General features: G+C 41.7%; 1 protein-coding gene across 1 annotated transcript; it reads left to right on the plus strand.

Annotated features, from left to right (window-relative positions):
- The first annotated feature begins 26,153 nt into the window (after positions 1-26,153).
- LOC149244352 (Acyl-CoA N-acyltransferases (NAT) superfamily protein) lies at positions 26,154-116,534 on the plus strand. The gene is made up of 2 exons (XM_089374830.1): positions 26,154-27,968; positions 115,801-116,534. The coding sequence occupies exons 1-2, from the start codon at positions 26,275-26,277 to the stop codon at positions 116,009-116,011; spliced, it is 1,905 nt and encodes a 634-aa protein (XP_089230956.1). The 5' UTR covers positions 26,154-26,274; the 3' UTR covers positions 116,012-116,534.
- The last annotated feature ends 27,645 nt before the right edge of the window (positions 116,535-144,179 follow it).

Raw genomic sequence — 144,179 nt, forward strand, 5'->3', positions numbered from 1 at the left:
TGTCACCCACACGTGCGCACAGTCAACTCAAGAGAGATGTCAAGGACAGGTAGTGGAGGGTGTGTAAACTCCAATGCAATGATGAGAGGTGATTGCGGGGAGAAACCATGATGACAAGGCAGGTGGGGACCAACGGTCCAAATATGGCCAACGTACACTTTTTCCAGCTCACCCCCATCACTAGAAATATCTAAAACGAGTAATAAGTACTCCTCCTTGAGCACTCTCACCACCTTTTCCTTCATTCTCTCCTCATAAACTAAGTTGCAGCAGACTCCTTGTGCCCCCACAACCTTGAAACCATTGTTCTCCATCGATCTCTCCCATCCTCCTGCTCTCGGCGTTCTCTACAGGAGCACTTACAAGTTCTACAGGAGCACCTACAGGCAGTTCTACAAGAGGGGCAGTGAGTTGTTTTGAAGAAGAAAACACGGGTTTTTAGCACGATTTCTGGCCTGAGGAGGTAGGTTCCATGCATACCCACCTTGATTATCAGTATATGCAAGAAATGATATCAATTTAAGAAGGAATTAAGTCCATAGAAGAAGGATAAATACATAAAAATTCCTGTCTATTTTCTTAAAGAAAAACATAGTTTTCCTTTGTTTTCCTGTTTCCTTCAAAAATATTGTCTCCATCTCCACATTTGGTGTTCCAAAGAAGCATAAACAAGATGACAAGAGGTTTCATGAGGAAGGGGAAGGAGGAAGCTACAGAGCTACAAGAACCTGATCCCCAGTCCAACCTTGCCTCCTATTACTATCTTCTTGAAGGAGGTAGGATAGTTCCACAAACATTTGCAATTCCACTATTCTTTGAACTAGAAAAGGAAAGAATAAGAACACATCCATGGATGCAAATAGCCAAATCCAAGGGAGTTGAGGATGTTGGCCATATGGAAAATAAACTTAGAGAAATGGGCAGAGAGTTAAGTGTTGTCAGACATAGAGAAGAAATTGCAAGAAGCCAATTGGAAACTGAAAATGAATTGTTAAGGAGGCAGCTAAAGGAGAAATAAACCCAGCTGGCATGCATGGCCAGCTTGTCCATGGAGGCATTGCAGTGTAGAACACCAACAAAATCCTATGGCTTATATCTCAAGGACCAATGGCTACAATTTTAGATCAAGACTTTGGCACAAAGAGGCACAATGTCTTTTCAAGATTACAAGCAATTTATGGACTTGTGTGACCAAATCACAGCAGAAGATAAGGCAAATATGGCATAATTTTACCTGCATAATATGGCCCTCACAGACATGAATGTGTGGGATCCCAATGCTAGGCTAGGGGACCTACAACTAATGGCCATGGCCTCATGGATGAACCATGAAGAGTTGAGGGCAACAAAAGTAAAAAGGTTGATGATAAGAGAGAAAAATGAGCCATTAATGATCAGATCTGAGCCATCAGATCCCATGGCACTCATCAGCACACACCAACTGCTTGCCAATAATCCTCAAATTTCCCCTAGATATATAAGTGATCAAGCACAAGCCATTGCACATTTTGAGGACATGGAAAGGCTACTTGGGGATGATTGTGTGCATGCATGTATGAGGAGATGGAACACCTTACCACATAGTCTGAAGATCAGGGAATATCATTCCCCCATGAGGATGAAGGAGGCACTAAGGAGAGTGCCAATGTACAAGCACTCCATGCAGAGGCTGCAGGTCAACTGGATTGGCCTCAAACTGAGTCCCCCACTACTGTTAGGCATGCTAGAAGGAAGAACAGAAGAAGAAGAGCAGAAGCAGTGGGAAGAGATAGACAGAAAGGCAGGCTTCTATGACAAGGAAGAGGAAACAACATCAGAAGCTTGGGATGCTAGAGAGGCCACCAGGGCCATAAAAGATGAGGAGATGGACTAAGTTGCTTAGAGGATGAGAAACACCTTCAGTAGGGGGGTGATGATGAGCCCCATAAATGGGTAATTATATGGGCTCATTTTACCTCCTAACATAGTCAAATCAACCATTCTCTTAGCTTATTGTATGTTTTTTTATTATATTTATGCTTATGGAGTGAGTTGAGTTAGTTATGATGCCATGTGGTCTAATATGTGTTTAATGCAGTTTATTGTTGAATTTTGAAGACAAATTCAAAGATTCAGTGGACAAATGGCAGCAATAACTCGAAGTGGACAAAGGAGAGGACTTATAGGATGGAACCTCCCTCATTTATTACTTCCCACTTCGAATTCCCCTTCATTCAGCTCGGACTACAAACAACCAAATCAATGCACTACGAGGCAGTCGAGCAAGTGGAGGGTAACTGATGATTATTTTGAGTTTTGGGATCCAAGCCTCCCTAATTTTAAGGAAGTTGTTGGTAGCTTCAATTGTATAAGTAGAGAGGCCTAGGGCCTCACTAGGGTCGGATTTTTGTTGGATTTTTGCAGCAGTATTGCTTATGTAAACTCTGCTCAACTTCGAGTTTATTATTTTGACAGTTCATGTAATCTTGTTATTATTTTGGAAATAAAGATGGAATCCTTTTTGAGTTAGCACTGAGTTACCTCAGAGGGCTGAAGCTCTTGGGTTAGGGCCCAATCCAAGTAGCCAAGCTCCTCTTTATTTGTATTTATATGCTTTGTTTCAGTTTGTAGATTAGTTGCTGTTTGATGTATCTCTTTCATGGTTAAGAATAGGTTGTTTTTGATGATTTAGGAGTTTGCTTCCATTTGTGCTTTCTATAGCAGGTTAAGCAGTGATAAAAAGAAGATTCAAAAGGCTAGCAACAGTGCCTTGGCCTCTCTTCCTCCCTTTGGGACCATGAATTGAGGCAAAGACCCTCTTGCTGCCCCAAAAACACAGATTTTCCTCATTCATAGGACTTCTAGTGTTTGCAGTTTGTTAGAAGGTTAATGCTTTGCTTTAGATCTTTTCCACCAGGCTCACTTCTTTATTTGCAATAAGTCTTCTTCCATTCTTTCTTTCTTGTAGCATTTCTCAGCATTTGCTTTCATAGATCATAGTTTAGACTAGCTCGATGCAAGATTCTGTTTTTTAGATATACTTATTTCCTTGCTTGCTCAATCTCATTGGTTGCGTGTCAGTTGTTTATGCAACAGATATCTTCTAGTAGTAGGCCAGCTTATCATCCATTCCATTCTCCATCTAATCCATGCCCTACAGGTCGCCCAAAGCTCACCTCAAATTTGCCTTTGTTTCCTGCATTTTCCATAGAATTTCTTCCTCTCTCCTTGAGCAAATCCAATCATCTTTCTCTCTCTTAATGATTCTTGGTAGACCCTAGGTGCCCTAACACTTCACTCCAACCTTCATTTACCTTTTCCACCCATTCTCAAACCCTCAAAACAGCCAAAACTGCTCTCGGCCTCCTCCTGTAGAACGTTGTGTTTCCCCCTGTAGATCCCCTGTGTCCTCTTGTAGATTTTCCTGTAGGCTTTCTTTTGAAGGCAAAGTGTGGGAAAAGCCTCCAGAAGGCCACCTGAGACCTTCTAGGACCCATTCACACCATCCTACATCCTCTCAAGTCCCAAAACCACCCTCCATCGCCACTTATTTGTTGCCACATTCACAAACAAATAAATTATATGCATGACACATTCACATAAAAATACATAAAAATCCCAAAAGATGTGTTTTTCTCATTTACTTCCAGAAATGGCTTAGTTAGATGTTGTTTACTTCTTTGAATAGATAGATGGCATTCTTTCCATGGTTTTAATAGTGCTTTCTACAAAAGTAGGATTAGTTGGTTAATTAGGGTTTACTAGGTTTGCTTTGCATTTCAGTCTTTCTCCTTTATGCAATTAGAGTAGCCTCTGTAGAATAATCTCTTCTTTCGTCACATATAGAGCTTCTTCTGGAATCCATAGAAGTTGGCTTGAGCTCCTAGTGATCTTGCGTCGGCTGACCAAGTGACAACCTGCAGTAAGAACTAGTACTTGTGCATACAGCACTGTCGCTTCCAAGTTTGTTACAAACTGTTAGAGCCTAGATTTGTCTCAAGCTGAGTAGACAAGGTTCTAGGTCCACATCAAACCATGCTCAGCCTCGTAGCTAGCCCTACGAGGACAAGAGTGGGCTCTCTCCGGGTCGATCTCGACAAATGATAAGCGATGGGGCTCGAGATGACTGATTTAGCAATTGATTTTAGGCTAGGTATTAAGTACAGGGATTTGATTTGAGTTTTTGAGGGTTTTGTGTTGGAAACATGGAAAGGCAAATTGGGCTTGGGGATGAGGCACAATTTCTGTAGAGTTCTGATTGGGGCAAGGAAGGAAATCGCTTTGATGCTTTAAAGTGAGTGAATGGATAGATCAGACCGCTGAGAAGCTAAGGAGAGCGAAAGAGTCTCAAGAATTCCCCTTAAACAGATGAAAACATGAAAATTTAAACAAATTCAAAGGCAGAGCATAACAGTTATGGATTCTACCTTAATCACTCATTTGTTCAAATTCTGAAGAAGAAGCAAGAAAATGATACACATAAGACTAATGAACTTACAATTACTCAGAGAAGCACACCATCAAAACATAAAGCCACATGGATCCCAAACAGTGCTGCAAAACCCTGGTCTTTCCTTAGCCAAAAATGCAGAAGTGAATGTATAATAGAGTGCCAAACTTTTCCCAAGTGTCCAACCCTGAAAATGACTTAGAAAATACATGATATAGACTAGCTCAACCCATTCCCTTGCCTCTAGGGGTCGAGCTCATCATTCTAGGAGTTGTTTCAACCAATTCTAAACAAAGCACTAAAATCTAGGCAATCAAAACAACTTGCCTCTATAAGGTAGGAAACTGATTCATTCATTAAATTTTCACTTTTTGGTGAATGAATCCTCTAGAACAAGTAAATAAGTACCAAAGTTACATCATGTCCACCCAATTACATCAATATAGATCAAAAATTACATCACAAAGAAAAACTAGTCAAACTGGCCAAATTTCTGAGCTGGAAGATGAAAAATTGGGCAAAAAACCTTTGTGCGCCGCGCCAATTTCTGTATGCATCGTGCCACTTTGATGTTGTTTTTGAGGCACTTTATGAAGTCCAAATTGAGCCCAAGTGTGCTTGTTGGAAAGCTCTGCCTGTCTACTTTCCAACCCAAGTGGAATTTCTGAATTTAGTGCCCATTTGCCCCTCCAAAACCTCAATCTCCCAATACTGCTTCGTGTGTGTCAAAATAGGGGCAAATAGGTCATTTTTAGGGTGTTTTTGACCTCCTAAGGACTCAAAACTTGCCCAAACTTCTTGGCCATGCACTAGAAGTCATGATTTTTCATGAAAAATCCAAAACTATAAACTTTTTTGCATTTGGAGGCTCCTATCGTAAGCGCGCGCCACGTGGCGCGACGCACAGGGAGAAAAACCCTGTTTTTGTACAAAAATTTGCAAAAATACCAAAAATGCCCCAAATTTCTTGAAATTTGGGCTGGATCTTCTTCATTAAGTTTTATGCTGGGCTAAAGAGGCTTTGGCCAATATCTGAAGTCAATCGAGCTCCCTTTTCCTCTTTTGCTTCTTTATTGCCTTCCTCAATTTTGCCTTCAAATTCCTGATTCGGGCCTTGCACACCTTGTTTCGCGCCATGTAGTGGAAAGCCATGTGTCTCAGCAATGCATGGTCTTTGTCGGCCTTGTCCAACAGCCTCTCTAAGTGCATGTTAACTCTCTTGAGATTGGCCTCCCGATCCTCATTAATCTCTTGCTCCAATGACGTGAGCTCAACTCTTCTCCTTTGTGCAGCTTGGCGATGCTCACGAATGTTCTATAGCTCCATGATTGCTTGTTGATCCTCAAGCTGTTTGTTCCTCTGCTCCAAGTACTTCATGGTCCACTTAGACCTCTCCAAGTCAAGGTATAAGGCTTCGATATGTGTTTGTTGCTCCTGGATGATCTCTAAGTTTGGCACTTTGTGGACCCGTATCTGTATCATCATCATGAATGAGAATGAAGTTGGTCTCTCATTCACCTGATGGCTCACCTGAAGGCCCCTCATCCTGCATTGGCCTCTTGCCTTTGTCCTGTACCTGTGATGCTGATGGAGGAAATGAGGCCCCTTCCACCCCGGGTGGAGATAACACTCGCTTTGCCGCTGCAAACAAATGTCTGGTGCCTCTCTGATATGTGATGAATACCAACACACTAGCAGTCTCATGGCGCTCATACTGATGAGAAGGTTCACCTTCATGCTTAACCTCTGATAATCCTCGTGAAGCTCTGAAGAAGTCACGAGAGATGAAATCATCCCAAGTGATGCCCTGCAATCCAAGCTGATGAACCACCAAAATCTTAATAAGAGAAAAATGATAGACACTGTTAAGTTGTTGCTGAGGGGTTTTATGTTGTATAAAGGTGGTCATCCTCTCTATGTTCCGACAAATGAAATACGGAATGTTCATCATCCGTACCCTGGTGAAATGCATGAGCAACCTGATGTGATAAGCATAAAGACGAGAGAACCGTCCCTCACAGCTGAAATATTTCATGATCAATCTCATTAGTGGAGCATATTCATCTTTCAGATATCGGAACGGGAACACTCTCTTGAGTTGCCTCAAGAAACTGGTTTTAATGTATGGCTCATAATGCTGCCGGTCAATCTTCTGTTTCTTGTGCCATGGTTCACCAATGTTTGGTATACCGATTGCTAATGAGACAGATTCTGGTGTAAGTGTGAAGGTGACACCAGCTAAGGTAGCTTGATCTCCATGTAAGTGTAGCACAAAAAGATGAGCCAAATCATGATGAAATTGGACACTAGCCACCTTTTGACAAAACTCATAGCATGACTGATGCTGAAAACACTGCATAGCAAGAGGGTAGGCCTGCAATTCTATAAGGGTGGTCGGTTCTTCCCTAACATGTCTGCCACTTTTATGAGGCCTCCGGGGCGCCTGTTCTTCCAAGGGAGAGTCACTTTGGGTTTCTACTTCATAGTCCGATGAATGCTCAGATGCCATGACTGTTGTACAAAATACCTTGAAGAAAAGATGCTGCTGTATATGAACTGTGCTTGGATTGCTCTTTATGAAACTGTTGTGTTGTAATGCAACATTGTTGGATTCTGCCACCAAGGGGAAAAAACAAATGCAACCAGGGAATGTTAGGAAGGGGAAAACAGTAGGGGATTAGGGAATTTTTGAAATAAATTTAACTAGGGAGAGGAGGGGAATTTTATGTATGGGAATAGGGTTTAGGGTTTGAGATTGTTGTATAGGGTTGGGAGATTTTTATAAGGGCTAGGGTTTGGGGTTTTTACATTTGGAAATGTGTGGTAGGGAATTGGGAATAGGAGTTTAGTAATTTTTTAGGATAGGGAAGAATGAGATTAAGGAAAAATGGAATAAGGGAGAAGGGAATGATGGAAAGAAGGGAAAAAAAAGGAATGGAGGGGAAACCTTGGTACCAAAACAATGGATTTGCAACCCTAACAACAATTGGCTTGAGGACTTTTAGAGGTAGGGTTTGAGAGTTTTTGTTGCAACCATTAGCAGCCATAAACCACCATCATGTATCACAAAATTTGATGCAACATCAAGAAGAAGGCCCTACCTGGCAAATCCATGAAAGGAATGAACAACTTGAAGAAGTTTCAAGCAATTTCGGGCTTTGCACTGTGTGCGCTGCGCCAAGAACCCAGTGCACCGCACGCGTTCAGAATAACATTGGACGAAAACTCCCAGTGCGCCGCGCGCTTCCAGTGCGTGTGCCACCTGTTCTGTGCGCCGCTGATGAGCCCCAAATTTGGTAACATTTTGGGCTCATTTGGCCTAACTACCCTTGCTCAATCCTTCATTTTTCATAACTTATGCATCATTTTTTAGTATGTTTATGTCATTTGTACGAATAAGGGCAGTCACTATTCCTAGGTGGCTAACACGTGTTCATTTCAGGTTTTTTGACACATGATTGGAACAAAACTGAGCAGATAAGGACAGGAGACAGCCAAGATGGGGTTGAGGTTTCGTAAGAGGGTTGTCCACAGCATTAAATGGCCTTCCTCAGGATCTTCACCCCCCAACTCCGATCTCCAGCAGCCACCTCAACCGGATTTAAAGACAGCTAAACGGATTTTGAGAAAGCAACAGTTCACTCCTAGTTTGGGCAGCCAAGCCCCACTGATTTAGGAGGCCAGCTTGGGGCCTCGAGATGTATAAATGATAGGGCTTTAGCCTTCGAAAGGGACTTTTGGAAACATTGTTGCACATCCTGCACTACGAGCTGCTAGCTTAGTTTTGCTCTTTTGTAGCCATTATTGGCATGCTATTTGACTTATGATTATTATTTTTTAATGGAAAGCAGTCGGATTTGATCTCAGTTCTGAGCTTTTAAAGGAGCCATAGCTCTCGGGGTTGGGCCCAACCTGAGAGCCTAAGGCCTCCTTCCTTTGTATTGTTATCTTTTCTTTCAGCATTATGGTTTTTATTTACATGCATTTGAAACACAGTTTGTTGAATCAGATTTCTTGGTGTGGTTAAGTAGGTCATTGGTAGAAGATAGAGTTACTTTAGTTGTTTAGAATAAATTGAAGAGATTGGAGTTGATAAGAGTTCCAGAAAAGGGTTGCCTGCACACTCATTTTCACCTCTTTCTAGGGGCTGGAATTGCAGACAGTGCTACCCACCAAAAACATTGGTTTACGAGTACATGCAATTTGTGGTGCAATATTTTTGTTTGTAGAAGTTGTCCATGCGTTCAGACCTCTTGGAATATTTCCTTGCTTCAGTACTATACATGGTTTTCCTTAAGAATAACGTTGTTGTTCATTGATTCCATTAAACAGTTAGGAATGTTTTGATTATATGCAGGATGTGGAAGAATTTGATTCAGTTTGCACTGTGCAGCGCTACTCCCTCACTCTCTCATCCTTCTAAGCCGTGCTCAGGTCAACTGCTCATCTCCCAATTAGAGCTCTTGTCTCTCAACCACTCTGATGCCCATGTTATCCTTTCTTCTCGGCCTTCCACTCCTTCTACTCTCCTTGAGACAAACTAGTTTCCCACATCCTCTCACCATCTCATCTCTCTGTCACTAGGTCATTACAAGCCCCTCTCTTACCTCTCTATCCACCCATGCAGCCTCTTCCACTCACCCATCATCCAAAATCCGATTGTAGAACATCCTGTAGGAATTACTGAACATCCTGTAGAAATTCTGAAACATCCTATAGAACCCCTGCAAACTTCCTGTAGAAGCTCATGAACAAGGCCTCTTGGTAACCAAACTTTGTGAAACTCTCTGGAAGGATGTTAGGGATTCCTTAGACCCTCTCTGAACCTTCCCAACCTCTTCCAAGCATTTCTCCCCCTTGATCCACCTCTGCACAGTGAAAAGCTAGTTAAAAGCACATGCATGATACTTCTAATAATTTAATCAAAAATACAAAAAGATGTTTTCTTCAGATAGAGGTAGTGTAGACACATGTATTTTACCTTCCTAGAAGTAATGGCATCTCTTTTCGTAGTTTGCATTCTTTCCTTTGCATCAGTAGGACTAGCTGGTAGAATTAGGGTTTGCGTTCCTTGTTGGCTTTCAGTTCCTTCTTGCAAGTAGATTAACTTCCTTTGAGTTAGCTTTCGTCCATTAGTTAAAAAGCTTCTTCTAAGAGCTCATAGAAGTTGGCTTGAGCCCCTAGCGGACTTGTGCCAGCTGACCAAGTGACAGTTGCGGCAAGAGCTAGTACTTGTGCATACAGCACCGTCGCTTCCAAGTTTGTTACGAACTACCGGGTTGATAAAATTAAGGAAGGAAGCTCCAGGAGTTGTAGCATTATTGCTACAATACTGGAGCCCACCATCTTTTTGGCGTCGTTGTCAGGGAAGCGTCAGAGTATTAGTGATTGTTGCTATTCTTCTACTTTCCTACTCTCGCCTTCTGCTAAGTAGTATTTCATTTCCATTCTGCAATTTCCTTTCTGCAAAAGTAGTATAGACATTTCCTGCTTTCATAGATTAACATTTCAATGCCGCAATTTCATTTCTGCAAGCGTAGAGTAGCATCTCAATTCCGCAAGCATAGCTTAGCATTTCATTTCTGCGATTTCATTTGAGCAAAATAGATTAGTTCTTTTATGCTTTCCTTTCAGTTCAGCATTTCCACTCTAGTAAGATAGTTAGTTGCAGTTCAATTTGTTTTAGTTTTGCAGGTACCAGAAAAAACAAAAGCAATCAAAAGTCTTTCCATTTCATGCCTCGTAGAAATCGAGATAAAACAGGCAAATTCTTACCCAACACCCCCACCACATCACTCAGTCACCCTTCTCTCTTCTTTGGTGACAGTGATCCAGAAGAACCTATAGGCGAACCTCCTGAGATATACGAAGATCCTATAGCAGAAGAAGAGTTAGAAAACATTCCATCTGAAACTATGGCTGACAATAGGAGAGAAGATGAGAGAATTGAAGGTGCCTTCCCCATCCGAGAGACCAATGGAGACATGAAAATGAAGAACATCAGCCCCTCCGCTTTACCTCACTTCCATGGACTGACTACTGAAGACCCTGATACCTTCCTGCTTGAGTTTGCTGTCCTTTGTCGAACCTATGACTATACCAAAGATGAGCAAAAGCTGAAACTCTTCCCCTCTACCCTTAAGGATGTAGCATTACGCTGGTTCATGGGATTACCTGGGAACAGTATCACCACTTGGGCCCAGATGCAGCAAGCTTTCAATACCAAATACCGGGACTACTATAGGTCCAAGGAAGCCAAGGGAGAAATCTTTCGGATGACCATGGGGAATGATGAGTCTTTAGAAGATTACGAGGAAAGGTTCCAACTTAGCTATAAACGGGCCAGGTGCACACTTGACCCTGAATCCCTCAAGTTGGTCCTGCTCCGAGGAGTCCCTGAAGACCTCTTAGATACCCTTCACATGCTAGCTGGAGGAGATATTTACCAACTACCTTATGAGGACATAAAGCCTGTGTTTAGAAACCACTCTAGGGCAGCCCGGAAAAGAGGTAGAGGAAACCTCCTCTCAGCTGGTATTCCTTTCTCCAAACATGAGTTTGCAAATCAATTAGAGGACCTCAAGAGTGAGGTGAGACCATGCAACTGGATACATTTCGCATCCAGCAGAAGAAAGAAGAAGCTGAGAGGGCTTTGTCTATCTTCTGCCCTAGGTGTACAAGGAAACATCCTAAGAACGAGTGCCCATTACATTCAGTTGAGGTATGTTTTGTCTGTGAGGAGGACCACCCCACAAACCAATGTCCAACCTTACCTGGGCTTAAAGCCATGTATCAAGGGACAGAAGCACCCACTGAACCTCTCTATTTCCTCAACCAAATGAGGCCACATGGACCTAGACCTTACCAACAAGGGATGCAAGGGACACCCCAAGCTTATTACAGCCCCAACCAATCTGCTCCTATGCCTTCCTGGGGCCCCCCTGCTCATCCCTCTTGGTCTGTGCCTCCTCCATGGTCTTACCCACCTCAATACCATACTCAACCCACTACTCATTCGTTTCACTCACATGCCCAGCCACAGACTCAGTGGAATGCACCTCAACCGGGGTGGAGGCCCCAGTACAATACTCCTCCCGCCATTTTGCCTCCACTACCAGCTCAACCACAACCATTACCTCCTGCTCCTCCAAGGCAACCCCAGATGCCTGCTCAACCGAACCCGAACCCCAACAACCGACAGGCCGAGCAGGTATATACTGGGGAAACATCATGCCCTACCTATGCTGTGGAGATATAGGAGATCAACCTGCGATCTGGAAAGACTCTTCCGGATCGCCAACCTCCTCCCCCAGAGGACGAGGAAGATAAACAAGAAAGTGAACCAAAGGCCATTCCACCCTTTCCTGAGAGACTAACGGCCACCACACAACCCAACCCAGAGGAGGATGAGCTTCTGGGAGAACTCAAACAGTTGTGTGTGAAGATACCACTTCTCCAAGCCATCAAAGATGTACCCATATACAATAAACTGGTTAAGGAAAAGTGTTTCAGACACCCAGGCAGGCGAAAGAGAGATGCTTCAACCATCAATGTCATAGGACAATTGTCCGATCTTATGTTGGGGCAAGTTATCTGCCCAAAGTATCTGGAACCTGGGAGTCTTGTAGTTGATGTCCACATCAATGGCACCATCATACCCCACACATTGATTGATCTGGGGGCTGCCATTAATGTGATGACCAGGGATACCATGCTCAAACTCAACCTTCAGGGTTCCTTGAGAAAGACCTCGACAGTCCTGCAACTAGCAGATCGCTCCACTGTGACTCCCGAAGGGATTGTAGAGGATGTCTTGGTCGCTGTTGACTCTTGGGAGTACCCTGCAGACTTCTTGGTTCTGCAACCAAAGGCAAAGCTTACTGGATACCCTCATATTTTGGGAAGGCCTTGGTTAGCCACTGCAGATGCTTACATAAGCTGCCGTGCAGGAAACATGACCATCAAAAATGGTCCTATGTCCAAGCAGCTAGTTCTGTACCCTCCTGCCCAACCCTTATTAGAGCATGACTTACCACTTTGGTTGGAGGAAGGAGAAGAGGAGGATGTGTACTCAGCACCTTTGTGCACCCTAGACACCAATAGGGGAAGCCTCCCAACAGAGGATGATTTGATTGAGACCTTGATCCAGGCTCCACCTCCCAGTGCATTGTCCTTAGAGGAATTGGTGGAGGATGCCCAAGCCAGCACCTTAGTGGACCTTTGTGTGACCAACCTAGTCGCTCCCAGAGTAAAAAATGTGGAGTTCGGCCCTGAGAGAACATTAAAAATCAGCTCCTCCCTATCCCCTTCCCAGGAAAAGGAGCTGTGTAGTCTGTTGGCCAGTCATCTAGATGCTTTTGCTTGGAACTATAAGGAGATGAAAGGAGTTCATCCTTCGGTCTGTACCCATCACATCTACATCAAAGAAGACTATAAACCGATTAGGCAACCCCAAAGGAGAATGAATCCAACCCTTAAGGACATCGTCAAGGAGGAATTGCAAAAACTGTTGGATGCCGGATTCATTTACCCCATCTCGGATAGCAAATGGGTGTCCCCTCTGGTGTTGGTTCCCAAGAAAAACGGGAAGTGGAGAATCTGTGTGGACTACCGAGAACTTAACAAGGCCACCAAGAAAGACCATTTTCCTCTACCCTTCATAGATCAAGTGTTGGATGGACTGGCAGGAAATAAGTTTTTCTCTTTCCTGGATGGGTTTAGCGGGTATAACCAGATCCAAATCAGCCCGAAAGACCAAGATAAGACCACCTTCACTTGTCCTTGGGGTACCTTTGCTTACCGAGTTCTTCCCTTTGGACTATGCAATGCTCCTGCCACCTTCCAGAGAGCCGTTTTGAGCATCTTTTCTGAGCTGGTCCACGATTCAGTGGAAATCTATATGGATGACTTCACTCCTTATGGGTCCAACTTCCAGGAAGCATTGTCCAATCTGGGAAAAGTCCTAACCAAGTGCATTGAGATGAACCTGTCCCTTAGTCCTGAGAAGTGTGAATTCTTGATGACCGAAGGGACCATGCTAGGCCATACCATTTCTCGCCAAGGATTACAGGTGGATCCTAACAAAATTGCCCTCATCAAGAAGGTTCCACCTCCTCAGAAGGTAAGAGATGTTCGAAATTTCTTAGGTTTAGTAGGGTATTATAGGAGATTCATTAAAGACTTCAGCAAGCTAGCCCCACCATTGTTTAGCCTCTTGGCAAAAGATGTGGAGTTTAAATGGACTGACGATTGTCAGAAGGCTCTGAATGAATTAAAGGACAAGTTGGTGTCTGCCCCAATCTTGAGAGGTCCAAACTGGGCCCTACCTTTCCACATCCATACTGATGCCTCGAACAAAGCCATAGGGGCAGCCTTAGGACAAGTTGAACAAAAACTTCCATACGCCATATACTTTGTCAGCAAAAACTTATCCAAGGCAGAACTGAATTACACTGTAACTGAGAAAGAATTTTTGGTCGTGGTCCATGCACTGAACAAATTCCGACATTATATCACTGGATATCAAACATTTGTACATACTGATCATGCTGCAATTAGATATTTAATGAATAAACCGGATGTGAATGCTCGTATTATTAGATGGTTACTTTTGTTGCAGCAGTTTGATTTGACTATTGTTGACAAGCCAGGTAAAGAAAATGTTGTTGCTGACTTTTTGTCTAGACTGGATTTACCCGCAGGTGAGGATGAAACAGTGGATGACCAGATGCCAGATGAACATCTGTTTGCTATCTCAGTACTCTCTCCATGGTTTGTTGATATAGCAAACTACCTTGTCTCAGCACAGTTCCCTCCGCACCTATCCTCAAGGGAGAAGAGCAGGATCGTGAGGAAGAGTGCCTCATTCACTTGGATCGGGGGCAACCTGTTCAAGCTTGGCCCTGATCAGATCTTAAGGCGTTGTGTAAGGGAGGAGGAAGTCTTTGATATCCTCCTAACCTGTCATGACGGACCTTGTGGAGGACATTTTGCAGCCAAAAGGATCGCCTTCAAAATCCTGTAGGCAGGCTACTATTGGCCCACGCTTCATCAAGATGTCAGAAGGTATATCAGCCAATGTGACCGATGCCAAAGGATGGGGAAACCGACCCCAAGGGATGAAATGCCTCTCCAACCTCAAGTGACTCTTGAGCCATTTGAGAAGTGGGGTATGGATTTTGTGGGTCCAATCAATCCTCCTTCGAGGCAAAGGTCTTACATCATTGTGTGCACAGACTACCTGACAAAGTGGGCAGAAACCAAGGCAATCAAAGCAGCGACAGAAGAAAAGGTGGCCAAGTTCTTAAGAGAGAACATCTTCTACAAATTTGGCTACCCAAGAGAGTTAGTCACCGATCAAGGAAGCCAGTTCACCTCCAACTTAATTGAAGACCTACTCGCTCATCACAAAATCAAGCATAGAACTTCCACCCCCTATCATCCTCAAGCAAATGGGCAAGTGGAAGTCACCAATAGAGCATTAGAAGGGATCTTGACTAAGGTGGTGAGCAGCAGTAGGAAAGATTGGGCAGATCGCCTGGTTGAGGCCCCATGGGCTTACAACACCACTTGGAAGACCACAACCGGCTTCACACCTTATGAGCTGGTCTATGGGAAGAAAGCTTTGCTGTCAATTGAGTTTCAATACAACACCTTGAGGATGGCAGCTCAGCTCTACCTGGATCTCAGCCATGCCCAACAAGAAAGATTATTGCAGCTGAATGGATTGGACGAGCACCGAATGCAGGCCCTTCTCCACTCAGAAGTGGTTCAACTTCAGAGGAAGGTGTGGCATGACCAACACCTCAATGACAAGCAATTTCAGCCGGGAGATTGGGCGCTGTTGTATGATTCCATGCATAAGGATTTCAAGGGGAAGCTGAGAACCAGATGGCTGGGACCATATGCAGTGGAAAAATGTAATGACAATGGATCTGTTCTCATTCGGACCATTGATGAGGAGGCCATCCCTATGCTTGTCAATGGGCATCGACTAAAGATCTACAGGAAACCTCTCTCTAGACAAGAATTCATCAAAACTGTGGAAAAATCAGTGCTAGTCATAGATCAGGGTTCTGCCTCTGTTTTGGGCATACCTTGAAGATTTAAAAAAAAAAAAAAAAGGAATAAAGATCCTTGGGTGAAAACCTTTCTGAGGCTCCCAAGGTAGATGGTAGGGGTGAAAACCTCATTGAGGTGTCCCTACTATCTTTCTGAAAATGTTTGAAAAAAGACCCTTGAGTGAAAACCTCTTTGAGGCGCTCAAGGCAGATGGTAAGGGTGAAAACCTCATGGAGGCGCCCCTGCTGTCTTTCAAAAAAAAAAAAAGTAAAAACAAAAAAAAAAACAGGGAAAGCAAGTTCACAATGTGGCAATGCATGCAGGTTGCAGGTATTCTATGGAGGAAAAGAGGCCCCTCAACCCAAAGACAAGGGTCCTTACTATGCTACCAGGTGACCTCACCAGCACCCCCTCCTGAAACACTCATCTTCTCCAAGGTCTGGGCACGATTTGATCACAGTTTAGCCTCCTATAGGAAGCTACAGGACTTTCTACAGGAAGTTCTGTATTTCTACAGGAAACTTCCTGTAGAAGTTTTGGACGACCCAGAACTAACTGTGTGGGGAGATCTAATGCCCGAGGTCTGACACGGAGGCATGCAAGCTAAATTTTTCTCCATCACGCACTGTTGTCACCTCCTTCTACCACCCCAGTTGCCATGCAATGGAAATACCTGCACAGTCAAAATAGCACATTGAACTATCAGAGGAAGCAATTCTCAAATGAAAAAGTTGTAGAGACACCATGCACTACTTATAAAAGCCATCCGAGGGCCCTGCGATCGTGACTGTGATGCCACCGTCTCCACTGTCTCAGCGTGCACCCGAGGAGGAAAAACTGCTACAGGACATCCTACAGGAATCCCGTAGCAGTTCATCCAGCTAGAGTGTACACCATCAAAGCGCCTGCAACACATAGAGCGGGCACATGCACCACCCGCAGCCGAGTCACAAGCTTCGTCATCAGCAGCAGTCTGCAAGGAAGGACCCCCGGGCCTGTGCAAATAGCAGCAACAAGCAAATCCAATCACCCTCGTCCCGAAACCTGGAAACAACGTCGCGGCCGCACAGGTAAGTGCCTCGCCCTTTCTTTCGTCAAATTACATGAATAATACTCTAGAATGTTTGCAAGTGTGGAAACGAATGGGTTGAGCAATCGGGTAAGCCATTCAACTGGCCACCACGACCAGTCAGATGGTCTCGTCCGAGTTGGAAAGTGTTGGACGTGGCAAGTAAAACGGGTAATGGACACGTGAGAAGCATCCAGTCGGGGAGAAGCGGCGATTTAACGGAAATGGCGGTGGCATATTTGCGGGGAATGATGCGGCAGTCAGGGAGATTTGCAGTGAAATGAGTAGGTGACGTCGTCCAACGGTCCGGTAGGGACAACTCACCCCCGCGCCACAAGTTCGGCCGGGATTCAAATCCACCGCCTAGATCGTCACTCCACTCATTTATCACCAGCCGTTTTGCAGTCGAGTAGCGTCCGAATTTCTCTGAAGCTCGTTACTCCAAGTCCTCGGCTCGTTCAGACGTCTGGCGGTGGCGCAGAAGGAGAAGAACCACTGACGTGCTCTCCGGAACCTGTGCGCAACTTCTACAGGAAGCTGCGCTACAGGAAGCTCGCCGCTATAGAGAAAATCGGTATATTCACGTCAAAGGTGGCGAATTGAAAAAGGTAAGCTTGAACCTGTTCCTCCCATGCAATTGGTTTGAAGGGTGGCGAAGTTGACATCCACAAGAATGTAAAGCTACAGTCTTCCTTTTGCATGAAAAATTGTCGTCGAAGTATATGCGGGGTTTTCTACAGGATGTAGTGTGCAATCGAGCCCCTATCAAGGCTCATCTGTAGCTAGCCCAGAATTCGAATTGTGTGCATGACAGAGGCGTAGTTCTACGCTCTGTCCCAAAGAAATCTGAAAGACCATCTTTTGATACGCACCCGCCACCTCCGGGCAACATAGCAGGCCTTCACCATGCCGGGTGGATTCATCAGAAAAGAACCGACAGACTCAAAGAAACTACGAGAGAACCCGGAGGTGGTAGAATTGTTCACTCGGGCGCGATGGATGTCGTTCTGCGACAAACTTCAAGGCTATGATGATGAGGTGGCAGAGGAGTTCCTGCGAGCGTTGAAACCAAAATCAAAAACGTTGGCCATTGTTAATTTCAGGGGTTTGAATCTCAAACTCACCCCACAATTCATCAGCAGGGTCACTAACCTCCCAATGGGGGTACCATGAGACAAGGAGGAAAGGAAATTAGGCCAGAAGGCTAAAAAGGAGTTCTTCCCTCCGGAGGAGCAATTCTCAGAGGATAAGAACGGGGTTCGCAGAGCTAGCTTACAGCCACTTTGGAGTGATGTCAGCCTCCAAATTATGAAATACATCACATGCGAAGGATGGTTCAGCATTGTATATGGGTACCATTTCCGACTACTCACAGAATTGAGGCACCAAATGGACTTACCCTCATAAAACAAGCTCAGTATTCCTTACTTTCTCCTGCAGTCTATGACTGAATGTGCCACCAAGTTAAAAGAAGGCACGCCAGACCAGGTAGCCCATCATGGGCTCATTAAGCTCCTCGTGGAGGATGCACTCCACACCTACACAGTCCCTCTCTCGTGGGAAGCCTTCCGGAATCTGACAAAGGATGGCGATCTCAAAATGTTGACCGAGGAGCTAACCTCCTCCAGCAGCGAGGAGAAGGAGTCAGTCCACGCAGAGAAGAAAGGGAAAAGCCAAACACCTGCGGCCAAGGCACCGAAGAAAAAACAAAAGGGGAGGCAAGAGAAACCCCAGGTTGACGAAAAGGAGGGTGACAAAACCACATTGACACCGAGAGAGAAAAGGCTACAGAGTAGGATGGAAAGAACTGAACCCGTCCATGTCAGTAAAAGCACCTCGAAAGCATCCTCAACCAAGTCAAAAAGTAAAGCACCCTCAGCCAAACATGCTAAAACGGTGCCACCTGTTTCTATAGGAAAACCAAAAACGGCTTCTACAGGAAGCCAGAAATCAGATGATACAGGGCCTTCTACAGGAAGCCCTGAGAAAGGAAAACCAAAGGAAAAGAGAGCAGAAATTCTTGAAAGGGAGGCAGCAGCCGTGCTGGCCACCCTTAGTACACCTCCTAAGCCGAAAGAAAAACGAAAGAGGGAGATCCCTCTGTACTTCAAAGCACGGAGGAGTGTAAGGATCAAGACAGGCATGCCCCAACCTCCATCCAGCAGCCCAATTACGATAGAGGATACCCCTACCTCGCCACGGGAGAGGTCCCCCTCAAAGATATCAGTCACTTATGAGTGGGGGAGCCCGAAGACAACTACTTGGAAGGAAAGAATGGACAGGTTGGCTTCGAAAGACCAGCTACAGGATGCTGAGGCCGCTCTACAGGAAACCTTGGCCCGGATTAAGGAGACAGAGAGGATGGAGGGAGAGGCACCCTCATCACCACTTAGGGAAGACGAAGTAGAGCCACCGAGGGAAGAAGAGAAAGAGCATATTCCGAAACCAAGTCCCCAACCAAGCTTGAGCTCGTACTATAACTTTTTGGAGGCTGGGAAAATTATCCCACAAAAATTCACAGTGCCGCTTTTCTTTGCATTGGAGGAAGAAAGGGTGAGAACCCACACGTGGATGAAAATAGCCAAATCAAAAGGTGTGGCAGATATAGGCCCCTTGGAGGAACAGCTCAAGGAGGCAAGAAAGGAATTAGCTATGGCTAAACACGTGGCAAACTGCCAGCGGGTGTTCCTACAGGAAGAAAACGAGAAACTTAGACTGCAGCTACAGGAGCTGAAGAAGGAAAAGGGCACATCATCAGAGGACACTACAACAGAACATCAAGGCAGAGAAGGACTGCAAGTTGGTCTTGGGGAGCCAACCCCGCATCTACAGGAAAGGGAACTGCAGGCACAATTTGAGATACAAGCTCTCAAACAGCAGTTGCAGCAAAAAGAGGCACAACTGGCTTGCATGGCCAGTTGGGCCATGGATGCTCTACAATGCAGACAGCCGGCCAAATCCTATGGCCTGTACCTACGAGACCAGTGGCTGCAATTTCAGATAAATGCATTGGCACAGAGGGGTATCTCCCAACTCCAAGACCCCCAGCAGTTCACAGCGTTATGTAATATCAGTTCATCAGAGGATAAGGCCAAACTCTTAAAGTTCTATCTCCATAATTTGGCCCTTCCTAACGTGGCTACATGGGATCCCAACACAGTTGTAGGGGATATGCAATTAATGGCATTTGCCTCATGGTTGAACCATGAAGAAAAGAGGGCAGCAGAAGTCAAGGAGGTCATGGACCGAGAATTACATGAGCCACTGCTGATCAGAGCAGAGCCAGGGGATCCCACTGCATTGATATCGGCCCACCAACACTTAGCCACCAACCCTCAAACTTTATTGAAATACATGGATCAGCAGGCACAGGCCATAACACATTTCGAGGATATGGAGCGACTGTTAGGGGACAACTGTGTTCATGCTTGCACCCGCCGATGGAACACATTGTCCCACAGCCTTAAAATCAGAGAATACCATACTCCAACTCGAATGAGGGAAGCTCTAGCACGGGTGCCCCTCTACAAAAAGTCCATACAGAACCTGCAAGCCAGCTGGATTGGCCTCAAACTAAGCCCACCTCTGCTGTTAGGATTGATGGAAGGCAGCACAGAGAAAGAAGAGAATAAGCAGTGGGAAGAGGTGGAAAGGAAGGCTGGGTTCCATGCCAGTGAGGAAGAGACCACTTCAGAAGCCTGGGATGTGAGGGTGGCGGTGAAAGCAATGAAGGACGAGGAGCTGGATTAGTTGCTCAGGGATGAGCAATCATTTTAGCTGGGGGGTGATGATGAGCCCCAAATTTGGTAACATTTTGGGCTCATTTGGCCTAACTACCCTTGCTCAATCCTTCATTTTTCATAACTTATGCATCATTTTTTAGTATGTTTATGTCATTTGTACGAATAAGGGCAGTCACTATTCCTAGGTGGCTAACACGTGTTCATTTCAGGTTTTTTGACATGTGATTGGAACAAAACTGAGCAGATAAGGACAGGAGACAGCCAAGATGGGGTTGAGGATTCGTAGGAGGGTTGTCCACAGCATTAAATGGCCTTCCTCGGGATCTTCACCCCCCAACTCCGAGCTCCATCAGCCACCTCAACCGGATTTAAAGACAGCCAAACGGATTTTGAGAAAGCAGCAATTCACTCCTAGTTTGGGCAGCCAAGCCCCACTGATTTAGGAGGCCAGCTTGGGGCCTCGAGATGTATAAATGATAGGGCTTTAGCCTTCGAAAGGGACTTTTGGAAACATTGTTGCACATCCTGCACTACGAGCTGCTAGCTTAGTTTTGCTCTTTTGTAGCCATTATTGGCATGCTATTTGACTTATGATTATTATTTTTTAATGGAAAGCAATCGGATTTGATCTCAGTTCTGAGCTTTTAAAGGAGCCATAGCTCTCGGGGTTGGGCCCAACCTGAGAGCCTAAGGCCTCCTTCCTTTGTATTGTTATCTTTTCTTTCAGCATTATGGTTTTTATTTACATGCATTTGAAACACAGTTTATTGAATCAGATTTCTTGGTGTGGTTAAGTAGGTCATTGGTAGAAGATAGAGTTACTTTAGCTGTTTAGAATAAATTGAAGAGATTGGAGTTGATAAAAGTTCCAGAAAAGGGTTGCCTGCACACTCATTTTCACCTCTTTCTAGGGGCTGGAATTGCAGACAGTGCTACCCACCAAAAACATTGGTTTACGAGTACATGCAATTTGTGGTGCAATATTTTTGTTTGTAGAAGTTGTCCATGCGTTCAGACCTCTTGGAATATTTCCTTGCTTCAGTACTATACATGGTTTTCCTTAAGAATAACGTTGTTGTTCATTGGTTCCATTAAACAGTTAGGAATGTTTTGATTATATGCAGGACGTGGAAGAATTTGATTCAGTTTGCACTGTGCAGTGCTACTCCCTCACTCTCTCATCCTTCTAAGCCGTGCTCAGGCCAACTGCTCATCTCCCAATTAGACCTCTTGTCTCTCAACCACTCTACTGCCCACGTTATCCTTTCTTCTCGGCCTTCCACTCCTTCTACTCTCCTTGAGACAAACTAGTTTCCCACATCCTCTCACCATCTCATATCTCTGTCACTAGGTTATTACAAGCCCCTCTCCTACCTCTCTATCCACCCATGCAGCCTCTTCCACTCACCCATCATCCAAAATCCGATTGTAGAACATCTTGTAGGAATTACTGAACATCCTGTAGAAATTCTGAAACATCTTGTAGAACCCCTGCACACTTCCTGTAGAAGCTCATGAACACGGCCTCTTGGTAGCCAAACTTTGTGAAACTCTCTGGAAGGATGTTAGGGACTCCTTAGACCCTCTGAGAACCTTCCCGACCTCTTCCAAGCATTTCTCCCCCTTGATCCACCTCTGCACAGTGAAAAGCTAGTTAAAAGCACATGCACGATACTTCTAATAATTTAATCAAAAATACAAAAAGATGTTTTCTTCAGATAGAGGTAGTGTAGACACATGTATTTTACCTTCCTAGAAGTAATGGCATCTCTTTTCGTAGTTTGCATTCTTTCCTTTGCATCAGTAGGACTAGCTGGTAGAATTAGGGTTTGCTAGGGTTTGTGTTCCTTGTTGGCTTTCAGTTCCTTCCTGCAAGTAGATTAACTTCCTTTGAGTTAGCTTTCGTCCATCAGTTAAAAAGCTTCTTCTAAGAGCTCATAGAAGTTGGCTTGAGCCCCTAGCGGCTTTGTGCCAGCTGACCAAGTGACAGCTGCGGCAAGAGCTAGTACTTGTGCATACAACACCGTCGCTTCCAAGTTTGTTACGAACTACCGGGTTGATAAAATTAAGGAAGAAAGCTCCAGGAGTTGTAGCATTATTGCTACAATACTGGAGCCCACCAGCCGCGCTGGCTAGCTGCAAGCTATTTCACCCCAAAACACGCACTTGCTCACCCAATTCAGTTTGAAATGATTTTCTCCAACCTTGGCATGCAGAATGAAATTCATCTTCATGGCAAAACCTTTATAAAGACATCAATTTGATTTTTGGTTCTCCAAAACCCATTTTTGTAATGTTTTTGAAATTGGCACTTTTTCATAATTAATACAACTCAGACTTTTTGTTTCCTCCTTGATTTTTTGGTTGAAACGATGAATTTCTTGGCAAAGTTTTGCAGGAATAGCTGACATGGAATTTGGCAAAGGAGACCAGGGTTGTGCTTGAAGAATTCAAGAACTGAAAATTTTGGAAAATTATTACAAAAAACGAAATGTCGACTTGTCTTCAAAACAAAGTTTTGAAGAAAAGTCATAATCCATCCATATGACGATAAAAATCTTTGAAATAACAACTTATCAAGAGCCTCCCTCTGGCCTGCTGGCTTTATTAGACTTTGTTGAAGACCAAATTGACTAACCCTAGACCTAATGACTAAAATGATTGTGACGACCTAGAAACTGAAACAGGACTGCGAATAACTTTTAAAATTTGATTTTGATGAACAGACCTGAGCCAACAGTGCAAAACATGAGGGGGATGAATGACAAAAGCCCTTCAGACAGATTTATGGCATGCTCCTAACGGAATGCAACTGATCAAGCGAGATGGGACACCTAAACATGAAATGCAAAAAGAGTTTTGATCTCTAACGGAGGGATGACCAGACCGACTCTAACACGAACTACCAGGTTGATAAGAGTAAAGTAGGCGGCCCAGGAGTTGCAGCATTATTGCTGCAGTATTGGCGCTCACCACTATTGTGCTATGCCGCAAACCATAGCACAAAATCAAGAGCTGCATAAGGGTTGTTAAGTGTGGACTATGCCCTAAAGAGGAAACGTGGCAAAGGAGGAGCCTTCCTAAGGTATGTCGCAGCCCTTAAAGGGCTTATTTGCTGACTGTTAAGTGGAGTTAGGGCTGCAACACGTGCCCTAACCATGGCTTTCACAAATGCCAAAGCAAACACCATTACAACAGTGTTTTGGAGGGGTGTTGTGGACTAGAGCGCAAATCAATTGATGGGATGCTTGTAGGAGGCTTTAGGAGTTGGTTAGAGGAGCCCATGTGGATTGTTGGGAGGCCTACCAAGCATCCAAGGTGACAACAGGCACATCAAATTGGAATGCAAGAGGACAACAACAAGGAGTGTTGCAGATGTTCCCTTAGATGATGAGTTGATGGTGTCCTAGGTGAAGGACATATTAATGTGTCCAGATTTGTGCAATAACTCCTCTATTGCAAAAGCAAAGGGCAGATTGGTGGAGTCTGTGGGCAGCCATGTGTGAGGGTCTCCCAAGTGTGGGGATGCCCTAACTAGGTGCAAATGCTACAACGTGGACTTGGTCTCTCATGGACTGTTGGAGGGCAGTGTGAGAGAAGATCAAGTGTGGACAAGATTGGGAACTTAAGGTCTGCTAGAGGACAACGTGATAGTGTCAAAGTTGGAGCCTAGTGAGCAACACCTTGATGGACAAAGGTAGTTACAAGAGAGGCAATTGTTGAGCTTGAGGTTGACGAACCAGAGGAGCAATTGTGGAGCCCGAGACTTGTGTGTGGAGAAGGACATCTACAACAAATGATGGGAAGTCCTCCTAGCCCATGTTCATTGTAGGAGATGGACATCTTCCAGTGATATGTGGCAGCCATCCGTGCCCTATGTTGGTCTTCATCGGTGCAGCGCAGGAAGACCATAGTGGGTTGAAGTCCTTGAGTAGCTAAGGAGCAATAGTGGGCAAATTGAGAGTTGTTCACAAGTGGAGCTGTGAACAACTTGACAGGAGTCTCGATGTGTTGTGGCCTTGATGGACTAAGGCACAACTAGAGAGAAGATTGACAACCGAGATTCAGTGGCCAGATGGACTTGGAACATTGATAGAGATAGGAGCTGCAGATTGGGAGTCAAAGGACCGGGCAGGTACAAGGTACGACCGCAAGGATCTGAGAGAGAATGTGACAGTCAGATGGTCAGAGTATCTTGTTGAGGATAGGTTGGATGTCAATGGATTGCCATCAAGTCCCAGTTTTGTATCTTGTACTAGTGGATGTATGAGGGTCATTATCCCTAGTACGGGAGCCCTAGACTATTGTATTATATGTTGTTTAATATAATAAAGTTGGGTTGAAAATTGTAAAAAGTTGTCTATATTCTGTGCATGTGTGATTTACTGCTGTTTATAAAGTAGTATTGTTAAGATTCTTGGCTTGGTAGCATCAAAGATTTTAAGATTCTATCATAGACCCAAGGTTGTGGAAATTCAACAGGGACAATGAGGGAGTCACTGAAAACTTGACTTGAAGATTATAATATCGTCCCCAAAAAACCACTCAATAGGAGCCAGACCCAAATGACTGAGAAATTCTGTACATATCCAAAAGGCGGACACAAACTTCTACTTGTAGGACTATCCAAAATGAATGCCACAGAGAACCACGCTAAGAGACCAAAAAAAGACCACCAAACACATTGAAACACAAAGCAATGGAGGACGTCGCTTTAGATGACAAACTCTCTGAAACTAACAACAATTACAATGAAGCCAACACCGCCATAAGGTTACAAGAACATGAGCTAAGAAAACATAGACCCCGAAACAAGTCACCAATAATGAAACTATCATCCCTCATAACCTGTAAAAGAGATACGACACTGACGCAAAATTACTCACTAGACAACACCCACTCACCAAATTAGTACCTCTACCAGCCACTGAAACCCAAAGCAAAGTAGGTCATCGCTCAAAATAATATCCATACTGTAACTTCGTAAGATAACAATTAAGCCAACCCAATCGTAAAGACACCAAAATAGAGGCTAAGAAAACATAGGCAAAGAGAGGAGACACTAGTAACAAAACTATTAACCTCCACAGACTGTGAATGAAATAAGTCTCATAAGCAAATAAAAAAGAGCTCACCTAACATTGATCTCACACGAATTCAAATTCACTGCAAGCCAAGATAAGGACCGTGCTAAAGACCGTCCAACATAATTGGCGCAAAGAGCTAACAAAGCTAGAGGTCGAGGTATGAGCACACCCTCAAACCCCGACTGCCTGCGTCCAACATTCCTCCGGTTGAACCAAAACTTAATACCCAAGATGGCACACAAACTAAGCACAATGACATTAACTACCCACAATCATCTCATTATAACAATCAACCAAGTGGTACACCCGTTATTCTCCCAACAATGTCTCTCCTACTTATACACCCTATCAGGGAATCAACCAAGTGGTACATCCGCACTTCTCCCAACAATGCCTCTCCTACTTATACAACCCATTAGGGATTAAATACTTTTTTTCATTTTCATTAAATTTTATTAAAAAATAAAATTAACTTAAATGAGATTTTGACCACACTTGTTGGTTCGAAATGTGTCGACAAATGTATTTTAATGTGATTATCGTCAAAAACTTGTATCAAAAAACTTGATATAGATCACAAAAGGCTCAATTCAATAACAAAAATAAACATCAATGTATCCCATAAATGATCTAATTAACCATAAAACTAAATATCCATATTATGTAATTAAGAAAATAAACCACACACAAAACAATATGATACACCAACTATATAGATTAATATAATAAAAACTACTTTCAAATATGTATATCTTACGTTGGAGCGGTCAAACTTCGTGATCTATCATCCCAACACGAGTCGGAGAACGGATCTTTTTCCTCCAGGAATTTCGAGGCCAACTCGGAGAACGGACCTTTTTGCCCAAGAATTTCGAGGCCAATCTAATGAACCCCACGAAGATTACTGTCATAAACATGCCCCATCATTTTTCGGGTTCACCGTGCTGTGCAGGTTATTTTAGCCAAGCATTTAGTACTGCAGCTCAGCCATTGGCCTTTGGTAGTCCTCTGATTGTTGCTAAGTTCAAACATAGGCACAAGGCCAGTGTTTTCTCTCTGTTGTTAAAAAATGGAGCACCCAAGAACCACAGAAGTAGCTTTCAGCGCTGTGAATGCACAAGTCTGGAGAAAAGTGGTGCAAATTCTATTGAAGTTAGGTCCAGCAGTAGTGCAAATTCTTCTTCAGTGGAACAGGGAAGGCAAGCAAATGTGTCTGAGAACTTGGAGGGAGAGGATGGAAGAAATCCGGTAAGTAAAAGCAAATCTAATTTTGCTGATTTTGGGTCTAACGTGGGCAGGGGGAATTTGGAGGAATTGAGTAAGAAAAAACATTTGGGTAGGCCTACTTTTGAGGGTAATACAGGGAATTGTAATGTTCTTGGATCCAGAACTAGTGAGATTGATAATGGGTATGATGAGTTGAAGGCGGTGGGTAGAAGAGACTATTTTAATGGGGCTAATTTGGATGAAGATATCGCCAGTTTAGGTGCTTTTGGGTTCACAACTAGCAGTGCAAACTGTGATTCTGCTGCGGGGATTGATAGAGGTGCATTGTCTGGAAATGGATCGAGGGATTTGGGGGCAACTGGAAAAAGTTATTCAGATAGCAGTGTTTTGGAGAAAGAGAGCGCAATTTTGGAAGACTCTGGATCCAAATGCAGTGGCAACTGTGATTCTGCCCAAGGCAGCGATGGGGGTACAATGTATAGATTTGCATCTGAGAATTTGGGGGAAGTGGATAGAGGAAAGCACTCGGGTCGACCTTTTATTGATAAAAACATTGAAAATTTGGGGGATGTAGATACAGGAAACCAGTTGGGTAGAACAATTTTCAATATAAACAGGGAAACTTTTGGGGAAATGGATAAAGGAAAGGAGTTGGGTAGAACTGTTTTGGATAAGCAAAGTGAAAATTTGGTTGCTCTTGGATCTAAAACTCGCGGAAAATGTGACACTGCTGTTGGGAATGATGAGAATGACATATATATAAACAATTCAGAGACCATCGAGGAAAAAACCAGCAAAGTAGGGAGTGGCGATGGCTTAAAAGAAGCATTGGAGGACACTTCTCTGACTAATTCAGGCAAAGAGCAATCTGATGGCCCTGTAGCTCGCAAAGTCATATCTCCATACGGTTTTGATCCATTCAAATTGAAGAAAGATAAGGGGCTACTGGATGATGAAGAATTAGAAATGCTGAAACTTTTGGAAAATTTCGAATATAAGCATAGATTTGATCATGGTTTATTGGTAGTTAAAGTTATGAGTACTGAACAAATGGGGAATACGGAAGAACTTCTGACAGACTCGTTTGCAGAACTTATGTGGGGGCCGCTCACATATCGTCCTTTGCTAAGATTGACTGTCAGAGAGCATATGATTGAGAGGAGGGCTTTTATTCCCCATGCTGCAACACTTGTAGGTCTGTATACAGAAGGGGATTCGGGTGAATGGATATTGGGTGGCACTGTAGAGCTTTCGTTTAACTCGGAAGGATCTGCTGAGTTTTCTCCCACACCGATTCCTCCAAAGGGTGCACCATATCTATGTAACATGGCTGTGAATAAAAACCTTCGCAGGTATCTATATACAGTCTTTCAAGTATCTTGTATTCAGTTATGTTTGATAAGTTTTACCATTTACTTTTGAAGTTAATAATAGCTTATGCATACCTCAAAGGGGAAAAAATAGAAAGAAGAGCCATGTGTTTTTCATTTTATATAAAGGTTGTTTGTAACAGATCCGTTGCAATGAAATCTGCCATCCCCCAATGATGTAATGTCCCAAGCACTAAATGGGCTAGTTTGTGCAAGTTAGAAAGGCTACCCAGGTCACCTTAGTAACTCTTCCTCACACTTGTGATTGGCTCTTTTCCAAATTAAAAGGGGGCTTCCTAAAGATAGGATCACTAAGGCTGTGGAGTGGAAGCTCAAGATGATTTTGTGAAGAGTTAGCCTCAGAAAAACAAATGGAAAATGAATGGAAATGGGAATGAAAGGAAAGAAAGAAGAGGGAACAAAGAAATGACATGATATGGCACCAGTGCCTATCAATCTATAGGGTGATGGAGTAATGAAATATTGCATGAATGAAGGAACTAATTTGCCACGATCAAGTGCTTGAAGATAGTCTATATGAGGTAAAAGCACTAATTTGACGCCTTCCATCAACTTAGATACAATTTCTAGTTTGATGCTTTCGTCAACTAATTGTGTACCTAAAGTAAAGTGAACTCATTTGATACATTGAACCTTAAGCTATTGTTGGAAATTCTGACACAAAAACTAGTCCTGGAGGGCTTGATTTGCCACCCACATATCAACTCATCATAAAGTTGTTGTTTATTAGTTGAATTATTTCCTAGTCAGCAACTAGATATGATATAAGAAAGGTAATAGGTAATAAAAGAAGAAATAAAACAAGAAATTAGACAAGACAGAAAATTCCTGACTTTGCTTATTCTTAGAAGAGTAATGTTCTTTTTACTAGGCCTTTATGTTAAAGTGAAAGCAAGAAGTTCCTATATCAGATTAACAGCATATGAGCAGCATAAAGAATAGTGATGCTATAAAGCAACAATAGCTCATCCTTCATTAGTCTTGAAGGATTTGATGTATGAGGGAGCTCCACATCAATCATCCTCCAAGTTCTACAATCTCTTATCACTTTTCTCTTTCATAATTTTCCAACTTCAAATTACCCAATTACAAATGAAAATGGAGAGAAGCTCCTTTTTATATAGAATTTGTTGAATCTCTCATATTTCTTACTGACAAGTCAAAATAATATTATAATCATGGAGTAGTTAGATTGTTGAAGGAAGTGTAACTAGGTTCGGTCTTCATAAATGTATTTTTGATATTTGTACTTATTCAAGAAAAGAAAAATATTATTTTTATAATATATGACAATGAGTTTCTTGCTCATTGTAGTAGGTCTAGCACATGTCAAAGTGCTATAGATGAGTCAAATAGTCAAGAGAAAATATTGAAGGCCTTAAGGGCATTTTACACTATGTATAAATATATATTAAAGTCAAAGGGAAACCTCCAAGCAAAGTCAAGTCTACTCCTAGGCAAAGGCACCTTCAAGAAGCTCCTTCAAGCATGCTACACCACCATGGAAGCTATCCACAAACTACTCAACAAATCTGCCTACAATCTGCCCTGAAAGTCGGCCTACAAGTAAGCGGACAAGTCGGCCTAAATGCAGTCAGTCAAGTCGGCTTAATTGAAGGGACAGTCCTCTATTTATAGAGGCTGTCCACTCCAAAAGATAACGCACAACTTGGCTCTGAAATCCGCAAGAAATAGAGGATAAGGAGAACGACAAAAAGCTAAGGGAAAAGGTCTTCTAGGGCAGCGAGGTAAGGAAGAAGAACAGCGAAGTCTGAGGGCCTGTTTTCAAGTGTATACACAGCCACACGTGCGAGAAAGTGAAGGGAAGTCTGCAGCTATATCAGAAGTAAAATCACAGTTGCATATTCTTCATTGGTTGGGCTAGTAACTAGGCCTACAAAGGCCTCCTACTCCAGCGTGGAAGGACTCTCAAGCGAAGTAAGAAAGAAGGAGACCGAAATATAAAGGACTGTTTCTAGGGCTAGAAACAGTCACACATGCGAAGCGCAGTAAGGGTATAACAGCAGCAAGTGAACAGGTCATTGTTTGGATGAGAGATCAAGCCTACAAGGACTCCCAAGCCTAGCAAAGGAGTCTATCTCTCTAAGGTAAAAGGACTCTAATTGGAAGACGAAGTGTTGGAAGACAGTGCCGGAAGAAGTGCCGAGGTATATGGTGCAGAAAGGAGTAAAGACTTGACTTGTGCTTGGAGGATCTCTTAGTCAGAGGTCTAGGGTTTGGCATTGATCAATAGAAGCTTCAATAAGAGAAAACTTACAAAGGGTTTTCCTCTCAAGAGTGGAGAGGTTTTGGCCCTGGCAGAGAGCCAACATCTCCTGTTCTTGTTTTTATGTTTGGTAGCAGTTTGATAAAGTACACACATATGCACCAATAATAATAAGAAGAAGAATAAGCTAACAAGAAAAGTAAAAAGACTCCACAAATTGTTATCAAGTAACGAAGAATCACACTATACTACTTTGCCCTAGATTCTTCAACATAGATCTCTTCTAAAGATATGTTTGATCATGTTACAACATGTGGGAAATAGCCTCTCTAAGCCAATTCACCCTCATCCAAAAATGGTAAGAGTGTGCACCAAAAAATGGTCATGAAGGGGATGCACCACCAAAAATAGACATTAAACCAAGTCAAATGCCAAGTGTCCACATGAAATGTGCCCTCCAAGAGTGTGCATGCATGCAATTACTCCACATGTCTAAGTTCCAAGGTAACGAACTCCATGGATGAATATGCTAGATGCCAATTGGGTGGAGCTCTCCACAAGAAAAGATGTAGTAACCCCAAAATGGAAAGTGGACCAGCTTCACAAAGAAAATCCATAGAGATAAGGGAAAATTAGGGTTTTGACCATGCTAAAACTCCATAAAATAGTAAGATATAATCTGTGATAAATTGATAATAGCAAGAAATGTCTCCAAAAGTGTGCCTTCCAAGTATAATATCCAAAAATAGAATGAGACCTTATACAAGAGCATGCTAAGTCACACACATGACCATCCTCATGTGCCACAGTCTCCCAATAATAACTTGAATAACTACTCCAAATAAAATAATATATAATTCCAAGTCAAAGAGATGAGGGCACTTTCCCATGAAGGTCAAAAGATGCCAAATGTAGCTTAAATTTCCATGCAATAAAAATGAGAGAACACCTAAGATAGGTTCGCCCTAGAAAAATGTACCATGTAATTACCTCAACCACCCAACAACTCGTAAAATATTCTTCATGGGAAGTGCATCCTTGGAGAATGTGCCAACATGGTTAGAACCCATCAATAAAATACTCCTCCATATGCCATGTGACCAACCCAATAGGTTGCACCCTGTAGCCCACCAAAAGTGGGGTCCTTGTTACTGCTCAAACTAGTAGGGGTCTTAGGAGGGGATCCTATAGAGCAACTACTAGGTTAAGTGGCAACAATGGAGTGATAGCCCATTGTCACCTCAGCGAAGGCTCCCTACTCTTTATAGATTTTTATCGGTGCGAGGAGACCCGATATAAGAGGAATCACCTGGATGAATGGACCAATGAATGGATGGAGAATGATTCCTGTAACCTATTCACAAGAGAGACTCAATTAAATAGCTTGCTTGAGAAGCAAGGTGATAGGCTCTCTAGGAAGGGCTAAGAGGATACTTGAGCCTAGGTTTGGAGGATATGCCTTGAAAAGGGGCTTCCTAGACTTAAGGATCCTTGTGGAGAAATGGATTCTATGTAATCCTTGTGGAATTTGAGTTATAGAGTTGTGGGACCACAGAGAACCCAAGTGGACCCAAACTAGGTCAAGGGTATGGAGTTGATCAACCAAAGAGGGGCTTGACCTAATTAGGGAAGAGAATAGGATCAAAGGACTAATTTTCTTTTGAGATTTGAATGCAATGATCCAAGTGAGGACACTAACCCAAACCAACCTAGGGAAAGAATTGGTCTTATGGCTAGGGCTTGCTATATCTCGAGATTGCCTCAAACTTGGGGGACCTCTAAAGAAGACTCTAGCGCAGTAGTGGACCAAAAATCAAGGGCTTTGGATGGCTACAAAGAAATTCACTTGATGCCCTAGGTGACCTACTAGGGTTAGGCCTAGAAGGAGAAGAAAAGGCGAGAAAAATATTCTTTTAGGTGACCACCAATGGTTAGATCAGTGCCTTGCCTTTGGGAGAGATGGAGTCAAGGTGATTTTGTGATTTGGAGAGACTTAACCTGATCAAGGAGACCTTTAGGCAACTTCGCATGGCAAATTAGGGCATGAGAGCAACTACCAAAGGATTTTATACTTCGATGTACAAGAATTGATGACTTATCAAGGTGTATTCAATGAAATTAAACCTCTAGGAACATTCATTCATCATACATGACACATGTAATATATGCAGCACTTCAAAAGTCCAAAACTTCCACAATTTTGCATAAATTAGGGCAAATTTCAGATCTAGAGAGCGAAAATCCCATACATTATTCATGTGACAAGATAAATGTAAAGAATAGACATGAAAAAGAGCACTTACATGTACAATGAGTATATCCAATCATCAAATCAAGACAAATTTGAAGCTCCAAGACCAAGAGAATAGTATCCAAACATCAAAATTCATCCATGAAACCAAACTCATCCTCCAAAAGGGAATGCAGAATTCTCCAAAGAGCTCCCAATCCAATGCAAGTGATGATGAGAGGAATGAATGAGCTTCTCATCTATTTATATCCTTCCTAAAGAGTTTGATTTGCCTAATTAGGCCTAATTAAGCCCCAAATAATAAAATAAAGTGCAATAATAACATCCCTTGGTGACAAGCCCACCGAGATAGCTCCAAAATAGAAAGATAAGCTTCTCAAGAGGGCAAAATAGTAAACATAATGAGTCGTTGGGCCATTGAGAAGGCCTATTGGAGTCCAAAGCGTGCTAAGGTGAGAGAATAGACTCCAAACATAGTGAATAAGGGGTTGACCCCTCGATATCCAAGCAAGTCACATGTGGTGTCACCAAACATGTGGTGTCACCAAGTGGGTGTGGGGGCACAATGACATCCTCATGGGTCTCCAAGTGGATTGATAATGTTTGTAAACGATTTGTAAGGGCTAGGATGATGACATAAGTCCTCCCTTTGTCTCTTGCAGTAAGACACATCCTCATCTGGACCCTGGATCTTTTGCCAAGTGTATGGTACAAGTGTGAAGCCGGCTGGACATGGCAATCTAGGTGCATCATCCTCATCCAAAAAGGTGGAACATGAGAAATCACTGAATATTGCTGGGGATCCATGAAGTGCTCTCTGGTATGGTGGAGGCACATGGCTCTCTACGCTCACCCTACAAGTGCCACTGTGACCGGACCCCGTATAAGGAGACCAAACCCCAAATGGATGCCCACCTGCAATCCTGCATAAGATCCAATGTGTCCGCTTTCCCTCCAGTACAACAAATCATTAAAGTAATCAAGTAAAAGAGCTTACAAATCACGGAATCAAATGTACACTTCATGGTGGCATGCCCTTCCATAGTAGGCTTTGGCATGTACAAGTGTCTCCAATCTCAATAAAGGGGTTAACCAAGGACCCTATTAGGTGGTTTCTGTAGAAATTTCTGTTTTCCCACCCCGGTTTTCAGTTTCTCCTTATTTCTCCCATATAGTTAAATGCTCTTTCCCATAACCATACATTTAACAAGCTGAAAAAAATAAATTTGCTGAAAACACAAATTCTGGAAATTTTACAGAATGCTGGAAATTGCAGAAATAAAAATCAGCAGTAATAAACAGCGATTAAAACGCATTTAAACACTGAGATTTTTGGTCAATGTGACCCTGGAAAAACCCCCTACAACTCTTGGGGAAAACCAGTTTGAGAGCTCTTCTTTATTTCTGAAAATTGCCTTTTACAGTGAGAAGTTTTCAGCAAAAAATCAGCAAGCAAATTTACAACTTATCTCTTTTCCCATGCTTCACAGCAAACTAGAAATTACAGCAAACATGACAGCAATAAATGCTGTACGGTCTCCTCGATTTTCGTGCCCACTTTCAGCATTAAATGCTGTTGTATGGCCCTCGTTTTGCGTGCAGAAAAACCAGCAAACTGCTCCTCGATTTTTGTGCAAACCTCTCCTCGAAAATCATGCCACAATCTGCCTTTCACTGTGTGCTGAATCAGCTGTACAAATCTGCTCAACTGCTACCTTGGAATGTGTGCCAAGCTGCTGTCTCCTTCTCCTCCCTGCTCAGAAATCTCTCTTGCTCTCCTTCTCCCAATCTGCTCATGAAAGAATTGAATCGAATGTGATCTTTTCCTCATTTTCCTCCCTTAATATAACTCTAAATGACTTTTGGGTGACCCAAGTGACTTTTGGGTGATCTCTAAATCCAATGGCTGAAATAGATTTAGATCAATGGCTGAGATTAAATGCTCATTTAAATCTCACTTTTTATTTTTTAATTCACCCCACTTTAATAAAGACCCACTTAGTCATTTATTTCCAAAGTCACTTTTCCTTTCTAATTTTTCATTGACTTTATAAAAGTCACTTTAAAATTAGACTTAGTAACTTTATCACTTAAAGTCATTTTTAAATTAGATTTAACTTTATAAAATTATAAAGTCACTTTAGGAGAAAAATTAAATTCTTTTGGACACTTTTCCCTAGGCCAAAGATCAAAGCCTAAGGGAACCACCTGTCCTCCGGTACCAAATTTCAACACTCCCTCTTACCGAGGAAGGTGTTCCTCACCACACCCATCTTGTCTCTGAAGTAGACATGCTTGCCCCGTGGTAAGGCTTTGGTAAGGATACCTGCAACCTGCTCATCAGTGGAAATATACTCAAGCTTCACAACTCCCTTCTGAACATAGTGTCTGATGAAATGATATCTGATCCCGATATGCTTTGACCTGTCATGAAATACTGGATTCTCCGTGAGTTTAATGCAACTTTGATTATCACAGTAAATCACTGAAGGTCTCAACGGCTGACCAAATAAGCCAAACAACATCTTGCGAAGCCAGATAGCGTCACAGCTAGCTAGACTGGCTGCCATATACTCTGCTTCCGCTGAACTCAGTGCTACTGACTGCTGCTTCCGGCTGAACCATGACACTACTGCTGAACCCAACCCAAAACAGCACCCTGAAGTGCTCTTCTTATCAGAAGCACAACCTGCCCAATCAGAATCAGTGTATCCTGCCAATCTCACTCCATCTCCCTGCCTGTAGTCCAAACCATAATCCACTGTCCCCTGCAAGTATCGCAAAATGTGTTTTGCAGCCACCCAGTGAACCTTCCTAGGCTCACACATAAACTGACTCATCGTGTTGACTGCAAAACAGATATCTGGTCTAGTGTTGACCAAATACATCAAGGAACCAATCAGCTGCCTGTACAATGTGGGATCCACCAACTCGGAATCCGAAGCATGAAGCTTCTTCCAGTTGGTGATCATTGGTGTCGACATGGGTCTACAATCTTCCATGTGGAATCTGCTAAGGATGTCCACAATATACTTCCCCTGCCCCAGGAAGAAATGCCCCTCCTCCTGCCACACCTCCAAACCCAAAAAGTAATGCATCAAGCCGATGTCCTTCATCTCAAACTCCGTCGCAAGATCTCTCTTGCAGTGCTCTATGAGTCTCTCTGCACCTGTAATGATCAAGTCATCCACATACAACACCAGAATGAGAGGCTCCTCACCAATCACAATAAAGTAAAGGTTCGGATCTGCCTCACTCTTTGTGAAACCCATCCCCTGCAAATATGTATCTATCCTGGAGTACCAAGCTCTGGGAGCTTGCTTCAGGCCATAAAGGGCCTTCTTCAGTCTGCACACATGGGACTCCTTCCCATGCACCTCAAAGCCCTGTGGCTGCTCAATGTACACCTCCTCCTGTATGAAGCCATTGAGAAATGCGGTCTTCACATCCATCTGGTGGATCTTTCAACCCATCTATGCTGCTATCGATATAATGGAGCGGATCGAAGTATATCGAGCCACAGGAGCGAAGGTCTCCTGATAATCAACTCCCTCTACCTGGGAGAACCCTCTAGCCACAAACCTCGCTTTGAATTTCTCAATGCTGCCATCTGCAGCATGCTTTACCTTGTAAAGCCATCTGGAAGTAACCACGGATTTGCCCTCAGGCCTTGGCACCACCTCCCAAACATCATTCTTCATGATAGAAGAATACTCCTCCTGCATGGCCTCTCTTCAGACCTGCTGGCTAGCTGCCTCCTCATAGCTAGAAGGCTCAGAGTCAAGGATGCTGGTAACCATCGCCATATAGCTACAAAACCTCTCAGGTGGTCTACTCTCTCTGACCGGCCTCTTCGACTCAGCAACAGATGTGGCATCTTTCAAGGTGTCCTGAAGCCACTTGGGCTTCCTCTTCCCTGAGCGCACTTCTCCCACTGGAGAATGAAACTCCTCCTCCTCATCATCATTAGGAGCCTGAAATCCTGACTGTCTGTCTGCTGTCCTCCTGCTTGCACCTGAACCTGTAGAAGCTGAGGTACCGTGTGAACTGTCCATCAATGGACTCCTTAGTGAACTGCTCTGTGAACTGCTCTGCATGCTGCCCGGAGCACCACCCCTCTGGCTCGGCGAGCCACTGCTCACTGACGGACCTGACATCCTCATAGATGTACCTCCGGATCCTCCTGATCCCTGCCCACTGGATCCCTGCGACTGACTCAACTGCTGCTGAGGGTCTGGCTGATCCAGATACTCTAACTCCCGTGACCTCCTAAAGGCCCTGTCCTCCTCGAACTTCACATCCCGTCTGATAACAACTCTCCTCTGTGCAGGAATGTAAATCCAAAAGGCCTTTGAGGTCTCACTGTAGCCCACAAAGATACCCTTCTTTGCGGTGGGCTCTAGTTTGGTCCTCTTCTCCTTGGGTATATAGGAGTATGTAATGCATCCAAAGATGTGAAGATGACCAATATCAGGCTTCTTCCCAGAGAAAGCCTCCTCTGGTGTCGTGCCCCAAGGCACGATGCGGACTCCTGTTCTGCAAGTAAACAACTGTGTTGCAGGCCTCTGCCCACAAGAACAATGGCAACCCCTGATCATGTAACATGGCCTTGGCAGCCCCTATGATGGATCTGTTCTTTCTCTCCGCAACCCCGTTCTGCTGGGGGTTGTAAGGAACAGTGAACTCCTTCCTAATGCCTGCCTCCGCACAATAGTCAACAAACTCTCCAAGGGTGTACTCTCCTCCATTGTCCGACCTCAAGGACTTGATCTTTCGACCTGTCTGAGTCTCCACAAGAGCTCTGAACTCCTGAAACCGCTTGAAGACCTCACTCTTGGTCTTCAAAAAATAAATCCAGGTCCTCCTGGAGTGATCATCAATGAATAAAACATAGTACTCATATCCACTCAAGGAAACATGAGACATCCGACCGTTCACATCGGAATGAATCAAATCAAGTATCCCCGTCGCTCTGCTGTCACTGCTGGGAAAAGGGGATTTGGCAAATTTGCCCATCGCACAACCTCTGCAAGTATCAAAGTGATCAGTACTGAAATCTGGCACACCTGTAGTGATCTCCCGCAATGTCCTCAAGGCTCCATGATACATATGTCCCATCCTGCGGTGCCAAATCTCACACAGCTCAGAACTGCTAGCTCTGCTGTCGGTACTACTGCTCAATGCCAAAAGGGGGTGGAATGCAAACTTGTACACCTTTGCATGGCGTACACCTATCACTCTAGCTGAATCAGCTGGAGTGCCCCTGGGATACATCAACACCTGTCCTCCCCTGAACAGTACCTCATATCCTCTGTCCTCCAAAGCTGAGACGGATATGAGGTTCTTCCTCATCCCTGGCACATAAAGAACCTCTGACACCTTCAAGGGAGGTTTGGACTCCCTTTGAAATGTCACTGTCCCCACCCCGACTGCTTTAACAACTCTGTCATCACCGAGTACTACCTCAATATCAGTGCCACTCTCTGAAAGCTCTGAGAAGTACTCAAAGACTCCTGTCATATGACGTGAAGCCCCACTGTCCACATACCAGATACCTGAAGATGCTCCGCTAATCGAGGGAAAAGCATGCTCCCTCTGAACCTGTGTGGCAGGTGATCCTGCACTAGAGGACTCACACGTAGTGAACACAAACTCTCGGTCAAAACGACCATCAAAGTCCTCAATCTCTGCTGAAGCTGCCACGTCCTGGTTCTTCCCCTTCTTCTTCTTCTTCTCCAGACACACAACTGCATAGTGTCCCATCTTTTGACAATTCCAACACTTCACCTTGGAATAGTCCTTCTGTGTGTTCCCCTGTTTACCTTTACCTTTGCCTTTGCCCCCACCACGGCTTGTGGAAGTCTGCTTCTTCCCTTTGCCTTTCTTGCCTCCTGCCACCAGTGCTACATCATCATCTTGCTCAACTGGCTTGGCTGCCCCAAGCTGACCTTTCCTGATCTCTGTCTAAATGCAATCATCCCAAAACCTCTCCCATGTGGGAAGGGTCTCACGTGCACAGACCCCATCAGCAAAGTTCAACCATGAACGGGGGAGGCCATTCACTGCAATCCGCACCAACTCAGTGGGTGGAATGACCTCTCCAATCGCTGCCAACTCATCTCTCACATTAGTAATCTTTGTGAGATATCCAGCTGCACTATCATTACCCATCTTAATGTTCTTCAGCTTCTCCTTCAGGACCATCTTCCGGTTCTCATTGGTGCTCTGGTAGAGATTGGACAATGCTGTCCACATCTCATGGGCATTGCTCTTTCCTCTTACATGAGGAATGCAATGGTATTTGATTCCGTCTAGAATCAGCCTCTTACCCTTGTTGTTCTTTTTATTATAAGCTGTCAACTGAGTAGCATCAGTAGGCACAACAACATGGTTCTGTGTGGTATGCACCATGATATCCCAGACTTCTGCCTCCTCAAAGATACTCTGCATTCTCTCCTTCCAAACGTTGTAATTTATATGCCCATCCAGCCTATCCTCCACCCTCAATTCCAATGACATCCTGCTGTCCTAAAACTGAAAAATAGCACTGCTGTAGTAAAGATAAAACTGCTGTTTATGAAAAAATCAGCTTGCTGGAATTTTCTGAGTGAAAAATCAGCAACTATAATTTTTCCTTTTGCTGTCCCAAACTGCTCTTCAGCACTCAAGCTCTGATACCATGTAGAAATTTCTGTTTTCCCACCTCGGTTTTCAGTTTCTCCTTATTTCTCCCATATAGTTAAATGCCCTTTCCCATAACCATACATTTAACAAGCTGAAAAAAATAAATTTGCTGAAAACACAAATTCTGGAAATTTTACAGAATGCTGGAAATTGCAGAAATAAAAATCGGCAGTAATAAATAGCCATTAAAACACATTTAAACACTGAGATTTTTGGTCAATGTGACCCTGGAAAAACCCCCTACAACTCTTGGGGAAAACCAGTTTGAGAGCTCTTCTTTATTTCTGAAAATTGCCTTTTACAGTGAGAAATTTTCAGCAAAAAATCAGCAAGCAAATTTACAACTTATCTCTTTTTCCATGCTTCACAGCAAACTGGAAATTACAGCAAACAGGACAGCAATAAATGCTGTACGCTCTCCTCGATTTTCGTGCCCACTTTCAGCATTAAATGCTGTTGTATGGCCCTCGTTTTGCGTGCAGAAAAATCAGCAAACTGCTCGATTTTTGTGCAAACCTCTCCTCGAAAATCGTGCCAAAATCTGCCTTTCACTGTGTGCTGAATCAACTATACAAATCTGCTCAACTGCTGCCTTGGAATGTGTGCCAAGCTGTTGTCTCCTTCTCCTCCCTGCTCAGAAATCTCTCTTGCTCTCCTTCTCCCAATCTGCTCATGAAAGAATTGAATCGAATGTGATCTTTTCCTCCTTTTCCTCCCTTAATATAACTCCAAATGACTTTTGGGTGACCCAAGTGACTTTTGGGTGATCTCTAAATCCAATGGCTGAAATAGATTTAGATTAATGGCTGAGATTAAATGCTAATTTAAATCTCACTTTTTATTTTTTAATTCACCCCACTTTAATAAAGACCCACTTAGTCATTTATTTCCAAAGTCATTTTTCCTTTCTAATTTTTCATTGACTTTATAAAAGTCACTTTAAAATTAGACTTAGTAACTTTATCACTTAAAGTCACTTTTAAATTAGATTTAACTTTATAAAATTATAAAGTTACTTTAGGAGAAAAATTAAATTCTTTTGGACACTTTCCCCTAGGCCAAAGATCAAAGCCTAAGGGAACCACCTGTCCTCCGGTACCAAATTTCAACAGTTTCAACCTTTAAAGGGGGTGACATGTCCATGGTACATCCATCAGGTGGTAGGTGGCGTGTGATACAATGATGGAATGGAGTGGGGATCAGGGGAAGGCTCCAGTCCACATGCCATGGTACAAGGGTAGTTCTAATAGGAGAAGCCCACATTTGGGTATATGAGTGTAGGAGGGAGCAATTGTGGTACATGAGTTACCCCGACCTTTGTTTTTGCACCCTTCTACATATGCCTTTTGCCTTTGATTGTTTTTATTCATAACCACTCAGGGCTGCAAGGGATGACAACATGATGTGTAGGATAACAACAGTAGATACCCCTTTTAAGGTGGGGCAGTCTATGTCACAGGGTTCGCCGAATTTGAACCTTGAGATTCGAAATTCGGCGAACTCAAAAAAAAAACTTCAAATTCGTTTAGGTTTAGCGAACCTTATAGTCGAATCTCAAATTCGAACCTCAACGAATTCGAACCTGAAGGCGAACCTAAAGACGAACTTGAAGCTGAATTTAATTTTTTTTAATTTTTTTTGCTGTTTGAGGTTGATTTCGAGTTGCTTTTGTCAGTTTTTTTAAGGTTTATGAGAAAAACCATGTGCAACACATGGTTTTCTCTTGTTTCTCTTACTGCCACTTAGTTTCCCATGGTGTCCACTGGTTTGGCTTTATTTACCATGGTTGTCGATATATTTTCACAAGCCAACTTCAGTTTGAGTTTACTCACTCTATTGTGCTCAGTGTTGCCGTTGTGTGTTGTATTGTCTGCAATTTCCTGAATTCACTATCTAGATGTTGTTTGTCCCCATCGCTTAGAGCATGAAGTGAATAGTGGTCGTGATTTGTGGCTCGTGGGTGCTCACTGCAACTCATATAGCTTTATTGATTGATTTTGATTTTTTATTATTTTATGTCCTATATATATATATGTTGAAAAATATGTATAGTCGAACTTAATGTCGAACCTCATTGGAAAATTCGAATTTGAATTGAACTTAATTGTTGTCGAACTCGAATTCGAACCTGAATTGTGTGACATAGGGGGCAGTTCATTGCCCACCAAGGGTTGGGACAATCATGGGTTTCTTAATGTGGAAGGAGCTCATTTAGGGCCCATAGGAACCAGGGTGATGGGCCATAGACAAGGGGTAAAGCTCATGTTTGGATTTCTCCCACGTGCTAAATTTGTATGTCCCGACCTTTATTTTCATTTTGTGGCACACATTTCGTGTTGAAAGTGGCCAAATTATGCTTTTTCTTTTCTTTTTAGCTGCATCAACCTCCGGGGCATCGTTCCAGGCCTGACCCAAGGTGTGGGCAAGGGGAGGGGGAGGCTAACGCTTTGTGGACCCAGTGGACAAATGTGGACCGCATGGGAAAAGTGATAAATGGGGTTAAAATGAGCAGAGGGGAGTGATGTATATGGTGTTGGGAAGCTGGACCATGTAACCAAATTCGGTTTTCCCATGTAGTGCCAGCCCTAAAGCTAATAGCCAATAAAGGAGATCCCACGGGACTAGGATACAAGGCTAACCACCAAATTGGGCAAAGGAGACAAGAGTACAAACCTAGCCCACTCTTTCCGCCGAATCCCCCCACCAATCCATGCCCAAAAGTGTCCATGATAAGTAAACAAAATTACTCAACTATACCAATGAAAAGCCATACCTTCAGGGTTGGGAGGCCCACCTTCAAACATACGATCATAACAGATGGGCGAGGGACCACATCGCTAGCTTAGGTGGCGAAGATAGTGGCACATCGAGCTATCAGGTGGCAAAGATAGTAGCACATCGAGCTATCTGGTGGTTGCTAGGGGCTGCTGGTTGCCAACTGAGGACCATATAGGAGAAAGTTTTCTCCTATGGATACTACCCACAGGTGGTGGGTAACAATCCCCACTTTGGAGAGCCTTTCTCTGATGTATTCTCCTTTAGCCGGCAACAACAGTCCCTGACAACCACTTGATAGCTTTGATGTGTTATTTATCTCTTCCACCTGAGCTAACCATCATGTACCTTCTCCCATTTGTTGAGATCGTATGTTTGAAGGTGGGCCATCCAATTCTAAAGGTATGATTTTTCATTATGTAATTGGGTGTTTATGCTTGCTTTTCTTGGGCACACTTGGGTATGGATTATTGTGTGACTTGGAAGGATGAAGGGTTTTGATTGTAGTTTTATTCCCTTACCTTAACACGGGGGTTAATCTTCAACCCTAGTCCCGTGGGATCTCCCCTACTGTCTTATAGCTTTAGGATGTGCACTACTTGGGAAACCCGATTTTGGTAGCGTGGTCCTATTTTCTCATTCCATATTTTTCACTCCCCTTCGCACATTACATGCCTTATTTCATTATCTTCCTTCTTTGGGTCCACAAGGCTTTGGTATTCCCCCTCTCCTTGTCCAAATGTTTGGGTCAGGCCTGGAACGATGCCTCGGAGGTTGATGCAGTGAAAAAAAAAACTAAAACCATAATATGGCCACATACAAAAGGAAATGTTACCACAAAATGCAAAAGATGGTTGGGACAATAAAACTTAGCATGTGGGAAAAAGCCAAACATGAGCTTTGCCCCTCATTCTTATGGCCATTACCTTGGTTCCTAGGGCCCCCTATGAGTGCCCCCTGCATCATTAAGGAACCCATGTATGTCCCAACCCCTGGTGGGCAATTGTTAATTTTAATGACAATGGTATGTTCTATGTTGAGAGCAATTTTACTTCAATTTCTTATAAGCTCATTGTGGGGAAACCCTTGATCAAGTCTTCTTATAATTCTTCAAAAGTTCAGCAGAGAGAGAGTACAATATATAATATTCACTTGCCCAATTACAGTGAAAATTTGATCAGTCAAACAACAGAAACAGAAAGCCCTAACCAGAACCCAATCAACTTCAGCCTCCAACAACAAGTCCAATCAACCCAAGAACAGTTCGAAAATGTCCAGTAAACACTGGTCAACAAAAGTCAACGCTACAGCGAACCCTAGCACAGTCAACTCTGGTCAAACAGAGGTCAAATTGCCTCAGATTTCGTGCCCAGAACTGCGACCTGTTCAAACAGAAATCCTCCACCCAAAACTGCACTGAAAACAGGTCAACGCAAGTCAAATCAACCTCCTGTGATTTCAGTCAACTATGGTCAACGACTGGAACAGAAAACCCTTCCCTTTCTTCGCACGTGTGGAGAGCTACATCTGAATTTCGTACCCAATCAATGAAGGAGAGAGAAGATTGTGAGTGAGTGAAGTGTCCAAATGAGGAGGAGGCACCATGTATTTATATGCAAACGTTGAGGATGAATAGATGTGATTGTTGGGCTTCTGAGCCTACATGAGTTTGCTAGCCGACCTTGACAATTTGTCCATAATCAAAATAAATTCATAATTCCATTTGTACATGTCAGAATGGGATGATCTTTAGATCAATCCTACACCTCTCGGAGAGAGGAATCCAATAAAAATATGAGTTGCCTCATATGAGCTGTCCAATGTGAAGTTTGGCCCTAGTTGCCAAATTTAACACTCCCTCTCAACTAGGGAGAACTTCACTTGCCAAACTATCTAACAATCCGTACTGTCACTATCTCTGCTCCGCTGAACCTTGAAGAAAGAAGAAATGAGTGAGAATGTATCATACCATTCTCCACTGACTCGAAGTCAGTCTCCAATAATAAAGAGTGTGTCATACCACTCTTAACCGACCCGAAGTCAGTTTCCATTGATCCCAGATCAATATCAACATCCTAGCATAGGGAGTATGGTAGTACATGATGCGTCCATCAGTAGTACTATGGTCCCTATCCTCATTTCCCTACTCATTGGCCAGATGAGAGGTACTTCCCATGAGTTCCAAACTGCATGGGTAGGATGTGTCCGCAAGAGAAGGTGAACCACTCATCCTGCTCATATGCCATAGGAGAAGGTGAACCACTCAACCTATGCATATGTTATCATGGGGTATCACAGGGGAAGGTGAACCACTCACCCTGTACATCGCGCACCACTAGGGGAAGGTGAACCACTCACCCTATGGTCGCTCATCGCTCCAAGAAGTACCCCAAGCCCCTCGGAGCTCCCAGAGCTCAACATCCATCTCATACGGGACCCTCATAAGAGGGTCTCTCCACGACTCCAAGTTGTTCACGGAAGGTTAAGAATTTGACCTTCCCTAGGGGCTTTGTAAGAATATCGGTGACCTGATCATCAGTCCCAATGTGTTGGAGCCTTATTGCTCCCCGTTGTACCATATCTCAGATAAAGTGGTACCTGATATCAATATGCTTGGAGCGGTCATGAAACACGAGATTCTCCAAAAGACGAATCCCACTCTGGTTGTCGCAGAAGATCACGATGGTATCCAGCACATGTCCAAACAACTCACTAAAGAGCTTCCTCAACCAAACAGCTTCATAGGAGGCCAAACTAGCAGCAATGTATTCAGCCTCAGCGGTGCTCAAGGCAACCAACTTCTGCTTCCTGCTCATCCATGATATTGAAGCAAAACCTAGAGAGAAGCAACATCCAGATGTGCTTTTATGATCCACCACACTTCTAGCCCAGTTTGCATCAGAGTAACCATGGAGCCTCACATTCTCGGTAGTGTATCTCAGTCCATAAGTGATTGTGCCCCAAAGATATCTCAAGAGATTCTTGGCAACAATCCAATGTATGTAATGAGGCTTGACCATAAACTGACTCAATGTATTCACTGCAAAACATATGTTTGGACGAGAGTTCACCAAGAATATTAGGGCTCCCACGAGTTGACGATACTCAAAAGGATTTTCCAAATCGGGCCCAATAGCACTTCTGCATAACTTCTTGAAGTTAAGTTCCATCAGAGTAGTCACGGACTTGCAGTCCACCATCCCAAATCTTTCAAGTATCTTCACAATATATTTTCCTTGAGAAAGGAAAATCTCACCTGGCTTTTGCCAGACCTCCAACCCTAGGAAGTAATGCATCATTCATAGGTCCTTCATCTCAAATTCGGAAGCCAACTTCCTCTTACATTGATGAACAAGAGGGTCTGCACTTGTCAAAAAGAGATTGTTCACATAGAGTACCAAGATGAGAGGTCTACCATTCTCAACCTTAAAGTAAAGGTTTGGATCAACTTCACTTCTCGTAAATCCCAGCTTCATTAGATAGCTATTAATCCTCCCATACCAAGCTCGGGGTGCTTGCTTCAACCCATAGAGGGCTTTCGTCAACCTGCATACATGTGTCTGATGATCTTGAACTTCTAACCCCTTAGGTTGTTCTACATAGACTTCCTCCTTAAGTGAACCATGCAATAAGGCAGTCTTGACATCCATCTGATGTAGATTCCGTCTTTGCGAGGGCAAGGGCTATAATCGAACGGATGGTGGTGTAGCAGGCAACCAATGCAAATATCTCATCATAATCTGCACCTTCCATTTGAGAGAAGCCTCGAGCAATGAATCTGGCCCTGAACTTTTCAGCGCTTCCATAAGCTCTATGCTTGATCTTGAAGAGTCATTTTGAGGTGACAACGGATTTGTCCTTGGGTCTAGGGACAACATCCCATACATCATTCTTCATAATTGACTCATACTCTTTGTTCATTGCATCCTTCCAAACTTGGTGTTTGGCAGCTTCCTCGAATGTGCCAGGCTCAGATTGAACAATGGTGCTCATTGCAGTTAAGTACCCTTGGTACTTATTCGGCTTCTGCATTCACGAAATGTCCCCCAAGGTGCAACATGTCTCTCGGCATCTTCAAGAGTCTTTCTACGCCATGAGGGTCTCCTTTTTGAGGAGAAGGGCTCATGAGGGGGTGGATCAATGGGATCCATTGGTTCTTCAACATTGGGCATCGGCTCATCCTGCGGTTCTCCCTACTTCCCCGAATCAGCTTCTTTGTCCTTCCTTGGAAGAGGAAGGTTACTAATCTTCCCAAGGGAAGCATCCTCATCGAAGATAACATCATGACTTATCTCCACTTCTCTTTGACCAGGCACGTAGATTCTATATGCCTTGGAAGTTTTACTGTAGCCCACAAATGTTCCTTTCTTCCCAGAAGCATTCAATTTGCTTCTCTTTTCTTTCGGCACATGAAAATATATGAGACTACCGAAAATTCTAAAGTGAGAAACATCAGGTTTCTTACCAGTGAAAACTTCTTTGGGAGTTTTGGAGTCCAATGCTTGATGAGGGCATCTATTTTGAACATACACGACGGTGTTTGCAGCTTCGGCCCATAAGAACTTCAGAAGGCTTTGATCATGAAGCATGGCACGAGTGGCTTCTACGATAGAACGATTCTTCCTTTCAACAACACCATTTTGCTCAGGAGTATATGCGGTAGTAGTCTCCCTCTTAATGCCAACTTCTCTACAATAATCTTTGAACTCATTTGATTCATATTCGGTTCCATTATCAGTCCTCAATATTTTGATCTTCTTCTCGGTTTGATTTTCGACCAAAGCTTTGAAAGAACGGAACCATGAGAATACTTCATCCTTCTTCTTCAAGAAATATATCCAAGTCTTGCGAGAGAAATCATCCATAAAGATAGCATAATATAAATATCCTCCCAATGAGTTCACGGGCATTGCACCAGATAGATCAGAATGAATCAATTGCAATATGTCAGTAGTCTTGCTATCACTTGAGGGGAATGGTCCCCTTGTATGCTTTCCTTCGGCACACCCCTGACAAACACCTTTATGTTCTACTTTAAATTCAGGCATACCTGTCACCCTCTTCCTCACATTGGGTACAACCTTATAATGTAGATGAGCAAACTTCGGTGCCATAATTCAGATTGAAGTGATGTGTCGCAAGACATAGCTCCCAATGGGCTTCCTCCAAATTCATATAGGCTATCAACCCTGAAGCCAAGTGTAAATGCATCTTTGAAATTTTTATTCCACACACGTACCTTTCCATCGATGAATGCCACTTTGAATCCTTTGTCCTCCATTCGAGATAGATACCAGGTTCTTCTTTTGTTAAAATTGGCAACTAGGGCCAAACTCCACGTGGGTCATCTTATTAATGGCAGCTGATATTTTTCTTGGATCCCTCTCATCGAGAGGTGTAGGATTGATCTAAAGATCATCTGATTCCGATAAGTATTCAAGGAGATATGAATTTATTTGTGTTATGGGACAATTCGTCAAGGTCGGCCAACAACCAAATAAACCCCACATGTGCTCAACATTTTAGTATAAATAGAGGTGCCTTGAAAGTCATTTGGACACACACTTGGGATCTCTTCCTCTCTACTTGTCTTTGGGTTTTAGTGGGAGGAGAGATCCTAAGGGATTACGCTGCCCTAATGGAGAAGCCTTAAATCAACCTCTACGTAGTCCTAGGAGGAGACACCTCTATGCATTCAAGAAGGGTTCTATATGCTGTCTTAATGGAGATAAAATGCCCTAGCCGTAGTCCAATCTAGGAGCTCAAGTTGTTGTCCAAGCATGCCCTAATCAGTTGTCAAGGAAGGGCTAATGCTGCCCTATACTCAGTCCTAATGGGAGGTTCGATACTGCCCTAGCTGCAATCCTAAAGATGGTGGTTTAAGCCGCAGTCCAAGAGAGGAGAAACCTGCCCTATACGATGCCCTAACCTGCTCCTATACGTAGCCCTAGCTTGCCCTAACTCGTTGTCTAAAAGAATGCCCTAACAACAGTCTACAAAGGCTACTTAGCCGCAGCAAGAAGGGAGCTGTTTAGAGGATCATCTATACGCAGCAAGGTAAGACCTTAACATTGTTTTTGGAAGGGCTTAGGACAACCCTTAGATGCAGCAACAAGGAGACTTAGCCGTAGTCTATACATAGCCAAACGCAGTCCAAAGATGATGACTGGATGCCCTCGCTGCAGCAAGAAGAGACAACAAGGTAATGTCACTTCAGGACAGCATGGAGAGCTTAGTTAAGAGGACAAGTTGCTGTGGAAGTGCGGATTAGTTTGAGCACTGTGTGAGGGCGCAAATAGGTCTTGAACAACGCTGTCTCAAGGATCAAGGCGCTGTGTGTAGTGTTGTTAAGACCAAGCCCAAATCAAGATAGTTTGGACTGCAATCAAGGGGTTTTGAAGTGAGCTGTAGATGACAGCTATACTGTGATAGGCAGCAGGCCTTATCACCTCAAACAAGAGACAACGTGGATAGGCTTGGGGCAGATTTGTGCACAATATGTACAGTAGCATAATGATGTGATAGGTGGCAGCATGATGAAGGCATATGGTGCTGTATGGTGCAGCCTTGGGACAACAATGAAGCTTGATGGAGCAAGCAAATAGGACAACAGTATGGAAACCATGGAATGGCAATATCAATAACAGTGGGACATCAGTATGGTACATGGGACAACAGTGGCAGCATGAGGTCCAACAATGTGATGATGAGTGCAGCATGGTGTAGCACGGTGAGGTGCAGCATGATGACGAGATGCAGCACAATGATAGGTGAAGGAGTCACCTTGGAGAATCAATTGACACAACATGTCTTCAACTAATCTCATTTAGAGATCATCTATTCTCTTATCTAGAAAGTCTAAGTGTTGACTTTTGTTGTAAATTTACTATCTCTCTCTCTCTCTGCTGAACTATTGAAGACATGTAAGAAGAATTGATCAAGGGTTTCCCCACATTGGGGTTTGTCGCTGGCTAGCGCCACATCTTGTGTCCTCTTGTCTTGGCTTGTCTTCTGCGATTTATATTTATGTTCTATCTACAGTTTACTTTAATGCTGATGTGATTGCTAATCTGAAAAAGATATTGAGCTAACTGTGAAAAATTGAAATAAATTGCTCTAGTATAGAACATACCTAAAATTACCATGGTATCAGAGCTGAGGTGAAGACAATTCCCAAGCAAGAGTGAAAGAGAAATCACCGAAGACAGTTGGGAAAGGACAAAAGGATCAATGGATTCCTCATCCCTCTTCAAATTCACCAAGGGTGAAGTCGAAGCAGAGAATATTATCAGAATGGCGCAGCAGAAGTTTCTGATGGCCTACCTAAAGATCACTTCAGTGGGAAGTCTGGATCTAAGGGTGGAAGGAAAGGCAAATGCCTTGGTTGTAATAAGTTCGGCCATTATGCGAAGGAGTGTCCGAGGTAGGGACACATCACTTGATGATGATAACAATCATTCCAGGGACATCTTCAATGATCAGAGGAATGACAGGTAATGTAGGTCATCAAGGAAACGACCAACTCTTCAGAGAAAGCAAGGAACCCCAGGTATGAAGAATCAAATGTTGTTTCTGATAAGATAAAGAAGCGTTATCTTGTATTGGCCCTCTCCTTCAGATTCTTTGGGAATCTGGCTTATTGATTGTAGTGCTTCAAGGCACCTCATCGGATAGAAGGGTGCTCTCTCGAATTTGGTAGAGATGGAAACAACCGTGGAATTATACTTGGAGTCGATGCCACCTATCTCGGAAAGGGTGTAGGGAATGTTAGCCCTCAATTGAATGAGGGTAACTCGATTCTTTTACAAGAATCTCTTTTATGTACTTGATCGCAAGAAGAACTTGGTGTCCATTTCGGCAATGGAAGTCAAAGGTTTCAGGGTGGTATTCATCGATGGAAAGGTATGTGTTTGAAAACAAAATTTTCAAAAGATGCTTTTTCTCATGGGTTCAGGGTTGGCAATTTGTATCAAATTGCAGGATGGTCCATTAGGGATCATGTCAATTGACATATCTCATCTATAACACCGGAGGTCTACTTATGGGGCCCTACCCGATGTGAGTCAGATGGTGATAGGGATGCTTGAATTCAAGAAGAGCATGAAGGTACATGTTTGAGATGTATTGAAGGAAAATCCTGCAAGGGGACCATTCCCCTCATGTAGCAGGTCCACAGGTTTGGAACAACCCAAGGAGTTTGAGATTCATGATTGGGAATCTCATGTATACAAGTGGAAGAAAGCCCTCTATGGCTTGAAGCAAAACAACCCGGGAATAGTATGAGAGGATTGATAGCTGTCTGATGAAGCTAAGATTCACTAGGAGTGAAGCCGATCCAAACCATTGCTTGAAGGTTGTGGATGGTAGACCTCTCATACCGACACCTTCTAAGGACGACCTATTTCTAACAGGTGTAGACCCTCTCATTTGCAGAAGTAAGAGGGAGTTGGATTTCGGATGTGGAATGGTAAACTGCAAGCCCGTGACTACCTCGAGGATCTTAACTTTCAGAAGTTATATGGTGGTGATGCTGGACCAGATTTGGGAAATGCCTCTGAGTTTCATAAACTCATTTGCATTGATGTTCTTGGTGAACTTCCGTCCGGATATATGTTTTGCAGTTAGCATGGTGAGCTCATATTTGGTTGAGCCTCATTGGATTGGTGCCAAGAATCTCTTGAGATATCTTCGGGGCATAATCTCTCATGGATTGAAATACACTGCCAGAAATATGAAGTTGCATGATTATTCAAATGCTAATTGGGCAGGCAGTGTGGAGGATCACTAGAGCACTTCTCAGTGCTGGTTCTTTTTGGGTTCTGCTTCGATATCATGGATGAGTAGGAAGCAGAAGTCAGTTGCTATAAGCATCGCCGAGACCGAATACATAGCCACGAGTATGATCTCGTATGAAGTTGCCTAGTTGTGGAAGCTCTTCAATGAGCTATTTGTACACATGATGAATACCACCATGATCCTCTGAGACAACTAGGGGGGGATTCCATTGTTGAGGAATCTCGTATTTGATGATTGCTCTAGCAGATAGACATCAGATACTACCTTATCTGGGATATGGTACGTCGATGAGCGAGGAGGGTCCATCGCATTGAGACTGATGTACATGTCGCAGACATTTTGTCAAAGCCTCGGGGAAAGGTAAAATTTGTGACTTTCTCGAATGACTTGGAGTTGTTGAGAGACCTTCTTATAAGGGTCCTGCATGTTGCATGCATTGAGCTTTGGGAGCTCTGGGGGGCTTGGGGTACTTACTGGAGCGACATACGACCACAGGGCGACTCACCCTCCCCTGGTGGCATGTTATGTACACAGTGAAAGGTTCAACCTTCCCATGTGATACCCCGTGGTGACTTTGGGACAGGATGATTAGTTCTCCTGTGGGCCAGGATGATTAGTTCTCTGTTGGTGACTGTTGGACAGGATGATTCGTTCTCTTGTGGGACAGGATGATTAGTTCTCTTATCAAGGCATCCTACCCATGCAGTCTGGGACTCATGGGAAGTACCTCTCATCTGATCAATGAGCAGGGAAATGGGTTTAGGGACTATAGTAGTACTATCAATGGACGCATCGTTGTATCTACCATACTCCCTATGCTAGGATGACCTCCATTGATCTGGGATCAATGAAACTGATATGGGATCAGTATGAGTGGTTTGAGACACTCTCTTGTGATATTGATTCGGGATCAATGGAATTGACTTCGGGTCAGTAGAGAATTCTCGATCAATGGTATGAGACATTCTCGATCAATTCTTCTTCTTCATGGTTCAGCAGAGCAGAGCAGAGCTCAGCACAACAGAGTAGAGCAGTGCAGGGCACTGATGGCAAAGATAGTGCAGTCGGGCATATGGATCAGCAGATGGAGTTCTCCCTAGTTGAGAGGGAGTGTTAAAATTGGCAACTAGGGCCAAACTCCATGTGGGTCATCTTATTAATGGCAACTGATATTTTTCTTGGATCCCTCTCATCGAGAGGTGTAGGATTGATCTAAAGATCATTCGATTCCGATAAGTATTCAAGGAGATATGAATTTATTTGTGTTATGGGACAATTCGGCAAGGTCGGCCAACAACCAAATAAACCCCACATGTGCTCAACATTTTAGTATAAATAGAGGTGCCTTGAAAGTCATTTGGACACACACTTGGGATCTCTTCCTCTCTACTTGTATTTGGGTTTTAGTGGGAAGAGATATCCTAAGGGATTACGCTGCCCTAATGGAGAAGCCTTAAATCACTCTATGTAGTCTTAGGAGGAGACACCTCTACGCATTCAAGAAGGGTTCTATATGCTGTCTTAATGGAGGTAAAATGCCCTAGCCGCAGTCCAATCTAGGAGGTCAAGTTGTTGTCCAAGCATGCCCTAATCAGTTGTCAAGGAAGGGCTAATGTTGCTCTATACTCAGTCCTAATGGGAGGTTCAATACTGCCCTAGTCGCAGTCCTAAAGAGGGTGGTTTAAGTCGCAACCTAAGAGAGGAGAAACCTGCCCTATACGCTGCCCTAACCTGCGCCTATACGTAGCCCTAGCCTGCCCTAATTTGCTGCCTAAAAGAATGCCCTAAAAACAATCTACAAAGGCTACTTTAGCCGCAACAAGAAGGGGTTGTTTAGAGGATCATCTATACGCAGCAAGGTAAGACCTTAACACTGTTTTTGGAAGGGCTTAGGACAACCCTTAGATGCAACAACAAGGAGACTTAGCCGCAATCTGTACATAGCCAAACGCAGTCCAAAGATGATGATTGGATGCCCTAGCCGCAACAAGAAGAGACAGCAATGTCACTTCAGGACAGCACGGGGAGCTTAGTTCAGAGGATTAGTTGTTGTGGAAGTGCGAATTAGTTTGAGGGCTGTTTGAGGGTGCAAACAGGTTCTGAATAGGGCTCTCTCAAGGATCAAAAAGTTGTGTGTAGGGTTGTTAAGACCAAGCCCAAATCAAGATAGTTTGGACTGCAATCGAGGGGTTTTGAAGTGAGCTATAGATGACAACTATACTGTGATAGGCAGTAGGCCTTATCACCTCAAACAAGAGACAACGTGGATAGGCTTGGGGCAGATTTGTGCACAGTGTGTACAATAGCATAATGATGTGATAACTGGCAGCATGATGAAGGCATATGGTGCTGTATGGTGCAGCCTTGGGACAACAATGAAGCTTGATGGAGCAAGCAAACATGACAACATTATGGCAACCATGGAATGGCAATATCACTAACAGTGGGACAACAGTATGGTGCATGGGACAACAGTGGCAGCATGAGGTCCAGCAATGTGATGATGAGTGCAACATGGTGCAACACGGTGAGGTGTAGCATGATGATGAGATGCAACACAATGATAGGTGAAGGAGTCACCTTGGAGAATCTGTTGAAGCAGCATGTCTTCAACTGATCTCATGTAGAGATGATCTATTCTCTTATCTAGAAAGTCTAAGTGTTGACTTATGTTGTAAATGTACTCTCTCTCTCTCTCTCTCTGCTGAACTATTGAAGACATATAAGAAGAATTGATCAAGGGTTTCCCCACATTGGGGTTTGTCCCTAGCTAGCGCCACTTCTTGTGTCCTCTTGTCTTGGCTTGTCTTCTGCGATTTATATTTATGTTCTATCTACAGTTTACTTTAATGCTGATGTGATTGCTAATCTGGAAAAGATATTGAGCTAATTGTGAAAAATTGAAATAAATTGCTCTAGCATAAAACATACCTAAATTAAAATCTTTAGATCAGGTACATATAGTACTTCTTGTAGATGAATGGTGTTACCTTGATTCAATTGAAGAGTAACATTCCCAACTCCCTTTACGGGATAAGTGGCATTGTCTCCAAGGATAATTTCCAAATTTGTGTCCTTTTCAATCAGCTTTGAAAGAGCTTCCTTATACCCAGTGAAGTGCCTTGAGGCACCACTATCAATCAACCAATTTCCCAAAGTGTCCAGAGGAGATGCAGTAGAAAGGGCAAATATAAGATAGAATTCTTTTTGCTTGTTATCAACAACATTAGATTCATCATACCTGGTGTTTCTTGATCTCTTGGGAGGGCGACCATTTCCTTGATGAGGAGCAGGAGCATTCCTTTTTCCTTGGTTGTTGAATATGCTATTCCTTTGATTGTTGTTGCCCTTGAAATTGTTGTTGTTGTGGTTGTCATCATCATGAAGTGTATCCCTTCTATTAGGACACTCCCTAGCATAGTGACCAAACTTGTTGCAAATGAAGCATCTTCCCTTCCTTCCATTTTTGAAACCCGACCTTCCTTGACATTGCTTCTTTGAACCTGCATTGTTCTTCTTTTTAGCATGAGCGGAGAATGCAGTAGGATCATTCCTATTTGAAGGCATATCTAGTTCCATCATCCTTGTTTCTTCTTGAGAACATCTAGTCGGCAATTCTTCAAAACCTGGAATCCTGTCGTTGTTAAGAATGTAGTGTTGAACAAGTGCCATTCATGAGGGAGTCCTCCAAGGGCAACGAGAGTAAGCTCCCTATCAACAATAGCTTCTCCAATCGAAAGAAGATCATTTTTGATCTCAGTAGTCCTCATGAAGTAGGATTGAATATCCTTTAGCTGGTTCTTGAGGAAAAGAATTTGGTTAGCATTGCTAGATTTGAACATGCCAACCAACTTGTCATATATCTCCTTTGATGTGTTCAAATCAGAGATGTAAGCAACTAAATGCTTATGAATAGAATCCCTGATGATCTTCTCGACTTTGACTTCACCCTTCTTGTACTTTGTCTTAGCAGTAGCCGGTGCATTTGAAGGGGGTTCTGAAATCTTTCCGTGCACATAATCCATAACATCTTGCTTTTCTAATGTCAAATCAAGAGACATCTTCCATGCGTGATAATCAGACTTATCATGAAGCTTATCATCAAACTTGAAGTAGGATGTGGAGGCCATTGAATCTTGTCTTTGATCAGTGATTGCTCTTCTCACTCTTGCTTGGGCTTTGTCTTCACCTCAGCTCTGATCCCATGTCAATTTTAATGACAATGGTATGTTCTGTGCTGAGAGCAATTTTACTTCAATTTCTTTATAAGCCCAATATTCATATCCAGTTCAACAATCACATCATCATGATAATAAAATGTAGATAGAACATAAACAATAATGATAGAAGACTAGCAAAGACAAGAGGACACAAGATGTGTCCCCAGCCAGGGACAAACCCCATTGTGGGGAAACCCTTGATCAATTCTACTTATAATTCTTCAAAAGTTCAGCAGAGAGAGAGAGTACAATATATAATATTCACTTGCCCAATTACAATAAAAATCTTATCAGTCAAACTACAGAAACAGAAAGCCCTAACCAAAAAGTCAACGCTGGTCAATAGGGCATAATTCTTTCTCCAATTCAGCGCGGTCAAATCCAATCAACTTTGGCCTCCAACAAGTCTAATCAGCCCAAGAACAGTCCGAAAAAGTCTAGTCAAAACTGGTCAACAAAAGTCAACGTTGCAGCGAACCCTAGCACAGTTAACAGTGGTCAAACAGAGGTCAAACTGCCTCAAATTTTGTGCCTAGAACTGCGGCTTGCTCAAATAGAAATCCTCCACCCAAAAGCGCACTCAAAACAGGTCAACACTTGGTCAATGTAGGTCAAATCAACCTCTAGCAATTTCGGTCAACTCTGGTCAATGGCTGGAACAAAAAACCCTTCCCTTTCTTCGCACATGTGGAGAGCTGCCTCTGAATTTCATACCCAATCAATGAAGGAGAGAGAAGATTGTGAGTGCGTGAAGTGTCCAAATGAGGAGGAGGCACCATGTATTTATATGCAAACGTTGAGGATGCATAGACGTGACTGTTGGGCTTCTGAGCTTACATGAGTTTGCTGGCCGACCTTGACAATTTGTCCATGATCAAAATAAATTGATGATTCCATTTGTACATGTCAGAATGGGATGATCTTTAGATCAATCCTACATCTCTCTGAGAGAGGAATCCAATAAAAATATGAGCTGCCTCATATGAGTTGTCCAATGTGAAGTTTGGCCCTAGTTGCCAAATTTAATAGCAATGCACTGCCCCACCTTAAGGGGGTGATCGTTGCTATATCATACACACATGCTCTCATTCCCTAGAGCCTCGAGCAGTAAAATAAAAGAAAAATCAATAAAAGGCAAATGAAGAAGGGTGGAAAAACAAAGGCCAAGTTAATTCATGTACCACGATTGCTCCCTTATACATTCATGCACCCAAATATGTGGACACCCCTCATCATTGCCACCCTTGAGACCATGGCATTTGGCCTTTAGACTCCTGTGTCCCTAGCCACCTCATCACTCTTTACATGACACCTACAAATTGAAGGTTGTACCTTGGACTTGTCCTTTTTGTTAGGGGTTGGGAACACCTAATAGGGTTGTTTATTAGCCACTCCTACTTAGGGAGGTAACACCATTACATGCTCAAAGCCCCAAATTTGGAAGGGAAACCCACTATGAAGTCTCATTTCTGCCCTTGATTAACAAGCTTATTCACTCAATTGCACTAATGAATTATTGTGTCTAAAGGTGAGGAGATGCATTGGATCTTATACAGGATTGCAGGTGGGTTTTCATCTTGGACTTGGCCTCCCTATATGAGATCCAAGCCCTCCAGAGGATCATGATGGCATTTGTAGGGTGAGCGTTGAGAGCCATGGGCCTCCATTCATGCAGAGCATTGATTGCCACACCATGGGCTTCTTCAGCACCATTATTAGCTTGTTCGTTGCCCTAGTTATTCGAGAGATGATGCACTTGGACCACGGTGCCCCAACTTGCTACACATTTTCACCCGACACTTGGCAGTTGATCCAAGGCCTAGTGGAGGTTGTGTATTTCCTAGGGAAACATCAGAGGGCATGTGTTGTCCTTGAGCCCTCATTGATGGAGCATCCTGGAGACCACCTGGAGACCCATGAGACCCATTTTGGAGCGCCAAGCCCAAAATAGGGGCTTGAGAGATGTTTTGTAGCATAATGAGGAGATGACCCTCTTCATCATGATTTTAGAGGCCCTCTACCAAAGTTCCAGCACAAGAGGCCTCAATGCTAGCCTTGGGGAGCACTTCGCATGGATGATGTTATCCCTTTGTGGGCTAGAAAGAGAGATAAAATAATGATTAATTGTTAAGATATCTTCGTTGTTGAAGGAAATGTAACTAGGTTCGGTCTTCATAAATGTACTTTTGATATTTGTACTTATTCAAGAAAAGAAATATTATTTTTGTAATATATGTCAATGATTTTCTTGCTCATTGAAATAGGTCTAGCACATGCCAAGTGCTATAGGTGAGTCAAGGAGTCAAAAGAAAATATTGAAGACCTTAAGGGCATGTTACACCATGTATATAATTGTATTAGAGTCAAAAGAAATACCTCCAAGCAAAGTCAAAGTCTCCTCCTTGCAACGACATCCTTCAAGTAGAAAAATGATGAAGAAATAGACAAGTCGGCCTACTGTCCTCAAGTCGGCCTCAAGTTGGCTTAAAGGAGGCTGTCCACTCCTCCAAAGACAACGAACTCACCTCTGAAATCTATGAGCAAGAGAAGTCGAGAAAAGAGTGAAAGAAGCCAAGTATAAGGAGCCTCTAGTGCAGCGAAGAAGGAGAAGACAAGATCGAAGGTTAAGGAGCTGTTCTAAGGGTCAAACACAGTCACACGTGCGAAGAAAAGAGGCCTCTCTGCGGTCATAATGGCAGCAACATATCAGTCCCATATCTCTCATTGTTTGGGCTAGAAACTAAGGCCTCCCACTATAGCGAAGAAGAGGCTCTCTCAAGCGAAGAAAAAAAGGGTCAAAACCTAAGGGAAACCTCCCACACGTGCGAAAAACTAGGGTTGCAGTGCTGTCACATCAAGTCTGCAACTTCACATCAAGAAGGAGCTCGGTTGGTTAAAAGAAGGAAGGCATCATCTTATGTGAAAGAGTTCACTAAGGATGAAGGAGAAACATCTCTTCTAGAACTAAGCATAAGAAGGTCTATCACTAGTTGCCGAAAGAAGTAGGAGAACGAAGTGCCAGAAGGAGGACAAAGTGCCGAGAAACAAAGTGCAAGAAGAAGGAAGGATTTGACTTGTGCTTGGAGGATATTCTTGTCAAAGGTCCAGGGTTTGGCATTGAACAATAAGAAGCTTCAATAAGAGAAAATTACTAAAGGGTTTTCCTCTCAAGAGAAGAGAGGTTTTGGCCTTGGCAGAGAGCCAACTTCTTGTGTTCTTGTTCTTATGTTTTTGGTAGCAGTTTGATGAAGTACACACACATGCATTAATAATAAGAAGAATATTAAGCCAACAAGAAAAAGTAAAAGACTCCACAAATTGTTATCAAGTCAAGAAGAATCACATTACATAGAATTGCCCTAGATTCTGTTGGACACAGATTGTCATTGATGTCAATATGGCAATATTCAAGAGGAGGAGACAGAGCATATCGGAGCCAAGAGGAGCAAATGGACCGAGAGAAGCAGATGGAACAAGAGGAGCCAAGAGGAGCAATATATATAGAGCCATCGGTATATGCCAAAGAGAAGGTGCACACAGAGCCATCGGTGGAGCTGCAGGAGGAACCATATAGCAAGGAAGCATATCAGAGTCATCAGTAGCTATCGGAGGAGCAATGGATGCGTTTAAAAGCAAACAGAGGACGCAGATAGCCATCAGAGCAAATAAGAGCAAACAAAGCCATCGGGAGGATTATAGTGTATATGGTATCAAAAGATAATTATATATATATAGCAGGCGGAATACACCATTGCTGAAACCATTGTTGAACACTGTTGAAACCCCTGGAGAAAAGTTGCTGAAACACCAATTTCTCCGTTGCTGAAACACCGACACTTGTCAAAAATTTGTTGATACACCAGTGTCAGCGTTGCTGCAACACCAGTTTCAGCGTTGCTGTAACACCAGTGTCAGCGTTGCTGCAACACCAGTTTCGGCGTTGCTGTAACACCAGTTTCGGCGTTGCTGAAACACCAGTTTCGGCGTTGCTGAAACACCTCCGCGACGACATTATATTTTTGTGACACCATCAATCGAAGGTAATCATGAGGAAGATAAAGCGAATGGAGGAGGGAAGCCGGAAGGTCAAGCGAGTGTTGAGGAAGCCGAAGCTCAAGCGAGCGAGGAGGAAGTCAAAGAGCCATTGAGTAAGTGGAAATGAACGGACAAAGGCATGAGAATGTATAAAACAGTAAAAACAGGGAATTGTTGGTAGCGCTGCTATTGCTGTTGTTGCTGTTGCTGTTGTCGCTGATGCTGCTGCTGTTACTGCTGTTGCTGTAGCTATTGCTGCTGTTGCTGTAGCTGTTGTTGCTGTAGCTGCTGTTGTTATTGCTTCTGTTGCTGTAGTTGTTGTTGCGATTGCTGCTGTTGCTGCAGCTGCTGAAATACGCTGTGAAGGCCGTTACAACTGCTGAAAGTTGCTGAAATACGCTGGAGGAAATAGAGGCCGTATGAGGGTCCAACAGAACAGAAAGAGGGTGCAGCGAAACAGAAAGAGGGATGAAGGACCAACAGAACAGTAAGCAGTCAAAGGGGAGAAGCAGCCAGCAGAGAAATAGTCATGCTGAAGCATTCATTGTGACAATGAGAACATAAGCTTGAACAGAAAATTGTTCTTTATACAGAGTTTAGTGCAGCTAACAGAAGACTGACTAAAGCTGTGTGAAGACATTATCAGAGAGAAAAATGGCTATTGGAGACTATGTGTGGGCAGTGTGCAAAGTTGTAAAGACTCATTCATAAGAAGACTGGTTGTCATTGATACTGTAGCTTGGAGACTACAGTGAAGCTGTAAATAGATAGAACTCAGCAGAGAAGAGTTCTGAGAGCAGAAGGATTGGAGTCCTTGGGGTTGGTGCCTCAAAAGTGAGAAGGATTGAAGTCCTTGGGCTGGTGCCTCAGAAGTAAGTAGGATTGGAGTCCTTGGGGTTGAAGCCTCAGAAGTAGGAAGGATTGAAGTCCTTGAGAGTTTGTGCTCCTAAGTCCAAGATTGGTGTCTTGGCAAAATAGAGTTGGTGCTCTGGAGGTTGGAGCCTCACCAAAGTCCAAGTTGGAGCTTGGCAACTGATTGCAACCATCTATATACTGTATCTATTTTTACTGCATAGTTTATATTAATAAAAGCATTTATTCTTGCTGTTCATCTTGTGTTCTGAATATATATGTTTTAACTGGTAAAACAATAGTGGGAAAAAGAAATACTGATTCACCCCCCCTCTCAGTATTTCCAACAGATTCTTCAACATTCGTTGGCTTGTAACTAAGGGTTTATCACATTATTTTGACATTTTAGGGGCTTGTTTATTAGGAGTTTGAATTGATAGCAGCTGTATAAATAGATGAGACCTAGTTTCATCTCAAATCATCACACTTGGGATTTTCGCATACCTAATTAGAGAATTTAGACCTGCAATTTGATGAGACTTTTGGATGCCTTTGGGTTGCACTTTGATGTTTGGATCTTTATTGCTATATTTTTGGAGCTTCTAATGTATTGTTGATGGATGGATATACTCTACATTGTAAGTGTTTCTTTATTGTGAAATTATCTTGCAAATAATGCCTGATGCATAGAATTTGTTCTCATGATAAGAATTCACCCTTTGTTTTATTGCATATCTTTCAAAGTTATAATCTTGGGAAGTTTTGCATGTGTTACTCATTGATAGTGTGGAAAGAATGTTCCTAATGGATAATGATTGCATTTAATTCGTGAAACTCCATTAACTAATGCTAAAGAGGATAATTGTTGAAATGGGCGACTAGGGCTTCCTATTTTAGCCTCCTTGAAGGTCAATTTAGCTAATTACAAGACCCATGACTCCATACTCCCAATGGTCTAGGCACTAATCAAGTCCCTTGGTGGTCACACACAAATTTGTCCCTTTAAGGATAAGGAGGCCATCTATGGTTTGGTGCGAAATCACTTGGAGGAGAAATTTTTGAATTTTGTTTGGATATAACTCTTTCTTTGTGTCTGCTCTAAACGTCCTCAAATTTTGGTGGAATTCCCACGATGGATTCCCCATAAATTTTGATGCCCTAGTTGTTGCATTGAGATGGAACCCTAGAAGCTAATTCTTCAACTTAGGTATTCTTTGAAGGCAAATTCTTTATTATTTGGTGAAGTAAATCATACATTGCCTTTTCTCTTACCTACCTTGACCTTGGATGCACATATATCTCATGTCAAGTCTCAACCCTAGGTTTCGTGTAGCCTTATTATAAAGGGGTTTTTTGTGGAAGTACTTCTAGCCTCTCCCAAGGCTTACATCTTTGTTGAACTTTCCATTGAATGAGCTACCTTACCTCACTTCAAACCAACCACAATGGCATTCATCACAAGTGAGTAATACTGGGACTCTTGTCGGTGAAAATCCGAGAAGAGCAAGGGACTTAGGCTATGGTGACAATGTTGAATTTCCACGACCTTGGGTCTAGGTTAGATGCTACGAAACCAAGAATCTCAACCATAAACTACTTTTCACATCGGAAATATAACGCAGTAAATCACATATGCACCAATATACACACTTTTTAATAAAATTGTACAATATTGTACAATCACCAATCTTCGTTATATTAAATCAAATTTGATAAATACAATAGTCTATGGTATACAAGATACAATGACAAACTTTGCTACAGCTTCTATGTTGTATCTTGTCTTGCCAGTCCTTTGCTTCTGTACTGCTCACTAGTAGTGCCTTAGTCCATCAAGGTCACTACCAATCGAGATGTTGATTTGGGGTAGCATCGGATGTGCTCTAGCCATGAAAATTGGTGGAGAGGCTAAAGCACATGAGATCTCCAAGGCCCATAAATGGTTTGGACAAATTGTACCTGGTTTGGGAGATATTAAAATAATTAATATTTTTAATGGAGTTCCTTAGTTTGAACTTAGGAAAAATAAAATATTAATGGGTATTAATATAAAACTGGGTTAGAAGGGTCCAAAAGTCATGGATCAAGCCAAATCTAATCTTAGCCGTTGATTAGAGATTTAATCTCGATCGTTGATGGACCTGTTGACCACTACGTGTCAACTACCCATTAGCAATGTACCCCCTTTTTTCGCAAAAGGGATAACGCTTGATTGATATGTCCATGCCATTCGACAGTCATCGTCGACATGATCATGTGATGTTGTAAACCCAGTCTGCATGTGTAAATTGTAAATAATCTTAGCAGATCTGAGTCATGTATGTAATTGCCTAGGTGGACCTAATTTTCTAGTGATAATCTACGTTCTGGAAGGTTTTTTGTCTCACCGATCCATGATCAGCAGAGTTTTCCTTCAACCTAACCCCAAAGTCGGAATGAATTTTGTCATTAGAATCTTAGGGGAATCCTAGTGCGTTGATCTGCTAGATTATATTTGGTCGCAGAACTGGGTGGTCTATGAGGGTCTATGTTAAATGGATTTTGCCCCTTGAGATGTAAAATTGTTAAAGTCATGATGTAAAGTGTTTTGAGGGTTAGAAAATGTTTTAATCCCTTCATAAGTCCTAAGTCCTAGGTCCTAGGTAATTTTTCCAAAGGCTAAGTTCGAGGATCCAAAAAATAAAAATTAAAGAAATTAAAGAAATGAAAAAATAAATAAAAATAATAATAAAACTATTTTTTTTTTTAAATAATAAAATAAAATAAAATAAAATTTAAAAAATAAAAAAATAATAATAAGTCAAATTTTTGAGTAAATAAATGCAGAATTTTAATTTTTTAATATATTAAAATGCATTTAAAAAATTCGACGGATGAGATTAAAAAAAATCTTGATCCTCATCGACGGTCGAGATTAGTTTGACATGGATCACTCGAACTAGCTGTTGGGAATTTTTCCTTTAAATAGGGTGCTATGGGTCATTTGAGATCAAATTGGATTTGAGAGTCTGGTGCTAAAGAAAGCTCTCTTGTAGTCATTTTTTGTGCAATAAAAAAAAGACTTTGGGGTTAAAAATCTTGCTGGTGTTACTCTTCTAGAAGTACTGTAAGATGATTTATTTTTCTGCATAATTTTATTTTCAGCCATTGATTATAGCTTGATGAAGATTGATTTAGGCACAGGTATCTTGTCTGATCTCTGGGGTTTGAATGATAATTTAAATTCTGAAATATAATGGCAGGTATCTCCATTTGATCTAGATTTCACTATTGTTTTCTCCTTCTATGTTAATGGTTGATTTTAAGCTATGCAGGAAATCTTAGTTTTGAGTTTACCGGGCGTTAGGGGAAGTTCTCGGTTGAACCAACCAACTCCACGATTGCGTTTTCTGAAAGAGCCCAGCCAGTTCTTAATCCGGGGCTTATCATCTGAAATTTTTTATGAATGCATGCAGGATTTTTTGAAGTATCTCACATTAAATTTAGACTCTGAAAATATTACTGTGGATTATTGACAAATCTGGCTGCTAAAGAGTCGAAAATCTGTAAATACTGTAGATTTTTAGCTGGTTTTAGGGTTTTCAGTTTTGTTTCTGGCACATTTTACTTCTCGGTGTTCTGTTTTGCCATTTTAGGTTGCAGGCATAGATCTTAAAAGTTTTTCAGGGTTTCCACCAAGGATAATCTTCAGTGGATTTTCTAATTTTCTGAGGGAATTTGATGGTTTATCAAAATTGTTTTGCTGCTCGGGGTTTATTTTTATTTGAAGGAAGAAATTTCTTGAATTTTTTTTAAAAGAGCAGGTTGCTGCTTCACTCCCACGCTGTTGTCCGCTTAGCCACCACTGTCAGCAACTATCACTCCACACTCTTGCTGCCCATCCGCTGCAAACTCCTTCAAGTTTCCTCATCCATGTCCAGCTCACAGTCTCTATTTCCTCACGATGCCCTTCCCACTGTCTGCGTGACCCTCTCCGCGTTGACCATCCCATTCTCCCTCATAGTCCCCTTCGACCTGCATCTCCATCAAGTCGCTGCCATTTGCGTGTTGTCTCCTGCGTCCCAACCCGTGGTTACCTTTATCCCTTTCCTCGCTACCCTGTCCGTGTTCTCCATCGATGCTCGTCCAGATCCTCCCTGCGTATTTCCTTTCTCTTACGGCTCTTCCATAGACCCCTGCTCATCACCAAAGGAGGATCGACCTACGTGCCACCCATCGCTGCTTTTTAACCTGCGATTCGTTCGACCTCTGCTCCATTCAATGACAGTCTCAACCCCTCACGCAACTACTCTTGCCACACAGCTTCATTCATCACAAAACAGGCCCTCGGTCTTCCTTTCCGCCCTCGAGCTCTTTTGCCCGCCATCCACTGACCTGCACACGCCCAGACGCAACACAAAAATGCTGAAACGATGCAATGTAGGTAAGATTCGGGGTTAGATATTATAAATTCGATTTTTTATGGTGGCTTGCACGGGCAGTAAAATCATAAAGGAAAATTCGAATTTTTTTTGGGTTTTGATTTGTATTAAGTTAACATTTATATTTTGTTAGGTGAAAGTTTAGTTTAGGTCTGCGTTTTATCTTTAGAATTTGGATTTAGTTTTCATTTTTGTTATAGTTTAGTTTAGTTTTATTTTACTTTAGAATAAATAAAAAAATAAAAAAAAAATTCATAAAAGATAAAAAAGTTCCTTTTTTTTAATTTTATTTTTGTTAGTCTTTAGATTAGATTTTATTTCTATTTAGGATTTTAATTCTATTTTGATTTTTAGCTTAAAAAGATATAAAAAAATATAAAATGTATAAAAATTAATTTTTTTTGAAAGGCTTAGCTAAAAATTGAAAGATCATTTTGGTGTCTTTTTGTGGTATTTTTCTATAGCTAAATGCACTTAAATGTTTATTTACAAGTTGGTTATATGAAAGTGGTAGATGGTCAGCATTTAAATTTTGTGGTTGCTTAAAGCATTTAATCTTTTAAAGTTTAATTGTTGGATCATTGTTAAAGCGTGGAGTTTATTGCATAGCTTGTATCGCTTGGGATATTCGATGATAAATGATTGTTTTACAAGGATCATATTTTTGCAATATTCAATAAATAATCATTTAATCATTAACTCCACAAGGCACTGGTACATTAATTCCTAAAATCAATCAAGTGCTAAATTGCCTTGTTCTATCTCCCAACCCAACTGGTCCACAGTTGGTCTTCATTCATCCCATAGGGTCTACCCCCCTTAGCCGCGGGAGACGGCTTAAACAGAGAGATCGGGGATCAGGGTGACAGCCCCCAGTCTGAGCGTTGTCATGACAATTTGTGCGACAACATTTTTTGGCGCCGCTGTCGGGGAACATTTTATTCTCGGCGTTTCAACGACATTCATATTCTCATTTCTCATCGTTCTTTCATCTTTATCATCTCGCATTTGAGCTGGCAGATTCAACATTTTTTGGCATCATTTGGATTTTTTTCATCACCTTATCTTTCGTCATATCAACAGCTTCTCTTTGGTTCATTTCCTGTCTAGGTGGCAACTCCATTTCTTTTCTTTTATTTTTCCCAGGCAAGAAGCCTCCCTCATATCTACTTGTTTGTTGCTTTTTGGATCCTAGAATTAGATTCATTGTTGAAGTGGCAACTCCACTTCTTTCATCTATTGATTTTCTTGAGCAGAGATCTCATTCTATCATCCATTTGGTCCCTCGTTATTCATCATGGATTATTCGTTTAAACCATGTCATTTTATTGATAATCTCCATGATTTTCCAGAAGAGGCCATTTCTAAATTGTTTTTGTTCTCAGGTGGTGATTCAGTCGCTGTTAGAAAGCATTTAAACAAGTTTACTTGTGTAATGATCATATATTGTAGACTTCCTCAATATAATCATGAAGATATCAAAATGCGTCTATTTGTCCGTTCTTTAAAGGGTGATGCTTTGAAATGGTTTAATAATTGTCCTGAAGATTCTTTCACTTCTTTACAAGACATTGTCGGTGCTTTTAAAGATAGATATGGTCATCCAGATTCCAGATAGCTCGCCTTGTGCCCTTAAAATTGTGCAACAAAATGAAAGTAATCTTGTAAAAGGTCCAGCTGTCGATGAAAGATTTCAAGACAATTCTTCCTATCAGAATGTGCCATCCACCTGTACCATTGCAGATTAAATCCATGATAGTGGAAAAGCAGGGACAAATTGTAAAAACAATGTTGACAATGAAAAGGAAGATCAGAAGCAAATTATACAAGAACTAATGCAGTTGGTAAAAAATATGGAGATCAATCAAACTAATTACGCCAATGATGTGAGAACTTTATGCACCCACATGGAAAACGTAATAAGGGGATGGAGATCATGAGAATTAAACACTCTGATTACATAACCGACATGCAAAACCAACATGCTAAGGAAATTGAGGCCATGAAAACTAATCATGACACAGAAATTAGTTTTATGCAAAGCAAGTTATCAGGCTTAGAGGAAAATATGACGACCATGAAAGCTAATCATGATAAGGAAATTAATTCTATGCAAAATAAATTATTGACCATGGAAGAAGACCATGCCAAGGAAATCAGTGCTATGAAGGTTGAACACTCTAGTCAGATGGATGCCATTAAAATACAGGTTCAGAAATTTCAACAGCTGTGAGAGGATGAAAGAAACCAGGGAATGTCAATAGATCAGGAGCCTCCTTATCTGTTACAACAAGCTCCATCTTATTAGGAGGTCCTTTATTCCACTGAAAAGTGGATAATTGAAGATGACCTGGATAAAAGGGAAATTAATAATCAGATTGATGCTCACACGGTTAATCCACTAGTCATTGAAGATCAAGTTATAACTCATGGCACCTGTGAGATTGGTCCATCATCCTTGATAGGGCAGATGCAGAATGAAGAAAAACATGTCACACATATCTTACATACTTCATCTCAGAGTTTTGAAGCAGAGAGTTCCACGTCATCGGTAATACAACTTGCCATGAAGAAAAAGCGCAAGAGAAAGAAAATGAGAAAAACATTTGATGCATCAGACGGCCGCGAGAAGCTTGATTTTTGGATAGGAAAAAGTCCTACCATATGCAAAATTGGACATGGCACATCCGACAAGCAGCCGGCAGATTTGCTTGAAAGCAGGAAAATGCTCAGTATACACTATATTGAACACATCTGATGCCATGGGGCATCCTCTATATTTCTAACCTTACTCCTTGTTTTTTCAGCATTTTCATTTCTATTTTAGGATTAGATTTACTATTCCAGATAGTTAATAAATGAAGAGCTTATATCTTTCATGTGCTTAATGTTATATGATGATTTTTGGATAGACGTTACTTATGTTTTGTTGTGTGTTGCGTGGGTGCAGATTCTGGATTCTCACATTCCTACAGTGCAGCAACGTGTCCCCAAGTAGAGCCAGATGTTGACCACTACGTGTCAACTACCCATTAGCAGTGCACCCCCTTTTTTCGCAAAAGGGATAATGCTTGATCGATATGCCTGTGCCATACGACAGTCATCGTCGACATGATCATGTGATGTTGTAAACCCAGTCTGCATGTGTAAATTGTAAATAATCTTAGCAGATTTGAGTCATGTATGTAAATTGCCTAGGTGGACCTAATTTTCTAGTGATAATCTACGTTCCGGAAGGTTTTTTGTCTCACCGATCCATGATCGGCAGAGTTTTCCTTCAACCTAACCCCAAAGCCGGAATGAATTTTGTCATTAGAATTTTAGGGGAATCCTAGTGCGTTGATCTGCTACATTATATTTGGTCGCAGAACTGGGTGGTCTATGAGGGTCTATGTCAAATGGGTTTTCCCCCTTGAGATGTAAAATTGTAAAAGTCATGATGTAAAGTGTTTTGAGGGTTAGAAAATGTTTTAATCCCTTCATAAGTCCTAAGTCCTAGGTTCTAGGTAATTTTTCCAAAGGCTAAGTTCGAGGATCCAAAAAATAAAAATTAAAAAATTAAAAAATAAATAAAACTAATAATAGAACTATTTTTTTTTAAATAAAAAAAAAATAAAAATTTAAAAAATAATAATAAGTCAAATTTTTGAGTAAATAAATGCAGAATTTTAATTTTTTAATATATTAAAATGCATTTAAAAAATTCGAAGGATGAGACTAAAAGAAATCTTGATCCTTATCGACGGTCGAGATTAGTTTGACATGGATCACTCGAACTAGCCATTGTGAATTTTTCCTTTAAATAGGGTGCTAGGGGTCATTTGAGATCAGATTGGATCTGAGAGTCTGGTGCTAAAGAAAGCTCTCTTGTAGTCATTTTTTGTGCAATAAAGAAAAGACTTTGGGGTTAAAAATCTTGCTGGTGTTACTTTTTTGGAAGTGCTGTAAGATGATTTATTTTTCTGCATAATTTTATTTTTAGCCATTGATTATAGCTTGATGAAGATTGATTTGGGCACAGGTATTTTGTCTGATCTTTGGGGTTTGAATGATAGTTTAAATTCTGAAATATAATGGCAGGTATCTCCATTTGATCTGGATTTCACTATTGTTTTCTCCTTCTATGTTAATGGTTGATTTTAAGCTGTGCAGGAAATCTTAGTTTTGAGTTTACCGGGCGTTAGGGGAAGTTCTCGGCTGAACCAACCAACTCCCGGATTGCGTTTTCTGAAAGAGCCCAGCCAGTTCTTAATCCTGGGCTTATCATCTGAATTTTTTTATGAATGCATGCAGGGTTTTCTGAAGTATCTCACATTAAATTTAGATTCTGAAAATATTACTGTGGATTATTGACAAATCTGGCTGCTAAAGAGTCGAAAATCTGTAAATACTATTGATTTTTAGTTGGTTTTAGGGTTTTCAGTTTTGTTTCTGTCACATTTTACTTCTCGGTGCTTTGTTTTTCCATTTGAGGTTGCAGGCATAGATCTTAAAAGTTTTTCAGGGTTTCTAGCAAGGATAATCTTCAGCGGATTTTCTAATTTTCTGAGGGAATTTGATGGTTTATCAAAATTGTTTTGCTGCTCGGGGTTTATTTTTATTTGCAAGAAAAAAAATTTCGATTTTTTTTTAAAAGAGCAGGTTGCTGCTTCACTCCGACGCTGTCTCACGCTGTCCGCTCTGCCACCCCTGTTAGCAGCTATCATTCCACACTCTTGCTGCCCATTCGCTGCAAACTCCTTCAAGTTGCCTCATCCACGTCCAACTCACAGTCTCTATTTCCTCACGCTGCCCTTCCCACTGTCCGCGTGACCTTCTCCGCGCTGACCATCCCATTCTCCCTTGTAGTCCCCTTCGATTTGCATCTCCGTCAAGTTGCTGCCATTTGCGTGTTGTCTCCTGCGTCCCAACCCGTGGTTACCTTTATCACTTTCCTCGCTACCCTGCCCGTGTTCTCCATCGATGCTCGTCGAGATCCTCCCTGCGTATTTCCTTTCTCTTACGGCTCTTCCATAGACCCCTGCTTATCACCAAAGGAGGATTAACCTACGTGCCACCCATCGCTGCTTTCTAACCTGCGATTCGTTCGACCTCTGCTCCATTCAATGACAGTCCGAACCCCTCATGCAACTACTCTTGCCACGTAGCTTCATTCATCACAAAACAGGCCCTCGGTCTTCCTTTCCGCCATCGAGCTCTTCTGCCCGCCGTCCACTGACCTGCACACGCCCAGACGCAACACAAAAATGCTGAAACGATGCAACGTAGGCAAGATTTGGGGTTAGATATTATAAATTTCGATTTTGTATGGTGGGTTGCACGGGCAGTAAAATCATAAAGGAAAATTCAATTTTTTTTTGGGTTTTGATTTGTATTAAGTTAACATTTATATTTTGTTAGGTGAAAGTTTAGTTTAGGTCTGAGTTTTATTTTTAGAATTTGGATTTAGTTTTCATTTTTGTTATAGTTTAGTTTAGTTTTATTTTACTTTAGAATAAATAAAAAAATCAAATAAAAAAATAAAAAAAAATTCATAAAAGATAAAAAAGTTCCTTTTTTTTTTTATATTTGTTAGTCTTTAGATTAGATTTTATTTCTATTTAGGATTTTAATTCTATTTTGGTTTTTAGCTTAAAAAAATATAAAAATGTATAAAAATTAATTTTTTTTGAAAGGCTTAGCTAAAAATTGAAAGATCATTTTGGTGTCTTTTTGTGGTATTTTTCTATAGCTAAATGCACTTAAATGTTTATTTACAAGTTGGTTATATGAAAGTGGTAGATGGTCAGCATTTAAATTTTGTGGTTGCTTAAAGCATTTAATCTTTTAAAATTTAATTGCTGGATCATTGTTAAAGCATGAAGTTTATTGAATAGCTTGTATCACTTGGGATATTCGATGATAAATGATTGTTTTACAAGGGTCATATTTCTGCAATATTTAATAAATAATCATTTAATCATTAACTCCATAAGGCATCGGTACATCAATTCCTAAAATCAATCAAGTGCTAAATCACCTATTTCTGTCTCCCAACCCAACTGGTCCACAGTTGGTCTTCATTCATCCCATAGGGTCTACCCCCCTTAGCCGCGGGAGACGGCTTAAAACGGAGAGGTCGGGGATCAGGGTGACAGCCCCCGGTTTGAGTGTTGTCGTGACAATCTGTGTGACAACAGGACCAACAAGAAAAGTATAAGAAGAGGCTTGAGGGTCAGTTGGAGAATGCACCAGAGTGATCAGTAATTCTATTCTCTAGAGCTGGGTTTGCTAAGAGAGATAGAATCAGTGATCAACAGCGAGGGGCAGTGAATACATAGTAGAGAGGCAGAGTTGGCACCAGAGAGAACGCAGAGCCAGGAGAGGTTGATGCAGAGGCAGCTGGGTGCTACACAGAGGCAGCTAGGAGCTGTGCAGAGCCAGGAGAGGCCAACGTGTGTGACACAAAGGGTCTAAGGGCTGATGCCGAAGCTCCAGAAGCTGCGAAGAGGCTAGCAGAGATGATGCAGGGCCAAGAGGCAACGCTGGGAGGATTTCACAGGACAGACTGGGAGATGGTGAGCTGGGTAGGGTGACGCAGTCCCTACTAGAGTGATGCAGAGCAGTGGGAGCTGCAATTGTTGTTGTGGGATTGTTCATCTAGTGATTAATCAACAGAATATCTATCTCCGAGGAGAGGAACTACTGCCTAGGGCATTCTCTGTTGGGTGAGCCATTTCTGGCACCCTAGTTGTATTCTGAAAATTGCATAATTATAAAACCCTCTGAATAGCTGCACCGGTTTTCCCGCATTGGGTTTTTCCAGGGACGAGTTGTCAAAAAATAATGGTGTCACTTGTGTGTTTGCTATTTCTTTCAGTTGTTGATCTGTAGATGGTTGAGACTGTATTGTGTTTATTTCAATGTTTATATGTTTAAATAACTTGTTTGTAATTAACAAGTAGAAGAAATAAACCAAAATAATACATATAAAATTTCTAACGGATAGACTTAGAAATTTCAACATGTTATCAGAGCGTGGTTGCAAATCATAGAAGAGCTGAAGGCATCAGCTGAAGTAGAGCATTTGCAGCAGAAACAGCTGTCCCGAGTGACATAAGCTGTTCCTTGCAGAATGCGACAGAAGAAGGGTTGACGTAGAGGGACTGTGTCATCAGTTCGGGCCAGAGAGAGGCTAGTGCAGAGGCCGAGGAGGGCAGAAAAAAGCTCACGTAGAGCCACACAGAGACCAAGAGGGTTGACGTAGTTGGTTGAGGGAGCATTTTGTCCAGTTTCGAGATTGCGCAGAGCCTAAAGGCTCAGTCCTTCAGTTGTTGGGGCATAGGAAGCTGTGGGTAGTTTGTGGGTAGAGAAGCTGGTGGGGTGCTGTGGGCAGAACAATACCTAACGGGGAAAAACCAAGGTAGAGGGAGTTGCTACCGAGGCAGATTTCTAGCCAAGGAATCTGGATTAGTGTTGCAGGTGCATAGGAGATCGGAGAGGTGCGACTGGACGATTGGCAGGCAGATTTCTAGGAGGGAAATCGAGACTCAGAGGGAGTCTAGCGGAGAACTTCCAGGTGGGAAGTAGCGACTCAAAGGGAGTCAAAGAGAGAACTTCCAGAGGGAAGTAGAGACCTGGAGGAGTCGACAAGAAGTGCAGAGAGATGGCCATGAATGGACTGAGGGATCAGGACAGGTTGGACGGGGCGTCCAACTTTGTGGTCTGGAATGCCAGAATCTTGTCCATTCTAGATAGACATTGTATCAAGGCCTTTGCCTTGAGAACAGTGGCTATCCCAATTGACCCGACTGATAATGAGAAGTATGAGGAAGCAATGGCCAAAGCTAAATGCATCATCCTTGATGGGGTCAAGTATCATGGGGTACCACATTTTGCTGAGAAGAAAATGACAAAGGAGATGTGGGACACTTTGAAGACATTGTACCAACATACTTTCGTGCAGAGGGAGATGCTCCTGGAGAATCATCTAAGGGCATACCAGATGCAGAAGGGAGAGCAGATAGATGTCTTCCTCGATCGGTTGAAGGAGATCCGTGACCAGCTAACTTCCATAGGGGCCACGCTGGATGAGGAATTGATGGTGAGGACCGCACTTAATGTAGTCTCTGAGGATTGTGAAGAATTGTGGGCGGCTCTTCATCAAGAAGAGATCAGACGACTGACCAAGGCAGGGAGTAGCGGCAAAGGGGTCAGGATCAAGAAGGAGTAAGAAGAGGATATGACTCTAGCATCTGCGGGAAAGTAGAAGAAGAGGAAGAAGAAGGACCTCTCCAAGGTCAAGTGCTTCCATTGTAGGGAACTGGGTCATTTTGCGAACCAGTGTCCGAGGAAGAAGAATAAGGGAGAGGCTTTTGAGTCTAAGGCAGTGTCAGCGAGGGCGGAGAAAGAGGTCGAGGAGGATGACGATTGTGCCATGAGTGTTCATGTGCCACTTGAGACGAAGTGAGGAGACATTGAGCTGTAGTCAGGAGGACTACAGGCGATAAGGGGCAGGATCCTTGAGGTACCCAACCTCTTGGATGATACATTGCTACGGGAGCCTCGAAGAGTAGTAGGACCGACGGATGTAGGTAGAGACGGATGCGAATGAAGCGACAAAGAGTGCTACACTGCAAGAGTCCCCGGACAACGCGAGGTTAGCAGGCTGCAACAGTGCGAGAGGCATAGAGAGTGTTGCACCAGTGCAGGATGGCACAGAGAGGTGTCCAACGGTGCGAGATGCAGGGAGTTGTTGCAGCAGCACAGAGGTCAGGAGAGGGAGCACTTGATAGCGGCAAAGAGAGCTTCAGCATCGGGAGTGTTTCTAGCATGACAGGGATGTCAGTGGTTGGGTGGATCAATTACTTACTTCTCAGTAACTAAGTTGCAGTGCAGTAGCAGTTAGCAATAGCATGATGCAGCATGATGAGAGGGGGTTGCAGTGCAGATGCAGTGTTGGGAGAAAGGACCAGCTGCAGCACGGATGTAAAGGGAGTTGCTATACGGATGTAGCAGTGGCAGTGGCAAGGCCATGGGCAGCAGTACAACATGCAGCAGTGCAGAGGATGTTGGGCGGGGAGGCCTAGCATCAGCACAGGGACCGATGCTGGATGATCAGAGTAATGCTCAGTGAGGTGTATTACTACAACACAGTCCTCGCTAAGAGGGAGTGTTGATTTGGGGTAGCATCGGATGTGCTCTAGCCATGAAAATTGGTGGAGAGGCTAAAGCACATGAGATCTCCAAGACCCATAAATGGTTTGGACAGATTGTATCTGGTTTGGGAGATATTAAAATAATTAATATATTTAATGGAGTTCCTATGTCTAAACTTAGGAAAAATAAAATATTAATGGGTATTAATATAAAACTGGGTTAGAAGGGTCCAAAAGTCATGGATCAAGCCAAATCTAATCTTAGTCGTTGATTAGAGATTTAATCTCGGTCGTTGATGGACCAACGAGAAAAGTATAAAAGAGGCTTGAGGGTCAGTTGGAGAATACACCAGAGTGATAAGTCATTCTATTCTCTAGAGCGGGGTTTGCTAAGAGAGATAGAATCAATGATCAACAGTGAGGGGCAATGAATACATAGTAGAGAGGCAAAGTTGGTACCAGAGAGACAGCGCAGAGTCCGGAGAGGTTGATGCAGAGGCAACTGGGTGCTACACAGAGGCAGCTAGGAGCTGCGCAGAGCCAAAAGAGGTCAGCGTGTGTGACACAGAGGGTCTAAGGGCTGACACAGAAGCTCCAGAAGCTGCGTAGAGGCTAGCAAAGGTGACGTAGGGCCAAGAGGCAACGCTGGGAGGATTTCATGGGACAGACTGGGAGCTGGTGAGCCGGGTAGGGTGACACAGTCCCTACCAGAGTGATGCAGAGCAGTGGGAGCTGCAATTGTCACTGTGGGATTGTTCATCTGATGATTAATCAGTCGAAATATCTGTCTTCGAGTAGAGGTACTATTGCCGAGGGCATTCTCTGTTGGGTGAGCCATTTCTGGCACCCTAGTTGTCTTCTGAAAACTACATAATAATAAAATCCTCTAAATAGCTGCACCGGTTTTCCCGCATTGGGTTTTTCCGGGGACGAGTTGTCCAAAAATAATGGTGTCACTTGTGTGTTTGCTATTTCTTTCAGTTGTTGATCTGCAGATGGTTGAGACTGTATTGTGTTTATTTCGATGTTTATATGTTTAAATAACTTGTTTGTAATTAACAAGTAGAAGAAATAAACCAGAAGAATACAGATAAAATTTCTAACGGATAGACTTAGAAATTTCAACACGAGACTCCAGAAGAGTTGCCACCTAAAAATGTTGCATGTTACTTCTGCTGCATGTACACGGGCTCATAAATATGCTCTCTAGGTTGGCCAATTCTCGAGCTCTAATCTGCCTTATAGTAGCCTCTTTCGTCCATCAAAGAGCTACTCATAAGGCTGCAAACTTCACCCAATCATGCACCAAATAACGTTCTTCTTGTATGCTTCTCTAGGGCTACTTTGGGTAGCCAACATAGTGCCCTCCAATCAGATCAATATCACCCAATCCAATCACTACGGAATCTGCACCGATGAAGGTTTATGGTGTTACTCAAACAAGCCTCTAAATTGGCTTCCACAGGCTGCAAGTCAAACTGATCCAATTTGGTCAATGCATGACCCGACGCTCCTCCAAAACATTGCTGCACATATGTTTGCACTTCGCTGTTTGTGACAGTCCTAGTTAGGGCACTTGCTGCAACCCTAAATCCACCACACAGTCAACAAACAGGCCCTTTAAGGGCTGTGAGACACCCTTGATGACCTCCTCCTTAGCCACACTGCAATCCAGGATGGGTATCTACCCTTAAACACCTCCTATGTAGCCCTAGCTGTGTGCTATGGTTTGCAACCTAACACAACAACACCCCTGTAGCATCGACCTCCAAAACAGTGCCCAAACAATTCGCAAACAACAACGTTTTGCCCCCTTAGGAACTCGGCCTAACTGCTAGCCTCCTCGACCCTCATCACAGTAAACTCGGACCCTTGTTCCAGCCCAAAAACAATCCTTGACCTCCCTGTGGTGTCCTTCTCTTGTTGCGGCTAGGGCTTGACTGTTCCTTCCTCCACCGAATCTCTTTTCTAGAGAAGACGTTGCTCCAATGGATGCTATAAAACACATCAAATTGTTGAGAAATATGTAACTAGGTTCAGTCTTCATAAGTATGAAATGTATTCTTGTAAACATAAAATGAAAAAGAAATTATTATTATTGCAGCATGGATTTCATGCTCAAGCTCTTTTATTTTATAGGTCAAGCACCGATTGAGTGCTTCTAGGGTTTGTCCTAGGTATAAGAGTCATTATCATATATGGAAGACCCTATGGGCACATTGTAAATTGTAAAGAAAAATTTATTTTGTCTTGAAAGTGTCAAAATACCTCCAAGATCAAGTCGGCCTACATGAAGAGCCACACTCACCCTTGAGGAAGCCTATATATAAGATGAACTCGTCCTCCATTTGGATCACTCACTCTCTCATCTCTTATTCGAAGAAGTAGAAGAAGGAGAAGTCAAAGTAGGAAGTGCGAAGAAGAGGAAGTTGAAGAAGTCGAAGTGTTTGGGCCTTATCTATTCTTCTGGGAAGATCGAAGTTAGGGTTTCTGCACTGGGATCTTCTGGGGTTTAATTTTGAAGCAGAAGAGAAGGGAAGGCAAGTGAAGGTCTCTTAGGGCATCTTACTAGCCCTAGGACTCAAGTCAAGGCAAGCAAAGTAAAGAGGAAGGCTATTAGAGGGAGATCGAAGTCTCCAAGAGAAGCAACAGTAGTTGCAGCAATTACTGGGGAGTAGAATTTCAGATCTACTGGGAGGTCGAAGATATTGCAGCTTAAGGTTGTGGTAAACTTGATCTTGGAGGGTATTTGTCTGTGTCTCTCAATTAAAAGATCTAAAAGATAAGAAGAGATTTATGTGTTTTCCCCTTAAGAGGAGGGGTTTTGGCCCTGGCTTGCAGCCTATATATTGTCATTGTTCTTATTGTTTTGGTAGTTGTTTGATGTATTGCACATTCGAATAATAACGAACAAAGCTAAGAAGTAAAAGGTAACACAAACAGTTATCAAGTTAAGAGAATTAAAATATTCATTGCCCTATTGAATTCTCAACATGGTATCAAAGCTTTGGTTCTCTAAGGGCATCATGAAGATCTCCTCTACAATGAAGAAGTTCATCAAGAAAATTGCAAGCCATCTCAAGAAGGGTATCAAGGAAGCATGGAGTTTCTTGTTCTCTTTAAAAAAGATTTATGTGTTTTCCCCTTAAGAGGAGGGGTTTTGGCCCTGGCTTGCAGCCTATATATTGTCATTGTTCTTATTGTTTTGGTAGCTATTTGATGTATTGCACATTCGAATAATAACTAACAAAGCTAATAAGTAAAAGGTAACACAAATAGTTAGCAAGTTAAGAGAATTAAAATATTCATTGCCCTATTGAATTCTCAACATGGTATCAAAGCTTTGGTTCTCTAAGGGCATCATGAAGATCTCTACAATGAAGAAGTTCATCAAGAAAATTGCAAGCCCTCTCAAGAAAGGTATCAAGGAAGCATGGAGTTTCTTATTCTCTTTAAAGAAGGTATCATTCAATGAAAGGAATGAAGGTCTCTTCTCAGCTCTCTCTAGTACATTCCAAGACGAAGACATCTGGGTAATCGATAGCGGTGCATCAAGGCAGGTGACTGGCCACTCCAACCGATTGAAGGCCTTATCAAAAGGAAAATCCTCTTACTCTGTAGAACTTGGAGACAACAAAAGCTATCTGGTGAAAGGCATTGGATCAACTTTCATAAAACTTGAAGATGGAAGCAACATCCACCTCAACAACATTCTATTTGTTTTAGGTTTGCACAAAAAATTGCTTTCTATTTCAAGTTTAGAAGATAAAGGAGATAAAGTAGCCTTCATTGATGGAAAAGTAGTTGTTTGGGGGAAAGACTCAAGCATAGATCAAGCAAAAGTTATTGGTATACGAGAAGGAAGGCTTTACAGATTAATATCTACGGTAAACCACACCCTAGTTCACACTGAGATTAGTCCATGTGAACTTTGGCATTGAAGGTTTAGTCATCTACATTTCAAAATACTTCCAAGTTTAAATTCCATAGTAGATGGAATCTCGAATATGAAGGAAGATCATGAAGGTGTTTGCAAGGGATGTGCATTGGGCAAGAATACCAAGAGACCATTTGGACGCAGTGCTTCGCGATCGAAAGAAATCTTGGATCTCATTCACTCTGATGTGTGTGGTCCACGACTCCAAAATCACTTGGAGGCCATCTATACTATGTCACACTCATAGATGATCATTCAAGAAAGACTTGGGTTTACTTAATGACAACCAAGGATGAAGTATTTACCAAATTTCAAGAATTCAAGGCTGAAGTAGAGAACCTTACAGAAAGAAGAATCAAGATACTAAGACCTGATAATGGAGGAGAATACATCCAAAGAGATTATAACATTCTGTAAGGAGTCTGGGATTAAGAGGGGGTTGATAGTCCCATACAATCCTGAACAAAATGGGGTCGTAGAAATAAAGAACAGATCCATTGAAAAAATGTAAAAGCAATGTTACACGATCAAGATCTACCTAAGCTTTTGTGGGGGGAGGCAACAAAGACATTAGTCTACATTCAAAATCGTTGTCCTCACAGATCTCTAGATAACAAGACTCCGGAAGAAGTGTTCATTAGGAAGAAGCCATCTGTAGATCATCTCCGAATCTTTGGGTGTCCTATGTGTATTGATATACCAAAGGACAAAAGAAAGAAGCTGGATCTTTCCGTATGAAGGGTATATTTGTTGGGTATAGTAACTCATCAAAAGCCTATAGAATCTATATGAAAGATGGACATCACATTGAAGTTACTCGTGATGTCATATTTGATGAGAGTATAACATTCAAGAAGTCAAAAGAACTTTCTATAGATTTTGATGATGAAGAACTTTTGATAATTGGGGAGGAAGTTGACAAGGAGAAGAATCACACCATGAAGAAGAAGGGCGTAGTGAACCTGTTCAACCCGTGGTCATTCCAGAAATAAGGAAAAGACCCAATCAGTTGAAGTCCACACTACTTGATGCAAAAGGTCACGGGGCAGCACAAGGATCATTTAAAGAAAGTAAGAGATCCAAGAAATATTTTGGGTTTGCTGCATACATGACAAGATTAATAGAAGCAAAACCATCCACCTTTGAGAGGTTGTAGAACATCGAGAATGGAAGGATGCCATGAATGAAGAATATCAATCTATAATGAAAAATAGAGTTTGGGAAATCGTACCTAGACCCGAAGACAAATCTGTGGTTACTTCCAAGTGGATCTATAAGATCAAGCATGCAACTGATGGAAGTATAGATAATTATAAAGCAATATTTGTGGCTAGGGGGTTCACTCAACTTGAAGGCATCGATTATGAAGAGAGATTTGCTCCAACAACAAGATATACAATGATTCGATCATTAGTATCTCTGGCAGCATCGATGGGATGGAACATCCACCAAATGGATGTCAAGACTGCGTTTTTGAATGGCACTATAGATGAAGAAGTCTATATAGAACAACCCTTGGGATTTGAAGTCAAAGATAGGAAGGCATATGTTTGCAGATTGAAGAAAGCATTATATGACCTCAAGCAAGCACCAAGCGCATGGTATGCTTGAATAAATGCATACCTATAGAGAATAGGCTTCACAAAAAGTTCTACTAACTCGAATATTTATATTAAGGTTGTAAACAATGAACCTATAATTATTCTTCTGTATGTAGATGATCTTCTCTTAACAAGTGTAGAAGGTCGAATTGAAGAATGTAAGAAGCAATTGGTAGCAGAATTTGACATGAAGGATCTTGGGTTGATGCATTACTATTCGCGACTAGAAGTCTGGCAACGACCGAGTCTATTTGGGTCAAGGAAAGTATGTGATTGAGATACTAAAGAAGTTCAACATGATGGACTATAAACCTATGACCACTCCGATGATCACAAACTTGAAGAGACTAAGGAGTTCCGAATCAAGCCCTGTGGATCCTTCCAGATATAGACAACTCATTGGCTCATTGATGTACTTGGTGAATACTCGACCTGACATATGTTTTGCAGTAAATGTACTCAATCAATTCCAAGTGGAGCCGAAGTGCGATCATTGGATAACAACAAAGCATATTCTAAGATATTTGCGAGGAAGCATCAACTACTGTCTGAAATATGATAGAAGGAATGATGTCCAATTGATTGGATATACAGGTTCCAACTAGGGAGGCAATGAACACGATGGTAGAAGCATTGTGGGAGGATGTTTCAGTTTAGGATCCTCCATGGTCTCATGGATGAGCAAAAAGCAAGACATTGTTTCTTTGAGTAGTGCTGAGGCTGAATATGTTGCAGCATGTGAAGTAAGCAGAGAAGCAGTATGGTTAAGTAAGCTGCTATCCGACCTGTTTGAAGGACCGATGAACCCTATAGTGTTACTTTGTGATAACACCAATTGCATTCGTTTGTTTGAGAATCTAGTGTTTCATGGAAAGACAAAGCACATCAACAACAAGTATCACTATATTCAAGAGCTAGTACAAAATGGTGTTGATTTGTTGTAGCATCGAATGTTCTCTAGCCATGAAAATTGGTGGAGAGGCTAAAGCACATGAGATCTCCAAGACCCATAAATGGTTTGGGGAAATTCCACGAAGTTAGAGAGATATTAAAATAATTAATATTTTTAATGGAGTTCCTAAGTCTAAACTTAGGAAAACTAAAATATTAATGGGTATTAATATAAAAGTGGGTGAGAAGGTTCTAAATGACATGGATCAAGCCAAATCTAATCTTAGCCGTTGATTAGAGACTTAATCTCGGTCGTTGAAGACTCAATAAGAAAAGTATAAGTGGAGGTTTGAGGGTTAGTGGGAGATACACCAAGATTGATTAGTCAGTTCGATTTTCTGGAGCGGGGTTCGCTGAGAAAATTTGAACAAGTGATCTGAGTTGTAGCGAGGGGCAATGAGTGCATAGCAGAGAGGCAGAGATAGTGCCAGAGGGCCAGCGCAGTGATTGAGGAGGCTACGCAGAGCCAGCAGGAGCCACACAGAAGGCCAGAGAGATTGCGCAGAGGCTAGCAGGGCCTGCGTGGGTGACACAAAGGGCCATAGAGTTGACGCAGAGAAGTAGAGGGCTGACGCAGGGGGTTCCAGAGCTACGCAGAGGCTAGTAGGGCTGACACAGAGCCTTGGAGAAGTGCTGGAATGATTTTCGTGGGGCAAACTTGCTGAATATCTGCTTACGAAGAGAGGTATTACTACCAGATAGAAATCTCTGTTGGGTGAACCAGTTTGGCACCGTAGTTGTACTCAAGAAAGCTGCTTAATAATAAAACGCTCAGAACTGCTGCACCGGTTTTTTGGGGACGAATGTCCAAAAATAACGGTGTCCCTTGTGTGTTTGTCTATTATTTCAGTTGATGATTTGTATATGAATTGAGACTGCATTTGTGTTTATTTTTAGTATTTATATGGTTAAATAACTTGTTAAGGAATAAATAGGTAGGTGAAATAAACCAGATAATGCAGGAAGAATTTCTAACGTGTTAGACTTAGAAATTTCAACATGGTATCAGAGCATTGCAGATCACAGGAGAACTGAAGGCACAAGCTTAATCAGAGGCATTTGCAGCAGTAGCAACTGTCCTGAGAGACAACGCTGCTCCTAAGCAGAAACCAGTAGAGGAGTGACGCAGAGGGCCTGCGTCATCATTTCGAGCTAGAGAGAGGGCCAGCGCAGAGGCACAGAGAGGCAAAAGAGGCTCACGAAGGGCCATGTCATCCTACTCAGCTAGGTACGCTTGACGCAGTTGGCCAGAGGAGCGATTCAGTCTTGCCAGGATTGCGCAAAGCTAAGAGGCTTAGTTTCTTTAGCTACTGGGGCCTAGGGAGCTATGGGCGGATTGTGGATTGGGAAGCTGGTGGGGTGCTGTTGCTGTCGAAGCATAACAGTACCTAATGGGACAGAACCAAGGTAGAGGGAGCTGCTGCCTTGAGGGATTTCTAGCCAAGAAATCCAGATCCAAGTTGCAGTTGCAAAGAGGATCGGAGAGGAGCGGATCGATAGTTGGTGAGAAGATTTCCAACAGGGAAATCGAGACTTAGAGGGAGTCTAGGAGAGAACTTCCAGGAGGGAAGTCGAGACTCAGAGGGAGTCTAGTAGAAGAGCGGAGATGGCAATGAACGGACTGAGGGATCAGGACAGGTTGGACGGGGCCTCCAACTTTGTCATCTGGAAGGCCAGGATCCTGTCTGTTCTGGACAAACATCGCATCAAGGGCTTTGCTTTTAGAAACGTGGCTATCCTAGTTGACCCAGCTTATAATGAAAGGTATGAGGATGCAATGGCGAAGGCAAAGTGCATAATCCTTGATGGGGTCAAGGATCATGTAATACTGCATATTGTCGAGAAGAACACAACAAAGGAGATGTGGGATACCTTGACGACATTGTATTAGGGCACTTCCGTGCAGAGGAAGATGCTGTTGGAGAATCAACTGTGGTCGTATCAGATGCAGAAGGGGGAGCAGATAGATCTATACCTTAGCAGGTTGCAAGAGATTCGGGACCAACTTACTTCCATAGGGGCCACACCGGATTAGGAGTTCATGGTGAGGACCGCCCTGAATGCAGTCTCCGAGGATTGGGAGACATTTGTCCAAAGAATTTTGGGCAGAGATGATCTTCCAGGATGGGAAGAGATGTGGGCAGCTCTTTGCCAAGAAGAGATCAGACGGTTGACCAAGGCGGGAAGTAGTAGCAAAGGAGGTCGAATCAAGAAAGAGGAGGAGGATGCGACTCTAGCATCTGCGGGACAGCAGGGGATGAGGAAGAAGAAGGACATCTCCAAGGTAAAGTGCTTCCATTGTGGGGTGCTGGGTCATTATGCAACCCAGTGTCCCAGGAAGAAGAATAAGGGAGAGGTTACTGACTCCAAGGTAGCTTCGACTAAGAAGAAAGAAGTCGAGACTGATGACCACTGTGCCATGAGTGCTCATGCACCTCTAGAGAAGAGGTGGGGTGACATCAAGCTATAGTCAGGATGACTACAGAAGATGAGGGGCATGATCCTTGAGGTACCCAAACTCTTGGATCATATTCAGCTACAGGTGACCCTAATGACAGTAGCAGGATGACGGATGTCGGTAGAAGCAAGATGCGGATGGAGCGACAAAGTAGTGTTAGAGTGCTGAGGTCTATAGCAACGCAGTGGGGGTTGCAGCAGTGCGAGATGCACAAAGGTGTTTGCAGTAGTGCAAGACGCACAGAGGTGGTTGCAACAACACAAAAGCAGCAGAGGGAGCACCAGATAGCAGCAGAGGTAGCTTCAACATCAGGAGGCTTCTAGACCGACAAGGATGTCAGGACTTGGGTAGATCAGTTACTTCTCAGTAATTGAGTTGCAGTGCAACAATTAGCAGTGGTAGTGCTATGGGCAACATGATGCAACATATTGAGAGGGAGCTGCAGTACAGATGTATCAGTGGCATTGGCAGAGCCATGGGCAACAGTACAAGAGGTAACAGTGCAGTGGATGTTGGGCAGCAGGCCAAGCATCAACACAGGTATTGGTGCTGGATGATCAGTGTGATGTTCAGTGGTGGAGCATTACTATAGCACATTCCTCGCTAAGAGGGAGTGTTGATTTGTGGTAGCATCGGATGTGCTCTAGCCATGAAAATTGGTGGAGAGGCTAAAGCATATGAGATCAGCAAGATGAAATGGTTTAGGGAAATTCCACCCCGTTAGATAGAATTAAAATAATTAATATTTCAATGGAGTTCCTAAGTCTAAACTTAGGAAAATTAAAATATTAATGGGTATTAATATAAAAGTGGGTGAGAAGGTTTTAAATGACATGGATCAAGCCAAATCTAATCTTAGCCGTTGATTAGAGACTTAATCTCGGCCATTGAAGACTCAACAAGAAAAGTATAAGAGGAGGCTTGAGGGTCAGTTGGAGATACACCAAGATTGGTCAGTCAGTTCGATTTTTTGGAGTGGGGTTTGCTGAGAAAATTCGAAGTGATCTGAGTTGCAGCGAGGGGCAATGAGTGCATAACAGAGAGGCAGAGATAGTGCCAGAGGGCTAGCGCAGTGATTGAGGAGGCTACGCAGAGCCAGCAGGAGCCACACAGAAGGCCAGAGAGACTACGTAGAGGCTAGCAGGGCCTGCGTGGGTGACGCAGAGGGCCAGAGAGCTGACACAGAGACGCAGAGAGTTGACGTAGGGGGTTCCAGAGCTACGCAGAGGCTAGCAGGGCTGACACAGAGCCTTGGAGAAGTACTGGAAGGATTTTCGTGGGGCAGACTTGCTGAATATCTGCTTCCAAAGAGAGGTATTACTGCTAGATAGAAATCTCTGTTGGGTGAACCAGTTTGGCACCCTAGTTGTACTCAAGAAAGCTGCTTAATAATAAAACAGTCAGAACTGTTGCACCAGTTTTCCCAAGTTGGGTTTTTATGGGGACGATTGTCCAAAAATAACGTTGTCCCTTGTTTGTTTGTCTATTATTTCAGTTGATGATCTATATATGAGTTGAGACTGCATTTGTGTTTATTTTTAGTATTTATATGGTTAAATAACTTGTTAAGGAATAAAAAAGTAGGTGAAATAAACCAGATAATGTAGGAAGAATTTCTAACGTTTTAGACTTAGAAATTTCAACATGGTATCAGAGCATTGCAGATCACAGGAGAACTAAAGGCACCAACTTAATCAGAGGCATTTGCAGCAGTAGCAACTGTCCCCAGAGACAGAGCTGCTCCTAAGTAGAAAGCAGCAGAGAAGGAGTGACGTAGAGGGCTTGCGTTATCATTTCGAGCCAGAGAGAGGGCCAGCGCAGAGGCACAAAGAGGCAGAAGAGGCTCACGAAGAGCCAGATCATCCTACTCAGCCAGGTAGGCTTGACGCAGTTGGCCAGAGGAGCGATTCAGTCTTGCCAGGATTGCGTAGAGCTAAGAGGCTCAGTTTCTTTAGCTGCTAGGGCCTAGGGAGTTGTGGGCAGATTGTGGATTGGGACGCTGGTGGGGAGCTGTTGCTGTCGAAGCAGAATAGTACCTAACGGGACAGAACCAAGGTAGAGGGAGCCGCTGCCTTGAGGGATTTCCGGCCAATAAATCTAGATCCGAGTTGCAGTTGCAAAGAGGATCGGAGATGAGTGGATCCACAGTTGGCGAGAAGATTTCCAGCAGGGAAATCGAGGCTCAGAGAGAGTCTAGGAGAGAACTTCCAGGAGGGAAGTCGAGACTCAGAGAGAGTCTAGTAGAAGAGCGGTGATGGCAATGAACGGACTGAGGGATCAGGACAGGTTGGACAGGGCCTCCAACTTTGTCATTTGGAAGGCCAGGATCCTGTCTGTTCTGGGTAGACTTCGCATCAAGGGCTTCACCTTAAGAACCGTGGCTATCCTAGTCGACCCAGCTGATAATGAAAGATATGAGGATACAATGGCGAAGGCAAAGTGCTTAATCCTTGATGGGGTCAAGGATCATGTAATACCGCATATTGCCGAGAAGAACACAACAAAGGAGATGTGGGATACCTTGACGAAATTGTATCAGGGAACTTCCGTGCAGAAGAAGATGCTGTTGGAGAATCAGCTACAGCCATATCGTATGCAGAAGGGGGAGCAGATAGATCTATACCTTAGCAGGTTGCAAGAGATTCGGGACCAACTTACTTAGGGGCCACACAAATCAGGAGTTCATGGCGAGGACCGCCCTGAATGCAGTCTCCGAGGATTGGGAGACATTTTTCCAAAGCATTTTGGGCAGAGATGATCTTCCAGGATGGGAAGAGATGTGGGCAGCTCTTCACCAAGAAGAGATCAGATGGTTGACCAAGGCGAGAAAGTAGTAGCAAAGGAGGTCGAATCAAGAAAGAGGAGGAGGAGGATGTGGCTCTGGCATCTGCGGGACAGCAGGGGAAGAGGAAGAAGAAGGACATCTCAAAGGTAAAGTGCTTCCATTGTGGGGAGCTGGGTCATTATGCAACCCAGTGTCTTAGGAAGAAGAATAAGGGAGAGGCTTCTGACTCCAAGGCAGGTCCGGCTACGGTGGAGAAAGAAGTCGACACTGATGACGACTGTGCCATGAGTGCTCATGCACCTCTAGAGAAGAGGTGGGGTGACATCGAGTTGTCGTTAGGATGACTACAGAAGATGAGGGGCAGGATCCTTGAGTTACTCAAACTTTTGGATCATATTCGACTAAGGGAGCCCTGAATGACAGTAACAAGATGACAGATGTCGGTAGAAGCAAGATGCGGATGGAGCGACAAGGCAGTGCTAGAGTGATGAGTTCTGTAGCAGCGCAATGGGGGTTGCAGCAATGCGAGATGCACAGGTGTTTGCAGCAGTGCGAGATGCATAGTGGAGGTTGTAGCATTGCAAGAGGCACATAGGTGGTTGCAACAGCACAAAGGCAACAGAGGGAGCACCAGATAGCAGCAGAGGTAGCTTCAGCATCAGGAGGCTTCCAAACTGACAAAGATGTTAGGACTTGGGTAGATCAATTACTTACTTCTCGGTAACTGAGTTGCAGTGCAGCAGTTAGTAGTGGTAGTGCTATGGGCAGCATGATGCAACATATTGAGAGGGAGCTGTAGTACAGATGTAGCAGTGGCAGTGGCAGAGCCATGGACAACAATATAGGAGGCAGCAGTGCAGTGGATGTTGGCAGCAGGCCAAGCATCAACGCAGGTACCGGTGCTGGATGATCAGTGTGATGTTCATTAGTGGAGCATTATTAGAGCACATTCCTCGCTAAGAGGGAGTGTTGATTTGTGGTAGCATCGAATGTGCTTTAGCCATGAAAATTGGTGGAGAGGCTAAAGCACATGATATCTCCAAGACCCAGAAATGGTTTGGGGAAATTCTACCTGGTTAGATAGATATTAAAATAATTAATATTTTTAATGGAGTTCCAAAGTCTAAACTTAGGAAAATTAAAATATTAATGGGTATTAATATAAAAATGGGTGAGAAGGTTCTAAATGACATGGATCAAGCCAAATCTAATCTTAGCTGTTGATTAGAGACTTAATCTCGGTCGTTGAAGACTCAACAGGAAAAGTATAAGAGGAGGCTTGAGGGTCAGTTGGAGATACACCAAGATTGATCAATCAATTCGATTTTCTGGAGCGGGGTTTGCTGAGAAAATTTGAACAAGTGATCTGAGTTGCAGCGAGGGGCAGTGAGTGCATAGTAGAGAGGCAGAGATAGTGCCAGAGGGCCAGCGCAGTGATTGAGGAGGCTATGCAGAGCCAACAGGAGCCACACAGAAGGCCAGAGAGACCACGCAGAGGTTAGCAGGGCCTGCGTGGGTGACGCAGAGGGCCATGGAGCTGATGCAGAGAAGTAGAGGGCTGACGCATGGGGTTCCAGAGCTACGCAGAGGCTAGTAGGGCTGACACAGAGCCTTGGAGAAGTGCTGGAAAGATTTTCGTGGGGCAGACTTGTTGAATATCTGCTTCTAAAGATAGGTATTACTGCTAGATAGAAATCTCTGTTGGGTTAACGAGTTTGGCACCCTAGTTGTACTCAAGAAAGCTACTTAATAATAAAACCCTCAAAACTGCTGCACCAGTTTTCCCAAGTTGGGTTTTTCCGGGGACGATTGTCCAAAAATAACGATGCCCCTTGTGTGTTTGTCTATTATTTCAGTTGATGATCTATATATGAGTTGAGACTGCATTTGTGTTTATTTTTAGTATTTATATGGTTAAATAGCTTGTTAAAGAATAAATAAGTAGGTGAAATAAACCAGATAATGTAGGAAGAATTTCTAACGTGTTAGACATAGAAATTTCAACAAATGGTGTGCTGCAGCGACGGTATATCTCCACTGATGAACAAGTAGCTAACATATTGACAAAATCACTTCCGAACAAGAAGCTTTTATACTTAAGGGACAAGCTTGGTTTGGTGGATTTGTTCTCCCTAATTGAGAGGGAGAGATAGACACTACATTCTTGTCTTCCCTTGGGAAGAAAGAATGGAGGATTGGGTAACCATTTGGCATTTGATACTCTTTGAGAATGTGGTAGGGCATTCAAGACAAGAGTAGTCGTGGGCCGATATTCTTTGAGGTTTAGTTACCTAAGATAAGAATAGTCCAATGGGAAGTCATACTCTGTGAATACCCAGGTGGAGTATGTACCTTGGGAGACAATGATGATGGTGTCTATATATCGTTGGTCTTGCCAACATTGTGCTATGATCTTGTGGAGAGATAGAGTTGTTAGTCAAGGCCTTGCTATGTGACAATGCTGGTTAATATGATGCTAGACAAATGGGTTACAAATCCGACTCTTCTTATGAGATCTCTTCAGATTGAGAATGACCATGTACCTCTTATGAATACCTCCCTAGTTAAGCGGGAGTGTTGATGTTATGAAACCAGCTCAAGAAAAGATAGAAAAGATAGATCAACGCCTTAGAATTCAGCCTCTTCAAGGGGGCAACCTCCTTTACATTACATAAATGAACAATTCTTTGATGATTCAAATGACAAAACCTCCTTTCTATATATAGGAGTCTAAGGAGTCACAATATAATCCAGCCGACCTAACAATAATAATATAAAGCCACAAAAATAACAATAGAGGGATTCTATGGGGCACAGAAATAACAATATGGGGGTAATAGGGGCACAACAATATAAATAAGGGGTATAACTATAATAGTAATGGGGTAATCACTAGTATTATAGGGACCCAACATGCCCCTCTCCTTCAAAAAAGTGTTGTCCTCAACGCTTGAGTAATTCTGGATACTTCTGCATAAAATTCTCATCCTCCCATGTGGAATCTTAAGCGGATAAGTTCTTCCACTTGATAAGATACTCTGAAATTGATCAATTTCGTAGCTGTCGAGTTCTTGTTTCTGTGACTGCTTCGGTTCCAATATAATTTTTCCTTCCTCGTCAAGTTCTGGCAATATTATTTGAATTGGGAGCTTGTCGCCTATAACCTTCTTTAAAGATGAAACATGGAAAATTGGGTGCAATCGAGAAGTTGCAGGAAGCTCCAATTTGTATGCCATAGTACCAATCTTTTGCAACACCTTGTATGGACCATAATACTTTGGTGATAGTTTATTATCCTTTTTAGCTTGCTTTAGGGACATTTGCTTATATGGTTGTAGCCATAGGAATACCCAATCACCTACATCAAAACTTCTTTCACTGCGATGTTGATCTGCCTGTTGTTTCATTCTATTTTGTGCCAACACGAGGTTATCCTTTAAGAGTTGGAGGACTTCTTGTTGATGTTCGATGTGATGTTCCACTGCCTGAACCTTAGAATTTTCTCTTAAATATGATGTGATGGATGGTGGTTGATACCATGGTTTTAAGAAACGGCCGTTTCGAAACCGAAACGGCCGGGTTGATCCGAGCCAACACCTCAAACATTGAAACGGCCTTTGGAACGGTCCGGTCGGCCGAGTCAGCCATGACTCGGCCGAGTCATTCAATGACTCGGCCGAGTCATGGCTGACTCGGCCAACTCGGCCGTTTCCATACTAACTCGGCCGAGTCACAAATAGTGGCCTGTAACACTAGTAAAACAGCAATTTAACAATTTTTTAGTGATTTTTTAAGGTGTTTGCTGATTGGTTTGGACTCCAATGTGTTGTATGAATTAGTTAAATGTTATTTAAGGTCCATTTCCCCCTCCCAAACCTATTTAACACACTCAAATTCTCTGTACTATTGATATGCTATTCAAATTTCATGGTAATGTTAAATTCTTAAAGTAAAAGTGACATTCTCCTTAATCTTCATTTTCATCCTTTTACTTAAATTTTTAACATTACCATGAAATGACTCAGGATGTTTGAGAGTGGTTTCGGCCTCATTGGATTTCATACGGAGAAAGTAGAATTTTAGATTTCATTCAAAATCCAGCAGACTTATCAATTTTTCAGGATTTCAGGATTGAAGGATTGCAATGTTTCCATTGACTTTTGTCATGTATTAGGGTATGGAACTTGTATTTAATCAAGAGCACCAATCCCTCTATGTACTTTGATGTTAGTGACATTGGTTGTCGAACTCCTCTGGGATTCGCTCCCAAACCAGGAGCTTCTTAAAATGTCGCTCCCGCTCCCGTTTTCTCTCTCGCTCCCCACTTTCGCTCCTACTCCCAAGTAATACTGAGCCAGTTGATGTTGGCAACTCTAGCAGTAGCCAATAGTACTGGTCACAGACTTTTGTTGTAGAGGCCATTTATAGCCTCCTTGGTTATGTGTTTTTGTTTTGATCTCTATATCATCATCGTGTATGTATTGGACAATGCACTGGGTGCCATTTTGATATAATGGATATATTCATGAGCCTACTTTGATCATATGTTGTCTTCTATCTATATTCTAATGCTGTGTGTTTGGAAACATGAATGAAAATCTTTAAAATTATATGTTTTATAAAAAATAAATATTTAATGTATTTTTTACAATGACCGAGTCATTGAAATCGAGCCGGCCGAGTCGATACCGAGTTGGAGTCGGAGTCAGAGTCGACCCTCGGCCGAGTCGGAATCGGAGTCGGAGTTTTAAAACATTGGTTGATACCCATAAAGTGCCATAAATGGGGTCATTTTTGTTGCTGTATGGAAGGAAGTGTTATACCACCATTCAGCCAGAGGCAACCATTTGACCAATTGTGTCTGTTTATCAGATACAAAGCAACGAAGATATCCTTCCAAACATTTGTTTACTATCTTAGTTTGCCCATCAGATTGAGGATGATAAGATGAGCTATGAGCTAACTGAGTACCAAGACAAGAAAATAATTCTGTCCAAAAATTTCTAGTGAAAATGGGATCTCTGTCACTTACAATAATCTTTGGGTTTCCATGTAGCTTTTGAACTGTTTCCATAAATGCAGTAAAAACTGTACTGGCTTTAAATGGGTGTGATAATGCACAAAAGTGTGCATACTTGGTAAGTCTGTCAACTACCACCATGATGACACTCTTTCCCTCAGACTTGGGTAAACCTGTGATAAAATCCATTGAAACCTCCTCCCAACTTTGGCTTGGAATGGATAAAGGTTGTAATAGACCTGGTGTCTTAATTGTTTCAACTTTATTTTTTTGGCAAACCAAACATTTCGCCACAAACTTTTGAATATTTGATTTAAGGCCATCCCAAAAAAATTCCTTCTTAACCCTGTGGTAAGTTTTTAAAAATCCTGAGTGCCCTCCTAAGGGAGAAGTGTGCAATTCCATAAGAATCTTTTGTTTTAGCTGGGAATTCTTACAGAGGTATAAGCGATCTTTGTACCATAACGAATCATTTTGCCAGCTAAATGTATCAGAAGTACTGGAATCTTGTTGTAGCTTTCGAATAAGTGCCCACACTTCTTCGTCATTCTTCCATTCCTCCCTTGCTTCGTTTATCCAATCTGGTTGGATAATAGAAATGGCACACAACAATGCTTCCACATCCTCATCCTTTCTTGAGAGTGCATCTGCCACCACATTTTGCTTCCCTTTTTTGTAGATGATTTCAAAGTCATAACCCAACATCTTTGTGACCCACTTTTGTTGCTCTTCAGAGGATAATCTTTGTTCTAAAAAGTATTTAAGGCTATCATGATCCGTTTTTACCTTGAAGTGTCTTCCCATTAGGTAGGGTCGCCATTTCTTAAGTGCATGGAGTATTGCCAACATTTCCTTCTCATAAATAGCTTTGCTTAAAAACTTTCCCTTGATTGGACGACTTTCAAAAGCAATGGGTCTTTCATCTTGCATTAGAACAGCACCAATTCCATTTCCTGAAGCATCACATTCCACAATAAAGGTTTTTGTGAAGTCCGGTGTAGCTAAGACCGGTGCTTGGCACATTGCCTCTTTAAGATGTTCAAAGGCCTTTGTTGCTTCCGGAGTCCATGAAAATGAATCTTTCTTCAATAATGTTGTTAGAGGTGCTGCTATTCTCCCATAATTCTTAACAAACTTGCGATAATACCCTGTCAACCCAAGAAATCCTCGCAGATGCTTTATGGATGTGGGGATTTTCCATTCCTTAATGGCTTTAATTTTGCTAGGGTCTACCTTAACTCCTTCATGAGATACAATATGACCCAAATATTTCACCTCCTGGACTCCAAAGAAACATTTGGATCTTTTTGCATATAATTGTTTCTCCTCCAATAGTTGTAGCACCCTGTCAACATGTTCAACATGATCCTTCCAAGACTTGCTGTAGATTAGTATATCATCAAAAAATACTAACACAAATTTTCTAAGGAATGGTTTGAAAATTGAATTCATCAAACCTTGAAATGTTGAAGGTGCATTGGTAAGGCCAAAAGGCATGACCAAAAATTCATAATGACCCTCATGAGTTCTAAATGCCGTTTTCGGAATGTCTTCAATCTTCATTCTGATTTGATGATATCCCGAACGAAGATCCAACTTGGTGAAGTAAATTGATCCATGCAATTCATCCAGTAATTCATCAATGACAGGAATGGGGAACTTATCTTTAATAGTGAGCTTGTTGAGCTCCCTATAATCCGGACACATGCGCCATGATCCATCCTTCTTGTGCACCAATACTACTGGAGCTGAGAAAGAACTTTGACTCGGTTGAATTATACCAGCCTCTAGCATTTCTGCAACCATACGTTCAATTTCACTTTTTTGGACAGGGATATCTGTACGGCCTGATGTTTGGAGGAACACTTCCTGGAATCAGATGAATAGCATGATCATGATCACGCATAGGTGGGAGACCTTTGGGAGTCTCAAATACCTTGGAATGATTGTCCAGGACTTTTTGGAGATCTGGAGAAATAGATGATTCCAATGTGGAAACATCTAGCGAACATAATTGTGCAATTACACCTCTTTGCTCCTTTTTTAGAAGCTTTGTCATGCCATTAGAGCTGATTATCTTTCCTGGTTTCCCTGCAATACCCCTTAATTCAACTTCCTTTCCTTCCGTAGAAAATTTGATGAAAAGTTCTTGAAAATTAAAAGCTATTGTACCCAAGATTGTAGCCATTGGACTCCTAGTACAACATCAGCACCTCCCATTGGAATGGAAAGCATTGGGCTAGTCAATACATATTCTCCCATGGATAGCTTGATATTATGGCACTTTCCAGAGCAATTTATTGTTCCTCCATTTGCAATCATCACTTGACACTCTGGTGCTGGATATAGGAAGCAATTCAATTCTTTTGCTACCCTACAATGAATAAATTGTGGGTGCTTCCTGAATCAATCAACACTATTACTTTTTTCTTCTTGATTTGTCCTTCTATCTTGATGGTTTGAGGAGTGGTAATTCCCGCCAATGCATTACAAGATATGGTTGGATTTATTTGTTCTTCATCTAGCCTTGTTCCTGGAATATATCCTCTTCTTTTGACCTTTCTTGCTCCTTTTCTTCTTCCTCTTCACAATCTATGTAGAATAATTTCTTCTCAGCACACTTATGACCTTTTGTGTATTTGCTATCACAATTGTAACAAAGCCCTTTTGCTCTTTTTTCTTCCAATTGTTGTGGTGTCAACCTTGTAGGTTGTGGAAGACTAGGGGCAACAACACTTCCGTCTTTATAGTTGTGAATGGTATGCTTCCTAGTTGCCATAATTTTGCTTTCCATTTTTCTTGCTAACCTGAATGCCTTCTCTAATGAATCAGGTTCCCAAAGGCGAACATCATGTTGGATATTATCCTTTAAAGACCCTATGAACACATCAATCCTATGCTCCTCTGGAATATCTTTTACCCTTATGTTCAATTTTTGGAACTCCTCAATGTGCTCCATTATTGAACCCTTTTGTTTGAGACTTATCAATTGGCTAAAAAAAATGTTGCTTTTTGTATCCTCATAATGTGCTATCAATTCTTCCGTAAAAATTGCCCAAGTGATAAATTGTTTACGAGAACAAAGCCATTGATACCATACAAACTGATTTGGTTCCAATTATACAGTTGCCATACGTACCTTTTGTGCATTTTGCACATTATTGAGATCGAAGAATTGCTCCATCTGTAATATCCATGTGGCGGGATCCTTGCCATCAAACTTCCTCATATCGATTTTTGGAATATGGTGATTCTTCGATCCAACATTAGCGTCTATGGAATCATGATTAACATTTCTTTTGTTCTCATCATGAGTTTCCTTTACTACCTTTTCACCATTAGTAAGTATTTCTTGTAGAAAATTTGTCAAATCTGTCTTCAAATCTGCCATGCCTGTCTTCAAATTTGTGTTCAAATCTATCTTCAAATTGTCCATCTTAGCTTCCATGCCATTCATCTTAGCTTCCACGCCATTTATCTTAGCATCTGTTAACTTTTGTGAGCGTGACATTTGTTGCACTTGTTCTTGTAATTTTGATATATCATGTAGCATTTCTTTCTCTTCTTCATGAGTCATGCTAGAGCTTTCAGGTTCCTTACTAGGTGTTTGCATTTTCTTTCCTCGAGGCATCAGTTACCGATAATAATGCTCTACTATGCCCTTTGAATTCCTTCAAAATAAATTTTCAAACCAAGCTTAAGCAAAAATTTAAAAAAATCTACACACCTTTTTCCACTTTGTAGGAGCTCGATATTGCCTCTGATGTATCTTTGTACTTTCCAATCATCTAGTTCTGAATTTGTGACCTGTAGTAGCTCTCCGTGTCGTCTTTCCAATGCCACCAGTCTGATCCAAATTGGATTCTCCAAGAAAGAGTTATGCACAATCTCCCAAGATGACCTGATTATAGACCTTTCCAGAAGAGCGAAGTTGTATGAAGTGCCACGTGTACAATTTTCGATATTTGGTTCTGAAAAAGATATACAAGAAACTACAATCCGTCCTCTTTCTGTACCTTCTTACAAAATTTCAATCTGATTCCCAGAGAGAAAGTTATGACAATTTTCCCTAGGTCACCTGTTTTGAATGTAATTTAGGAGTCTGCAAAAAGACCAACTTCCTCAGATCATATCTCCGAAAATATCGCGCGAAAAGCTCTGAAATTCGGACCCAAGGTTCAACGCGATTTCTTCTCAAATGGGTTTTTTTTGCGACTTCTGAAACGTCACAGAAAAAAAGTTATAGCAAAAATGCCACGATGACCTGTTTGGAGCAGCGAAACCCTAGAATCCAAAGCTCTGATACCAAATGTTATGAAACCAGCTCAAGAAAAGATAGAAAAGATAGATCAACGCCTTAGAATTCAGCCTCTTCGAGGGGGCAACCTCCTTTACATTACATAAATGAACAATTCTTTGATGATTCAAATGACAAAACCTCCTTTCTATATATAGGAGTCTAAGGAGTCACAATATAATCCAGCCGACCTAACAATAATAATATAAAGCCACAAAAATAACAATAGAGGGATTCTATGGGGCACAGAAATAACAATATGGGGGTAATAGGGGCACAACAATATAAATAAGGGGTATAACTATAATAGTAATGGGGTAATCACTAGTATTATAGGGACCCAACTGTTGAAAAGTGTGTAACTAGGTTCAGTCTTCATAAGTATGAAATGTATTCTTGTAAATATAAATTGAAAAAGAAATTATTATTATTATTGGAGCATGGGTTTCATGCTCAAGTTCTTTTATTTTATAAGTCAAGCACTCATTGAGTGCTTTTAGGGTTTGTCCTAGGTATAAGAGTCATTATCATATATGGAAGACCCTATGGACACATTGTAAATTGTAAAGAAAAATATATTTTGTCTTGAAAGTGTCAAAGTACCTCCAAGATCAAGTCGGCTTAAGGAGCTGTCAAGTCTGCCTACATGATGTTGATTTGTGGTAGCATCGGATGTGCTCTAGCCACGAAATTTCGTGGAGAGGTTGGGGCACATGAGATCTCCAATATCCAGAAAGGGTTTGGGCAGATTCTAAACAGTTCAGGAGATATTAAAATAATTAATATTTTTAATGGAGTCCCTAAGTCTAAACTGAGGGAAATTAAAATATTAATGTGGATTAATATAAAATTGTGTTAGAATGGTCCAAAAGACATGGATCAAGCCAGATCTAATCTTAGCCATTGATTAGGGATTTAATCTCTGCTGCTGATATGTCAACGAGAAAAGTATAAGAGGAGGCTTGAGGGCCACTTGGAGGAGACACCAGAGTAATTAGTGATTCTATTCTCTAGAGCGGGGTTTGCTAAGAGAGATAGAATTCATGATCAGAGAGTAGCTAAGGGGCATTGAGTACATAGAAACAGAGAGGCAGAGATAGTGCCAGGAGAGTAGCCTGAGAGAGTGATGCAGGAGCAACCAGTGCTCACGCAGGGCCACGCAGAGGCAGCTAAGTTCCGCGTAGAGCACAAGAGAGGCTAGCGTAGCTGACGCAGAGGGTCAGAGAGCTGACGCAGGCCAAGATAGGTTGACGTAGGGCCTCTTGGGGTTGACGCAGGCCAAGATAGGCTGATGCAGGGCCAGCGTTGGGCTAGGAGAGGCTAATGCAGTCCAGATTGGGCAGACACTGGGGTTTCTGGGGCAGATTGGTGCTGAGTAGCTGCCAAAAGGCTTATCAGGGGTTTCAGCTAGTAGATTTGTTAGAAACTGAGAGGTATTACTGCCAAGGAAATTCTCTGTTGGGTAGGCCAATTTCGGCACCCAGATTGTACTCTGATATTGCTTAATAAGAATACCCTCAGATAGTTGCACCGGTTTTACCACATTGGGTTTTTTCGGGGACATTAGTCCAAAAATAATGGTGTCATATGGTGTATTTGTTTCTGTTTCTTTTAGTTGCTGATCTGTAATATGTTGAGCATGCACTAGCGTTTATTTTTAGTATTTACATTGTAAATAACTTGTCAAGGAAAATAACAAGTAGGGAGGAATAAATCAGATAAAGTGCATTGCGGGTTTCTAACTAAGTAAACTTAGAAACTTCAACATGGTATCAGAGCGTGATTGCAGATCATAGGAGAACTAAAGACATCAGCTGAGCGGAGCAATAACAGCAGAAAACAACTATCCCGAGGTGGCAGAAGCTGTTTCTAGCAGAGCATCAACAAGGGAAGGGTGACGCAGTGCCCACATCATCAAAGGTGAGTCGAGAAGAGGCAACGCAGAAGCTAAGGAGGCAAGGGAGCCTCACGCAGAGCCACGCAGCAGCTGGGAAGGCTAACGCAGTTGGCTGAGGAGGCCAGGTTGCTGGTGCAGGGATTGCGCAGAGCCTAGGAGCTCTCACCTTCAGGTTGCTGGGGTTTAGAAGACTGCGAGAATATTGTAGTGGAGCTGGTGAGGTACTGTAATCAGAACAATACCTAACAGAGCAAGGCCAGAGGAGTTGCTATCGAGGGTTTCTAGCCGAGGAACCCAGATTAGTGGTGCGGTTGCACAAGACGATCAGAGTAGGGGGCATCTCGACAGCGACAGAAGGATTTCCAGGAGGGAAATCAGGACTCAGAGGGAGTCCAGAAGAGAACTTCCAGATGGGAAGTAGAGACTCAGAGGAGTCGAACAAAGAACTTCTAGGAGGGAAGTAGAGGAGCATCATGGCACTACACGGAGTAAGAGACCAGGATAGATTGGACAGAGCATCGAACTTCGCAGTTTGGAAGGCCAGAATCTTATCTGTACTTGACAAGAATCGTGTCAAGAACTTCGCCTTGAAGGTAATAGCTATCCCAGTCGACCCCAATGATAATGACAAGTACAAGGAGGCGATGGTGAGGGCCAAGAGCATTATCCTTGACAGGGTCAAGGATCATGTAGTACCACACATAACCAAGAAGGAAACGACATTTGAGATGTGGGAGGCTCTCAAGAAGCTGTACCAGCATACTTTTGTGCAGAGAAGAATGCTGCTTGAGAATCAGTTGAGGTCGTATTAGATGAAAAAGGGAGAACCGATTGACACCTTCCTCGGAGGACTGAATGAGATCCGAGATCAGTTGACTGCTATAGAGGCGACACTGGATCAGGAGCTAATGGTGAGGACAACCCTGAATGTTGTCTCAGAAGACTGGGAAGTATTTGTCCAGAGTATACTGGGCAGAGGGACACTTCCACCTTGGGACGAGATGTGGGCAGCTCTTCGCCAGGAAGAGATCAAACGGCAGTCGAATACGGGTAGCAACATCAAGGGGATTAAAGTCAAACAGGAGGAAGATGTCGCCGTAGCATCTGAGGGAAAGCAGGAGAAGTGGAAAAGAAAGATCTCTCCAAGATCAAGTGCTTCCACTGTGGGGAGCTGGGTCATTATAAGACCCAGTGTCCGAGGAAGAAGAGTAAGGGAGAGTCTTCTGAGAGTAAGGCAGCGCCAGCACGGGCAGAGAAGGAAGTTTTGACAGACGATCACTGTGCCATGAGTGCACATTCACCACTTGAGAAGAAGTGGGGAGACATCAAGCTGTATTCAGGCAGGCTACAAGCGATGAGGGGCAGGATCCTCGAGGTACCCAGCGTCTTGGATTAGACCTTGCTACGAGAGCCCCGAAGAGGAGTAGAAGGACTGGCTGAGTCGGGTAGAGACGGATGTGGATGGAGCGGCAGAGAGAGCTACGGTGTTGGAGTCCCGAGACAGTGTGAGGCTAGCAAGCTGCAGCAGTGCGAGAGGCATAGGAGTGTTGCACCAGTACAGGATGGCACAGAGAGGTGTGCAACAGTGCGAGATGCAGGGAGTTGTTGCAGCAGCGCAGAGGTCAGAGAGGGAGCACTTGTCAGCGGCAGAGAGAGCTTCAACATCAGTTGGTGTCTCTAGCCCAACAAAGAGGTCAGAGTTGGGAGACCAGTTACTTACTTCTCAGTAACTGAGTTGCAATACAACAATGGGCAACACGATGCAACATGATGAGAGGAGTTGCAGTGCAGATGCAGTGTTGGGAGAAAGGATCAACAACAACACGGATGCAGAGGGAGTTGCAGTACGGATGCAGCAGTGGCAGCAACAGGGTCATGGGTAGCAGTATAGCATGCAACAATGCAGAGGATGGTGGGCAGCAGGCCTAACATTAGCACATGGACCGATGCCTGATGATCAGAGTAATACTCAATAAGGAGTATTGTTAAAGCACAATCCTCGCTAAGAGGGAGTGCTGATTTGTGGTAGCATCGAATGTGCTCTAGCCACGAAATTTGGTGGAGAGGTTGGGGCACATAAGATCTCCAATACCCAGAAAGGGTTTGGGCGGATTTTAAGCAGTTCAGGAGATATTAAAATAATTAATATTTTTAATGGAGTCCCTATGTCTAAACTTAGGGAAATTAAAATATTAATGTGGATTAATATAAAACTGTGTTATAATGGTCCAAAAGACATGGATCAAGCCAGATCTAATCTTCGCCGTTGATTAGGGACTTAATCTCGGCTATTGATATGTCAACGAGAAAAGTATAAGAGGAGGCTTGAGGGTCCCTTGGAGGAGACACTAGAGTAATCAATCATTCTATTCTCTAGAGCAGGGTTTGCTAAAGAGAGATAGAATCAGTGATCGGAGAGCGCTGAGGGGCATTGAGTACAGAGATAGTGCCGGGAGAGTAGCAGAGCAGCCAGAGAGAGTGACGCAGGAGCAACGAGTGCTCTCGCAGAGGCAGCTAAGTGCTGCGCAGAGCACCAGAGAGGCCAGCGTAGCTGATGCAGAGAGTCAAAGAGCTGACGCAGGGCCAACGCTGGGCTAGGAGAGGCTGACGCAGTCTAGATTGGGCAGACGCTGGGGTTTCTGGGGCAGATTGGTGCTGAGTAGTTGCTGGAAGGATTATCCGGGGTTTCAGCTAGTAGATTTGTCAGAAACTGAGAGGTATTACTGCCAAGGAAATTCTCTGTTGGGTAGGCCAGTTTCGGTACCCAGATTGTACTCTGATATTACTTAATAAGAAAACCCTCAGTTAGTTGCACCGATTTTCCCACATTGGGTTTTTCTGGGGACATTAGTCCAAAAATAATGGTGTCATATGGTGTGTTTGTTTCTGTTTCTTTTAGTTGCTGATCTGTAATATGTTGAGCATGCACTAGTGTTTATTTTTAGTATTTACATAGTAAATAACTTGTTAAGGAAAATAACAAGTAGGTAGGAATAAATCAGATAAAGTGCATGGAGGGTTTCTAACTAAGTAAACTTAGAAACTTCAACACATGAAGAGCCACGTCCGCCCTTGAGGAAGCCTATATAGAAGAGGAACTCATCCTCCATTTGGATCACTCACTCTCTCATCTCTTATTCGAAGAAGTAGAAGAAGGAGAAGTCGAATAAGGAAGTGCGAAGAAGAGGAAGTCGAAGAAGTTGAAGTGTTTGGGCCTTATCTATTCTTCTGGGAAGATCGAAGTTAGGATTTCTGCACTGGGATCTTTTGGGGTTCGATTTTGAAGCAGAAGAGAAGGGAAGGCAAGTGAAGGTCTCTTAGGGCATCCTACTAGCCCTAGGACTCAAGTCAAGGCAAGCGAAGTCAAGAGGAAGGCTATTAGAGGGAGATCGAAGTCTCTAAGAGAAGCAACAACAGTTATTGGGGAGCAGAATTTCGGATCCACTGGGGGGTCCAAGATATGGCAACAAAAGGTCGTGGTAAACTTGATCTTGGAGGGTATTTGTCTGAGTCTCTAGGTAATGGTATTCGTCAATTAAAAGATCTGAAAGATAAGAAGAGATTTACGGGTTTTCCCCTCAAGAGGAGGGGTTTTGGCCCTAGCTTGTAGCCTATATACTGTGTCACTGTTCTTATTGTTTTGGTAGCTGTTCGATGTATTGCACATTGGAATAATAACGAACAAAGCTAATAAGTAAAAGGTCACACAAACAATTATCAAGTTAAGAGAATTAACATATTCATTGCCCTATTGAATTCTCAACACAAATCACCCTCTGTTTATTCCAAATGAGGGGCTCCATGGATTAGTGAAGAGACACATCTATTGGACAAATTTTACTTCAAGCCTACACGACTTGAAAACCAATAATTATTTGTCAACTTCAAAAATTAATTTCTCCACTTCTACAACTTAGAAATCAACATTTCTTGAAGTGTTGGATTATCCTTTCCGCCCTCTATCGTCTCATGCCATCACATGTAGAAATGTGCTACCGGAATTGCCCCAAACGCGATTGGGTGCAAAACCCCATCCTTGGGTTCCAAGCCCACAATTGACCTTTGTGGCGCTTTACCCTCCAAACCCTGAACCCTAGGGCTTGGAGTACCTCCCAAACTACACAAATCAACAGACAGTGGGCCTTTGTCCCAAGTGTTGTTGTGCCCTCTACTTTTTGCCTCTTCACAAGGTGTGCTAGTTTGTATAACAACATTTTTGGCGCCGTTGCCGGGGAAGAAGCATGTTTACCTTTATGAAATACTTACCTTCTTCCCTAATGACAATATAAATCATTTTGGTGACTCCGTTGGAAGAAAGAAGCCCTAGTTCTTCATTAAAATTTAAGGTTGGTGCTTGTAGGGTGAAGCAAGCATTTCTCAAGGCATTTTTTTCACCTCGACAACTCTGCAACTGATTGTTATGCAAAGTCCTAGGAAATGGCTCATTGTGATGAAGAAATGGTACGTGATTACCCTTGTGATGAACAAGATGATGATGAGCTATTTGATCCTAAAACTCTTCAAATATTGCAAGAAAGGGTGGATGAATATAAAGACTATTGCATGTAGCGAATGGATCATAAGGACACACATTTCTTATTGAATCTATGTAGTGAGAAGGGAGGAGAGCTCAATCAAATGAAACATGAATATGAGAAAAATCCTACAGACATCCTTCTCCTTGAACTCGTTTACTAGAACTATGTAGTCAAGATCTTGTGTGATGTGGTCCAAGAAAGACATTGCAATCCTTAGCAAGACCACCTGTCATATCATCTTGTACCCAAAGAAATCATAGAACTAGATGTGTCAGTGGATTGGGATGATACAAAGTAAGCCACAAATGTAGATCCTCTGGAAGATGAGGGATATATGGAAGAATTTTGGACTGTAGATTGGGGAATTGACTATGATGACAAAGAGAAGGAAAGCTCCACGAAGTCCTTGGCCTATGATGAGGAACCTGATGAAGGTGAATCATTGGCACATGAAGTGATATTGGAAGATGTTGAAAGCGTAGACACAATTGATCCCCCAAAGGTTGACATTTGTGACTTCATGTGTATAAATGAAGGGAAATGGAATATGAGTGGCTGCCATTTCGATAAAAATCCTATCTATGACATTGATGAAGAAAGGGAATTTGTGGAAAGTGAAGTTGAGGCTAGTCTTGTTTTTGTCAAGGATATTATTCCTAATAATACCTCTTTTAAGCCCTCCCCTGAGAATTGACATTAAAGAGTACTTGCAGGTTGTAGGAGGGAAATAGGAGATTATTGGCTGCCGCTTTGACAAAGACCCCATTTATGATGCTAATAGTGAACTTGATAAGGATCTTGACCTGCCTTGTGTTCCATGTCATCAAGAAACATTGATCACTTTTGAGAAACCCTTGGGCCTTATTAAAATTGACGAGCATACGTTGGTTGTCTCTTTTCAATATGATCCTCGCAATAGGCAACCTGATTTGTGTAATTCCCCTTGCCATCCTTCCTTTTCCAGCTATCCCTCTCGGCAGGAGCATGAGGATATCAAAGGGAACTCCGTGAATAAAGGAGCCTTTGTGAAAATGTTATGCGTCTTGATCATTGATTTCTCTATATTCTTGATTGAGGGAAATACCTAATGGTGCAAGCCTGATTCATGTTCCCTTTCTTTGTCCATGGTCCCTTTACATGATTCATGGTCATCTTATATTTCCATCTCCCACCCTTGTGACCTAGCACATGGGTGTCATAGTTATCATATTTGCTTTCAGTTATATATCATGATTGATCATAGGGGTAGGGAATATGATATCGATCTGATGATATGTTGGTTGCATTGGCTGTATGATTACATTTAGCATAGTGTAGCATGCATGTTAGAGTAAGTGCATTGCATATTGATTTTGCATTAGAATTTAATGTCATATTAATTGCTCATGGTAGTTTAGATTGCATTTAGCTTAACATTGCATCTTAGAATATAATTTATTTACCGTATGGTTTTATTATATATTTGATGAAAAACATAGGCGATCAAGGATGCCTAGTGCACATGCTTCCAACGTGGTTTGTGATATGCAAGTGACGAGTTTGCGGTCCAAGAGGATTGTTGAGGTTCTCATGACCTCCTCAATTGAGTACATGGATCATGCGCTCTATAGTGAGCTCATGTCCCAGTTGGAGCCAGATGTAGCCCACCAAAAGTGGGGTCCCCCCTTTGGAGAGCCTTTCTCCGATGTATTCTCCTTTAGTCGGCAACAACAACTCCTGACAACCACCTGATAGCTTTGATGTGCTATTTATCTTCGCCACCTGAGCTGGCCATCATGTACCGTTGCCCATCTGTCGAGATCATATGTTTGAAGGTGGGTCATCCAATCCTAAAGGTATGATTTTTCATTATGTAATTGGGTGTTTATGCTTGTTTTTCTTGGGCACACTTGGGTATGGATTACTGGGTGACTTGGAAGGAGGAAGGGTTTTGACTGTAGTTTTGTTCCCTTACCTTAACTAGGGGGTTAATCTTCAACCCTAGTCCCGTGGGATCTCCCCTACTGGCTTATAGATTTAGGATGGGCACTACTCGATTTTGGTAGCATGGTCCCGTTTTCCCGTTCCATATTTTTCACTCTCCTCTGCACATTACATGCCCTATTTCATCATCTTCCTTCTTTGGGTCCTATTACCCACCATTTTGTGGGTAATATCCCTAGGAGAATTTTTTTTCTCCAAGATGGTCCTCAGTCGACAAGCAGCCCCTTGCAGCCACAAGCTAGCTCATTGTGCCATTTCTTCACCCCCTGAGCCAACCATGTGGTGCCTTGCCCATCCGCCATGAAAGTATGTTTGAACTTTGAAGGTGGGCCTCTTGAATCTAAAGGTATGCCTTGTCATTTGGAAATTGAGTATTGTAATTTGCTTACCATAGACACTTCTGGGCATGGATTAATGGGGGGATTTGGCGGAAAGAATGGGCTAGGTCTATGTTCTTGTCCCTTAGATTCCTTTTAGGTATTAAATTTGGATTCTAGTCCTGTGGGATCACTTTTAATGACCATTTGGCTCTAGGGATGGTATTTCATGGGAAACCTCGATTTTGGTTGCATGGTCATGCTTCCTTATCCGCTTATATTTCCCTCTTTCCATTCGGTATTACCCCATTCATCATTACTACCACCTGGGTCCACATAGGGTTAGCTTGCCCCTCCCCCTTGCCCGCACCATGGGTCATGGCCTGGAATGAAGCTCGAAGGTCGATGCACCTAAAAAGAAAGATAAAAGCATATATGGCCACATTAGCGATCAAGTTGCCGCTCAACAACATTGTTTAGCTTTGGACGATTCAAGAAAGATTACATCTCTAGATACAACAAACTTCTTATTAACTCCATCATAGAGACAATATGCTTTGGAGGTATTTGAATACCCCAAGAAGATACACTTACGACTCCTTGCACCAAGTTTGTTTCTTTGTACCTTTGGTATCAAGGCATAACAGGTGGAACCAAAGACTTTGAGATGCTTTACCGAAGGAATGTGGACATACCACATTTCATAAGGAGCCTTGTTTCTAATAGCATTAGATGGACATCTATTCTTTACATATACAACACATAGAACTGCATCAACCCAAAACATCAATTTTAAATTATTGAAAAACATCATGGAATGTACCATATTTAAGATTGTCCTATTCATTCTTTCAGCTACTCCATTCTGTTGGGGATTATAAGGCACACTTGTTTGATGTTTGATCCCATGCTAGCGAAGATAGTTTTCAAATTCATTTGAAGTGTATTCGCTTCCATTATCAGTGTGAATGGAGACAATATGAGATTGTGCATCATTTTCAATCCATGTATGAAAATTCTTGAATTTTTGAAAAGCATTAGATTTGTTCTTCAATAAATAAACTCAACACATTTTGGTGGAGTCATCAATAAATGTCATTTGCAGAAGTAACAAGCATTGGACCGCACAAATCTGAATGAATGAGTTCAAGTTTTCTATGTGCTCTGGAATGTGAATCATGAAAAGACTATTTGCTATGCTTTCCTAGAATACAATCATCACATTGCTTAAGTTTCCTAGGAATTGTAGGCAAACCAGTAACACCATTTTTCTTCAGCAAGCGAAGGCTGTCATAGTTCAAGTGTCCAAATCTAGCATGCCATAAAAGACTTGATGCCAGATGGAAATGTACCTTCATCATAATGAGAACTGTATGAGAAATTGTGTGCATGAGCAGAGGTAACTTGCAGCTTCAAAAGTCTTTCTTCGTCTATCCCCGTCATGACAAGTGAGTGGTCTGATGCTTTTCTCACCTCAACCTTGCCATCAAACATATGAATGGAGTGTCCTTGCTCGCGGATGTGGACCAAGGACAAGAAGTTTCTCCTCAGCCGTGGGAGATATTAAACATCATGCAGAAGAAAGTTTGGAAGACCAGACAATTTGACCCTGATTGTGCCTAGCCTTGATGGCTTGAGTTTTGATTTCTCTGCAAAGTATACTGCTCCATCAACATTGTCAGTAAATTCTTCAAAAAATCTCTTCTAAAAGTCATGTGGCAAGTTGCTTCTGAATCAAGCAACCAATCATTTTTCCAAGAAACAAGTGAAGCATTAAACAATTCTTCATTTACTCCAATATTACAATGTGCCACAACATAGTGCGCGGATTCAGGTGTTTTATCTTTCTCTTTGTCATTGGTTTTACCTTTGGCTTGATTTCTTTCCTGCTCAATTTTGTCCCAAGGCAACTTGCATGTGGATGCATCATGTGATCCATCTCTATTGCAACGTATGCATGAAGATCATATTCGTCTTCCTCTTCCTCTTCGACCACCTTTTCCTCTAGAAGAATCTTGAGCATGATTCTTCTCTCTATGTGCAAGACATAACTTCTTCAGAAGCCTAAGGAGCTGTCTTCTTCCCAAAAGCTTTCTCTCTCAGCAAATTTCTTCACAAGGGAGTCAAAGGTAATCTCTTTGAGGTTTCCATTTGCTTGCAATGACTCAAGATAATTTGAATAAGTGGGATAAATTGCCTTGACAAAAGCTATCAAAGGAATGCCTAGTTCAACATTAGTGACTTTGATATCATGCATAGTAGATCTTACTTCTGATGCTAGAGCAAGAGGATCATCATTTTGTAATTCAAGACTGAACAATTTAATCATCAATTGGACAACTTCAAGCTCAGAGTGTGAGTCATAGAGTTCCTTCAACTTCTGTAAGGCTTCAAAAGCATTTGAAAATGGTGAAATATGGCGACTCACCTCTTCATTTACAGACACTGCAATCAATGCATAGGCCTTGTTGTTCTTGTTTTTTCCAAATGGAGAATTCCTTGTATGAAGTAGGCTTTGCAGGTTCATTATCTCCTTCTCCGACACAAACTCCTTTCCACAACTCATTGAAAATGAGTGTGTTTTATCTTTCTTGACCATTCGGGATAGTTTTCTTTTCCCGAGAGAACTACTCCAACAATAGATATCAATGAATGCATTTAAAATGTGTATCGTGTAAAAAAAAATTCGCTCTTCTACTGGCAATAGACTGTAAGAAATTGCACCTTTGCTGGTAATGTACTGTGAAAAAATTCACTTCTATTTTGGTGTTTTTTTTTTGGATAGAGGTATTATGTGGGGGAGGGTTATATGGGGAAGGGTTGTATGGGGAGGTATTAATGGATGCTATCAATGCATATGGGACCGGTGGGGATTAATGCAGATGGCTATATTAACGCATTCAACATATGCTAGCCAGGAGCAGAGGAGTTTAATTGTGGTCGGAATAACGGAGGTGTTTAATGGGGGAGAGGAGGTATTGATTGGCGATATGAGGGAGGGGCTCCACGATAGGCAGGGTATTGACTGGGGATATGAGATGAAAAGGCAGATTGCGTTAATGGGCAGTGTTACAAGTATTATTGAACATAGTAATAAACAGTGAACCGAAGTGTGGTATGTGGACCTGCAATTAAAAAACTGTATGCAGTGGTGGTATTGGCGCTGCGAGCAATGGTGGTATGTAGAGCAGCATATGGAGGTTGCATTTGGAATCCGCTTATGGAGGCCAAGGCATGGAGGTATGGCATCGTATGGAGGATTAATGCACATATGGAGGCAACATGATGATGCCGGGCTAAGCCGACAATACCCACAGTATGCATATAAAATGCATAATCTCATCTGTCCCAGGAATTTCAATCTCCTTGCCTAGTCAGCCCTTCATAAATTATGGTTTAAGGCCCCTTAATAAAATCTCATGCGGAAATGTTTCGAAGACTATTCAATAGTCTAATCCTTAATTAACCTTTCCAGCGGAATCTTATTCAACTCTCATAAACTTTCGTTAATTCTTAAACCCGTGCATATTAACCATACCCTCTTACTCTGGTCTTGGATTTACTCAACACTAATCATACCATGGTTAATTGCCCTTAATCCGCTTTATTTCTATAATAACCTCATATAATAGAAATATACATAAACCGTATTAACCTTATCTTTCCACTTTTTCCACGGCCTTGGCACAATTTTCGAGGCCCACCTTTATTGGTTCAATCTCCACCATCGATTTCATTCCATCAGATCAATGGTTGTCGCGTGATCTCCACTCGTCCTCTGGAACTCAAATAACTTTAACTCGCGTCTATAAACTTCTTGGGTCCACTCAGCAATTGAACATCAATTGAACAGCAACTGGACAACAACTGAACAACAACTGAACAACAATTGAACAGCAATTGAACAGCAACTGAACAGCGATTGAACAACAACCGGTCCCACGTTGACTTTCCCTTTTTGCACGAGCGCTTCACTCTATGCCATTGATCTTAACATTCAATCCGACGGTCGTTAATCCATCTGATCATCGCACATCGCATATCACAATATCTCCCGGCCAAGGTTCATTCACTCCTGAATGATGCGATGCGATATTAATCCAACGGTCAGCATCAGCAGTGATCCAATGGTCTGTGGCCCTTCAACTATCATGCGGATTACCGAACGCTCAATCCCCGTAGTTGACTTCGACATAAGCGTTTGAATTTGCGATCGATGGCTAAGGTCGATTTCAACCTTCAACTGCGATTAGGACATCCGTACACTTCTATTCCCCGCGGTCTATTACTCCGCCATTCATATCTGTTGATCTGAAAGATTTGATGGTTCTCGTTCTTTTCTGCCTACTTCGCGTTTAGGTTGTTTCTTAGTGTTCATGTGGTTTCAGGTTTCTTCCATGGTTCTGGTCTTTAGCAGTTTTGCATCACAACTTCCTTCTGAGTTCCGCTTGCGCCTTTATACTTCCTTCACCTTCACTGTAACCTTAAAGGCTTCCCCCTGTACTGTCGGTGTGTACAAAGCCGTAACACCTCTCTGTCACTCGTCTCTGTATTTCGCCTCTGATTTTGCACATGCAACTTCTGTTACATAGAACTTACTCTAGCTCTCACACAGATTATACCTAAATTGCTCCATACACACACATAAACTCAGAATTGAGTTGTTTGTATTAATAAACAAGTATTTACACAGTTTCTTCTCTCAGGCCTAATTTCCAATATCAGTGGCCTCTGTTTCACAATCTGCCCGTAGGCTTACAATCAAACTTTTAACTACTAACTTGACTTGACTAACTAGTTAACTAACCTCTGTCTCTGCCTTTTAGGCTTACATTTATACAAAAGGATTTTACAACCAATTCCTAGTTTGGTTCCATAACCTTCTCAACAAAATCCTAAAATCTCTTCCTTATCTCTAAGGATCCTCTCTAATCCACAAAATCATGAATTAATTTCTAATCTAAGATTTACAATTAATTCTCAAATCTCTCAATCTCTCAACTATTCTGATTCTCTCATGTTCTCCTACATTCGAGGACAGAGGGATTGAACTGATAAGAAGGTTAATGATGAAGTGTCTCAAAAGAAGATAACAACAAGAAAGGAAAGGAGTGACAACAAGAGGAAGACAGTAGTAGACTATGAAAGCATGGCAAGTGGAGCATTATAGCATAAGGTATGGAGACCTGGAGAACAACAGTAGACAACAGCAGCAATAGAACAATTGACAAGCAAAGACGGATTACAAAATAAAGTCTGGGATCCAGGAGGAATTAATTATCTAGACTTATGACCAGGTGGTCATAAATTTTCTTACATGGGGAGTCTGATGCAGGAGCATTCAGCTCAATGATATCATTGTATTTTAGTAGACATAGGGGGTCTTGTGTTTCCTAGGAAGTTGGTTTCCTAAGTGTGAATTAATGTAATTATTTAGGCTTTTGAGTGATTTTAATGAGAATAGGATTTAATTGAATACTGTGAGACATATTTGTAAATATTCTCGAATGTAGGAGAATATTATGATAGTTGAGAGAACCGAGGGATTGAGAATTGATTGTAAAACTCAGATTAGGAGTTAGTTCATGATTTTGTGGATTGGAGAGGATCCTTAGGGATAAGGAAGAGATTTTAGGATTTTGTTGAGAGGTTATGGAACCAAACTAGGAATTGGTTGTAGAATCCTTTTGTATAAATGTAAGCCTAAATGGCAGAGACAAAGGTTAGTTAGCTAGTTAGTCAAGTCAAGTTAGTAGTTAGTAGTTAGTGGGCAGATTGTGAAACAGAGGCCACTGATAGGATTTAGGATAGTTGAGAGAACTGAGGGATTGAGAATTGATTGTAAAACTCAGATTAGGAGTTAGTTCATGATTTTGTGGATTGGAGAGGATCCTTAGGGATAAGGAAGAGATTTTAGGATTTTGTTGAAAGGTTTATGGATCTAAACCAGGAATTGGTTTTAGAATCCTTTTGTATAAATGCAAGCCAAAAAAGCATAGATAGAGAGAGGTTGGAGAGGTTGGATAATTGGAGTGTGACTGTAAGCCTACGGACAGATTGTAATAGAGGCCACTGACATTAGAAGATCAGGCCAAAGATGGTGAGACTGTGTAAATGTTTGTTTATATATACAGAGATTAATTCCAAAATTGTATAAGTGTGTGGTTTGAGTATCGAATGATGAATTATGTATGAATCAGAGTATTCTGTATAACATATGTGTGCAGGCAGAGTCCAGGCGAATACGCAGAGGAGAAGAATAACATAGAGGAATGTAATGGACCTTTGAAACCATTTGAAGAATCAAAGTAATGTTCTGGAGCGATTGTGATTAAAGAACTCATAGAATTAAGCTTAGGAGGAATTGCACAGCGGAACAGTGGAAGGACGAGAACCATTGAAACAATCAAAGCCACAGTGAACCACTGAAGGAATGGCATAAAACCCAAATGAAGAGAAGAGCGGAGAAGTGAAGCATTAATGCACAGTAGCCGTTGGATCTCATAGATCAATGGCCAAGATTAAGTTGCAGCAAATGGAGTAAGTAATATCACATCGTAACTGATCACAGGAGTAATGAACCCCGACCTTAAGTGTTTGCGATTGCGATATGTGATCTTATTGTTAACCGTTGGATCGGGCGCTCAGATCAACGGTGGAGAATCATTGTCAAATCTCACATCGCAATGTTTCAATTATGAGAGAGGAATCTTCGGCCACAAGCAAGTGCGATATCTGATGTGATCGAAGGTTTGATTGCATCGCAAGTATTCCATAGTAGATGTGCCATGACCCTTAACCCTTGCGATATGTGACATTGCGATGAGCAGTGTTGATCGGGCGAGGGGATTTGCGACATGCGATATAGAGCGGACCCGACAAGGTATGAATGCGGTTTATATTATATTGAATTCCGGTTGTGTTATCGTATTCCGGATGCGAAAGGAATCTTAGGAGGCATGTTAGCGAGATTACGATAGCGATAAAGCATGCATCGAGAAACGTGCAAAGGCAGAGAAAAGGCGGAAAGGTATGGGTTATGTATGTTTATTGTATAAAAGGTTTATAATAGTATTAAAGCGCCGATAGCTAATTTGTGGGTTAAGCCTGTGTATGACCCAAAGTTAATAAAGGTTTACGAAGGTGATTAAGCCTCGATGATGAAAGGAACGAATGAAGGGCTAGACTGTGGTTCATCATAAATTATTCCTCAGAGTTTTAATAAAAGGGGCCTTAACCATTATCTAATGAAGATTTGACCCGGTAGGTCATATTAATTCCTGGGGAAAAATGGTTTATGCATTTCAATATGCATACTATGGGTAAAAGCGGGGTTTTCCTGCGTCAAATACTTAATTAATTCCTATTTTCATTAAAATCACTCAAAACCTAAGTAATTACATTAATTCAACACTTAGGAAACCAACTTCCTAAAAATACAAGACCCCCTATGTCTACTAAAATACAATGATATTGTTGAGTTGAATGCTCCTACATCACATGAATACAGGGTTCCGTTGCGCACTATCTAGGAGTAAGGGTGTTCAACACATTCACAGGTTGATAACAATGAGGAGCGTAATATATTGACAATATTAGAGCGCGATGTGTATTGGAGCGCGGTGGTATTGTTGTGGACCGGAGGTATGTATTAAAAAAAACACATAGTAACATATTAAAACGAAAACCGATGGTGGGAAACGTTTAAAAAAATGTGGATGTACATCACATATGACAAAAGATTATAAAAACGCAGAGTGGGAGTATGGAGCGGATCCAACAGACATACCGCTCGGTTTCCATGCTCACATGTACAAACAGGCAAGCGTTTCATCCTCTATGTAGAACAGTCACACCACTCACGCCATTGCACCTTCGGCTTTAATGCACTAGCCACAACACATCCAGGGAACACATGACAACTCGACGCAGCAATGCCTTAATGCAGCGAATCAAACCTTCAACACTCCCATTGCGCCTTGACTAGTGCATTCAATAATGCATGAAATCTTGCAGGGATAAGACAAAGAAATCACCAGGGCAACGCAGGTGTACAGGATGCAGAGAAGGTGACAGTTCTGCAAAATAGGCAGAACAGGAGGGAGTTACAAAGGCAGAATGGGATGCCAAAAATGGCGCTGGCTCTGATACCATGTCAGGCCAGGAGGTAACTCAAATTTACTTTGTTTATTCATTAAGATTACTCATGGTTATATATAGGAGGGAGTGACTCTTGGGCTTCACTTCCCGATGATTCTTCATTTTCCATTATTTACTATTTACATTATTTACAAATGTTCACCCAATCCCAATGATTAGGTGTCAACAAAAATCTCCAGGGAAAAATTAAGGTCTCCTCTAGTTATCAGATTCTCAACATTCATGAAAGAATGAACCATCAAACTATCCCAGAAAGCCACTCTATCTTGACATGGTCCGTATATATTCACCAACTTGATTTCCATACCCAACTCTGCAACAAAATGTTTACCCCACCAAAACCCTTCAGATCCCCATGAGCTTAAGACTTTAATAGATCTTTTTGCTTAAAGCCCATAGCTAGACCACCAGAACGCCCTTTTGCGTCCATCGAAGCAAAGGACCATCCCAAGATCAGAGATTCTAAAGTTTTCACTGTCACTTTGCCTCCACATAGAGTTCCTTGGAGAAAGATAATATCGAATTGTTCAGACTGCATCAAATGTTGTAGAGCTAGTCTTTTGGAGGACTAGCTAGCGTTTGGTAGTTGAACGATAAAAACATCATTAGGGACAAAGAGCAGGGGTTTGCATTGCTCTAAGCACCCCGTCAATTGATTTTTGTCTTCGAGCCGCCACATCCTCATTGGCTTGCATCTTAGCCCTAGACATGGGATTGTCTGCCCCTAGCACTTTTTAGAGATTTAGAGGGGGATGGAGGGCCCAAACCCCCTACTGATTCCAAAGGAGATGTATGTTTGGCTTTTGATCTGAGGTTATATCTAGAGCCATTGTTAGAAGACGACGATAGAACCCCAGAGATGGAGAGGGAGGAAATAGGCGGGGGGGCAACATGCAGGGATATTTGATATGGAGCATGGTATCGAACCAAGGAAATGTTTTGAGGAAACAAAATCTGATAGGGAGTAGGACTCAAACGATAAAGGATTCAATTCCATAACCAGAGAGATAAAGGAAATAATGAGATTTGAAGCAAGGATAGGAGGTGAGTTTGTACCTGTCAAAAATGCTTCGGACGAGGACTGGCCAACCTCCAGAGATGTCGATGTAGGAGCTTGCTTCTCAACGCTTTGCGGCCACTTGTCTTCTTCCATCGGGCTAGAAACAAAATCTCTTTGCTGATTACTCATCCTAGGCTTCTTCACACCATGACCAACAGAGGATTCCACCTTATTCCTCGTGTTTTCGGCAAAAAATGATTTCCTCCCCTTTATCCCTGAATAGGGCAATAGACAATCCTTTAGAATGTGACCCACTTCATGACATCTTCAATAGTGAAATGGAATGTCTTTATAATCCAGGATTTGCATACGAGACATCCCCACGATATGAAATGTTTAGTGCTGCAATCAACCCCTCATGAGTGTCCAAGTTGACCATTATACGTGTTATTACCATTCAACCGATGACTTCAAAGGATCTATTTGCTTCTACGAACATCCCCAACTTATCCCCAATTAGAGTAAAGATGTCTTACCACCAAAATTGCATGGGTAAACTTGGAAGTCTTACCCAGACTGACCCGACCCCAATTTGTCTCTATTCGCATAAAAAAGGGGACTCCCCCTCTTTAGCAAGACCGAAGCTTAGTCGATGCACCATATCCTACTCAGAACCCTATTTGCATCTTCATCCAGTTTAAATATGAGTGAAAACCATCCTTGGGGGAGTATCCAAACCACTGGGAGATTTGAAAGATCCTTCTCCCAAACCAACTTGACCCACCCTCAAAGCTTCTCAATCGAGTAGTTTCTTCCTCGAACTCTGTCAATCAACACCCTATTTGCCATATCCATAACTTCATCGAACTGTACCCCTTCTCCAAGAACCAAGTTTTCTAGGTCTGCTTTGACCTTGGTGCATTTAACCTTTTTGCCCTTTTTTCCGAGCTGCATCGCCTCCCTGCACCTTGAGGCTCTGAAAGCCTTTCCTCTTGTTGAATATTCACCCCGAACCTTCTTATTTCTTCATGTGCTCTGTTCCCACAAATTGGCAAGCCGTTTGAGGGAAACCTCGTCTATCCTGAAAGAGGGTTGTTAGTAAATTTTCCACCCCAATTTGGGGACCTCCAAAACCTAGACTGCCAATCACACTACCCCATGACGAACCTTCAAAAAAGCGATTCTCTAAACCAGAATAAAAGACCTAATCCCTTCTTGAGCCTGTCGAGAAACCTTCACTTTGAATCAACCCCACTTGACAAAGATTCTCAAACCCTAGTCCTCCGGCCACTGATAGAGACACTGCTAAATGCCCATTATTCCCAACACCAACCTGTTCTGCAAATCTATGAAAATCTTGGGGCAGACCCTCTACCGGAGTATCCAAAGGACAAATCTGGGAAGAAACTCCCTCCTTGTGGATGATGGGTCTGAAACCCTAGTGACAAGTCCTCAAAACCAGCAGACAGAGCATGATTTACCCCATACAAAGTGACAAGAGAAGGGAGCAACAAACCTTCCAAAGCTGACAAAACCCCTTCCAAAGTTGGAAGAGGAAAAGATTCCCGCCTCCGGGGTGCTAGGTGTAACTCTCTCCTCCATCAAAAAGTTTGAGGTGGCAGTGCACTTGAGATGGAAACGGACTTTTAGGGGTCAGCAAAGAAATCAACTTCTTCATCCATACCTCCGTTCTCCCACGACTGTCAGAACCCTCATCAAAATTTCCCACGACTGTCAGAACCCTCATCAAAATTTTCTATATACATGAGAACTTTGCATATTTATGTGCAGTGATTTGGATTCACATGGATATGTGTATTGCATATTGATCAATATTTATATATTTTATGTATTTTTTTATCAATCGATTTTTCTTTTGTTTTTTTGTTTTTTCACCAATTACTATATGGTTCCAATTTTAAGGGTCAACCAGTTCAGTCACTAGTTTGGTTCTGAATCCTGATAACGTAAGTTGCATCACTAATTTGTGGCTCTTTATCTCTGGGGTGATCATAATTATATGTAAAAAATTAATGAAAAATGAAAAGCAAAAGGCCTACCATCTATGAACAGTAAATAGTAAATACCATTTACGAGGCCTGAAAGTGCTACTATAAATGCGGGAATTAAACACTTTATGGGACAAAATTGCATGAAAATGGTTGAAAAGAGGTTGTCCACCTTGTTTATAAGCACTACTGTAGTATATTTCATTGGCACGCTTGATGTAGTAAGTTATAAGGACAACCTAATATAATTGCAGCCAGGCTGAGTGTACGCATGGGGTATTTCAATTGTGTACTTAGGACAGGTTGGCCCTTGTAGATGACACTTCTTATATAATTTTAATGATATGTAAACTCCTCTTTTTTCTCATATAAATATTTGCATTTTGTTATCAAATCTGCCGTTAGTGTACTAAATGTGTAATTTGTTATTTCGTTCTTCTTATTAGTTTTCTGTTGTAGGGTTAACTTGTAACGATTCTTCTCCTTTGTACGACTAACAATCTCTAGTGAGTCCTATTTCCACTATAATCAGATGCTTTTTCTATCCATATGTTTTTTGGTGATCTCTGTTGCTAGAGTTCATCTGGAGAGTGATTATCTTGAAGATGTCCTCTGTAACACCCTGATTTGGTCCTATGTTGACACGGTTGTTTTGCTTGGGTGTTAGCCATATAGGCCAAGTAAATAAGCACCGTGGATAGCATTATTCATGCAACGTAACAGCTGCTAATGGGAGCTAAAGGCCAAGGTCTCACTTATTAAAGGGTCCATAAAAGTTGATACTATAAATGGGTGAACAAGTACTCAAAAGGATGTGTCTTAGTGGTGGTCTCTCATTGGCTACTACTATGGTAGATACACCTAAAAACCTGCAAACCAATAATTCATCCCACAGGAACCTCAGATCTATCAGCATTATGAATGGTGAACATGACAGAACGAGAGGATATGAGAATAGAAGTGGATATGCTTCTGCATCGCTGTGCCATTGCCAAATTCATGTCCAAGTACATATGGGGTTTCGATATTCTTGTATAAATGCCTATTGTTGACTTTGAAACTTGTAGCTTCAAATTGTATCACATCTCATATGTGATTTCTTTGAAGCATTGTTATGATTATGAAAACATTTCTCCAAGAAATATCCCAGTGCATGAAAATATAGTTGATATATTCATGCAATATATCTTATGCTTTCTGACAATTTTTTCTTTAGTTTACAACTTCACTGAATTTAACAATGTTGATTTGTTTATGAGCACTCCAAACAAGAAGGTTCTGTGGGAAATTTCATTTGCATTATCCTTTTCTGCCTCTTTAAGATGGCCACATTGTTACCGATAATTTATCTGAAAAAATCCCTTTTACCCCAATTTATATTGACTAAAATGTTGTTAAGTTTTTCAAGGAGACTTAATGATTGTATGCATTGTTTTGAAAAGGAGGGGAATTGGTTGGCATCTCTTGAAGGCGAGTGAGGAACTAGTGCCACAGATGGGGTCAAGTGAAATGTATTTGCATTGCAGGATTATTGACAAAACACCTTTCAATATGTACACAAAAGCTGGTTATAATATTGTTCAGACAGACAACATATTTGCATTGCTTGCTTTGCAGCGGCGCAGACATTTGATGTATAAAAAATTGCTCTAGCCGAGGCAGCATAGGTGTTTTAACTTTTCAGTTGTATTATAGCTCAAGCGAAGGTAGCATAGACATTCTACCTTTCAGCTGTAACATAGCTGTTTTTTCTTAATTATTTGTAAGGATTCGAGTCATTCTTAACTAATGAAGCAACTATTGAGGCATTGCTTGAAAAAGATGGATAAGCAGTGGCATGTTAGTTCAATAAAATTTCTACAACAACACATTTTGGAGTAAAGTATCTTGATCATGCAAGAGTGAATATCTGTATTTAAGTTCATTCGTTTGCTCGGAAAAAGAAATTTGTAATGTAGTTACGAAATATTTACAAGCTGCCCTAGCGAAACCTGTAGGTATAAGCTTCTAAGAAAAGCTATTGTCATTGTAAATAATCCCACTTCAGTGGATTGATTTTCAACATTAAAATACAAAAGTGCCTCTGTGAAGGAGACTATGAAGGATAATCTCTATGTTAAACTAGATGTAGAGATTGCTGACGCAGTAGTTGAGCCTTTCTCTTTGTTCATTTGAATCTTCACCTTTGTTTTCTGTGGTCACATATTTCATGGTTAGAGGAATTCTAACTTTTCTTTATTGTTTCTGCTAAAGTCAACTCTCTTTTCTCTGTTTCTGCTAAAGTCAACTCTCTTTTCTCTGAATTCGTTTCTTCAAAGGGAGCTATTTATTAGATGGAGTGAAGTAATAAGTGGTTAAACTAAGGCTTTTCGCTGAGGTATAGTCATACCCTGATCCCTTGTTTTTTTTTTTTCCATTTTCTGGTGATCTTGGTCATCTCGAAATGTAACCAAACCCCTTAAGCCAAGTTCCATGATCAAAGTTACCATCAATAAGATGGAACAATGACTTCTAGCATTTCTACCAAAATGGGATAGTTCCACTGGGGTCAATTCTCCTTTTCCCTGATTTCTTGACAGGGAGCTATTTTTTAGTAGGTGGATAAACTCAACCTTTCAGACGAGGTAAAGTTCTGCATTGATCCCCTAATTTTTTCCAATTTCTGGTAACCAGGGTCATCTTAAAATGTGGCAAAACCTTGGGGGAAAATTTCATAGTTAAAAGTTTCCATCAATAAAGCAAAATTACTACTTCCGGCAAAACCTTTGCCAGATTTTAGATAAATTTTCTACTGAAAAGGGGCCCTTTATTAGATTAGCATAGATCTATATTAATGTCAAATGAATTAAGAATTAAATATAAACCTCCTGAGACTTCAGAGATCCAGGAATAAGATGGATCTATGTTAACGGTTATTTTTTAAAACTCGTCTTATCCATTTTCATCCATTTATTTATTTTACATTAAATGTGAGATATATATCCATTTTAATAGACACATTGCACATTTCTTTCATCAAACATGTCTTTGTATGCTTTTTATAATAAAATAATTATATTTATTTATTTTAACCTTTTCTCTTTCATTTTTTTCTTTATATTTATTTATTTATTTATTAGTATTATTATTATTTTTTATATTAAATATGGGATCTCAATTTTTATTTTATTTTATTTCATGTTCACATATACATATTGGGCCTTTCTTTAGTGCACCTCACTTCTCTTGGTGTACTTACACATGACATGAAATTAATTTTAATGACTTGGAATATTACTAAAAAGTCAATTCCTTGTATCTCATAAGAACATCAATAATGTCCAAATGTTACGTGGGTAGTTTTGGGCAGTTATTTTCCCATTATTTTACATCATTCTTCTTCTTATTTTTCTTCTTCTCATTTTTTGTTTTTTGTTTTGTTTTTGTTCTATTACATCTTTTATCTTTATCTTTTCTTTCATTGCAATCATCATATTGTGGTTAAATTTTACAATTTTCTTATGGTATCATAGTAGTGAGAAATTCTAAGACCATGAAGCAACGATTGAGGCAACACCTGTGAAGCAAGACATTCATGTACTTTGATTTGAAGTGAGTTAAAGTTTAATTTAGCTATTAACAATTTTTAAAGGTTGAATTTAATATTTTTGAAGATTGAAGTTGGGTATAATTTCGTTATATTCATTGAATTTAAATAGATTTGTTATTGCAAAATTTAGTAGGCCTAGTGCAAAATCTCATTAGGCAACTTAGGTCTTATTGCAATAAGAGTTAGCCACCACTGTCACCTCAGTTGCTTCTTTCTAGCTATTTAGTGGTGAATATTATCCCCACAAGAGAGGCTTTCCTATAAAGATCACCAACAAGATATTCAACTAAGAAAGACCCTAGGGCGATGCAACGTCTATCGGTTGAAGGAAAAGGCAATAGTTAAGACTTGAAATGTTGAGATACGAGTTGCTTAGAGTTTAAGTACACTTTCAAAAGATCTTTATAATTTAGAAGAAAATCACTATAAGTTAAGGTTTTTATGATATGTAGATTTAGTACACAGTGGCATATAACAACTTGAGAAAACAACCTATGAGTGATAGGATCAACAAAGGAGCAAAGGCTTTGGAGGAGGCATACTAGGGTTAAATAAATAATGTTTTTAAATGGCTGAAAATAAAGACATAATTAATGCTACATTTACCTTTTTGTATTTATTAAATGCAATCCTTTTCAATAGGGTAATATAAAATGGATAATAAATTACTATTAAATGCAGATTTAAGCTGCTCCTAACACTAGTTACCATAAATTTAAGAGAGAAGGGAGAAATTAAAATGACTCACCACAAGCAAGTCTAGTGCTTTCTCCCGATTGGGCAATGGAGTCAATGATGGCAAGGTCAATGATAGAGGAACTTGGATGAGGTGGGTGGAGGAATAAAATGTCTCTTTTAGAAAACTTAGTGACTCTCTCTAAATGGAGATTTAATATCAAAGGAAGAAAACACAATGCCTATGATGGATCCTTTAAAGACTAATTTTTGCAAAGCATAAAGAAACAAGATCTCATAAAATATATTGCACTTTTTAATATGGAAGAAACTCTAATTTTAGAAATTTGCATGTAAATTGGAAGAAAATTGGCAATATGCTTACACTATTCAATCAAAGACAAGTCTCTTCATGTAAAAATATCCTTCCCAAAAAAATTTACTCCACCAAGATCACATTGCATCCAAGAAAAAAGAACAAGAGAGCTAGTGCACACTTTTTAAGGGAGAGAGAGAGAGAGAAGTATTGTGAAGCATGATGATTCAAAATGAAAATGTCTCCTCTCTATTTATATGAGAGTAATCAAGTCACTTTTTATTAATTTACAACAATCGTAAAAGTTTACTTGAGCATCCAACTAGGCCTAAAGATCACAATTCAACCTTAGGATAACTTCAAACATGATAAATTGTAACGTACCAAAGCTAAAAACAACCTAGTGAATATTACAATTTTATTTGATGAATTTTATCAAACATTTAGTGCACAATATTTTGTCAAACACTTTGTAGACAACCTCAAAAACTTGCACAACAAAGATATATGAAGGGAAAACCAAAATTTTATTATTATGATTAGAGGATTTGCTAACACAAAATTACTTCATGTACCTGAACATAACTCTTGGCAATCAACTTGGCACACAAATTAGAGATGAACTCGACCCTCTTCAAAGAATGATCACGAACTCAATTAATCAACTCCAAGAGAACAATATTTGGCCTTCTACAAGAACTCAACCTCCAAGATGGTCACTGTGTCAGCAAGGAAACTTGCCCAGAAATATGTCAAACTTGGACCTCAAATATGCAAAGAAGAATTAGGCCTGTAAATGAAGAATTTGGCCTCTTTAGAAAAGGAATTCAACCCTCCAAAGATGGATAGCCTAGCAACCCAAAGATGAATATCAACCTCAGGAATCAACCTCCAAGAGAATAATTTGGTCTCCATATTACAAGCTTGATCTCATAAAATAATAATGGTATTTGGCCTCAATTAATTATTTGATCTTGGCCAACAAATGTGTTGAACTCAACCTACCAAAAGGAAGGGAATTCGGCCTCCAAGAAAGGTAATTTGGCCCCTCACCATAGGATGTGATTTGGCCTTCAAACAAGAGTAATTCGACCACCTGAAATAGATTAAACTTGACTCTTTTGATGATGCAATTTGATCTCCACAAATAGGCAATAAGAAACTCGGTCTCCTCGGCTCTTTGGCACCTCCAACAAATGAACAAAACAAACTCGACCTCCTTGGTATTGAACCTCCTCCAATAATAGATTAAGGTAACTTAGCCCAAGAGAAAGAGGAGAACTCAACCTCAAGACAAGAGAATTTGATCCTCCTCCAAAATGAATTCAACCCTCTCCTCTTGCAAGATAATTAAGCTTTCATGCAATTCGATCCCTTGAATGTCAACTCCAACTCCACCTATAAATAAACACAAGTGGAAAAATATGAATGAATTTTTCCCGTGAGCTAACTAGGGTGGCACTCGAAGTGCATTCATTAGAGAAATTTTAAGGTAAAAATGGGCCTCAAAACAAATATGTATCACAAAAATCAACTTTATAAGAACCAATAGGATTCAATATGATGATGTTAACAATGGGGATGATTCACCGTTTTTGGAGTAACAAAAACAAAAAAAACTATTGTTTCAACTCGTATTTTCAACTCATCTCCCTATGATTTTACTCAAATTTCGGGCAGGAGCACCCATTGGATGCAATTTAATTTTTCAGCCAAAGAGTACCCATGTTGCATACTTTCAATGGACCCTACTACACGAAAAATGTGTGAACATGGGTACTCGGATGACAAATTAAATTATGCATCCAACGAGTGCTCCCACTCGAAATTTAAGCAAAATCACAGGGAGATAAGTTGAAAATACGAATTGAAAAGTTAGTTTTTTCTTTTTTTCTCTATAAAAATTGATGAGGTAATCTAATATTATTTTATTATTTCCTCTATTATTTTATAATATTCCATAGGAGGCCCATTTTTGACTTCAAAATTTCTCTAATGGAAATCAGCTGAGAACCGGCTAGGGTGACACTCGAAGCTCATTGAAATCAGTTAGAGAAATCCACCTGGAACCCTCATGTAAGACTCACTTGAGTCCCAATCAATCATCAATAGAATAATCATAAATCAAAATGAGGAGGAATGACCTTCTCTTCCCTTTTTATAAGACTTTTCCAAATCTTCTCCAATCTTTTAGAACTCCCATTTTTTATTATTTTATTGATGAAGCCCTTTATTTCTTCTCAGTGACTTTTGCCTCTTTTTTATTAATAATAATTTCCCCTCTTTTTAAAATAATATAAAAATTGGGATAAACTCCTTAGCCCCCTTAGCAATTTTCCTCTCTTGCTCGCCTAAAGGAGATAGTTAGGCAAGCGGAAATGATATCTCTGTGCTCAAGAAGTTGGGGACATTACAATCCTTCTTACTCGAAACTGCTTGTCGTTAGGCAATTTGATCCTTGGATGCTGCAATATCTTCTCCTCTTCCCATGTTGCATCCTTCGAAGGTAGATCTTTCTATCACACAAGATACTCCATGATAGTCCCGCTGCTCAAGCTCCTCTCTCTCACCTCCAATATCTCCTGAGGAATCAACACTAAATGCCCTTCCTCTTCCAAGGGAGGCAAATCAAATGAAGGGACAACCTTCTTCCCTATTTCTTTCTTCAAGAAAGACACATGAAAGACATTGTGTATCTTGCTTCTCTCTGAAGCTCCAATTCGTAAGCCAATTCTCCTACTCTCCTGATGATCTTGTAAGGCCCATAAAATCATGGCTTCAACTTCTCCACACTTTTCTGCTTAAGGTGGGATGTCTATATGGTTGCAAACATAGATACACAATATCATCTCAAAGCTCCTCTCGATTTGATGTTGATCGACATTGTTGGGCGCATCTCAACTTGGCCAAATTTTGGGTAGATTTTGGGAAGAAATCCAAGTTTTGTGGAAGCGCGCATTAGAAAGAATGTCGCGAAGTACGAAGTGAACTACGCAACTGAGTAGCAGAGCACGACAAAGACCGCACAGCATCAAGGCTTCACGGCGAAGCCCCTTCCTTTTTATAAAAGCATAAAAATATTGTGAAGTTGTTGGTTTTGGGCCATAGTCCCTTGTATTCGGAAACCATGGCATAAGGTCCATGGTAATGTAATGATGTAAATCCCTCATGTAATAGTATATATAGGGATGAATAATAAAGAATGAGGGCATCAAATCATCAAATTGAGGCTGATCTATGTTTATGTGATATTTTTGTGGTCTATACTTTAGAGGAAGGGCGAGGCTCTGCAGCTGTGTGCGCGGAGGCCTGACTCTGCAACTTAGTGTGCAGATCGTCTATAGCTTAGTGCGTAGACACCCCGTAGCTGTGTGTGCAGGGAAGAACTGTTTGTTGTACTAAACTCATATTATAAGAAATAGTTCTTGTGGACGTAGTCCCACATTGGGATGAACCACGGTAAAATCTGTCTCAAGTGTTTATTTTCTTATTATTTGCACTTTATTTCAGTATTGCACAATTTATGAATGTTTATGACATGTTAAGTGATGAATGTAATTATGCGAAGTAATCTATAAGTGTGAAGTAATTTGTTGATGCGAAGTTTTTTATAAGAATTAAAGCATAAAGAAAATACAAGGGTGCCACAACGCAGTATCCCTCAGGCTGCAGAAACCTGGTTCTGCAACCTCCCATAATCACTTCGGGTGAGACTGCAGATCGTTGTCGAGAGGGCCAGTGGTTGAGGGTTTTGTTGGTGCGCAATACACTTTGAACCTGGGTCGAGCCCACCTAAGCCAACAAATGGTTCTGTTGCCAGGACCAGGATCTATTTGAGGGATATGTTTTGGCATCCGTCGAAAAAAATAAATCCAAGGGTGGGTAGAAAAAAGGAGCGAGAATTTGCAGATCAAGAGAACAGAAACCCTAAACTATCATTTAAAAGGTGGTTACAACGATATATTTTTGAAGATTAGTACGAAATTTTCTTTGGTTCATTCCCTGTGGAGATGTACAATTGGATTTCAAGGTTGACAGAGAAAGAATTGTTTTAAAGGAGATGAACCTAAGCATTGGACTCCAGAATTGATACAACAACTCAAGAACACTGATAACAAAATTTCAAGAGCTGTTGATTTCTGGGTTGACAACATTTTGGGAGGATTTATTACTGAGTTCGTAGTAGACTCGACAGTGTCCTACAACGAAGTTGAACGAAATTTTTTCAAGGGACCGCGAGGTAAGTACTTGAGATCTTTGAAATTCTCGATTAAGATGCTTTTGTGTGAAAAGTTAATTCTTCGAATGCAGTCAGATTAGTAGATTATGTTTGGAAAAATATTTGAAGAAGAGACTGGAACAACATGAAGTGGAAAAAGGTATAAAGTAGACACTAAGAAAAGATCTCGTGGCCAAGATCCGAAGCTTTTCATAGAAACTGACTATAGCCCTCTGTTGAGTGAATCCGAAGGTGAAGGAAACCCCCCTGAGAATCTCGAAGGAACTCCACAGTATTCACCATTTTAGCCTAAAAGTGTGTCAAAGCCAGAATCTAGTTAAAATCAGACAAATTTTGGTTTTCCCTGCCACCCTACCCCCCATCCCCGTCCCCGCCCCCCGAGAAGAACGATAGCCGATGATATTAAGTTGCCGATATTTAAAGGAATTGGATCAGAGGATCCAAAGCAGTTCTAGTTCTTATGCGAAGCAGGTCCATGATGAAAATGTGAAAAAGGTGCAGCTTGCAACAACATTCAGAGATCGAGCATTAAATTGGTATATGAAATATTCGAGCAACCAAATCAGGTCTTACGCAGACATTAAATCAACATTGGTAAAAGAATTCAAGAAACCAAAATCCGAGTCATAGTGCATCATAGAACTAAAGGAGATCAAACAAAGGTCGACTGAGTCGGTGTGGGGATATGATCAAAGGTTCAAGGTATTGTTGGATCATGTGAGCTTCGATATAGCTCCGCAACAACAAAAGAAATGGTTTATAGCTGCGTTGCTGCCACACATCAGATTACCTTTGACACATCATAAAATAGAGACTCAAGCTGAAGCTTTGGAGTTGGCAATGAAGTTAGAAGCTTTGTCGATAGGTGATACAAATGCGGGTATGCAACAGATATAGAGTCAGCTGGTGAATTTGACTCTGTAGTTACAGGACATGAAGAAGAGTAAAGAAGTTCACGAAGAGGTCTGGTGTACAAAATGTAAAGCTGAAGGTCACTCTAAAGAGAAATGCCCTATTTTCAGAAATTACATAGCTAGTGGAGCACCTAATCCTTTGAATGTTGGAGTTAGGTTATGGTGCGAGATATGAAAAACTAGAGGCAAACATTGTTTTGAATATTGCTATTTGTTACAAAAATATGTGCAGACTGCGAAGAATTTATTTTGCAAGTTCTGTAAATCAGTGGGGCATGATGAAAATAATTGTCGAGCCTATGAATTGATGATGGATCGTGGTGCTGATACATATAGAATGCAAGTTGAAGAACAAGGACACGAAGGAAGTGGAAAACACGGTGGTCAAGGTCGAGGTCAAATTATTTGTTATAACTGCGGCCAGGCAAGTCACTTCACAAGAGATTGTCAGAATCCGACTATGACCTGTAAGTATTGTAAAGAATTTGATCATGTCATTGAAGAGTGTCTGGTACTTATAGCGAAAATGCAAGAAAAGAAGAATCCACAGTCGACCCAGAACATTCAGATGATGACTGCAAAACCAAGGACAGATGAACCTCACATCAATATTGTAACAAGGAGTGGAGCTACGACGGGAAATGACAAAGTAGATGGGAAGAAGGTAGTTGAAGATACATGGGTTAGAAAGACTACAAAGAAAGCACCGATGTTTGATATTCACAAGGAAAAAGAAGTCTTTATGGAGGTGAAGTGAAGCTTTATGGACACAGGAGCTTCAACATCTAGCGCGTAGCCGAAGCAGAAGAATAACAACGACATAATAACAGTTGCGACATATTATATGGATCTAGGTATTTTAAAATAACTCCTACAAACTTGTATGAAGTTGTTACGAAACTAGAAAGTTGTAGAAGGACTACAGGAATTGATAGACTCCTGTGCATCTAAGGAAGTACTGCAAAGTGAAATGCGCGAAGTAAATAATTTATGTAGACAAAAGAGAACTAAAAAAGAAATGAGGTTTAATGCACAAATAAGAGAATATTATATGGACCAAGTTATTTTAGATCTGGGATCTGAAGTTAATGTCTTGACGAAGCAAACATGGGAACTAATGGGTAAACCGAAGTTGCAATGGTCACCTATTCAGTTGAGAATGACTAATCAATAGAAGATTGTTCCTCTAGGAAGATTATCAGGCATTACAATGGACATTAAAGGGGTGCACACTACCGCTGATTTTGAGGTAATAGAAATTTTGGATGACAACAACCCCTATGCTACATTACTTGGATTAGATTGGGCATTTTCCAACATGGCTATAATCAACTTGAAAAAGAGGCAAATGATATTTGAAAGCAACAATATGAGAGTGATCGTTCCCTTGGATCCATCAGAAAGAGCAAGGTATACTAAGCCAATTAAAGAGGAGTACAACCAAAGAAGAAGAATCTATTAACCCAACTGCAGATGGAAAGTTGAGTTGGGAGCATGACAACTCATGTGCTTCAGATTTAGAAGAAGAATTAGAAAATTGGCAAAACAGGTTACATGAAGTGTCTACAAGGCGATGTGCAAGAGTGACTAAGTCACTTCGCTGTATAACCTCTGAGGTATGTAATTTTCCTTACTATGATGGTTTGGATGATATCAATATTTTTCTTGAAGAATATGAAGAACAAGTACCAGAATGCCATAGATTATTAACCCTAGATATAGCCCTAAGAGCTATTCTTGCTAGATGGTGGGGTATGCATAAGAAGAATATAGGAACTTGTCAAGAATGTCGAAGGTTGATATGGGCAAGGTTTGGTCAGGTAAACATAGAATTGACAGATAAATATGATGGTCAACTGATCCTAGAGAGCACATCCAACTTTGCATGACATTATGGAAGGAGATTCCACGAGAATAATGGTTGCATGGGTTCATCCATACATTGGAGACAATTCCTCAAAACTGGTATTTGGAAATAGAACTTCAACATGGTACTGTGAGTTGGACAGAAATGGTTGATGGGTTTATATTGACATTTAGCTTTGATGATAACTGTTCATATATAGATTCAACCCTTCAGATAGTTAAAAAATATATTTTTGAGAATGAAATTCCACTCACTTGGCAATCTGATTGGGCTATGCAACTACAAAATGTACTAGAATTCTACTGTGAAAATTCCTAAACTCGGAATCCCTATTGCAACAAAATGATGTTACTTCTCCTATTGGTTAATCCATACAGGTTATTTACTCTGTTCTACGGTAATTATTGAATTAAATACAATTGCAACATTTGCTATTTAAAATAATATGCCGAAATAAGAAACTGAATAGGAAAAAGATACAACAAAATGACAGTTATTTTTGGACAGATGTCCCTGGAAAAAATCAATGCGAGAAAATTGATGCAGCAGCTCTGAAGGGTTTTTATTATTAAGTAGTTATTTCTGAATACAAACTTTGGATGCCTTGTTGTCTATCTAGTACAGAGAATATCCATTAGGAGACTTTTGAGGTCTAAAATGGGCCTCCTAAGGAAATTATAAAATAATAGTGGAAACAATAAAGTAAGATTTCATTACATTATCAAATTTTAGAGGGAAAAAAGAAAAACTAATTTTTCAATTCGTATTTTCAACTTATCTCCCTATGGGTTTACTCAAATTTCGAGTGGAAACACTCGTTGGATGTAGAATTTGATTTCTCATCCAAAGAGTACCCATGTTGCATACTTTCGATGGACTCTGCTACACGAAAATGGGAAATACATGAAAAAACGTGATTATAATCACATTTTTCATGTATTTTTCATTTTTTATGTAGTATAGTCCATCGAAAGTATACAACATGGGTACTCCTTGGATGAGGAATCAAATTTTGCATCAAACGATTACTCCCGCTCAAAATTTGAGTAAACCCTTAGGGAGATAAATTGAAATAAGAGTTGAAAAATTAGTTTTATTATTTTATTATATTTTAATATTTTTACTTTTTTACTCCAAAAATGGTGAATCATCCCACATGGTTGACATCATCCTCTTGAATCCTATTGGTTCTTATAAAGTTTATTTTGATTGTACATTTATTTTAGGAGGCCCATTTTAGACCTCAAAATTCCCCTAATGAATCGACATAAGAAATTAGTGAGATTACCTCACTCTACACTACAAGTCCCCGCTGATCTGGCAACTGAAACAACGAGTCCACGGCTTACTCTGCGTTATTCCTACGCAATCACTGCGTGGGCTTGTGTCACTGTCTCTAAGGAACTGCGCCACTTCCTCTACTAGATTGATTTTCTCTCAGAGCCTTGACTTCAGCCCTTCTGGCTCAGAACATCGAACTCCCAACTAAATTTTAGACTTTTGCATTGAAGACACAGCGTTGCTCTACGTGAACCCTTCGTGGCTCTGCGTCACCCTCACTGGGCACTGTGTTGCCTCCTCTATGTCTTTATCTATCTCTCTGCTATGTATTCTTGGCTCAGGAGAAGATTCTCCAACCAAAAACCATCTCTACCCCTCTTTGCGTGATCACCACGAAATCACTGCGTTGCTCTAGCCTCAACGATTCGATTTGATGAATAAACTCTCTGTGTGTTCTCCCAGTGCCCATCAAGCTTTCTCTTATAATCCTCTCGTTGATTAATCAACGACCCATATTAGATTCTAATCAATGGCTAGGATCATATTGACTTGATCTCTGCCTTCTTCTAGAAGTTACACCCACAATTTAGATTAATACTCATTAATTATTTTAATTTCCTAAGTTTAGACTTAGGGTCCCATTAAAAATAATTAATTATTTTAATAAAACTATCTCCGGGTGGAATTTCCCAAAACGATTTCTGGGTATTGGAGAATGCATGTGTCTAAGCCTCCCTGCAAAATTTGAGACTTAGAGCACATTCGGTGCTACCAGGAATCAACAGCTACAACATCGTTGTTGAAGAAGATGAAGACCCTCGCAATATTGAAATTGTAGAATATGAAGGTCACTGCGAAGTGAATGGACATGAGATAGAAATCCCTGATATAACAAATCCATTAAAGACAAAGAATGTGAATATAGGGTTAGAAGATGAGCCGAATTTTGCAACGATAGGAGATTACTGAGATGAAGAAAAAATGAGCAAAGTGGCAGATCTTTTGCATGAATACCAGGAGTTATTTCCCACTAAGTTTTCAGATATGAAGGGCATTGTAGGAGATTTAGGGGTTATGAGGATTCCTTTAAAACCTGATGTGAAGCTAGTTAAACAAAGGCCTTATAGACTGAATCCAAAATACAAAGAAAAAGTGAAGAAAGAACTTGAGAAAATGATAGCAGCTGGAATCATTGAACCTGTGGAAGAATCAGAGTGGGTAAGTCCTATGGTAGTACAAGAAAAGAAAACATAGGGTGAAATCAGGATTTGTGTTGATTTAAGGAAGTTAAATGATGCATGTCTACATGATCCATTCCCTACTCCTTTCACTAATGAAGTATTGGACAATGTAGGAGGTTAGGAAGCCTATTCATTTACAAATGGATTTTCAGGATACCATCATATTAGAATTGCACCAGAGGATCAACATAAGACCACCTTTGCTACAGAATGGGGTTCATATTAGTATACAGTGATGCCTTTTGGGTTGAAAAATGCCCCTGCCATATTTTCAAGAGTAGTGGTCGCAACTTTCAAAGAGTATATTCACAAGTTTTTAGAAGTATACTTTGATGATTGGACAATGTTTGGGTTATTGAAGAAACATGTTGCGAGCTTAAGGCTGATGCTTGACACATGCAGGTAGTATCAAATTTCTCTGAATATCAAAAAGTGTATATTTTGTGTACCTTTTGGTATATTGTTAGGACATATTGTTTGCAAGCAAGGATTGATGGTGGATCCTGCAAAGATTGCTATTATTATGAATTTACCTCCACCAAAGATCGTGAGGCAGCTTTGCACCACACTGGGACATACAAGATATTACAAAAATTTTATCAAAGGATATGCGTAGATCACTGCACTTATGGAAAAATTGCTGAAGAAAGATGTAACATTTCTATGGAATGAAGAGTGTCAAAAGAGCCTCGACACACTAAAAGAAAAGATGGTAACTGCGCCTATCTTGGTTTTTCCATAATGGAATAAGGAATTTCATGTTCATGTTGTTATCACAAAAAAATGATTATCTAGCCATAATTTACTAGATGGGTCAAAGTACACCATGTAGGGCCAATTTTACCAGAGTAAAATTGCTTTCACTATGAGAAAATACTTAATAAACCACATTTGATAAGCAATTTATAATTAAACCCATGAAGAATAATTAAGTAAATCACTATTTATTTAATTATCTTCTAGGAATAATTAATTAAACCATTGTTCAATTAATATTGCTTGTCACATTTGACCTAGTTATGAGAAATAAATAGATAAATCATTAATTATCTTATTTTTTCTCTAGGAACAATTAATTAATCACTAATTAATTATTATTCCTTGTTAAGTTTGACTAAATTCCTCGGGAATAATTACATAGATGATACATTCTTTTTTATAAGCTTCGTAGGACTCTTCTATTTTCGAATTTACATGTCCATTATTTGTTTATTATTCCTTAACCATATTTCTTGAGATGATAAATAAATCATTTACTTATTTATTATTTCTAAATAAAAGTTTAAATACTTTTTCCCTCTAACCAAATATAATAAAATATCCAAATGGTTATTTCTAGAATGGGGTTAATAATATTTTATTATTGCTCATTATTCGATGATAACCTAATATTTTGTTATAAATAGCAGGGTTTTCCATTCATTATTCAATTTTGATTATTTTCATTGTTGCACTCAAACATTTTATTTGCTGGGTTTTATACATTATAAAGGAGAGAGACTCCACAAAAGCTGAAGACATTTGAGGCTAGCTAAGAACCCATCCAATAGAGGGGGACTGGTAACATTATTTTTTCCCTTCACAGGTGTTGTTTAATAAAATATATTCCTTATATATCTGGTTTCCATTGGATTACTGGAGTTATTTGCGTTTGTTTTACTATTCCATTTTGCTCTTTAACTATGATTGTGGCATAGATAATGGCTTTGACATGTTTTGTTTCTATCATTTGCTGCATATCTATAATGTTTAGCAACCATTTATATTGTTAGGACTGTTTGCCATCCGTAGCCTAAAGTGTTTCCTTTTCGTACACCTTCGAGGAGAAAACACAATAACAAACTTGGCAACTCCACCGCGTTTTTAATTCTAATCCGAAAACCTGGGTGAACTTCAGTTTCCAGCTTAGGGTTTTTCTTTTCAGTCTCTTAATGTTGTTTACTAGCTTTCTAACCCTAGATCAGTCAAATTTCTAACTTCCGTAAGTTTTATGGTCTTTTCTACAGGTCACAGGAACCAGCTGTGACAGAGACGACAAATTTTCCGAGACTTGCCGACCAAGAATCAAGGAGCATAAATCACACATTTCTGCCCCAAAAGTGCGATCTGGAGGTTCAGAGAGCACTTTCTGGCCCAAAAAGTGCAATATCCGAGTAATCAGGTCAGTGCCTACGATTTTAGGTTTTCTGGGATTTTTTCTTATCTATTTCTGGGTTTTTCTGAGAGCTGTCTACTGGGTTGGTTGACCATTGTCTCACCCCGCTTAGGCCTTGATCTACTCATTTTTTCTCATCGAGGTGGAATTTAGCCCTTTAGGGCTTCTAGTACGCTTCCACCTTTATAGGAGGAGTTTAGCTAAAAAAAAGGAGTATGAGTTTTTGCAAAGCTTTCAACCATATTTTCCAGATCTATACCTTCCTGTTTCAAATCTTCAAAGATAGGTTGTTTCCATCCAAAGTTTCATCTCAAACCTTGTTTGGTCATTTGCCTTAGGGTCCCATTGGTTGCCCTAGGTTTCCCACCCATTTCCCTATATTTTTGTAGCGATTCCCTCCCCCCGCCCCTTGTTTTTTTTTTTTTTTGCACCACTTTCCAGCAGCATAGTGTCATTTGATCTCAGTCACACCAATTCTTAGATATGTTGGCCTTTTTCATGTTTTTTCAGTTGATTTTGCCACCAACTAGCACAATGTTTGCAAACCCAGTTTGGGTGAGGTTTAGAAAGTTGATTTGTTGTTCATTTTCTGTTTTAATTTTAGCGAATTTCAACAATCTTTTTCTGTTGTCAAACACGATCTGGGCTTAATTAATAAACACACTTACACACACAAGCACACCTTAAGCGAAGGGCGCTTGGTTTACACTGCTAAGCCAAGACTTAACTTAATTAATTTATCTCCCCACACAGAGACAAAAACATCATGTTGATCTCCCTTCACCATTTCCATGTCACTTGCGTCTTACAACCATTGCGCCACCAAAGTGTTTGTCGCAGAGACTCTTAGGCCTTCATCCCCAGTTTCTGCTTGGGCATATTACTCCCCCTTGCAGGGTTCGAGTTCATAGTCCCCCGAGTCCCCATACCGACTCCTCTTTTGGTTCATCCGATTCCTCATCTGATTCCAATCCTCCTTCACTACATACCGTCATCATGTTAGGACCCACTACAGGTGCAGGAACCCAACCTGGTGTTGGCTCCAGTTCTACCTCGTTGGTCACATCTAGTGGAACCGTCTCAGGAACCGTTTCGGTAGCTACCATGCTACCTTTCATGGTTGGGTTAAGCCTCCCAAATTTTAGCCAGTTGATCAACGACCCTATACACCATGATGCTGGTTGGTCAGCTATGCCGACCAAGCTTCCCTCCGACAGTCCCAAGTTTGAGGGTAATTTTGGAGAGGACCCTACCAATCACGTTTGCTCCTTCCATATGTGGTGTTCATCCAATTCCATCACCGATGATTCCATCCGTCTTTGGTTGTTCCAACGCATGCTCACTGGAGATGTTGCGAAGTGGTATGTCGACCAACCCGCCATCTCTCATTACACTTTCACGACGCTTGTCAAATCGTTCCTTTCATATTTTGAGTTACCTCTCCGATACGACACTAGTATGAAGCTCTTGACTGCATTCCGTCAGTTCTCTGCCACCCGTCTTTCCGATCATGTTCAAGAATGGTGTAGAAGGAGGAGCATGTGCCGTGCTCCACCCTTCGAAGACCGTGTCTACCTCGACTGTGTTTTTAGGAATCTTTTAGTGCCTATGACAAAGATGTCGCATCTTACTTTCCTCAGATAGAGGAAGAGGCTCTCCAGATTTCTCTGAGATATGACTTGATTTATGCTCAATCCAGTTATGTATATACCGTTATACCAGACCTCCCCCATCCTGGTGGTGCAAATGTACCGAGGGCATCTCACGTCGTTGACGATATTGTTCGAGCTATTTCACATCCTTCACCATATACTCAGTAGAGTTATGGCTATCCGAAGGGGGGCACCGGTTCCTCTCATTTGTCCATCTTCCATTCAGATGAGGACATCATGGAAGCCATGACTACCCCTGATCGTCCTTGGCATGATATGCACCATCATGCGTACTTCCTTCCATATTTGGAGTCCTCCACTCTAAATTCATCTAGTACGCCCATAACATATTGGGGGGCACATAGGCCCCTACATATCCTTATCATCCTTTATATGATCTCATGCCAAGTTGGGTCGAGATGCTTGAATCCTTTTTTCGAGCACTCAGAACACAATGGTACTCCACAAACGCCTCCTGCTAGGGGGCATCATTCCCACCTTTGCGTACCAGATCAGTCCCCTCCATCACATATGCTTGTGGGTAGTATCCCATGCTTAGGGGCATGATGGTTTTCCCCTGGCCATGTTCTCAATTGATTAATATAAGTCTCGACCTAGATCACCACCGGATCCAGGTATGGTCGATTATCCTCCCATTCCTTGGATAGTTTGTCTTACCGGCCTCTCCGTCGAGCCACATTCACAATGCATATCGTAGAAGTTTGATATTGTATCTTCAAATATTCTACTCTATGTCATACCACATAGTCCCCATGTTTGACTTAGTAGGTGAGGATGATTCTAGACCTCCTCTAGTAGTCCATTCTCGTTTTCCTCTTCCCTTAATTTTTCATTAGGAACCATCGTTCCAAGAAGCATTAAGGCCATCTTTAGAAAAGTAAGGCCACTTGCCTGAAAGTAGCAGACCCCAATTCCAATGGCCAATTTTTTAGCTATGATCTCCACAAGATTTAGGGCCTTCTCCTCCTCTCAAATTGGAGGGAAAACATCATTTTAGAGGAAAACCCACATTTTTTCTGTCGCCCATTGTGACTAAACCGTAGCTCTATTTGACAAACCGTCAGCACCATTGGAAACTCTCATCGAGTATCATAATGGGTCTCTCTTAGTTTTTTATGATTTGACACTTCACCAAGAAGCCATTTTTCCAAGAAGGGTCACTTCGTCGCCTCTCAAAATCGAAATTTTTCATAAGCGACACTTGTACTTTGGGGACCACCTCCTCTTAATACTTGTCGTCTCACGTGTCGATTTTCGTCAAGAGTAACCATCATGGTCCCCATTGGGCCTATTCTGTGTGGCAACGTCATTGAGTCATCCTTGTTTAGAGCATCCACAATGAGTCACCTTTGCATCCATGGAGTCTGTTTCACATCCCATTGTATCATGTCACAGTCCATCTTTGCATACCATTCATCCTGTGTTGCCCCTTTTGGCCTTCAGTCATACTGTCAACCATCCACTCCAGAGTGGAGTCAGTCGCTGCTAGGTCAACCATGCATTTCATGCTTTGACAAGGGAATTTGTTTGTTTGTTCCTCAGTCCCATTTTTCCCATTGTCCCTGGTGTCAATCCATCAGTCACATTACTATTTCCCCTTGTGCCTTAGTTGAGGATCCTCATTGCCTTAATTATGGCGGGCCCTATTCTATTGACATCAACACATCTATTCCAGAAGAATAACCTAGAGAGCAATGTATCTTAGTTCCAGCTTCTACTTTTGTTCAGTGCCTCTGATCAAGCAAAGGGAATCATCATTTCCCTTTGAATTGACTATTTCCTGCTTGTGATTCATACACTTGATGGTCCAGTGATGCAACAGATTGTACCAGTGGTTCTCGGGTGTGTGTGATATGTTTCAGACCTCATGAGGGGGTGGCCCTTCAGGTAGCCCCCCACATGCCCGGATACCTTCCTATTGTACTACAACCTCAGATGCAATTATGCAGATTTGATGGGTTCAGTTCTTGCCACTTGCAATGCTCATGACATACATGTCTCCTTCAGATGATCCATTCAGTTTTGAAGAGCCCTTTCCTGTTCAACAGGGCTTCTTTGGTTGTTCTACCTTCCCTCCCACCCATTTTTTGAGGGAAGGGCCATTATATCTCATGTCCTTAGAGATTATTGTATTCAGTCCCGACTCATGTTTTTCTAGGCGCATTATGTATATGGGACGCATTGTATTATTTTCTGGCTCAGTTATGCCAACATGTCATGTACCATTCAACATGTATTTTACTGCCCAATTTCATGTTTCTGGGCACATCATTATTTTGTACTAAGTTATCTTGGCGGGTATAGGTATGCCTCCCCCGCCTCACTGAGATCCGGTACTTCCGAATTGTATCGGAAAGCGTCTCACTATGATAGGCCACTGGATGCCTATGTTGGGTGCGGACTGCACCAATAGCATAGTTGAAGATGTTTGTCTTGATTTCAAATGGTTGTTGCAGGTATGGAAGTGTGAGTACTGGTGCAGAGCAAAGTCGGTGCTTCAACTCAACAAATGCCTTCTATTGGGACTTGGACCAACAAAACTTTGCTTCGTCTCGCCCTTAGTAATCTGACTCAAAGGTCAAGTGATATGGGAGAATCCCAACACGAACCTCTGATAGAAATTTTCAAGGCCCAAAAAGTTGCAAAGCTCCATTAGAGTGGTTGGGACTGGCCAATCCCAAATGACTTGGATCTTAGTCAGATCAACATGCACACCACACTTATCTATGATGTAACCCAAATATTGGACTTGGCTCATTTCTCTAAGTTGGCACACAGTTTATGTTGTCGAAGGGTTTTAAGGACCTATTGAATGTGTTGAAAGTGTTCCTCCCAACTCTTGCTGAAGATGAGGATGTCTTCAAGATAAACAACCACGAATGAGTTGGTGAAGGGCCGCAAGATGTCATCCATTATCCTCATAAAATTAGTAGGGGAATTTGTTAACCCGAAGGCCATAACCAACCATTCAAAAAGGCCTTCCTTGGATTTGAAGGCGTTCTTCCATACATCTGTGGGCTCTATTGGAACTTGGTGATAGCCAAAATTCAGATTGCTCTTGCTGAAATACTTGGCCCCCTTGAGTTGGTCCAGAATGTCGTCAATCTATGGGATTGGATACCTGTTCCTGATAATGATTTTGTTTAGTGCCTGATAATCAATGCAGAGCCTCCAAGTCCCATCCTTCCTCTTTACAAGTACAATCAGACTCCCACAAGGTGAGGAACTTGGTCAGATGTGCCCTTTTTGTAGCAACTCTTAGATTTGCCGCTTGATCTCTTCATTTTCCATAAATAAGTGATGATATATTGGTCCATTGGGTAGAATTGTCCAGGATTCAGATCGATTGAATTCTTGACCTGATAGTGCAAGGGTACCCTTGTGGGTGAGGAGAAGATGTCCCTGTATTCTTCCATGACCATATCCACCTGCTTCTGTTGTGTGGAGGAACCCCTCCCAGGGGCCATGGATGTGGCTACGATCTCTCCCTTAGTTTGGGATAAAATTAGAAAGAAAACAAATTTCTCAGTCTGGGAGATGATTTACTGCATTGCTTAACAGAGATCAAAGAGATGGCGGTAGGCAAGGCTACCTCTAGTATCCTGTATAACTTATTACCCAAAGAAATAATAAGAGAGAAATGTTGGAAATACTGGGGGGGGTGAATCAGTATTTCTTACCTTTTTTTTTTAATTGTTCTAGTGATTGCCAACAACCTATATAGATATGTATATGTATACATAGAGCACATAAATCAACAACTGAATTTAATGCTTTTATTAAAACTCAAGACAGTGCAAAGAAATAAATACAATATAAGTATAAATCTGATTGTGAATAGTTGCGAAGCTCCAACTAGGACTTCAGTGAGGCTCCAACCTCCAGAGCACCAACTCCGTTTTGCAGTGGTTCTGCACTTAGGAGCACCTACCCCAATGACTTCAGTCCTGTTCAGTTCTGAGGCTCCAACCTCTTGGGCTCCAACCCAACCTTGGTATAAACAGGTATGCTGCTGCACTCTATTCAGCTGAGGTTGTCTCACTCCTGCTCTCCTGCTTCTACTGCCTCTATAGCCTCCGCTGCTTTTTTTGCCTCTTTTTCCTCTGCTTCTTCTACTATCTCACCCTCGGGTTCTTCACCACCATAACCGCACCAACAGTTCTCTGTTTCTACTGTTTTATACATTCCCATTCCTTTGTCCTTTCGTTTCTGCTTACACCATCTCTTAGGCTTCCTCCTCAGTTGCTGTCATTTCCTCTGACTCGCTTGATCTTTCAACTTCCCTCCTTGATCACTGTGAATGTTAGCTCTGCTATAAGATTAAGCTTTTGATGGGTAAGAAGCAGGTTTGGCAGTGTTAGCTCTGCCTTCTCTGTTTCTCTTTCCCTGAAACCTCTTTGTTCCCTGATCAAACACTATATTCCGCCTTTGCTTCGCTACATAAGCCTATGTGCTTTAGGCCCTGAGCACTAACTCTAAATCGCCATGTGACCCGACCATATGACTCGGCGCTCTCATTTAATCCTCCGCCTGACCCCCACCGTCGATCGCATTACGATCCGACGGTCTCCGTTACTTCTATCGCACGTTAAACCCTGTTCGTATCCCTGCCGTTGATTACATTCACCGCTTGATCTAACGGTGATCGCGCCTCCCGCTTTTGTTAAGTGCTCACGCATTAACGCGCAATCGCGGCGGTTTCACGCCCGTCACTTCAGCCACATGTCGCGCATTAACTGGATCGCGCGTCCATATACGGAAACCGCCTTGGGACCAAAGGCGGTGCGGGGAATACCGCCCGCCTGCGAAACCTCCTGTCCCCTGGCCATTAACCTCCGCGCGACTTCTACTCCTGATCACTGTTGGATCCACCGTGCCCTGATCCGACAGCCCGCATCCCTCTCGTTAACCTGCGTGCATCTTTATTGCCCGCAACTTTTGGATCTTCCCATCGTGTTGTATCTACCGTCCATTGCGATCAAAGTCACGTCCATTGCGATCATAATCATGTGCATATGGTTCTACCTTCCTATGTCTCAATGGTGAATCAGAACCTGTAGTACCTGAAGTTTTGTATCCTTTCATGTCGTATCCTGAGGACGGAGGTAATCTGTCACCAGCAGCAGCACGATTGTATGCACGGCCATGACCGTTGGCACGGCGTGGCTCCTTGCGCCTGATCTCTCCGGGCTCGTAATCGTTCCCTCCTCCTCCTTCGTTGTCTGAGGGTCTCACCACCAGACTGCTAACACTCCCGTAGACTTGATCTCTCGTTCCCATCGTCACTTCTGCTCTTCGCTCCTCTTCTTCGGCTCTGTCTGCTCCTCGAATATTGCCATATTGACATCAATGACAATCTGTGTCCAATCTCCCCCTTTGTTATTGATGGCAATATTCTTCTGCTTTCTCCCCCTTTGACATCAATGGCAAAGGGATGCATATGGACTCCCCCTGTCAAACTGCTCCCCCTGTCCTGCTACATCTTTATGAATGAACTTGAGTGATGATAAAGAAATAACCCCCATCTTTTGACGCAGATGTTTGAATGCTTCTCGAGGAAGAGGTTTTGTGAAAATATCAGCTATTTGCTCCTTAGTATTGATATATTCCAGGACGATGTTTTGTTCAGCTACTTGTTCACGGAGGAAATGATACTTGATTGGTATGTGTTTGGTTCTTGAGTGCATCACAGGATTTTTGCTGAGACTGATAGCACTTGTGTTGTCAAAATAGACGAAAATTGGTTGATCTGTACATATGTAGAGATCTTTTAGACCTTCCTTCATCCATAGTATCTAAGAACAACAGTTTGCTGCAGCAATATACTCAGCTTCGGCTGTGGATAATGATATGGATGACTGTTTTTTGTTGAGCCAGGATACCAAACAGTCTCCTAGGAAGAATGCATTTCCACTAGTGCTTTTCCGATCATCTATACTTCAAGCCCAATCAGCTTCGGTGTATGCAGTTATAGTCGGTGTTGAGTCCTTTGGGTACCAAAGACCGAAATCAAAAGTTCGCTTCAGATATCTGAGAATTCTTTTTACAGCTAATAAATGGGATTGTTTGGGAACATAATGAAATCTTCCCACCATTCCTACTGCTTGCATTATGTCTGGTCGTGTAGCTATTAAGTATAGAAGGGCTCCAATCATTGACCTGTAATGAGTTGCATCTACTAGAGGGGAGTCATCATCCTTGCTCAGTTTGCAGTTTGTGGTCATAGGTGTGCTCATGGGTGCACAATCCTCCATTCCATATTTTTTGAGCATGTCTTTTAGATATTTGGTTTGAGATATACACAATCCTGCTCTAGCTTGAGATATTTGAAGTCCAAGGAAGTGGGATAGCTCTCCTATCATTGACATCTCAAAATATTTTGACATGTTTTGAGAAAATTCATGGCTCATTTCATCATTATTACTAGCAAAAATCAGACATCGACATAAACAAGAGCAACTAGTAACTTACCTTGATCTGTCTTTATGTATAGATTGCTTCCAACCACTCCCTTTTTGAAGCCTTGTTGTTGTAGATAGTGATCCAGTCTTGCGTACCAAGCTCTAGGAGCTTGTTTCAACCCATATAAGGCCTTTTTCAACTTACAAACTAAGTCCTTTCCTGCTGTTAGATCAAAACCTTATGGCTGCTCCATGTAGACTTCCTCCTTGAGTTCCCCATTTAGAAATGTTGATTTCATGTCCATTTGATAGATTTTGAATCCTTTTGAGCAAGCAAATGCCAAGAACATCCTGATAGCTTCCATATGGGCCACTGGTGCAAATGTATCTTCAAAGTCAATTCCTTTAATTTGTGAATAGCCTTTGCAGACAAGTCTTGCCTTGTTTCTGATAACCTATCCTTCCTCATTCTTTTTATTTTTGAACACCCATTTGATTCCTATTATGTTTTTGTCCTTTGGACGAGGTACCAGCTCCCATGTCTTGTTCTTCTCAATTTGGGTCATTTCTTCTTCCATGGCTTTTACCCAATGAGGATCCTTGCTTCTGTAAATGTTTCTGGTTCTATTATAGATAGGAGGGCAATGACTTTTCTCTTGGGTGTAATTGTTATCCTTCTTCGGGTCTACACGCCTTCATCTTTATCACCAATGATCTGCTCTTTTGGATGGTGTCTTTGGACATACTTCGTCTTAGAAGGGGTATTAGGTGGTTCTCTTTCCTCTTCTTCTTCTTCTTCTTCCTCATCTATTTCTTCTTCTTCAATGAGAGAGTCATCTTCATGTTCTTCAATTTCCTTTACTGGAAGATCTTCATCAACCTTTACATCAATGCTTTCCACTATTTTCTTCAGTCGATAATTGTAGCACTTGTAAGCCTTGCTTCGTGTAGAGTATCTAAGAAATATCCCTTCATCAACCTGAGAATCAAACTTTCCTGGTGAACCATCATTTATTTTTATGAAGCACTTGCTTCCAAAGATCTTGAAGTACTTCACCGAAGCAGGTCTTCCTTTCCATAGCTCATAAGGAGTTTTATCACAATTTGGTCTTAATGGAGTTCGATTCAGTATGTAGACAGTTGTCCCTACTGCTTCTCTCCAGAATCTAGGCTATAAGTCTGCTGCTAATAGCATAGTTCTTGCCATTTCTTGGACTGTTTGGTTTCTTCTTTCAACTACCCCATTTTGCGTAGGTGTTCTGGCAGCCGAGAATTCCCTTTTAATTTCATGAATATTACAGAACTCACTAAACTCGTTTGATGTGAATTCTCCTCCTTTGTCTGTTCTGAGGCACTTAATTTTTGAATCTTTTTCATTTTCTACAAGGACTTTTAGATTCTTGAAACACTCAAAAGTTTCAGATTTATACTTTATGAAATATATCCACATCATTCTAGTATAATCATCAACAAATAACACAAAGTACCTTTCTCCTTGGAGTGCTTGATTTCTAGTTGGCCCACATACATCAGCATGGATGATCTCTAAGGGCTTCGATGTAGAGTGTTCCTTTGTCTTGTGGCTGATTCTGGTCTGCTTTCCATGTTGACATGGACCACATACTGCTTGATTTGGTTTGAACAGCCTTGGGATGTCTCGTACAGCTTTGATCTTGCTGATATTGATCAGATTTTCGAAGCTTGTATGTCCAAGTCGCTTGTGCCACAGCCAACTCTCATCTGTCTGACTCAGGTAGCATTTATTTTCTTGAATCTTGTTCAGAATGTAAATGTTGTCTGGTGTCCTCACCCCTTTTGCCACAAGTTTCCCTGAGGCAGAGTTCCTTATTTCACAGTCTTTGGTGCTGAAAACAACCTTATGTCCTTGATCACAGATTTGGCTGACACTCAAGAGGTTGTGTTTGAGTCCATCAACCAGCAGAGCATCTTGAGCTTTTCCTTTTCCATTGATCAGAGTAACTGTTCCTTTTCCTGCAATTCTGCTAGATCCGCTTCCAAAGGACACATTCCCTTCGTTTTCGCTGAGTGAGATAAAATTCCTTCTGTCTCCTGTCATGTCTCTGGAGCACCCACTATCTATAAACCATTGGTTTCCATTATTTTGAGCATATAGAGCTAGGCCGCATTTGTCCATGTTGTAGTTCTTGCTACTCGTCTTTCTTCCTTTGAGTGGGCAGTCTTGTTCATAGTGTCCATTATTGTAGCAGAAAGAGCAAATCAGATCAAATTTGGTCAAGGGATCAAATGAATTAAAGGTTTTGATTTGTCCCTGCCTTTTGGGGGCATATGAGTTGATTATTCTATCCTTTAGCTTTGTCTTTTCACTTCTGCGAGCCATACAATGTCTGGCTTGATGACCGAAGTTTTTATAGTGAAAGCAGTGTCCAAGAAAGATGGTTTTGTACTTGTTGAAGCAACCACGGTTTGAGTCAATTTCCTTCCTGGGAATTACTCCTCCCTCGTTCTTTGGATTTGCGATGAGCCCTTGGTGGAGTACAAGTTTGTATTTGCTGTAGTGTCCATGATTCGACTCCACATTCTTCTTTGGAGTAATTCTCTCTTCATTCTTGGGATCTGGGGTGCACTTTTCATCTTTTGGATTGCAGGAAAGTGCATCGGCATAGCTTTTCGCATTATTCTTAGTGCTTGAGGATTCTCCTTTGAAACCTATTCCAGACTTGTCATGTTGAGGTTTTTGATTTTTCAGAATAGTCTCAAGTATTTGAGAGCTTTTACAACCCTTTTTAATTTGCTCCAACTCCTTTCTCAGAGACACTATTTCGGTCTCGCGTTCTTCACAAGTCTCTTCCTTTTCTTTAAGCTTTGCTTCCAAGAGATCTTCTCTCCTTCTTATTTCCTCGTTTTCCACTTTGAGAGAAATGATTTTGTTTCGTAGTTTCTCATTTTCTTCAATGGCACTTATTAACAGTTCATCTACATTTCCTTCCAGCCCTGAGTCATCATCATCTGCAAGTGCCATGAATAATGCTTCTTGGCTTTCATCATGATCTCTTTCCTCATCTGATTTCCTTTTGATGACAATAAACTCACCCTCATCAGACTCATCTTGCTTGGAGAAGAAGTTTTTCTTATTGCACCCTTTCTTTTTATGTGCCATTCTTTTAGAATTTCCTTCATCATCACTGTCATGTTTATGAGGACATTTTGCTGCATAATGACCTATTTTACCACATTTAAAATAGATAAGAGGATACTTGCGTTTAAGCTTAGATCCTTTCTTCAGCTTTCGTACAAATTGAGCCAATTCGGATTCCACATCTGACTCATCACTATAGTCATTCATTTCTTTCCCCTTCTTTGACCTTGAGGCCTTGAATGCTGCATCTTTAGAGCTTGGGCCACCTTTCCTCATTTCATAGGCAGTGAGAATTCCATGGAGTTCATCCATTTTTAGGGTATCTAGATCCTTTTCTTCTTCTATAGCGCTTATTTTGGAGTCAAACCTGTCTAGAAGAGACCTTAATACCTTTTGAACAATGGTAATTTCTTCAACTTTTTCGTCCAATCCTTTAAGGGAATTTACCACTTCAGCTACTTGGAGGAGGTATGCTGCAATATCTTCTTCATCTTCCATCCTCAAACTTTCAAATTGTCTTCTGTGAGTTTGAAGCTTTGCCTTTTTGACTTTTAAGTCTCCATCGTACAAGCCAACTAGCTTCTCCCACATTTCTTTGGCGGAGGTACAGTGCATGATTTTTGTAAACTCGGAATCAATGATTCCACTAGTGATGGAGTTCATGGCCTTTGCATTTGCGATGTAGGCTTTCCTCTCGTCTTGGTCTGTTGGAAGAGTGGAAGTAGTTTTGTATTCATTTTGAACAAAATGCCAGACTTCAGGTCCAAGGGACATTAAGTAGTAAGTCATTCTTTTCTTCCAGAAACCAAAGTTAGTGCCATCGAACAAAGGAGGTCTTCCTGATGCTTCGTGGTTTCTCATCATGGCTGCGGATCCTTCTTCAAGCTGTTAGGCTAGTATGAAGAAACTTGGCTCTGATACCAATTGTTGGAAATACTGGGGGGGGTGAATCAGTATTTCTTACTATTTTTTTTTTAATTGTTCTAGTGATTGCCAACAACCTATATAGATATGTATATGTATACACAGAACACAGAAATCAATAGCTGAATTTAATGCTTTTATTAAAACTCAAGATAGTGCAAAGAAATAAATACAATATAAGTATAAATCTGATTGTGAATAATTGCCAAGCTCCAAATTGGACTTCAGTGAGGCTCCAACCTCCAGAGCACCAACTCTGTTTTGCAGTGGTTCTGCACTTAGGAGCACCTACCCCAATGACTTTAGTCCTGTTCAGTTCTGAGGCTCCAACATCTTGGGCTCCAACCCAACCTTGGTATAAACAGGTATGCTGCTGCACTCTATTCAGCTGAGGTTGTCTCACTCCTGCTCTCTTGCCTCTGCTGCTTCTGCTGCCTCTACAGCCTCCGCTGCTTTTTCTGCCTCTTTTGCCTCTGCTGCTTCTACTATCTCACCCTCGGGTTCTTCACCACCATAACCGCACCAACAGTTCTCTGTTTCTACTGTTTTATACATTCCCATTCCTTTGTCCATTCGTTTTCGCTTACACCGTCTCTTAGGCTTCCTCCTTAGTCGCTGTCGTTTCCTCTGACTCGCTTGATCTTTCAGCTTCCCTCCTTGATCGCTGTGACTGTTAGCTCTACTATAAGATTAAGCTTTTGATGGGTAAGAAGCAAGTTTGGCAGTGTTAACTCTGTCTTCTCTGTTTCTCTTTCCCCGAAACCTCTTTGTTCCCTGATCAAACACTATATTCCGCCTTTGCTTCGCTGCATAAGCCTATGTGCTTTAGGCCCTGAGCGCTAACTCTAAATCGCCATGTGACCCGACCATATGACTCGGCGCTCTCATTTAATCCTCCGCCTGACCCCCACCGTCGATCGCATTACGATCCGATAGTCTCCGTTACTTCTATCGCACATTAAACCCTGTTCGTATCCCTGCCATTGATTACATTCACCGCTTGATCTAACGGTGATCGCGCCTCCCGCTTTTGTTAAGTGTTCATGCATTAATGCGCAATCGCAGTGGTTTCACGCTTCAGCCACGTGTCGCGCATTAACTGGATCGCGCGGCCATATACGGAAACCGCCTTGGGCCCAAAGGCGGTGTGGGGAATACCGCCCGCCCGTGAAACCGCCTATCCCCGGTCGTTAACCTCCGCGCGACTTCCGCTCCCGATCACCGTTGGATCCACCGTGCCCTGATCCGACGGCCCGCATCCCTCTCATTAACCTGTGTGCATCTTTATCGCCCGCGACCGTTGGATCTGCCCATCGTGCTGTATTTGCCGTCCATTGCGATCAAAGTCACGTCCATTGCGATCATAATCATGTGCATATGGTTCTACCTTCCTATGTCTCAATGGTGAATCAGAACCTGTAGTACCT

This window comes from Pinus tabuliformis, chromosome 8 (assembly GCF_031772625.1).
Source record: "Pinus tabuliformis cultivar Carrire ecotype Pingquan chromosome 8, CPIR1, whole genome shotgun sequence".
NCBI classification, from domain to species: Eukaryota; Viridiplantae; Streptophyta; class Pinopsida; order Pinales; family Pinaceae; genus Pinus; species Pinus tabuliformis.

Coding starts and splice junctions, on each gene's coding strand:
- LOC149244352 (XM_089374830.1), top strand. CDS start 26,275: ATGAACCCCACGAAGATTACTGTCATAAACATGCCCCATCATTTTTCG. Junction 27,969..115,800: donor GTGAATAAAAACCTTCGCAG/GTATCTATATAC, acceptor TGTTTTGAAAAG/GAGGGGAATTGGTTGGCATC.